The following is a 139,103-nucleotide window of genomic DNA, read 5'->3' as shown; positions in this document are numbered from 1 at the left end:
GGAGAGAAGCAATCTAGAACTAAGGAGAAAATTCCTAACAGTGAGAACAATCTATCAGTGGAACAACTTGGAAGTTGTGTGTACCCACCTCTGGAGCCTTTTAAGAAGAGACAGCCATTTGTCAGAAATAGGGTTAGGGTTACAGTTAGGATAGTCCTATGTGAGCAGGACTAGATGATGACCTTCAAGGTCCCCTCCAACACTGTTACTGTTACCTCTTAAAGTAAGCCAATGACACAATATAATGTCTATGCATCTTTATGCTATGCACTTATCATTCATTGTAAAAAAATAAGTTTTAAAAAATCAAGTGTATGTTGTATTGCAAATTCCCCTCTGTACATTAGCAGGTGTGCAATTGAAAAGAGTTTAACCATCAGCCACTTATTATTTCACCAAAATAATTATCTCCTACAGGAATCACCACATTTATTAAATGGTGACCTTGTTATTGGTGGGATGGTACCTTGCATCATTTACAATGTCTATGAAATGAATTTTAAGGAAAATCCTTGTGTAAAATCTTATAACTTACCAAAGTAAGGATTTTTTTTCCTGATCTTAATGAATTCCTCCAATTTGCTTATATGAGTAAAAGGTTTTCAGCATAAATGTAGGTTTTATATGTAATCTACGTGTAAGGAGCCGTGGTGGCATGGTAGTTAGAATGAAGTCTGTGAATGAGTACTTTTTCCAGGAGTTCGATCCTGAGGGGCTCAAGGTTGAATCAGCCTTTGGTTTTTCCTGCCCAGATGTAAAACCTTGCTTTTCTCCATATTGAATTTCCTTTTTGGGGTAGGGATAGATAGATCGATAGATCAATTGATAGATAGATAGATAGATAGATAGATAGATAGATAGATAGATAGATAGATATAGACAGACAGAAAGACAGACAGACAGACAGAAAAATAGATAGACAGACAGACAGACGGACGAACATGGATGGATGGAGGGAGGGATGGATGGATGGATGGATGGATGGATGGATCAGTGATAGATAGATAGATAGATAGATAGATAGATAGATAGATAGATAGATAGATATAGACAGACAGAAAGACAGACAGACAGACAGAAAAATAGATAGACAGACAGACGGACGGACCGACATGGATGGAGGGAGGGATGGATGGATGGATGGATCGGTGATAGATAGAGAGATGATAGATAGATAGATAGATAGATAGATAGATAGATAGATAGATAGATAGATAGATTGATTCAATGGACAGGGTAAACAGCCCAAGTGATAATGAAAGTGCAATTCTAATTCGGATAGAAAGTAGTTACTCTGGACTTCTCTGCAAGTGATGCTTCCTCTTGGTAGCATGATGTCCTACAGAGTTCACCAGTTTTATAAACTGAATCCATGTATAAACCTTATGACATACCATTGTAAGATTTATTTGTTTGTTTGTTTGTGAGAATTTATATTTATTTATTTAATTATTTTGTCAATAAGTACAAGGAAACAAGTATCAGTATAAACATAGACATGGATACATGAAAAGATGGCACAAATAAATGGATAAAAATAAGCAAAACATAGCCATAAACACATAAAATGAGGACATATAAATGGGGACAGTAGGACAGAGATGGTAGGCACACTGGTACAAGCCCCCTTAGGGACCTCTTAAGAAACATGTAAGGTCCACGGTAGACAGTTTAAGGTAAAAGGTATGGGGGTTAGAGAAACTAACAACAGGATCAGGTAGAGTGTTCCAGACATTTACTACTCTATTGCTGAAGTTGTATTTTCTGCAAAAAAGATTAGAGCGGACTGCATTTAGTTTGTATCTATTGATAGCCCTTGGGTTATCGTGGTTGAAGTTTTTTTTCTTTTTAATTTGATTTATATGCCGCCCTTCTCCGGAGACTCAGGGCGGCTTACAGTGTGTTAAGCAATAGCCTTCATACTTTTGTATATTTATACAAAGTCAGCTTATTGCCCCCACAAACTGGGTCCTCATTTAACCTACCTTAGAAAGGATGGAAGGCTGAGTCAACCTTGAGCCTGGTGAGAATCGAACTTACAGTAATTGCAGACAACTGGTGTTAATCATGATGCTTTTTTAGTCTGCTGAGCCACCAGGCCCTTAAATTAAAGTAGCCATTAACAGGTAGGACATTATGGTAGATAATCATGTGTACTAAGCTTAGGTCGGAACATAGACGGTGTAGTTCAAGGATATCCAGGCCTAAAATTTCAAGTCTGGTGGTATAAGGAATTTTATTGCGAGTAGAGGAGTTGGGTACTCTTCTTGTAAAATACTTCAGGACCTTCTCTAATGTATTAATGTCTGAAATACAGTGTGGGTTCCAGGCAGGTGAGCAGTATTCAAGGATAGGTCTGGCAAAGGTTTTGTATGCCCTAGTTAGAAGTATAGTGTTACCAGAGAGAAAACTTTGTAAAATAAGTTTGACAACTCTTAATGCCTTTTCAGCAATATTGTTACAGTGAGCTCTGGGGCTTAGATCTTTTGAAATGAGTACTTCTAGATCCTTGACAGAGTGAGGGTCGTCTTTTAGATCGTTTCTGCCCAGCTTGTATTTGATGTTATATGGCTGCCCTCTCACTGTCAGAGTTTCTGGGCTGATATATATACATTAAAAACAATAACGTTACCCCCACCCCCATCCCCACACACACAGACTCCTGGGAATAACAAAAATTATATAAGCGACTTAATGGGCTCCATCCTGCTCTGGATTTCAAAGGGCAATACCAGGTCTTCAGATCTATCAAAGGGGGGTTCAATCTAAGCATGATATTCCAAAGATATATTCTTTTTATTTTTATTTTTATCGTACTTATATGCCGCCCTTCTCCTGAAGGACTCGGGGCGGCTCACAACAATAAAACAACAAGACAGTAAAATGAATACTAAAATAATCCAATTTAAATCCCCGACAGTTAAAACTAAAACCCCCAACAGATCAGGAGATTTGTTGAAAAAGCCATGTCTTCAGGTCACCACGAAAAGAGCGGAGGTCGGGGGCCATCTGGAGCCCAGTGGGTAACTCATTCCAGAGGGTCGGTGTGGCCACAGAGAATACCCTCATCCTGGGCACCAACAGGCAACATTGTCTGGCCAATGGCACCCGGAGGAGGGCAGTCCTATGTGAGCGCACTGGGCGGTGGGAGGCTGGTAGGAGGTGGTCCTGCAAGTATCCCAGGCCCATGCCATGAAGGGCTTTATAGGTAAGTACCAGCACCTTGAAGTGGATCCGAAGGACCACCGGCAACCAGTGCAGCTCGCGCAGGAGAGGTGTAACACGGGAGTAGTGGGAAGTTCCCGTAACAACCTGCGTGGCCACATTCTGGACCAGCTGGAGCCTCCGGGTGCACCATAAGGGCAGCCCCATGTAGAGGGCATTGCAGTAGTCCAGATGAGAGATAACGAGAGCATGAGTGTCTGTACGGAGGGCATCCCTATCTAAGAAAGGTCACAACTGGTGCACCAGGTGAACCTGCGCAAAAGCCCCCCTGGTCACAGCTGTCAGGTGATCAACTAAGGACAAGCGCGAATCTAGGAGGATGCCAAGATTGTGAACCCTTTCAGAGGGAGTAAGCAACTCCCCTCCCATCAAGAGTGATGGGGGTCACTAGATCAGGGGATGCCGGCATCCACAGCCACTCCGTCTTGGAGGGGTTGAGTTTGAGCCTGTTCCTACCCATCCAGACCTGTACTGCCTCCAGGCACTTAGACATCATGGAAAGGGCATCTCTGGGTTGGTCCAAAGATGTTCCAAAGATGTTCCAAAGAGAGGGACCTACCATAAGCCAATCTTCTGAATCCTTCCACATGTACTTTCTCTGGAGAGAAGACCCTCAATGTTCCCTACCTTCCCACTCTGGTGGGTCAGGTGGATGTGACCAGGATGAGACGGTCCTTCAAATAACATGCACCAAACTATGTTAGGATTTAAAGGGAAAAAGCATTTGCCCAGAAAAAAAGTGGCAGCCAATGCAACTGTCTCAGGAAATGTGACACATGTGGACACCTGGGTCTGTACAAAACCATATGGGTGACTGAATTTTGAATCAACTGGAGCTTCTGGATATTTTTCAAGGAAAGCCCCATAGAGTTTCATGTAAAGCTAGTGATCTCATAACTGATGCAATGGTTTTCATCACTTTTATGAATTGAAATTAAGGAACTTCCTTGATTTTAAATACACCTGCCTGCCTGCCTGCCTGCCTGCCTGCCTACACACACACACACACACACACACACACACACACACACACACACATCAGTGGTGGGATTCAATTTTTTTTTACTACCGGTTCTGTGGGTGTGGCTTGGTGGGCATGGCAGGGAAAGGATACTGTAAAATCTCCATTCCCTCCCCACTCCAGGGGAAGGTTCCTGCAAAATCCCCATTTCCTCCCGATCAGCTGGGACTCAGGAGGCAGAGAATAGATGGAGGCAGGGCCAGTCAGAAGTGGTATTTACCAGTTCTCTGATCTACTCAAAATTTCTGCTACCAGTTTTCCAGAACTGGTCAGAACCTGCTGAATACCATCTCTGACACACACAGAGAAATGTTTCAGCATGAATATAAGCTTTATATCTATATTCTTTCTATCCAATGTAAGCCATTCTTTCTTTCAAATGTTTCTAGTTCAGGGAGAAGAAATAATACACTTTAGGGTATATTAAACTTTTAGCAGTAGAATATTAGAGACTTCGGTGCAAGAAATCTTTTGAAGATTTTAAGTGAGATTAAAGTAATTCTTTTAAAAGGTTCTGCATGGTTACTCCTCACAAAACGTACATGCATTAAATGACTGACACCTGCTCGATCCGTTCATAATCTATTTTGTGAAAGAAAAATAAATGTGGTAAGTCCAAAGAACACTTTCAACAATTTAAAAACTAAGCATATATTTTATTGCAAATCCCCCTTATATTATTTCCATTGGCATTGGCTTATTTTTTTAAAAATTGTTGAACCATTAGCCAATTACAATCTCATCAAAACAAAATAATTATCTCCTACAGGAATCACCATGTTTTTTCCTAGCTAGGCCAAAACACCAAAGGCTGCACAGAAGAGAAGGATATTCAAAAACAAGCTTGGAGATAAAAAAAACACTTGAACTACAGGACGTTTGGCACAAGGGTAATAACAGCTCTGTCGACTCATTGCTTCAGGCTTCTACCCTCTCTTCTCTTCTGCCAGAGTAGCTGTTCAAATCCTGCTCCTATTCAAGAAACAAATTTGCACTCACGTGGATCTTCAAATAGAAAACGATAGATTTTCTCATTAAGTGCATTCTCAGATATGAACCTTGGATCAATCTTTAGATGAAGTATAGAATTATAGGTACTTCCCATTCAGTAAGATGGGAGGCAAACCATTTTCACAATAACAAAAGCATGAAGATGTTTTTTCTGGTGGTCTTGGTACACAAAGTAGTTACTCTGAGTTGCCCTGCAAGTGATGCTTTCCTTGTTCCACATGAGTGGTACCAGCCTGGTGACTTCATCGTTGGTGGCATGACATCTCACATGAGTTACCATTTTTTTGAAATTGACTTTAGTGAAAATCCTTCTATAAAACCTTACGACATACCAGTGTAAGACTTTTTTTTCTCTATCGAATGTTACCTTGATTTTCAAAAATACTTCATATCACTGAAAAGTTCATTGTGGACAAATGCAGGGTTTTAAATATAATCTATGCCTTTCTTTCTTTCAATTGTATCATGTTATGAAAGAAGAAATAACATTCTTTACATTCTTTTAAAGTTTTTTACATGAAATGAACAAAATTTCAGATCAAGAAGTCTCTATTTGAACATTTACTGAGGTAAAGATAATTTCTAGAAATTTTTAGTGCCAGGCATGGATGATGTTATCTATTTTGAATAATGAAATGTCTGCAAGAAAACCACAAATAATGACTGGTATACTAACAACAGAGTTACTTATACACACTGTTCTCCAGATGTGGAATTCTTAACTGTCATTTATCGGCCATTTTATATATCTAGAGAGATTTCTGTTATAGTTATCACCACTGTTTATATTCCACCTGATGCAAATGTAATTTAGAGGCTAAAACCAATTTCATTGTATACATGATGTACAACGACAATAAAGGCTGTATTAAGAAGCAAAGAGAGCACCAACGATGCCTCTGTAGAAATTATTAAGAAATTTAGAAGAACTTATTATCTGTTTACTACTATCAGAGAAAGAATTTTTTTTTTTTGTTATTCATACAGAAATGATGTCACCTTATGAGAATTGTCAATTTTCCGTTTCAACTGGGGTATTTAAATTTTTACAGTATATTCACCAAATTTTATCAACATGTCCTCGCCTTGGCTTTTGCTGTGAAGGAGATCAATAAGGACTCCCGGATCTTACCTAATGTCACTCTTGGGTTCCACATCTATGACAGTTATTACAATTCAAGAATGACGTATCGCACCACTCTGGACCTGCTTTTCAAATCCAAGGCATTTGTTCCTAACTACAAGTGTGATAGCAAGAAGAATCTCATGGCTATCATTGGGGGACTCGATTTTGTCACATCATCTCGTATTGCTGAAGTTACAGGATTCTTCAAAATTCCACAAGTAAGTTGTAAAAGGGCTAAAGGGAAAAAGATATATTCTGTTCTTGGTGTTCTGTTGTATTAATTAAGGGTCATTAAAGATTAAGCTTCAGTTTCCATTAAAATGTTCTCGGTGACTTAAGGTCTATTAGTTAGTATAATTTTGAAACTACAATGCCAAATACAAAAAGTGAGTATCTAGAGACATTCCATACCTGAGGAAAGATTTGCACATACTTTTCTCTGCTTCTATCAAAATAATTGATCAGCTTTATGTGTTTGAAATAGTTCCAATAAATTCCTTTCCATATTTATACTTAAACGAATTTCAGGAAAATAATTCATTCCTTGCATGTATTTTATATAAAAAATAGAAAGGACAAATCAGATTTGATGTAACAACTCAAGAGAATACTACTCCACTTTCTTGCAGCTGACATATGGCTCATTACCCAAAGAGGAATTTGAGACCACTTCACTTTATTTCACAGTCCCCAAAGAGGACTATCAGTACACTGGTATTATCCAACTGCTTCATCATTTCAGGTGGACGTGGATTGGGATATTTTCTGTTGATAACAACGATGGAGAAAATTTCTTACAGAAAATGCAGCCCTTATTTTCAGAGAATGGAATCTGCTCATCCTTCATAGAGAGGCTTTCACAACTAGTCCATTTGGAAGACTTCCCAGAAGTAATTCAAAAAATCTTAATTATTTCCAGGAATTGGATAACTAGCCAAGCCAATGCATTTCTTGTCTATGGAGAATCATTGACAATTATGTGGCTGAGAGTTGTCACATTTATGACAGATCCTGAAAGCAAGGAAACTGCATTATTTAGAAGGGTGTGGATCATGACTGCACAGATTGATTTCATATTATCAGGATTTCAAATCAAATGGGATCTTCATATGTTCCATGGGGCTATTTCCTTCACTGTTCATTCAAGAGCAGTTGCAGGTTTCAAGGAGTTTCTTCAGACCATAAATCCTCTTTCAGACTACAGAGATGGATTTCTGCAGGATGTTTGGGAACAATCATTTGAGTGTTCATTTCCAAAACCAGAATTACAAGAAATGCAGAGTAGGAAATGCACTGGAGAGATGAAGCTGGAGGATCTTCCTGGACCTGCCTTTGAAATGGAGATGACCGGCCAAAGCTACAGCATCTACAATGCTGTTTATGCTGTGACTCATGCTTTGCAAGCACTATACATATTGCATTTCAATAGGAAAAAAACTATGAGGTGTAAAAATCCTGACCTTCCACATCTCCAGGCTTGGCAGGTGTTCACTTTGCCTTGGACACTTCTTTTATTTCAATACGCAGTTTGTTGTAAAATTATGTTTTGATCTCATTGTCGAATGTCATAATATTTTCTGCAAGTGGAATCAAGCATGAGAAAGCAACTTAGAAATAAGGAGGACATTTTTATGAAGAGAAGGACAGCCACTTATCTGAAATATCATAGGGTCTCCTCCTTGACTAAGGTGTTGATTTAGAAGACCTCCAGGTCCCTTCTGACTCTGATATACTGTTCTGTCTAAAATGGATACAGAATAGTTTCTGATGTTATTCTGATCATTGAGAAGCTACTGTATGAATTATGGTTAATATGTCACTGGAAGTTATTTAGTAAATCACCAGACATTGTACAATAAGCAATAACTGAAATGATAATTTAGATTACTCTTGATTGCCTCCTCCAAAAATAATCAATTCTCCAAGAACTTTCTACATGGCTTCTGAACCTTTCATGGGGAACAAGCTGAGCTTTCTATCTCTATCAGAGTTTTAGAGGAATGAAATAAAAGTGACCCTTCTTAGATGTGGAATCCATAGTATGAAACACGTTTGCAATAATCTCTATCTTGCATCTCTCTATGGAGCAATGCTTGAATCTCAGATTCTAAAATCTGGCAAAAGGACATTAATCAGATCACAAACTGTCAAAGAGCTTTCTATCAATGAGGAAAGACTAGATATGATCTAGATGGAATTAGGTGCTTAGGTAGTGAATCTAAATCATAATTTAAAGAGAGACAAAATTTCAAAATCCTTTATTTCTTTCTGTTTCAGTTAATTCCTACTTTTCCTTTTATTGATATCAAATTAAATATATAATGTAGACATGTACATTATCATACAATATTGGTTATCAAATTTCTGATATTATCGGAATGGGAAGAATGAGTGAATGAAATTTGGATATGATTTTCTCTTCTCTATTATATTGCTTTTAATTCCCTCTTGTTTTTATTCCCTTTCAAGTAGCTCCATTCATTTCTTCGAGGCATTTCTTTCAACAATTCAGCCAGGGAAAGAGTATTCCTGAATGAGAAAGGGGAAGCAACAGGTGGATTCGACATCACCAACTTGATCACTTTTCCAAACAGATCCTTTCAGAGAGTTAGAGTTGGAGAGATGGATCTACAGGCTCCAAAAGGAAAGGAATTATTCATTGATGAAGATCTAATTGTCTGGCACCCAGCTTTTAACCAGGTATCGAAATAGTGAATCCACCATGCCTTAATCTATTATGATCCCATATTGAACATAGTTTCTTTAGAAATCTAATTTTTGATTTTTTAAAAATAAACAATGGGATATTCTTTCAAATGTTTTGGCTTCTGGCCAAAAAGGCAGATAAAAAACAACATAGAACCATAATAGATGTATTAGAATATTATGAGGCAAATCCAGACAAACGAGTGGCATTAATATTTTTCGATGCCCAAAAAGCCTTCAATAATTTAAATTGGAAATTTATTATTTTTCAATTAGAAAATATGAATGGTAGAAAGAATATATTCAACTCAAATGGCAAAGATAATAATAAATGGAGACTCTACCAAAGAATAGCAAACGGAGCAAGACAAGGATACCCCCATCTCCCTTACTATTTATCCTAACATTGGAAGTATTGTTAATTGAAATTAGAAGTTAAAATAAAATAAAAGGATTGAAAATAAAGAAAGGAAGTATAAAGTCCAAGCCTTTGCTGATGATCTGGTTTTCATTTTAGAACAACCAAAACAGACAGGATACAAATTAATAACACACATAGAAGAATATGGAAAGTAGCGGGACTTTAAATTAATAAACTCAAAGCAAAGGCATTAATGGAAAACCTCACCAAAAAACTGGAGAAAGAATTAAAATGAACATTCTACCACAAATATTATTCTTGTTTCATGTAGTACCTATAAAATTGGGGGGGGGGAACTTATTTAAAGATCTAAATAAATTAATAGCAAACTATATTTGGCAGGGAAAAAGATCACGAATTAAAATACAATCATTACAAGATAATAGGGAAAGAGGAGGTTTTGGACTCCCAGATTGGGAAATATATTACAAAGCTATAACACTTATTTGAATAGAATAGAATGGAATGGAATGGAATAGAATAGAATAGAATAGAATAGAATAGAATAGAATAGAATAGAATAGAATAGAATAGAATAGAATAACAGAGTTGGAAGGGACCTTGCAGATCTTAGTCCAACCCCCTGCCGAGGCAGGAAACCCTACACCACTTCAGACAAATGGTTATCCAACATCTTCTTAAAAACATCCAGTGATGGAGCATTCACAACTTCTCCAGGCAAGTTGTTCCACTTATTAATTGTTCTGTCAGGAAATTTCTCCTTAGTTCTAAGTTGCTTCTCTCCTTGATTAGTTTCCACACATTGATTCTTGTTCTACTCTCAGGTGCTTTGAAGAATAGTTTGACTCCCTCTTCTTTATGGCAACCCCTGAGATATTGGAACATTACTATCATGTCTCCCCTAGTCCTTCTTTTCTTTAAATTAGACATACCCAGTTCCTGCAACCGTTCTTCATGTGTTTTAGCCTCCAGTCCCCTGATCCTCTTTGTTGCTCTTCTCTGCACTCTTTCGAGAGTCTCAACATCTTTTTTACATCGTGGTGACCAAACTGAATGCAATATTCCAAGTGTGACCTTACCAAGGCATTATAAACTGGTATTAACGCTTCATGTGATCTTGAGTCGACCCCTCTGTTTATGCAGCCCAGAACTGTGTTGGCTTTTTTGGCAGCTGCTGCATACTGCTGGCTCATATTTAAATGGTTGTCCACTAGGACTCCAAGATCTCTTTCATAGTTACTACTATTGAGCAAGGTACCACATATATGGTACCTGTGCATTTTGTTTTTCTTCCATAAATGTAGAACTTTATTTTTTTCACCGTTGAATTTCATTTTGTTAGATAGTGCCCAACGTTCAAGTCTGTCAAGATCCTTCTGTCCTTGAGCCTATCTTCTGGAGTGTTGGCTATTCCTGCCAGCTTGGTGTCATTTGGATCAAAGACTGGATGGAATTAAGAAATAAAAGAATCCTAACATTAGAGGGACATTATAACATTAGAGGGACATCATTAGGAAATGAAATTGTGTACACTATTATTTATATGTATATTTGTAAATAAATTAATATTAGAATTGTATGTATAAAGGATACATTGAAATAAAGGAGAAAAAATGGATAAGTAAGAAATGTTTGACCATTCCAAAATTGTTAGAAAGAAAAATTTGTTTAAAGATTCTTTTTTGTTTTTTGAAAAAATGCTCAATAAAAATTTTAAAAAAGAGAAGAAGCCAGGATTACATATTGGTGGGCATTTCATTTCCACTTGAAATCACAAGAGTGGCCATGTTCCCATGAGATTATCACCTCCATCAGTACTAATTTATTTACCCTGCTCTTCAGACAGGAGCTTTTTTATATCATTACAATTTCAACATTATTTTAAGTTGTCGATGAAGTTGTTACATTCTGTATCCTTTTCGAAAGTCAATTATCATGTTACCCCATTAAGGAGAAAATTCAGAAACTCTTTTAAAAACTCTCCTTTTCAAAACATTTCCATGTTTATCATCAGGTTCTTCCATTTTCCCAATGTAATGACCCTTGTTTCCCTGGATCCAGGAAGAAGGGGATTGAGGGAAATCAGTTCTGCTGCTTTGACTGTGTTCCATGCCCTGAAGGGAAGATTTCAAATCAAAATGGTAGGCTAGGAATTCTCACATTTCATCAGCTTTAAGCAAACTTTACTAAACTACATGGGTGTATAAAAATGTGTTTTTCGATAATTTGGAAAGCCTAGATGACAAACTCCTTGATTTTCATTCCAGATATGGATGACTGTTTTCAATGTTCAGAAGATCGTTATCCAAATAAAGAAAAGAAAGGCTGTATCCTGAAACTGCTGGTCTTTCTAAATTTTGAAGAAACCTTAGGAATTGGTTTAGCTTCAGCAGCTCTTGGTTTCTTCTTCCTGACATCTTGGGTACTTGGAACTTTTATTAAGCACAAAGATACTGCCATTGTCAAAGCCAATAACAGGTTCCTTACCTACATCCTGCTTGTCTCTCTTCAGTTCTGTTTTCTCTCCTCTTTCTTCTTCCTCAGCCGGCCTGGCAAAGTTATCTGCGTTCTCCGACAATCAATGTTTGGCATCACTTTCTCAGTGGCCATTTCTAGTGTACTAGCCAAAACCATCACTGTGGTTGTGGCATTCATAGCCACTAAACCAGGATCTCAGATGAGGAAGTGGGTGGGGAAAAGATTGGCTTTTTCTATTGTCCTTTCCTGCTCTCTCTTCCAGGTATGTATTTGTATTCTTTGGTTGTCGACATCTCCCTCATTCCCTGAGTTGGACATGCACTCAGAGGTCCAAGAAATGATTTTACAGTGCAATGAGGGGTCGGCTTTCTTCTTCTACTGTGTCTTGGGCTACATGGGAATCTTGGCCATTGCCAGCTTTATAGTGGCTTTCCTTGCCCGTAAATTACCCGACACCTTTAATGAAGCCAAGTTCATCACCTTCAGCATGTTGGCCTTCTGCAGTGTGTGGATCTCCTTCTTTCCAGCCTATCTGAGCACAAAAGGAAAAGCCATGGTAGCTGTGGAGGTCTTCTCCATCTTGTCCTCCGGTGCTGCATTACTGGGATGCATATTCCTGCCAAAGTGCTACATCATTGTTTTGCGCCCTGACCTCAACCACAGAGAGCAACTTATAAAGAGGAATTAGCACATCATGTGATCTTTCTTTCTAGGTAAAATTGCTGAAAAACAGAATAGAAAAACTGTTTGTTTATTTATTTATTTATTTATTTATTTATTTATTTATTTATTTATTTATTTATTTATTTATATTAGATTTATATGCCGCCCTATGTCCATAGGACTCAGGGCGGCTCACAACAATTAAGATATACAATCTCAATCCAAGTTTGCTATCTACAGGTATATATAAAAGATATAGGAATATAGTTTTGTTTTGTTTTTCTGTCAAGGAAGGATTTATGTAGAATATTTAAGATTTATTCATATTTAAGCCCATTCCACAGTAAGTCCTCATGTTGCTGCATTTCCATTATTGTCCAAGATTCTTGAACTTAATCCATTCTCCTTTTCAACACTCTTGTTGAACTTGACTTTGATCTAGTTTTCTTATTTGCTATTAGGATATTTCAGATATTGACTCAAATGATGTCCAATATTTGCAGAGACATTTTCCTGGGCTTTACACTTTCAATTCCTAAAGCACTATACAAATATAGTAAAAAGCTGAATACCATTTTATGAATATATATTTAATACAGTATTGAAGAATATTAGTTTGGATTTGTTAGGGTTCTTTGAAATGTAATATACATTGAGTTTGTGAATCCTGAATATTTAACTGTCTTTAAAAAATAAAAGGCTTTCATACTAGGTCCCAACCATTCACTCTCTACTCATAAATCTATTTCCACTGTAAACTGTTATCAAGATTAATAATATGGGAAATTTATTGAAATGAAATTTTCCTAGGCAAAAAACAACAACACCATACAATCCTAGAAAGCATTAATAAAGGGATACCTAACCCTAACCCTATAATGGCTGTCTTGTAACATTTGACAAACAAACAAACAAACAAACAAACAAACAAACAAACATGCTTCTAGGCCTTCTACAAAACTTTTGGCAAGTATGGTGGCTTCAGTCTATTCCAACGATCTTCCATACTAGTTAGCTCTGCCAATTAATGTCCCACCCAGCCTTGGCAAGATCATCTCACCCAGCCTGGCAAGATCGACACCTGATTGTTGACCACTAGGCAGTTACTGAAGGTATGCCAAGTTGGGTGCCTTTGAACAGACAGTGAATCCCACACTTGTGTCAAAACCCCCTTCAATCAGTTCTGCAGTACATTAATAGAGGGATAGAACCAGGATCGCATGAAGTTCTAGCATCACTTTACAAAGCCTTAGTAAATCCACACTCGGAAAACTGCATCCAGTTCTGTCCAACAGAGTATAAAAAAGATGTTGAGACTCTGAAAAGAGTGCAGAGAGGAGCAACAAGAATGATTAAGGGCTGGAGGGTAACACATATGAACAACAATTAGAGGAACTGGGTATGACAAGTCTAGAGAAAAGAAGTGGGATGACATGAAAGCACTTTCCCAATATTTGAGGGACTCCTAAAAAGACAAAGGGGGGTCAAACTATTTTTTAAAACACCAAAAGGGAAGCCAAGAAATAATGAATGGAATCTAAGCAAGGAGGGAAGCAACCTAGAACTAACGAGAAATATCCTATCGGTGATTGCAATCAATTAATGGAATATCTTGCCTTTAGAATTTGGGGGTAATTCATTTTGACCACACTTGGAATACTGCAGAGGTGAAATGTAAAAATGTTTGCTACCCGTTCTGTGGGTGTGGCTTGATGGGCATGGCTTGGTGGTCATGTGACCGGGTGGGCGTGGCCAACTTGACGTCACTCACTGTTAGAGCCAAGAGTTGCACATTTTGAAGCTCATTCTGCCCTTCTGAAGCCCCCAACGCTTTGAGTTTCTCTCCACCACCCAAGCAAACATCGGAGCCTTCTCTTGCAGAAGCAGAATCCAGCACAGAAATGGAAAAATGAGGGGGGGAATGGGAAGGAGAAGGTGTAATTAGCAGAAACCAGCACAGAAATGGAAAAACGAGGGGGGGAATAGGAAGGAGAAGGTGTAATTAGCAGAAACCAGCACAGAGATGGAAAAATAAGGAGGGGAATGCGGAGGAGAAGGTGTAAGATGTTTCCTTAGATCACTGATGCTCCCAACAATGAGTTTGGCGGCGATGTAAGGAAATGTCTTCCAGCTCTTCAAGATTGACTTTAAGCCAACAGCAAAAATAGTGGGGGGGGGCAACAGGGGCGTGTGTGTCTGTGTGTATGTGTATGTCCCTCCCTCCGCACGGACTTGGAGGCAGATGCTGTCCCTCTGAGGAAAAGAGGAGGCGGCAAAGCCCTGGCTGTCACCAGGGAGAGGAGGAGGGCACACTGGGAAGGGTGTACGCTGCTAGCTTCCTTCCCTGCAGCCCTGGGAAGCTTGCCTGCCTTCCACATGGCCTTCCGCTTGCCTGCCTTTGCAAGTTGGTCATGGAAAGGCTGCATGGGAAGGCTGCATGGGAAGGCAGGGAAGCATGGTAGGACTGCGGGCCGTGGCCTGGTTCGGGGGCATGGCCAGCCACCAATAGCTACCGGTACAGCAAACTAGCCTCAATCTCCACTATCAGTCCTCCAGAACCAGTCTGAACTGGTAGCATTTCACCCCTGGAATGCTGCATTCAGTTTTGGTCGCCACGATGTAAAAAAGATGTTGAGACTCAAGAAAGAGTGCAGAGAAGAGCAACAAAGATGATTAGGGAACTGGAGGTTAAAACATATGAAAAACGGTTGCAGGAACTGGGTATGTCTAGTTTAATGAAAAGGAGGAGTAGGGGAGACATGATAGCAGTGTTCCAATATCTCAGGGGCTGCCACAAAGAAGAGGGAGTCAAACTATTCTTCAGAGCACCTGAGGGTAGAACAAGAAGCAATGGGTGGAAAATAATCAAGGAGAGAAGCAACTTAGAACTAAGAAGAAATTTCCTGACAGAACAATTAATCAGTGGAACAACTTGCCTCCAGAAGTTGTGAATTGTCCAACACTGGAAGTTTTAAAGAAGATGTTGGATAACCAAGTGGTGTAGGGTGTCCTGCCTAAGCAGGGGGTTGGACTAGAAGACCTCTAAGGTCCCTTCCAACTCTGTTATTCTATTGTATTCTATCACTGGAAGCTTTGTAAAAGAGACTGGACAACCATTTCTTTGAAACGGTATAGGATCTCCTGCTCAGCAGGGGATGGGTGGACAAGAAGACCTCCAAGTTCCTTTCCAATTCTATTGTTTTATGTTCTTTGTATTCTCCCTTCTGTCTCATCTTTTATTCAAAATGTATACTGACTATTGACCATAATAAAGAGTGACTTGATTTGGCTTGCAATTAGAAGTTGGGCATTTTTTTTTTAAGAAAATCAAATATGAAATTCAGCCGAAATCCTAGAACAAATACGCATCCCTCTCTTATTGAAGGAGATATCACAAATATGAAACTATTTGGAGGAAAAAGTTTTTTCCACAAACTGGGGGGATGTGTTTTGTGTGTTGCCTGCATCCCATGAATAAGGCATCTCTTGTTTGCAGGGCTGGGTTTCTGGCATGGCCAGGGGTTGGGGACCTCTGCTTTAAGTTATGTTAAAGTGTTTGCAATAGAATGTATGAAACTTCGATACCAGGAATCTTGTGAAGATTTCTAGTGAGCTTAAGGTAATTTAAAAAAAAAAAAAAAGTTCTGCAATATTACTCTGTGAAAAAAAAAATACATACAATAAATGACTGATACCTACTGGATCTGTTCGTATTTTATTTTGTGAAAAATTGATAGAAAATAAATGTTACTTTGAAAAATGGATGATTTTTAACAATTAAATATACTGCTCAAAAAAATAAAGGGAACGCAAGCAGAAAACATCTGAGATCTGAATGAATGAAATAGCCTTATTAAATACTTTGTTCTTTACATACAGTAATTTATACACTGCTCAAAAAACTAAAGGGAACACAAAACTACTGTATGTAACGAACAAAGTATTTAATAAGGCTATTTCATTCATTCAGATCTTGGATATCTTCTACTTGTGTTCCCTTTATTTTTTTGAGCAGTGTATATATTTGATTGCAAATCTCCCATAGGCTACTTTCATTGGCATTGCTCATATTAAAAAAAAAAAAAAACACACACACACAATAGCTGAATTATCAACTACTTATTATCTCATCAAAACAAACTAATTATATCCCAGAGGAATTACTATGGGCCAAAACATTAAAGGCTGCACAGAAGGCTATTGAAATCCAACAACAAAACAAAAGGCGTTTGCTACAAGGGGTAATAAGATCCCTGTCAGATTCATGCCTTCAAGTTTCTATTTATTTTTTTAATTTATTTATTTTGTCAAGCATGTATTAGATAACAGATATAAGTTTAGACATAATTATGAATACATGAGATGGATACAAATAAAAGGGAACATTAGGACAGGGACGGAAGGCACACTGGGGCACTTATGCATGCCCCTTACAGACAGACCTCTTAGGAATGGGGTGAAGTCAACAGTAGACAGTCTAAGGTTAAAGTTATGGGGGTTTGGGGAAGAAACCACAGAGTCAGGTAGTGCATTCCAGGCACTGACCACTCTGTCGCTGAAGTCGTATTTTCTGCAATCGAGTTTGGAGCGTTTTACCTTAAGTTTGTATCTATTATTTGCTCGTGTATTGTTCTGGTTGAAGCTGAAATAGCCATTGACAGGTAGGACATTGTAGCAGATGATTTTATGTATTACGTTTAGATCAGAACAAAGGTGTTATAGTTCTAAGTTGTCTAAGCCCAAATTTTCAAGTCTGGTGGCATAAGGTATTCTATTGCGGGTAGAGGAATGGAGAACTCTTCTTGTGAAATATCTCTGGACTCTCTCAATTGTATTAATGTCCCATATGCAGTGCGGGTTCCAGACAGATGAGCTGTATTCGAGAATTGGTCTAGCAAATGTTTTGTATGCTCTAGTTAGTAGTACAATATTACCATAGAAGAAGCTATGCAAGATTAGGTTAACAACTTTTAATGCCTTTTTGGCAATGCTGTTACAGTGAGCTCTGGCACTTAGATCATTTGAGATGAGTACTCCAAGGTCCTTGACAGAGTGAGTGTCATCTACAAGGTTGTATCTGCCCAGCTTGTATTTTGTGTTTTGATTTTTCTTTTATTTATTTTTTTGCCAATGAGTAAGATAGAGCATTTGTTGGTTGAGATTTGGAGTTGCCAATTGTTTGACCATTCTGACAGATAGTCAAAGTCTTTTTTTAGGGAAGTACTATTGTCGGTGGTGTCGAATAGTTTTCATCAGCAGCAAAGAGAACACTGTTGCATATAATATGATTGCAAAGGTTGTTTATATAAAGTATAGAGTGTAGGTCCTAAAGCACTTCCTTGGGGGATACTGCTGTTAATAGGTGCGGGGTTTGATAGGGCATTCCTTATTTTGACTACTTGTTGCCTGTTTGATAGGAATTCTGCTATCCACTTATGCAGGGATCCGGAAATACCGTAAGATTTTAGTTTTAGAAATAGTTTGTCCTGTACTACTGAATCAAAGGCTTTACAGAAGTAAATATAAATTGCATCAATTGCTTTACCCTGTCAAGTTGTGATGTCCATATGTTTTTGCAATATAAGAGTTGCAGATTGCAGGACAATTTTTTTCTGAAGCCAAACTGCTTGTTAGAGAGTAGGTTGTTTGTCTCTAAGTAGAGGGTAATGGATTGGTTTATAATTGATTCCATGGCTTTGCATGTGATGCAACATAATGAGATTGGTCTGTAATTTTCAATTAGGCTGGGGTCACCCTTTTTGAAGATAGGGATGGCCATGGCTAGTGATGATAAGTTAGGCAAGGGGCTGGTTCTGAAAGATATTTCATAGATTATGCTAAGAGGTTCTGCTATGGTGGTTGAGAGCTTTTTAAAGAAGTAGGCAAATAATCCATCAGGGCCAATAGATAGAGATGGTTTTAAATTGTGTAATGCTTTTTCAACAGCATCTTCTGTGAAATCAACATGTAGTAGATTGTTGTGATTAGTTGTGGTACAATTGGGAAATGTGGGGCATGATCTGTTGCTGTTTACAAAGACTGAACTGAAAAATGTGTTGAAGAGTTTGGCCTTAATGGTTTCATCATTACAGTCTTTCCCATTTGGCCCTTTTAGTGGTGGGATGGATCTTGAGTCTTTAAGTTTGTTGTTTACAAAATTATAGAAGGCCCGAGTGGATTTTGAGCATAGTTCATAGGTTTTCTTCTAGTTTGCTACGATAATTGATGCATTCTGCCTTTATGTGTCAGCATAAGGATTTGTAGCAACTTTTGAAGTTAGATATGTAGCCGGTTTTGTTTTTGCACCAATGAAGGGGTGGGTTTTTTTTGACTAAAGCTTTCTTATTGTTACGGGTGATTTGTTTCCCCTGGTTTTGGGGATTATTAATGGTATGTGTAGTTTGATGATTCTTTTGACTTCATGTAAAAGATGTTATAATGGTCATCAGCAGTGATGCAGTCAGTGAACAGATTTGCCAGTCAAGAGATGAGAGGATCCTGTCATTATGATCATCATTGTAAGGACATAAATTGAGGCAAAATTCAATCATGCTGTGGTCGCTGTTTGAAACGGGTTCATTTATTTGTAGACCATAGATTGAGTTTAAATTATTGCAGAAGATGATATCAAAGCAGTTGTGGAGTCTAGTGTTGTTTGTTACAAGTTGATCCAGTCCCAGATTAGAAATAGCATTGTACATGGTTGTATGTATTGGTTCTGTTGTACATTTGTTAAGGGTCCAATTAATAAGAGGTAGATTCAGGTCACCAAAATCCTCTGTTCTTTTCTGCCAGAATATCTGTTCAAATCCTGGTGGCATTCAAGATACAAATTTGCACTCACGTGAATCTTCAAATTGAAAATGATAAATTTTTCTCATTAGGTGCATTCTCAGCTATAAACCTTGGATCAATTTTTAGATGAAGGATTGGATTATAGGTATTTCCCAATTGGTCGGATGGAGGGGAACACCTTTCCACAATAACAAAAGCATGAAGATGTTTCTAGTGATGCTTATGGTACACAAAGTAGTTACTCTGGAATGCCCTGCAAGTGATGCTTTCCTAGTTCCACATGAGTGGTACCAGCCTGGAGACTTCATCATCGGTGGCATGACATCTCACTTCAGTTACCACTATTACAAAATTAAATTTAGTGAAAATCCTTCTAAAAAACCTTATGAAATACCAGTGTAAGAATTTTTATTCTCTAGCTAATCTTACTGAGATTTCCAAAAATCCTTTATATGACTAAAAGCACATAAATGTAGGATTTTTAATATCATCTATGCCTTTTCTTTCTTTCAATTGTATCCAGTTATGAAAGAAGAAATTATCTTCTTTACATTATTTTAAAGTCTTTCACACTAAATGTACAAAATTTCAGATCAAGAAGTTCTATTTCAGCATTTTCTGAGGGAAAGATAATTTTAGAAAAGTTTGACATTCTCTCTCCTCACAAAACATACATACAGTAAATAAATAATACCTGTGGAATCTGTTCAGATACCATTTCCTGAAAATCTCTTAGAAAATAAGTATAGCACTTTGAAAAAAGTCAGTACTTTTATTTGTTGCAGTACGCATCAGTTGCAAGTCATGGAATACTGTATGAAAAGAAAAGTGAAAGAAAAGTGAAATTACCAATAAAGGAGAATATTTTAGTTCAGGGTTGAAATGACGGATTCTTGCTGCTCTCTGACATTGATTGTTTTCATGCAGACATTTCATTATCCAAACAAGATAACATCCTCAGTGCCAGACAGTGATGATATTACCCAGTTTGGGTAATGAAAAATCTGCAAGAAAGCAACCAAACTCAGACAGCACCAAAGACCACTCTGTAGAAATTAAGAATTTTAGAAAGGCTATTTTCTTTCTATTACTGTCACATAAAGAAATGGTGTTACCTTAGAAGAATTGTCAGTTTACAATTTCAACTGGGGTATTTAAATTCATTGCAGTTTATTGACCAAATTTCATCAACATGTCCTTTCCTTGGCCTTTGCTGTGAAGGAGATCAATGAGGACTCCCAGATCTTACCTAACGTCACTCTTGGGTTCCACATCTATGACAGTTACCTCAATGCGAGGATGACCTATCGCACCACTCTGGACCTGCTTTTCAAATCCCAGGAATTTGTCCCTAACTACAATTGTGATCAACAGAAGACTCTAATGGCAATTATTGGAGGATTGGATTTTGACACATCATCTCACATAGCTGAAATAATAGGATTCTTCAAAATTCCACAAGTAAGTTCGGAAGGGGTTAAGAAGAAAATTCTTAATCTTATTGTTGTTATGGAATAATTAATGGGCATCAAAGATGAATCTTAGCTTTGTATTAAGATGTTCTGCATGACTGAAGGTCTTCTATTTAGCCTTCTTTTCTGAAACTACAATGTCAGTTACAAGAAGTGAGTATGAGGTGGTTATTCCATAACTGAGAGAATATTTGAATTGCTTCCATTAAAACAATTGGTCTCTTATATGTGCTTGAAGTAATTCCAAGAAATTCCTTTCTACGTTAATATTTAGAAGAATTCAAGGAAAAAATGTTGGATATCTTTTATAAGAAAACTAGAGTATAAAAATTAGATTCAATTTAATAATTGAACAGAATCCTATTCCACTTTCTTGCAGCTGACATATGGCTCATTAGCCCAAGAGGAATTTCATACCAGTAAACTCTCTTCACTTTATTTCATGGTCCCAAAAGAAGACCATCAGTACATTGGGATCATCCAACTGCTTCATCATTTCAACTGGACATGGATTGGGATGTTTGCTGTTGATAACAAAAATGGAGAGAATTTCTTACAAAAAATGCAGCCCTTATTTTCACAGAATGGAATATGTTTATCATTTATACAAAGGCTTTCACAACTGGTCCACTTGGAAGATTACCAGGAATCTTTTCAAACAGTTGAAATTATTTCTATCAATATGATGAATAGGAAATCCAATGCATTTCTTGTCTATGGAGAATCCTGGGCAATTATGTGGCTAAGGGTTGTCACATTTCTGGTAGATCCTGAAAGCAAGGAAATTGAATTATTTAGAAAGGTATGGATCATGACTGCAGCGATTGATTTCATATTATCAGGATTTCAAATCTCATGGGATCTCCAGATGTTCCATGGGGCTATTTCCTTCAATGTTCATTCAATAGCAGTTGTGGGTTTCAAGGAATTTCTTCAAACCGTTAATCCACTTTCAGACTATAGAGATGGGTTTCTGCAAGAATTTTGGGAGCAATCATTTGATTGTTCATTTCCAAAATCAGAGTTACAAGATATCCACAGTAAGAAATGCACTGGGCAGAAGAAGCTGGAGGATCTTCCTGGGCCTGTGTTTGAAATGGAAATGACTGGCCAAAGCTACGGTATCTACAATGCTGTTTATGCTGTGGCTCATGCTTTGCAAGCATTACTCATGCTGAGTTATAATAAGAAAAAAAAAGTGATGAGTAAAAAACCTGACCATCCAGATATCCAGACTTGGCAGGTATTGTCTCTGCATTGAACAGTTTTATTGCAATGAGCAGTTTGATGTAGAATTATGTTTTGAATGCATTGTGGAATTTTTTAAAAAATATTTTCTCTGTGTGGAATCAAGTTAAGTGAGAAAGAACCTCAAAATTGTGAGAAAAATTAATTTGTTGCACAGCTTGCATTCAGAACTTGTGATTGTTCCATCATTGGAAATTTTTATGATGAGATTGGACAACCATTTGTCTGAAACGGTACAGGGTCTCCTCTTTTAAGCAGGGAGTTGCACTACAAGTTATCCAAAGTCCCTTTTAAATCTGTTATTCTGTTCTGCATAGAACAGATACAGAAAATCTGATTTCAGTTATAACAGTACATATTTAGTATTTATTATAGGAATTGAAAAAATGAGTGAATGAAACTTGAATCTGATGGTCTCCTCTCTCTCATCATGCTTTCATCACTTTCTGTTTTTTATTCTTTTTCATGTAGCTCCATTCATTTCTTCAAGGCATTTCTTTCAACAATTCAGCTGGGGAGGGAGTGTCCCTGAATGAGGAAGGGGAAGCAACTGGTGGATTTGACATCATCAACTTGTTCACCTTTCCAAATAGATCCTTTCAGAGAATTAGAGTTGGAAAGATGGATCCCAGTGCTCCAAAAGGGAAGGAATTATTTATTGATGAAGATGGGATTGTCTGGCACCCAGCTTTTAACCAGGTATGGAGACATTTAATAAATCATCCTTTTTTGTTGCTTTATTTTATTCAACTCATGGTTGAAATACGAAACTCAAAAAAATCCAAAATAAAAGGAGAAACAAGAAAAAAAAACACAATCAAGACATTAAAAAAGAAAGTGCATCAAAATCCATGAGACGTGGTGGCGCAATGGTTAGAATGCAGTACTGCAGGCAATTCTGCGGACTGCTAGCTGCAGTCTGGCAGTTCAGCAGGTCGATTGTCACCAGCTCAAGGTTGACTCAGCCTTCCACCCTTCCGAGGTCAGTAAAATGACAACCCAGATTGTTGGGGGCAATATGTTGACTCCATAAACTGCTTAGAGAGAGGGCTATAAAGCAGTATATATGTCTAAGTGCTATTTGTAGTGCTATTGCTAAAGATATATTAACCCCCCCTTACTAAATACTGATTAATACATAACCACATCATTGATTCCCATCCCTTGAGAAACAGCACCCCCTGAATTTTTTAAAATTGATGCATCTTTTTTTATTAATTTTTTTATTTTTTAAACAAACGAACATTTAATACATCAGTCATTCCTTCCATGTGACATCTCGGTGTTGTCTCCAATCGTTTTTCTCTTTGTTCTTTCTTCTGTCTTGATTCTCATCCAATCAATTACAACAATTCATCATTAACAAAATATTCTGATTATAGCATTTTTATACATAACTATTAATTTACTTATTTGTATCTCTTTTCTAACCAATAGTAGAATTGATTCTGTATCTTAAAGTATTCTGGATTTTCTCTTTCTTTAATCATCAAAGTCAATCTATTCATTTCTGCACAGTCTAATTTTTTTTTAATTACTTCTCCTTCCAAAGGTATTTTCTCTGCTTTCCAATGTTGTGCATAAACAATCCTTGCAGCTGTTATTACATGTATAATCAAATAAATATTTTCTTTGCTGTTTTTTTCTGGCAGGATATCCAATAGGAACAGCTCTGATTTTAAATCAATATGTTGTTGTATCATTTCTTCCAGCTATATCTTAATTTTATTCCAATAATTTTTAGCTTCTGGACATGTCCACCACATATAGTAATAAAAATCTGGTAACTGGTGACATTTCCAGCATTTAGCTGATTTATCTTTAAACCTTTTTGACAGTTTCTCAAGGGGCATATGCCATCTATAAAACATTTTATATTGATTTTCCTTATATGCAGTGGAAATTGTTAATTTATAATTTCTTTCCCATAACTGTTGCCATTTATCTAGATCTATTGAATATCCAAAATTCTTAGCCCAGGCTATCATTGTTTCCTTTACTTGCTCCTTCTCCAGTTCATTTGAGGAGCTGCTTCTGGTTCAGTCAGGGAGTTTGCAACCTCCCTATGCTAACCAGTATGTGCTCCTCTTGTTTGTCATCCATACAGGACAATTTAGATCACTTAGGACCCCCAGACTGCAGAGATATTGACGGGTCTTCAAGAGACCTTAAAGAGCCCATCTTGCCGCAGCAAAATTGGCAACGCCTCCCCCAATTGATGCATCTATTAGCAAGTTATTGACCTGTCTTCTATATATTATATTGGTGACAAAATAGTTAACAGGAGGAATAATAATGCTAAAACAAAACAAAAGTCTGTGTTAGCAAACTATTATTGTAGTCCACTCATAGAAAGTTTGTCACAGCATCATATCTTTTCCAAATCATCCCAAAAGTTAAAAATAATTTGTCCTGGATCAAATAGCCACATTTAATGGGAGACTCCTCCTGAAGATGGCTGCTACATGGAAAGAGGTTTTCTTTTCTCTTACCAATGATCTGCTGATTTTACTGCCAAATCTGGTTTTCTGCCCAGTGCTGCCCGCTGATTTGAATAGGAGCACTTAAAAATGACCAAAGATAACTTTTGAACAACCATGGACCCAGTTGGGGAGGGATTCTGTCTGGAAGTGATTGAAAAGTCACTGGGCATATCCATCTCCCCATCAGCATTTTCATTTTTTAAATAATGCATGGGGTTTTAACTTTCAATTTTTGAATGTAGTGTGTGTGTGTGTGTGTGTGTGTGTGTGTGTGTGTGTGTGTGCGTGTGGGTGGGTGGGTTTGTTTGGTTTAAAAGTGGATCAGTGGTTGAATGTTGGTTTATTTCAACCCCTTCTTGAAAACCCTTTGTGAAAAATATGCTGGAGCATGTAATCTCAGATAAAAAGATACAAAAAGTTCCAGAATGAAAAGATATTCTGACAGCTGGAGAATTAACTGAGTTGATTTGATCTGTTCCTCTGAACTTTAAGCCTGCCTATTCCTACAATGAGTGGGAAGCGGTGGCTCAGTGGCTAAGTCACTGAGCTTGTCAATTGAAAGGTCGGCAGTTCAGCAGTTCGAATCCCTAATGCCGCGTAACGGGGTACCAACCTAGCAGTTCGAAAGCACATAAAAAGTGCAAGTACAAAAATAGGGACCACCTTTGGTGGGAAGCTAACAGCGTCCGTTAGCATGGCATTTAGTCATGGTGGCCACATGACCATGGAGACATCTTCGGACTGGCTCTTTGGCTTTGAAATGGAGATGAGCACCATCCCCTGGAGTCAGGAACGACTAGCACATATGTGTGAGGGGAACCTTTACCTTTATCTTTATCCCTACAATATTATGACTCTGACTGAATGGGGAAGTGACAAATTCTTTCTTCCTATGAAGATTGAGGGAGATGGATGGATTTATTACACCAAACCAGAAAGCACTTCTATTTGGACTTTGATTTGGAGGTAGACTTATTATGACTGAATCTATTATATTTAATTAGACAACAATTGATAAGAGATGACATTAATCAACCATATTTTAATTCATTATGAACTCATATTGTACATACTGTAGTCTCTGTAGAAATCCAATTTCTGTCTTTGATATAAAGCAAGCATTCATCAAAATGACATATATACAAACATATAAAGGCTATGTTTGCATTGTGGGGTTGCATTTTTTTTAAAAAATTTGATTTATATGCCGCCCTTCTCTGGAGACTCAGGGCAGCTTACAATGCGTTAAGCAATAGCCTTCATACTTTTGTATATTTATACAAAGTCAGCTTATTGGCCCCACAAACTGGGTCCTCATTTAACCTACCTTAGAAAGGATGGAAGGCTGAGTCAACCTTGAGCCTGGGGAGATTCGAATTTACAGTAATTGCAGACAGCTGTGTTAATAACAGGGTGCATTAAACCACTGTACTACCAAGGCTCTCATTTACATTAGAAATCACAAGAGTGGCAATTTTTCCAATCAGATTGTCATCACGTTCAATTATTTACTCATATAAAGTACCTTTTGTATACCATTGTAATTTCTACATCTTTTTTAAGCTTCACTATAACTCCTAGTTGATTCAGTGTTCATTTGGGAAGTCAAGAATAATTCCCATCCATTAAGGAGAACTTAATATTTTTAAACTATAGAAAAACCCTTCTTTTCAAACTATTTTGATGTTTGTCATCAGGTTCTTCCACTTTCTAGATGTAATGATCCTTGTTTCTCTGGATCCTGGAAAAAAGGGATCGAGGAAAATCAATTCTGCTGCTATGACTGTGTCCCATGCCCAGAAGGGAAGATTTCAAATCTAAATGGTAGGGTAGCAATTCTACTATTTTCCATTAGACTTAAACAAATATTAATAAACTACTTGATGCATAAAATTAATAAAATATGGAATGCATAGATAATAAAACTCCTTTACCTTTCTTCCAGATATGGAAGATTGTTTTGAATGTCCAGAAGATCATTATCCAAATGAAGAAAAGAACGGATGCATCCTGAAACGGCTAGTCTTTCTGACCTTTGAAGAAACCTTAGGAATTTGTTTAGCCTCAGCAGCTTTTTGTTTCTTCCTCTTGACATCTTGTGTACTTGGAACTTTTATTAAGCACAGGGATACTCCCATTGTCAAAGCCAATAACAGGTCCCTCACCTACACCCTCCTTGTGTCTCTTCTGCTCTGTTTTCTCTCCTCTTTCTTCTTCCTCAGCAAACCTGGCAAAGTGACTTGCCTTGTCCAACAATCAATGTTTGGCATCACTTTCTCAGTGGCCATTTCTAGTGTACTGGCCAAAACCATCACTGTGGTTGTGGCTTTCATGGCCACAAAACCAGGATCTCAGATGAGAAAATGGGTGGGGAAAAGATTGGCCTTTTCTATTGTCCTTTCATGCTCTCTATTACAAGTATGGATTTGTATTCTTTGGTTGTCAATATCTCCCCCATTCCCTGAGTTGGACATGCACTCTGAACTCCAAGAAATGATTTTACAATGCAATGTAGGATCAGTCTCCTTCTTCTACTGTGTCTTGGGCTACATGGGAATCTTGGCCATCGCCAGCTTTATTGTGGCTTTCCTTGCCCGTAAATTACCTGACAGCTTTAATGAAGCCAAGTTCATCACCTTCAGCATGTTGGCCTTTTGCAGTGTTTGGATCTCCTTCTTTCCAGCCTATCTGAGCACAAAAGGCAAAGCCATGGTAGCTGTGGAGGTCTTCTCCATCTTGGCCTCCAGCGCTGCATTGCTGGGATGCATATTCTTGCCCAAATGCTATATCATTGTTTTGCGGCCTGACCTCAACCACAGGGAAAATCTCACAAAGAGAAATTATTACATCATGTGATCTTTCTTTCTACGTAAAATTACTGAAAAAAGAATAGAAAAACTGTTTGCTGTCTACAGGAAGTATACATAAAACCAATGGTGGGATTCAAATAATTTAACAACTGGTTCTCTGCCCTAATAATTTCTTCCAACAACCAGTTCACCAAACTGCTCAGAAAGTTAACAACCGGTTCTCCCGAAGTGATGCGGACTGGCTGAATCCCACCACTGCATAAAACCTATAGAAACATAGTTTTGTTTTGTTTTGTTTTTCTGTCAAGGAAGGATTTATGTAGGGTATTTAAGATTTATTCATATTTAAGCCCATTTCAAAGTAAGTGCTCATGTTCCTGCATTTCCATCATTGTCCAAGATTCTTTAACCTAATCCATTCTCCCTTTCAACACGCCTGTTGATCTAATTTTCTTTTCTTGCTGTTCGGATATTTCAGATATTGACTCAAATAATGTCCAATATTTGCAGTGATGTTTTCATAGGCTTTATACTTTCAATTCCTAAAGCACTATACAAATATAATCAAAATCTGACTACCATTTTATGAATATATATTTAATACAGTGTTATGGGATATTAGGTAGGATTTGTTGTGGTTCTTTTAAATGTGATATACATTGAGTTTGTAATCCTGAATATTTAACTATTTTTTTTAAAGGATTTTTTTTTAAAAAATTGATTTATATGCCACCCTTCTCCGGAGACTCAGGGCGGCTTACAATGCGTTAAGCAATAGCCTTCATACTTTTGTATATTTTATACAAAGTCAGCTTATTGCCCCCACGAACTGGGTCCTCATTTCACCTACCTTAGAAAGGATGGTAGGCTGAGTCAACCTTGAGCCTTGGAGAGATTCAAACCAGCAGAAATTGCAGGCAGCTGTGTTAATAACAGGGTGCGTAGACCACTGTACTATCAAGGCTCTTTCATACTGGGTCATAACCATTTACTCTCTACCCATAAATCTATTTCCACCATAAACTGTTATCAGGTATGAATAATATGGTAAATTTATTGAAATGAAATTTTGCCAGGCAAAAAACAACAACACCATACAATCCTAGAAAGCATTAATAGATGGATAGAATCAAGATCACATGAAGTTCTAGTATCACTTTACAAAGCCTTAGTAAAACAACACTTGGAAAATTGTATCCAGAATGATTAGGAGCTGGAGGCTAAAATATATGAACAACACTTAGCAACCTAGAACTAAGGATAAATTTCCTAACGGTGAGTGCAATCAACTAATGAAATAGCTTCCCTTCAGAAGTTGAGGGTGCTTCATCACTGGAAGCTTTGAAAAAGGAACTGGACAACCAATTGTTTGAAATGGTATAGGATCTCCTGCTCAGTGGGGAGGGGTGTGTGGATGAGAAGACCTCCAAGTTCCTTTCCAACTCTATTATTTTATGTTCTTTGTATTCTTACTTCTGTCTCACCCTTTGTTCAAAATGTATACTGACTATTGACCATAATAAAGAGCCTGGCATTTTTCAAGAAAATCAAATATGAAATTCAGCCCAAATCCTAGAATAACTGTGCATCGCTATCTGATTGAAGGATATATCACAAACATGAAACTAACTGGGGGGAAAAGGTTTTCCTGTAGACTGGAAGAATTTGGTTTCACGTGCTGCCTGCATCCCACGGATAGGCATCTCTTGTTTGCATGGCTTGGTTTCAGGCATGGCCAGTGGTTGGGTACCTCTGCTTTAAGTTACGTTAAAGTGTTTGCAATAGAATGTATGAAACTTCAGTACCAGGAATCTTTTGAAGATTTTTAGGACTCTTAAGGTACTTTTTTAAAAAATTCTGCATTGTTTCTCCTTGAAAAAAAATACATACAATAAATGACTGATACCTACTGGATCTGCTCATATTCTATCTTGTAAAAAAATTGGTAGAAAATAAATGCTTCAATAAAAACTTTCAACCATTTCAAGAACCAAGCATATATTTTATTGAAAATCTCTCTTATATTACTTTCATTGGCATTTGGTCACTTAAAAAAATAGTTGAACCATTAGCCAATTATTATCTCATCAAAACCAAATAATTATCTCCTACAGAAATCACCATGTTTTTTCCTAGCTAGACCAAAACACCTAAGGCTGCACAGAAGAGAATTGATATTCAGTAACAGTCAAGCTCTCAGCATGCATATAAAGAAACACTTGACCACAGGAGGTTTGGCACAAGGGTAATAATGGCTCTGTCAGATTCACTGCTTCAGGTTTCTACCCTCTGTTTTCTTCTGCCAGATTATCTGTTCAAATCCTGATGCTATTCAAGACACAAATTTGCACTCACATCGATCTTCAAGTAGAAAATGATAAATTTTTCTCATTAGGTGCATTCTCAGATATAAACCTTGGATCAATCTTTAGATTGAGGACCCGGATTGTGGGGGCAATAAGCTGACTTTGTATAAATATATAAAAGTATGAAGGCTATTGCTTAACGCATTGTAAGCCGCCCTGAGTCTTCGGAGAAGGGCGACATATAAATCAAATTAAAAAAAAAAAAGAAAAAAAGATGAAGGATTGGATTATAGGTACTTCCCAATCGGTAGGATGGAGGGGAAAACGTTTTCACAATAACAAAAGCATGAAGATGTTTCTAGTGATGCTTTGGTACACAAAGTAGTTACTCTGGAATGCCCTGCAAGTGATCTTTCCTTGTTCCCCATGAGTGGTACCAGCCTGGAGACTTCATCATTGTTGGCATGGCAACTCACTTCAATTACCACCTTTTTGAAATTAAATTTAGAGAAAATCCTTCTAGAAAACCTTACGAAATACCAAAGTAAGAATTTTTTTTCTCTAGCTAATCTTACCCAGATTTTCAAAAGTCCTTTATATGACTAAAAGTACTTTGCACATAAATGTAGGGTCCTTAATATCATTATGCTTTTCTTTCTTTCAATTGTATCTGATTATGAAAGAGGAAATTACCCTCTTTACATTATTTTAAAGTCTTTCACAATTTCAGATCAAGAAGTTCTGTTTGAACATTTTCTGAGGGAAAGATAATTTTAGAAAGGTTTGACATTCGCTCTCTCCTTACAAAACATACATACCATAAGTAAATAATACCTAGAGTATTTTGATTTCCCCCCTCCTTTTTCTCACTTCTATTTATATTTCCTCTAGTTTGTATTGTCTCTGTCAGTACTGCTGACTGGTTTAATTTAACATCATCATCATCATCATCATCATCTGTTCATATACCATTTTCTGAAAACCTCTTAGAAAATAAATACAGCACTTCGAAAAAAGTCACTCCTTTTATTTCTTGCAGTATGTATCTGTTGCAAGTAATGAAATACTGTATGAAAAGAAAGTGAAATCAATAAAGGAGAATATTTTAGTTCAAGGTTGAAATGAGGGATACTTGCTGCTCTCTGACATTGATTTTTTTTTTGTAAACATTTCATTATCCAAATTAGATAACATCATCAGTGCCAGACAGTGATGATATTACCTAGTTTGGGTAATGAAAAATCTGCAAGAAAACAACCAAACTCAAACAGCACCAATGACCACTCTGTAGAAATTAAGAATTTTAGAAAGCCTATTTTCTTTCTATTACCGTCACATAAAGAAATGTTTGTTATTTATACAGAAATGGTGCTACCTTATGAGAATTGTCAACTTACTTTTTCAACTGGGGTATTTAAAATATTTGCAGTGTAATCACCAAATTTCATCAACATGCCCTTTCCTTAGCCTTTGCTGTGAAGAAGATCAATGAGGACTCCCAGATCTTACCTAATGTCACTCTTGGGTTCCACATCTATGACAGTTACTTCGAAGGAAGGATGACCTACCGCACCACTTTGGACATGCTTTTCAAATCCCAGGAATTTGTCCCTAACTACAAAAGTGATAGTCAGAAGAATCTCATGACAATCATTGGAGGATTGGATTTTGACACATCATCTCACATAGCTGAAATTATAGGATTCTTCAAGATTCCACAAGTAAGTTCTGAAGGGGTTGAGAAGAAAATTCTTAATATTGTTTCTATGGAATAATTACTGGGCATCAAAGATTAATCTTAGGTTTGTATTAAGATGGTCTGGATGGCTTAAGGTCTCCTACTTAGCATTCTTTTCTGAAACTACAACAACAGTTACAAGAAATGTGTATGAGGGGGTCATTCCATAGCTGACAGAATATTTGAATTGCTTCTATTAAAACAATTGATCTCTTATATGTGCTTGAAGTAATTCCAAGAAATTCCTTTCTACATTAATATGTAGGAGAATTCTTGGAAAAAATGTTGGATATATGAGAAAACTAGAGTAGAAAAATTACATTCAATTTAATTATTGAACAGAATCCTATTCCACTTTCTTGCAGCTGACATATGGCTCATTAGCCCAGGAGAAATTTCAGACTAATAAATTCCCTTCACTTTATTTTATGGTCCCCAAAGAGGACCATCAATACATTGGGATCATCCAACTGCTTCATCATTTCAATTGGACATGGATTGGGATTTTTGCTGCCGATAACAATAATGGAGAAAATTTCTTACAGAAAATGCAGCCCTTGCTTTCACAAAATGGAATATGTTTATCATTTATTCAAAGGCTTGCACAACTGGTCCACTTGGAACAATACCAAGAAACTTTTCAAACAGCTGAAATTATTGCCATCAATATGATGAAAAGTAAATCCAATGCATTTCTTGTCTATGGAGAATCCTGGGTAATGATGTGGCTAAGAATTGTACCATTTCTGGTAGATCCTGAAAGCAAGATAATTCCATTATTAAGAAAGGTGTGGATCATGACTGCCCAGATCGATTTCATATTAACAGGATTTCAAATCACATGGGATCTCCAGATCTTCCTTGGGGCTATTTTGGGAGCAATCATTTGATTGTTCATTTCCAAAATCAGAGTTACAAAATATGCACAGTAAGAAATGCACTGGGCAGAAGAAGCTGGAGGATTTTCCTGGGCCTGTCTTTGAAATGGAAATGACTGGCCAAAGCTATGGTATCTACAATGGTGTTTATGCTGTGGCTCATGCTTTGCAACCATTACTCATGCTAGTTATAATAAAAAAAAAATGTAATGAGGAAAAAACCTGACCATCCAGATATCCAGGCATGGCAGGTATTGTCTCTGCATTGAACAGTTTTATTGCAAAGAGCAGTTTGATGTAGAATTGTGTTTTGAATGCATTGTGGAATTTAAAAAAAATTTTTTTTTCTATGTGTAGAATCAAGTTAAGCGTGAGAAAGAATCTCAAAATTGTGCGAAAAATTAATTTGTTGGACAGCTTGCATTCAGAACTTGTGAGTGTTCAATCAATTGAAATTTTTATGATGAGATTGGACAACCATTTGTCTGAAACGGTACAGGGTCTCCTCTTTAAGCAGGGAGTTGCACCACAAGACATCCAAAGTCCTTCTAAATCTGTTATTCCGTTCTGCATAGAATAGATACAGAAAATCTGATTTATGTTATAACTGTACACATTATAGGACTTGAAAAAAATGAGTGAATGAAACTTGAATCTGATGGTCTCCTCTTTATCATGATGCTTTCAACTCTTTCTCTTTTTTATTCTTCTTCATGTAGCTCCATTCATTTCTTCATGGCATTTCTTTCAACAATTCAGCTGGGGAGGGAGTTTCCCTGAATGATAAAGGGGAAGCAACTGATGGATTCGACATCACCAACTTGATCACTTTTCCAAACAGATCCTTTCAGAGAGTTAGAGTTGGAGAGATGGATCTACAGGCTCCAAAAGGAAAGGAATTATTCATTGATGAAGATCTAGTTGAATGGCACCCATCTTTTAACCAGGTATCGAATTAGTGAATCCACCATGCCTTAATCCATTATGATCCCATATTGAACACAGTTTCTTTAGAAATCCAATTTCTGTTTTTTTAAATAAACAATGGGATGTTCTTTCAAATGTTGTGGATGATCAAGAATTCCTCAAATTGACAAACATTATATTAAATGCTTAGAGTTCAGAGTTTACTTTATTGATTAGTCCTTGGGCCATATCAAAGTGCAGAATTCCAGACACAAATTATTACTAAAATCTGATAAAAACAGTTTAAAATGGAATTGGATAAAATACAATTTAAAGTGAAATTGGAATAAAATATGATTTAAAATGAAATTGGAATAAAATACAGTTTAAAATGATAGCTTTGATTAGCCTACAGGTCATATCCTGGAATCCAGGCCCATCCAGGCCCGCACCGCTGCTGATGACACTCAGCTTTACATCTCCACCCCGGATCACCCTGGGGATGCCCTTTCTGTGATGTCCCGCTGCCTGGAAGTGGTGCGGGCCTGGATGGGAAGAAACAGACTCGGACTCAACCCACCCAAGTCTGAGTGGCTGTGGATACCAGCATCCTGTGATCTAGTGGTCCCGTCCCTTGTGATAGGAGGGGAGGTACTCACTCCCTCAGAAAGGGTTCGCAAGTGTTCGTACTCCTAGATTCACAGCTATCTTTATAAGATCATCTGACAGCTGTGACCAGGAGGGCCTTCTCACAGGTACACCTGGTGTGCCAGTTGCGCCCTTTCCTAGACCAGGATGCCCTTGCCACGGTCACCCATGCCCTTATTACTTCTCGGTTGGACTACTATAATGCCCTCTACATGGGGCTGCCCTTGGGATGCACCCGGAGGCTACAGCTTGTCCAGAATGTGGCCACGTGGGTTGTTACAGGGGCCTCTCATTACTCCCGTGTGACACCTCCTGCACGAGCTGTACTGGCTGCTGGTGGTCCTTCCAGTTCGTTTCAAGGTTCTGGTGCTCACCTATAAAGCCCTACATGGCTTAGGCCCGGGGTACTTGCAAGATCATCTCCTGCCTCCTCCCATCATCCTGTACGCTCCCACAGAGCGAGCCTCCTCATGGTGCCGTCAGCCAGACAATGTCAGCTGGCGGCCCCCAGGGGGATAGCATTCTCTGTGGGAGCGCCGACCCTCTGGAACGGGTTGCCCACTGGGCTTAGGACAGTCCCTGACCTCCTCTCCTTCCGCCGCGAACTGAAGACATGGCTATTTCATCAAATGGGCTGACCCGTTGGGGATTTTCACAATGAAATAATTTTAAGTAATTTTTAATTGGATTTTTAATTTTTATGTAATTTTCAAATTTGTTGAATGTCTCTTTGTAAGCTGCCCTGAGTCCTTCGGGAGAAAGGTGGCATATAAATTACATAAATAAAATTAAATAAATAAATATCAAAGCACAATGTGCAAACACATATCACCAATAAAATCTTATACAAACAATTTAAAATAAGAGTAGAGTAAAATACAATTGTTATAGATTAAGATACAATATAGTTTAATACATAAATATATAAAATAGAATAAAATGACATAAAATTATATTTTGGGGTCACCCTTACAATCTACCCCAATCAGTCCCACATATGCAGATCTCAACCGAACCATTTCGTTTAAGTACTGTGTTGTGTTAAATGTTATTTTCAGGTTCTGGCCACACATAAAGTAAGTTGTTTTGATATGTGGATCCCAATGGGTCATTTGTTTGGTATATGGACCATGGTACCCCTCTCTCATCCCCTTATACAAGCAACAGTCAAATAGGATGTGAGTCGGGTCTTCTACCTCTGCCACTCTGCAAATGCAGAGACACTCATTGTAGGGTATAGAATTTTACAATGTAAAAGCCAGGATTGCATATTTGGTGGGAATTTCCACTTGAAATCACATGAGTGACCATGGTTTCCATGAGGTTGTCACCATGTGTTCTTATTTATTTACCCGCCTCTTCAGACAGGAGCTTTTTCATATCATTATAATTTCTACATTATTTGAATAGAATAGAATAGAATTTTTATTGGCCAAGTGTGATTGGATACACAAGGAATTTGTCTTAGAATTAAATTAACAGAGTTGGAAGGGACCTTGGAGGTCTTCCAGTCCAACTCCCTGCCCAGGCAGGAAACCATATGCCGCTTCAGACAAATGATTATCCAACATCTTCTTAAAAATTTACAGTGTTGGAGCATTCACAACTTCTGCAGGCAATTTGTTCCACTTATTAATTGTTCTAACTATCAGGAAATTTCTCCTTAGTTCTAAGTTTCTTCTCATTGATTAGTTTCCACCCATTGCTTCTTGTTCTACCCTCAGGTGCTTTGGAAAATAGTTTGACTCCCTCTTTTTTGTGGCAACCCCTGAGATATTGAAACACTGCTATCATGTCTCCCCTAATCCTTCTTTTCATTAAACTAGACACCCGCGCGGGTGGTTATGGGAGCAACATGGAGCTCCCATGTAACACCTCTCCTGCGCGAGCTGCACTGGCTCCCGGTGGTCTTCCGGGTGCGCTTCAAGGTTCTGGTTACCACCTTTAAAGCGCTCCATGGCTTAGGACCTGGTTACTTACGGGACCGCCTACTACCATCAACAGCCTCCCACCGACCAGTATGCTCCCACAGAGAGGGGCTCCTCCAGGTGCCGTCGGCCAAACAATTTCGGCTATCGGCCCCTAGGGGGAGAGCCTTCTCTGTGGGGGCACCGACGATCTGGAATGAGCTCCCCCCAGAGATACAGAGGATTCCGGATCTGCGCACCTTCCACCGCGAGCTGAAGACGCTTTTATTTCATCAAGCTGGCCTCGCCTAAATCTTCTCCCTTCTAAGTGTAAATTTTAAATTTTTAATGTATTTTAAAATATGGGTATTTTAAATTATGGGTATTAATTCAGCCAAATTTATTTAATTCATTTTATTCGATTTTAAATTTTGTATATCTATGTGTTTTATTTCATGGCTGTGCACCGCCCTGAGTCCTTCGGGAGTAGGGCGGTATAGAAATTCAATAAAATAAATAAATAAATAAATAAATAGACATACCCAGTTCCTGCAACCGTTCTTCGTATGTTTTAGCCTCCAGTCCCTTAATCATCTTTGTTGCTTTTTTCTACACTCTTTCTAGAGTCTCAACATCTTTTTTACATCGTGGTGACCAAAACTGAATGCAATATTCCAAGTGTGGCCTTACCAAGGCATTATAAAGTAGTTTTAACACTTCACGTGATCTTGATTCTATCCCTCTGTTTATGCAGCCCAGAACTGTGTTGGCTTTTTTGGCAGCTGCTGCACACGGCTGGCTCCTATATAAATGGTTGTTTTTTTCCCCCTCCTTTTTTGAAGATGGGAACTATATCAACTCTTTTCCAGTCCTCTGGCAGTTCCCCTGTGCTCCAGGATCTTTTAAAAGATATAGTTCAGTGGTTCTGAGATCTCGTCGGCCAGTTCCTTCTGAACGTTGGGGTGTAATCCATCTAGTCCTGGTGATTTGAACTCATCTAGGGTAGACAGGTGTTCACTTACCATTTTCCTCCCTATTTTAACTTGTGTTCCTAATCTGTTTTTTGTGGTGCTGTTTTTGACAGGTTGGACTGTTTTTTTCCTTTTGTGTAAAGACAGATGCAAAAAAATGAGTTAAGTAGTTCTGCTTTCTCCCTGTTGCTTGTAACCTTCTTGCCACTTTCTCCCAGCAATGTTTCCTTGACTTTTTTCTTGTTTTTAACATGTTGAAAGAAGCTTTTTTCATTTTTTTTTTTTACTTTTGTCGCAAACCTTTGTTCATTGTGAGCCTTAGCTTTCCTCACTTCATCTTTACAGGCTCGGGCTATTTGCTGATATTCTGCCTTAGTTATTTGCCCCTCTTTCCACTTTTTATACTTGTCCTTTTTGTCTTTCAATTTGTTAGAGCTCTTTATGCAGCCATTCTGGTTTCTTTTGAGATCTATTATTTTTCTTCTTCATTGGTATTGTGCTAGACTGGGCTTTTATAATCTCACTTTTCAAAATTTCCCAAGCTTCTTGTGTTGTTTTCCCCTTGAGGATTCTCATCCATGGAATCCTACTCAAGCGGTAGGGCGATATATAAATCTAATAAAATGAAAAAAAAAATGAAAGTCCAAGACTTTAGTTTGACTTTGTTCTACTACTTCTGTTTACATAATGTTGAATTCCAATATTGCATGATCACTTGCCCCCAAGGTTCCTGTAGCTTCAACACCTTCTATCATTTCATCTCTGTTAGTGATAATTAAGTCCAATATGGCTGATCACCTTGTTCCCTTCTCTACTTTTTGGGAAACAAAGTTGTCTGCTAGTTTGTTAGGAACCTGTCTCCCAGTTGATGTCAGGGTAGTTAAAATCCCCCATTACTATTGTGATGTGCTTCCTACATACCTTAGTTAGATGACTAGCAAAAAGTTCATCTACTTCCTCTGTTTGGTTGGGTGGCCTATAGTATAGACCCTTGGCAATGTCATTCCCCCCCCTTTAATAATGATCCAAATGCATTCAATATAATTTTCATCATTGTTGTGCTCTATTTCTGTAGAGATGTAGTTATTTCTTATATATGGTGCAACTCCACCTCGTCTTTTATTTGGTCTATTTTTTTTAAATAATTTATATCCCTCTAGCTGTATGTTCCATTTGTGGGTTTCATCCCACCAAGTTTCCATTATGGCAACAATATCATATCTGCCCTCATTTACTTGAATTTCTAATTCACCCTGTTTATTCCTCATACTCTGTGCATTGGAGTATAGACATTTGAGTCCATTTTGATTGACTCTACGTTTACTGTCTACATAACCTGTGTTGTGCCTGACTGCCCCTACTTTCTTGCCACCTGTTTGATTAGTGCACATGGTATGGCATTCACTATCAAATGCTTGGTTTTGCCTGACAGCAGGGCTTATAATCTTACCCGCACAGACATCTAGGTTACATACACTGATAACCCTATTAATTTTGGAGTGCTGGGGACAGAAATGTTCTGTATCAATTAATTTTCTGTCCCCACTCTTCAGTTTAAATGTTTATCCAGAAAATCGGTGAATTTATTGCTAAGTAACTCAGTCCCTTTCTTTGATGGATGCAACCCATCTCTTTTGTACAGTTCTTCATTGGACCAGTTGCAGACATCATGACTAATAAAACCAAAGCCTTCCCTTCTACACCACTCCTTTAGCCACACATTAAACTCCGCTACATGCTGGCCTTTCCCTTTTTGTTCCTTATATACTGGTAAAACCTCTGAAAAGATAAGCCTACAACCTATGCTACTGTGTTCATACCCCAAGCTCTGGAAATCATTCTGCACAGAAAGTACATCCTTTTGGGACAGATCATTTGTGCCAAGATGTATAATAGCATCAACATCACAGTCCTTACTGGCATTCTTGACTATCTTAAGAATACGCCTCTTGTCTCTGCTGGCAGTAGCCCCTGGCAGACATCTGACCTCTTTCAAAATCTCCATATCTTTTCCTAAATTTACATCCCTTACCATTGAATCACCAACCAGAAGGTGGCTTCTCTTTTTGGATACCATGCTCTTCTTGTGTGTGACCGATATGTAATACCTGGTTCACCCTTTCCCCTTTCCAAAGTAAGTTCTTCATCTCGGACCATGATCCCCTGCTTATTTGAGTTATCAGTATCACAACTAACTTGACCTGTCACTTTAGTGTCCCTATTAAGGTCAGCAAGGGCACTATATCTGTTATGCTGGGACACAGCAAAAGCTTTGTGTTTTTGGTTCACAGCTCTCACCCTGCCAGATCCCACGGTTGTCCATACTGCCCTTCTCCTGCAGGATCTTTGTGGTAGAGGGGATTGATGGCACGGCAGCTCAATAGAGTAGAATGGCTGAATTGGGCACCTAATTTCTGCTTGGAGAGCACAGATTCATGATTCTAGATAGGTAATCTGTCCTCATAGACTACTAATTTGTTTACAAAGAGGACAGTACCCAAATTTGAAAAGAGTACTGCAAAAGATAGCTGCAAAACAAGTATTACATTGAACTGAGCCGGTCATTTTGAAATAGAATAAAATCACAATCTCAAGTGCACTAACCCTGAATATATTCTTGCTATTTTTGGTTTATAGTTATATGATTCGTGTGCCATTAGGCACGCAGGCCACTACCTTTCTCCTCTATACTCACTCTCAGACTCCCCCCTCGCAGACAGCAACTCCTCCCCCTAGCTTCTGTGAAGTAAAAATATAATGAAGGCAAGTTTCACTCTGCTTTTTCTCTGTACTCACTCTCAGACCCCCCCCCCACAGACAGCAGCTCCTCCCCCTAGCTTCTGTGAAGTGAAAATAGTGACCAAGAAAATGGTCTTGGTGTATATGCTCTCAGTGTACATAAAATAAAAGATATGTTTATCAAGAATCATAAGGTACACCACTTAGTCATAGGGTAGAAATAAGCAATCAGGAAACAATATCAATATAAATCGTAAGGATACAAGCAACAAAGTTACAGTCATACAGTCATAAGTGGGAGGAGATGGGTGGTGGGAATGATGAGAAGATTGATAGTACTGTAGACTTAGTAGATTGTTTGACAGTGTTGAGGGAATTATTTGTTTATCAGAGTGATGGCGTTCGGGAAAAAATTGTTCTGGTGTCTAGTTGTTCTGGTGTGCAGTGCTCTATAGCGGCTTTTTGAGGGTAGAAGTTGAAACAATTTATATCCAGGATGTGAGGGGTCTGTGGATATTTTCAAAGAACATTCTTTGTTGTGCTTTTTTTGATGACATTTTTGATGTTGGATGTCTATTTTAGGTCGTGAGATATGGTAGAACGTAAAAATACTGTGTTGTCTAGTATTGTGAGAGGTGGGAGTATGGGAGGGTTTCTTCTAATCTCTACCACCATTTCTACGGTTTTGAGTGTGTTCAGTTCCAGATTGTTCCAGTCGCACCACAAGGCTAGTTGTTCAACCTCCCATCTGTATGCAGATTCATAATTGTCTCAAATGAGACCAATGACTGTTGTATCATCTGCAAACTTCAGTAGTTTAACATCTCGTTCAAGATGCAGGCATTGGTACAGAGAGAGAAGAGAAGTAGAGAGAGCACACAGGCTTGTGGGGCCCCTGTGCTAATTTTAAGCTGTTGATGAACTTGTTACATTATGTATCCTTTTGGGAAGTCAATAATCATGTTACCCCATTAAGGAGAAAATTCAGAAACTCTTTTAAAAACTTTCCTTTTCAAAACATTTCAATGTTTATCATCAGGTTCTTCCAATTTCTCAATGTAATGGCCCTTGTTTCACTGGATCCAGGAAGAAGGGAATTGAGGGAAATCAGTTCTGCTGCTTTGACTGTGTTCCATGCCCTGAAGGGAAGATTTCAAATCAAAATGGTAAGGTATAAATTTTACCACATTTCATTAGACTTAAGCAAACTTTAATAAACTACATGGGTGCATAAAAGTAATGTGATTTTCAATATTTTGGAAGGCCTAGATGACCATTTCCTTGATTTTCCTTCCAGATATGGATGACTGTTTTCCATGTTCAGAAGATCATTATCCAAATAAAGAAAAGAAAGGCTGTATCCTGAAACTTGTGGTGTTTCTAACATTTGAAGAACCATTAGGAATTGGTTTAGCCTCAGCAGCTCTTGGTTTATTCTTCCTGACATCTTGGGTACTTGGAACTTTTTTTAAGCACAGGGATACTCCCATTTTCAAAGCCAACAATTGGTCCCTCTCCTACACCCTCCTGGTCTCTCTTCTGCTCTGTTTTCTCTCCTCTTTCTTCTTTCTTGGCTGGCCTGGCAAAGTAATCTGCCTTCTTCGACAATCAATGTTTGGAATCACTTTCTCAGTGGCCATTTCTAGTGTACTGGCCAAAACCATCACTGTGGTTGTGGCTTTCATGGCCACTAAACCAGGATCTCAGATGAGGAGGTGGGTGGGGAAAAGATTATCTTTTTGTACTGTCCTTTCTTGCTCTCTCTTCCAGATATGTATTTGTATTCTTTGGTTGTCAATATCACCTCCATTCCATGAGTTGGACATGCACTCAGAGCTCCAATAAACGATTTTACAGTGTAATGAGGGGTCAGCTTTCTTCTTCTACTGTGTCCTGGGCTACATGGGTATCTTGGTCATCGCCAGCTTTATTGTGGCTTTTCTTGCTCGTAAATTACCTGGCAGCTTTAATGAAGCCAAGTTCATCACCCTCAGCATGTTGGCCTTTTGAAGTGTGTGGATCTCCTTCTTTCCAGCCTATCTGAGCACAAAAGGCAAAGCCATGGTAGCTGTGGAGGTCTTCTCCATCTTGTCCTCCAGCGCTGCATTGCTGGGATGCATATTCTTGCCAAAGTGCTATGTTATTGTTTTGCGCCCTGACCTCAACCACAGAGAGCAACTCATAAAGAGAAATTAGTACATCATGTGATCTTTCTTTTTAGGTAAAATAGCTGAAAAAAAGAATAAAAAACTGTTTACAGACTACAGGACTGTAGGAAAGTTGTTTTGTTTTGTTTTTCTGTCAAGGGAGGATTTATGTAGGGTATTTAAGATTTATTCATATTTAAGCTCATTCGAAAGTAAGTGCTCATGTTGCTGCATTTCCATCATTTTCCAAGATTCTTTAACCTAATCCATTCTCCCTTTCAACAGTCCCGTTGAATAGTTGCTATTAGGATATTTCAGATATTGACTCAAATGATGTCCAATGTTTGCAGAGACATTTTTCTAGGTTTTACAGTTTCAATTCCTAAAGCACTGTACAAATATAATAAAAAGCTGACCATTTTATGAATATATATTTAATACAGTTTTATAGGATATTAGGTGGGACTTGTTAGTGTTCTTTGAAATGGAATATACATTGAGTTTGTGAATCTTGGATATTTAACTCTATTGAAAGAAATTGGCTTTCATACTGGGTCATAACCATTGACCCATAAATCTATTTCCACTGTCAATTGTTATCAAGATTAATAATATGGGAAATTCATTCATTTTTCCCAGGCAAAAAACAACAACACAATACAATCCTAGAAAGCATTAATAGAGGGATAGAATCAAAATTACATGAAGTTCTTTACAATGCCTTAGTAAGACACACTTGGAAAACTGTATCCAGTTCTGCTCACCACAGTATAAAAAAAGATGTTGAGACTCTAGAAAGAATGCAGAGAAGAGCAACAAAGATGATTAGGGAACTGGAGATTAGAATATATGAAGAACGGTTGCAGAAACTGGGTATGTCTAGTTTAATGAAAAGAAGGACTAGGGGAGACATGATAGCAATGTTCCAATATCTCAAGAGTTGCCACAAAGAGAGGGAGTCAAGCTATTCTCCAAAGCACCTGAGGGTAGGACAAGAATCAATGTGTGGAAGCTAATCAAGGAGAGAAGCAACTTAGAACTGAGGAGAAATGTCTTGACACTGAGAACAATTAATCAGTGGAACAACTTGCCTCCAGAAGTTGTGAATGCTCCAACACTGGACATTTTTAAGAAGATGTTGGATGACCATTTGTCTGAAGTGGTCTATGGTTTCCTGCCTAAGGAGGGGGTTGGACTAGAAGACCTCCAAGGTCCCTTCCAACTCTGTTATTTTATGTTCTTTGTATTCTTCCTTCTGTCTCGCCCTTTATTCAAAATGTATACTGACTAATGACCATAATAAAGAGTGAATTGATTTGGCTTCCAATTAGAAGTCTGACATTTTTCAAGAAAATTAAATGTAATAGAGCAGGGGTGTCACACTTGATATCATTGAGGGCCACATCAGGGTTGGGTTTGATCTCGGGGTGGGAGGCAAATCCTAGAACAAATGTGCATCCTTCTTTGATAGAAGAAGATATCAGAAAGGTCAAACTACCTGGGGGTGGGGAGAGATTTTCCTGCAGACTGGAGGAATGTAGTTTCATGTGCTGCCTGCATCCCATGGATAGGGCATCTCTTGTTTACATAGGCTTGGTTTCTGGAATGGCCAGGGGTTGGGGACCTCTGCTTTAAGTTATGTTAAAGTGTTTGGAATAGAATGTATGAAACTTCAGTACAGGAATCTTTTGAAGATTGTTAGTGAGTTTAAGGTAATTTTAAAAAAAGTTCTGCATTGTTACTTTGTGGAAAAAAATACATACAATAAATGACTGATATCTACTGGATCTGTTCATATTTTATTTTGTGAAAAAGTGGTAGAAAATAAATGTGGTACTTTGAAAAAAGCATTATTTTTAACCATTAAATTTATATTCGATTGAAAATCTTCCATAGGCTACTTTCATTGTCATTGCTCATATATATATATATTAGAAAAGCTGAATTATCAGCTACTTATTATCTCATCAAAACAAAATAATTTTATCCCAGAGGAATAGGCCAAAACATTAAAGGCTGCACAGAAGGCTATTGAAATTCAACGACAAACCACAGGGAATTTGGTACAAGGGGTAATAAGATCTCTGTCAGATTTGTTGCTTCAAATTTCTATCCTCTGTTCTTTTCTGCCAGAATATCTGTTCAAATCCTGGTGGCATCCAAGATACAAATTTGCACTCACATCAATCTTCAAATAGAAAATAATAGATTTTCTCACTAGCTGCATTCTCAGATCTAAATCTCTAGATGAAGTCTTGGATTATATGTACTTTCTGATCGGCAAGATGGGAGGGAAAACATTTTCACGATAACAAAAGTATGAAGATGTTTCTTGTGATGTTTTTGGTACACAAAGTAGTTACTCTGGAAGGCCCTGCAAGCGATTCTTTCCTTGTTCCACATGAGTGGTACCAGCCTGGAGACTTCATCATTGGTGGGATGGCATCTCACTTCAATTACCACCTTATTGAAATTAAATTTAGTGAAAATCCTTCTAAGAAACCTTATGAAATACCAACGTAAGAATTTTTTTCTCTATCTTACCTTACTCAGATTTTCAAAAATGCTTCATATGAATAAAAGTTGTTTGCGCATAAATGTAGAGGTTTTAATGTATCTATGACTTATTTTTCTTTCAATTGTATCTGGTTATGAAAGAAGAAATAATCTACTTTACATTATTTTTAAAGTCTTTGACATGAAATGTACCAAACTTCAGACCAAGAAGCCTCTATTTGAAGATTTACTGGGATAAAGATAATTTTTAGAAAGATTTGGCATTATCTCTCCTCACAAAACAGACATACGGTAAATAAGTGTTACCTCCTGAATCTATTCATAAACCATTTTTTGAAAATGTCATAGAAAATATAATACTCTGAAAAATGTCACTACTTGTTGCAGTGCATATTTCTTGGAAGTCAGGGAAATGCTTTGTAAAATAAATTTGAGTTGTGTAGAAATTACCAATAAAGGGAAAATTTTTTAGTTCCGGATGAAAATGAGGGGTCCTCTGACATTAATTGTTTTCTTCCAGATAACATCATCAGTGTTGGGTTGTGATGATGTTACCTATTTTGAGTAGTGAAACATCTGGAGGAAAGCAACCAAGCTCAGAGAACACCAAAAACCCCTCTGTAGAAATTAAGAATTTTGGAAAGGCTATTTTCTTTCTATTACCATCACAGAAAGAAAACTTTGATATTTATACAGAAATGTTGTCACCTTATGAGCATCGTCAATTTACACTTTCAACTATTGAAATTCTTTGCAGTGTAATCACCAAATTTCATCAACACATCCTTGCCTTGGCCTTTGCTGTGAAGGAGATCAATGAGGACTCCCAGATCTTACCTAACATCACTCTTGGGTTCCACATCTATGACAGTTACCTCCATGCAAGGATGACCTATCGTACCACTCTGGACCTCCTTTTCAAATCCCAGGAATTCATCCCAAACTATAAATGTGATAGACAGAAGAACCTCAGGGCTATCATTGGGGGACTGGATTTTGTCACATCATCTCATATTGCTGAAATTACAGGATCCTTCAAAATTCCACAAGTAAGTTGTGAAAGGGCTAAAGAGAACAATTCTATATTCTGTTCTTGATGTTGTTATGGATTAATCAAGGAGCAATAAACATTAGTATTAGCTTTGTATTAAGATGTTCTGCCCAGCTTAGGGACTATTAGTTAGCATAATTTTGAAACTACAAGAAGTGAGTATCTAGAGAGATTCCATACCTGAGGAAAGATTTGAACATAGTATTCTTTGCTTCTATCAAGATAATTGATCAATCATATGTGTTTGAAATAATTCCAATAAATTCATTTCCATATTAATACCTAGAAGAATTTTAGGAAAACATTTCCTTCCTTGCATCTATTTTGTATGAAAATATATCTGGGCAATTGCATTTGATCTAACAACTCAAGACAATATTACTTCACTTTCTTGCAGCTGACATATGGCTCATTACCCCAAGAGGTGTTTGAGACCAGTAAACTCTCTACACTTTATTTCATGGTCCCCAAAGAGGACCATCAGTACATTGGGATTATCCAACTGCTTCATCATTTCAGGTGGACATGGATTGGGATATTTGCTGTTGACAACAATGATGGAGAAAATTTCTTACAGAAAATGCAGCCATTACTTTCAGAGAATAGAATCTGCTCATCATTCATAGAAAGACTTGCACAGCTAATCCACTTGGAAGACTACCGAGAAGTAATTCAAAGAATCTTAATTATTTCCATGAGTTGGGTAAATAGCCGAGCCAATGCATTTCTTGTCTATGGAGAATCATTGACAATTATGTGGCTGAGAGTTGTCACATTTATAATAGATCCTGAAAACAAGGAAATTGCATTATTTAGAAGGGTATGGATCATGACTGCACAGATTGATTTCATATTATCAGGATTCCAAATCAGTTGGGATCTCCACATGTTCCATGGGGCTCTTTCCTTCACTGTTCATTCAAGAGCAGTTACAGGTTTCAAGGAATTTCTTCAGACTGTAAATCCTCTTTCAGTCTACAGAGATGGGTTTCTACAGGAAGTTTGGGAACAATCATTTGATTGTTCATTTCCAAAACCGGAATTACAAGAAAGGCATAGTAGGCAATGCACTGGGGAGATGAAGCTTGAGGATCTTCCTGGACCTGCCTTTGAAATGGAGATGACTGGCCAAAGCTACAGCATCTACAATGCTGTTTATGCTGTGGCTCATGCTTTGCAAGCTCTATACACATTGCATTTCAATAGAAAAAAACCTGTGATCTGTAAAAACCCTGACCTTTCACATCTCCAAGCTTGGCAGGTATTTCCTTTGCCTTGGACACTTCTTTTATTTCAGTAAGCAGTTTGACGTAGAATTATATTTTGATCCCATTGTCTTAATATTTTCTGAATGTGAAATCAAGCACGAGAAAGCAACCTAGAAATAAGGAGGAATTTCCCAATGGTGAGAACAATGAACAATTAACTAGTGGAACAGTTTGCCTTCAGAAGTTTTGGATGCTCCAACATTGGAGATTTTTATGAAGAGAAGGACAGCCACTTATCTGAAATATCATAGGGTCTCCTCCTTGACTAAGGTGTTGAATTAGAAGACCTCTAGGTCCCTTTTGACTCTGATATATTGTTGTGTCTGAAATAGATATAGAAAAAAATAGTTTCTGTGATAAAATACTGTATAAATTATGGTTTACATGTCAGTAGAAGTTTTTTAGTATATCACTAAACATTGCATAATAAGAGAGAGTTAAATGATAATTTAGATTACTTTTCATTGTCTCCTCCAAAAATAATCAATTATCCAAGAATTTTCTATGTGGCTCATGAACTTTTTCATGGGTAACAAGCTGAGCTTTCTGTCTCTATCAGAGTTTTAGAGGAACGAAATAAAAGTGGCCTTTCTTAGATGTGGCATATATAGTATGAAACATGAAACATGTTTACAATAATCTCTATCTTGCATCTTTCTACGAAGGAATGCTTGAGTCTCAGATTCTAAAATTTGGCTAAAGGACATTAGTCAAACTGACAAACAAGTGAATCTAAATCATAATTTAAGGAAGTTACATAATTCCAAAATCCTTTTAAAATTTTTCTTCAGTTCATTCTTTCCTTTTCATATATTAACATCACTATAATTAATTTAGTGTGGACATGTACGTTATCATGCAATATTGATTATCAAATTTCTGAGCGTACATACTTAATAATACTTATTGGAATGGAAAGAATGAGTGAATGTAACTTGAATATGATTTCCTCTTATCTATTATGTTGCTATCAATTCCCCCTCTCTCTCTTCTATTGTCTTTCAAGTAGCTCCATTCATTTCTTCAAGGCATTTCTTTTAACAATTCAGCTGGGGAGAGAGTGTCCCTGAATGAGAAAGGGGAAGCAACTGGTGGATTCGACATCACCAATTTGATCACTTTTCCAAACAGATCATTTCAGAGAGTTAGAGTTGGAGAGATGGATCTACAGGCTCCAAAAGGAAAGGAATTATTCATTGATGAAGATCTAATTGTCTGGCACCCAGCTTTTAATGAGGTATCAAATTAGTTAATCCACCATGCCTTAATCCATTATGATCTCATATTGAACATAGTCTCTTTAGAAATCTAATTTCTTTTTTTTTAAATAAACAATACCACATTCTTTCAAATGTTGTTGATGATCAAGCATTCCTCAAATTGACAAATATGATATTACAATGTGAAAGCCATGGTTGCATATTTGGTGGGCATTTCCATTTGAAATCACAAGAGTGGCCATATTTCCTTAAGATTCCCACCCTGTGCAATCATTTACTCACCCTGCCTGTCAAACAGGATCTTTTGTAAAACATTGTAATTTCTACATCTTTTAACTTGTTGATGAATTATTTTAATTCCCTATCCATTTCAGAAGGTGATAATCATGTCATTGCATTAAGGAGAAAATTCAGAAATTGTTTTAAAAATCCTCCTTTTCAAAACATTTTCCTGTTTAACATCAGGTTCTTCCAATTTCTCAATGCAATGATCCTTGTTTACCTGGATTCTGGATAAAGGGGATTGAGGGGGATCAGTTCTGCTGCTATGACTGTGTTCCATGCCCAGAAGGGAAGATTTCAGATCAAAATGGTAGGATTGCAATTCTACCACATTTCATTAGACTTAACCAAACTTTAATATTAAACTTTAGGGTGCATAAAATTAATAATTGAAACGCTTAGATGAAAAATTTCTTGACTTTCCTCCCAGATATGGATGACTGTTTTAAATGTCCAGAAGATCATTATCCAAATAAAGAAAAGAAAGGATGTATCCTGAAACCGGTGGTGTTTCTAACCTTTGAAGAACCGTTAGGAATTGGTTTAGCCTCAGCAGCTCTTGGTTTCTTCTTCTTGACATCTTCGGTCCTTGGAACATTTATTAAGCACAGGGATACTCCCATTGTCAAAGCCAACAACCGGTCCCTCACCTACACCCTTCTTGTCTCTCTTCTGCTCTGTTTTCTCTCCTCTTTCTTCTTCCTCAGCCAACCTGGCAAAGTGACCTGCCTTCTCCGACAATCAATGTTTGGCGTCACTTTCTCAGTGGCCATTTCTAGTGTACTGGCCAAAACCATCACTGTGGTTGTGGCTTTCATGGCCACAAAACCAGGATCTCAAATGAGGAAATGGGTGGGGAAAAGATTGGCTTTTTCTATTGTCCTTTCATGCTCTCTAGTACAAGTATGGATTTGTATTCTTTGGTTGTCGACATTTCCTCCATTCCCTGAGTTGGACATGCACTCAACGCTCCAAGAAATGATTTTACAATGCAATGAGGGGTCAACTTCATTCTTCTACTGTGTCTTGGGCTACATGGGTATCTTGGCTATTGCCAGCTTTATTGTAGCTTTTCTTGCCCGTAAATTACCTGACAGCTTTAACGAAGCCAAGTTCATAACCTTCAGCATGTTGGCCTTTTGCAGTGTGTGGATCTCCTTCTTTCCAGCCTATCTGAGCACAAAAGGAAAAGCCATGGTAGCTGTGGAGGTCTTCTCCATCTTGGCCTCCAGTGCTGCATTACTGGGATGCATATTTCTGCCCAAATGCTACATCATTGTTTTGCATCCTGACCTCAACCACAGGGAAAATCTCACAAAGAGAAATTAGTACATCATGTGATCTTTCTTTCTAGGTAAAATTGCTGAAAAAAAGGATAAAAAACTGTTTACAGTCTACAGGACTGTAGGAACATAGTTTTGTTTTGTTTTTCTGTCAAGGAAGGATTTATGTAGGTTATTTAAGATTTATTAATATCTAAGCCCATTCCAAAGTAAGTGTTCCTGTTGCTAAGTTTCCATCATTGTCCAGGATTCTTTAATCTAATCTATTCTCTCTTTCAATGCTTCCTTTGAACTTGACTTTGATATAGTTTTCTTTGTTGCTATTAGGATATTTCAGATATTGACTCAAATGATGTCCAATATTTGCAGAGACATTTTTCTGGGTTTTACAGTTTCAATTCCTAAAGCACTGTACAAATATAGTAAGAAGCTGACTACCATTTTATCAATATATATTTAATACAGTGTTATAGGATATTAGGTAGGATTTGTTGGGGTTCTTTGAAATGTGATCGACATTGAATTTGTGAATGCTGAATATTTAACTGTTTTTGGTTTTTTTTTAAAAAAAAGGCTTTTATACTGGGTCATAACCATTCACTCTCTACCCATCAATCTATTTCCACTGCAAACTATTATCAAGATTAATAAATTGGGAAATTCATTGAAATGAAATTTTTCCAGGCAAAAAACAACAACACCATACAATCCTAGAAAGCATTAATAGAGGGATAGAATCAAGATCACGTGAAGTTCTAGTATCACTTTACAAATCCTTAGTAAAACCAAACTCAGAAAATTGTATCCAGTTCTGCTCACCCCAATATAAAAAAAAGGGTTGAGACTCTAGAAAGCGTGCAGAGAGGAGCATCAAGAATGATTAAGAGCTGGAGGATAAAACATATGAACAACACTTAGAGGGTATGACTAGTCTAGAGAGAAGAAGAGAGATGATGATATCACTTTCCCAAAATTTAAGGTACTCCTACAAAGACAAGGCGGTCAAACTATTTTTCAAAACACCAAAAGGCAAGACGAGAAACAATGAATGGAAATTAGCAAGGAGGGAAGCAAGCTAGAACTAAGGAGAAATTCCTAACTGTAAGTGCAATCAACTAATGGAATAGCTTCCCTTCAGAAGTTGAGGGTGCTTCATCACTGGAAGCTTTGAAAAGGGGACTGGACAACCAATTATTTGAAATGGTATAGGATCTCCTGCTCAGTGGGGAGGGGTGTGTGGATGAGAAGATCTCCAAGTTCCTTTCCAACTCTATTATTTTATGTTCTTTGTATTCTTACTTCTGTCTCACCCTTTGTTCAAAATGTATACTGACTATTGACCATAATAAAGAACCTGGCATTTTTCAAGAAAATCAAATATGAAATTCAGCCTAAATCCTAGTACAACTGTGCATCGCTATCTGATTGAAGGAGATCTCACAAACATGAAACTACTTGGGGGGAAACGGTTTTCCTGTAGACTGGAAGAATTTGGTTTCACGTGCTGCCTGCATCCCTCGGATAGGCATCTCTTGTTTACATGGCTTGGTTTCTGGCATGGCCAGGGGGTTGGGGACCTCTGCTTTAAGTTACATTAAAGTGTTTGCAATAGAATGTATGAAACTTCGGTACCAGGAATCTTTTGAAGATTTTTAGGGCTCTTAAGGTACTTTTTAAAAAAATTCTGCATTGTTTCTCCTTGAAAAAAAATGAATACAATAAATGACTTATACCTACTGGATCTGCTCATATTCTATATTGTAGAAAAATTGGTAGAAAATAAATGCTTCAATAAAAACGTTCAACCATTTCAAGAACCAAGCATATATTTTATTGAAAATCTCTCTTATGTTATTTTCATTGGTATTTGGTCACTTAAAAAAAAGAGTTGAACCATTAGCCAAAACAAAATAATTATCTCCTACTGGAATCACCATGTTTTTTCCTAGCTAGACCAAAATACCAAAGGCTGCACAGAAGAGAATTGATATTCAGTAACAGTCAAGCTCTCAGCATGCATATAAAGAAACACTTGACCACAGGAAGTTTGGCACAACGGTAATAATGGCTCTGTCAGATTCACTGCTTCAGATTTCTACCCTCTGTTTCCTTCTGCCAGAGTATCTGTTCAAATCCTGGCAGTATACAAGATACAAATTTGGACTCACATAGATCTTCAAGTAGAAAATGATAAATTTTTCTCATTAGGTGCATTCTCAGATATAAATCTTGGCTCAATTTTTAGATGAAGGATTGGATTATATGTACTTCCCAATCGGTAGGATGTAGGGGAAAACATTTTCACAATAACAAAAGCATGAAGATGTTTCTTGTGATGCTTTTGGTACACAAAGTAGCTACTCTGGAATGCCCTGCAAGTGATGCTCTCCTTGTTCCACATGAGTGGTACCAGCCTGGAGACATCATCATTGGTGGGATGGCATCTCACTTCGGTTACCACCTTTATGAAATTACATTTAGTGAAAATCCTTCTAGGAAACCTTATGACATGCCAAAGTAAGAATTTTTTTTCTCTAGCTAATCTTACCCAGATTTTCAAAAATCCTTTATATGACTAAAAGTTCTTTGTGCATAAATGTAGGGTTTTTAATATCATTATGCCTTTTCTTTGTTTCAATTCTATCTGGTTATGAAAGAGGAAATTACCCTTTTTTCGTTCTATTAAAGTCTTTCACAATTTCAGATCAAGAAGTTCTATTTGAACATTTTCTAAGGGAAAGATAATTTTAGAAAGGTTTGACATTCTCTCTCCTCACAAAACATACATACAGTAAGTAAATAATACCTGGAGTATTTTGATTTCCCCCCCTCCTTTTTCTCACATATATATATCTAGTTGGTATTGTCTCTGTCAGTACTGCTGACTGGTTTAATATATCATCATCATCATCATCATCATGAATGGAAAAGTCAAAGAGTCAATGCAAAAGGAATACATCAGGAGGGTCTGCAAAATATTAAAATCAAAGCTGAATGCTGGAAACATAATTAAACCATTAATACATGGGCAGTCCCAGTTATATGATACTCAGCTGGAATCATCAACTGGACTGTGGCTGAACTGGAAAACCTGGACTGGAAAATGTGCAAACTTTTGAATATGTACCACGCTTTACATCCACAAAGTGACATCGCCAGGTTGTACCTGCCAAGTAAAATAGTGGGCAGAGGACTGTTGCAAATCCATCAAACTGTAGAAGAAGAAAAACAAAGTTTGAATGATTATGTGAACCAAAGTACAGAAAAATTGCTGCAGACTGTGAAAATGGAGAACATTATAAAAACAACAGAAACAAAGGCAAAATATAAGGAAAAGCAGCTGGATGACAGATTAAATAGATGGAAAACCAAAGCTTTGCATAGTCAGCACTTGAAAAACATTGAAGGAAAATGTGATGACAATTTTACATGGGCATGGCTTAAGATGGAAACCATCAAGAAAGACATGGAAGGTTTAATACTCGCTGCTCAAGAAGAAGCACTACAAACTAATGTCATGAAAGCAAAGATACAGAAATCCACTGACAATCCAAACTGCCGACTTGGCAACAACAAAGTTGAAACTGTTTCACATTTAATATATGAATGCAACAAAATTGCACAAACTGATTACAAAGCTAGACACGACCGAGTTGCTAAATTAATCCACTGGTCATTATGTAAAAAATAAGACTTACCTATATTCAAAAAGTCATGGGAACATAAAGTGGAAAACATTATAGAAAATGATAAGGTGAAGATCTTGTGGGACTTTCAAATACAGATGGATCGTCACTTGGAACACAACACGCCAGATATCACAGTTGTCGAAAACTGAAACGTACAATTTATTGACATCATGGTACCAGGAGACGCCAGAGTCAAAGAAAAAGAACTGGGAAAAGTCATGAAATACTGTGACCTGGCCATCGAAAGTACACGACTATGGATGAAACACATAACCGTCATACCCATTGTCATCAGGGCACTTGGTACCACATCCAAGAATTTTATAAGATACATGAACAAATTACAGCTTCCTGCAATAACACCAGCGGAACTGCAAAAAACTGTGCTACTTGGAACATCGTACATCTTAAGAAGGTACTTGGTTGATACCTAGGATGCTGGCAGCAACCCGTATCAACCACTAGCACCAGTCAATGGTATTTGTGATGCATTTTTGAATGTTCTGTAGACCGAGTTTAATAATAATAATAATAATAATAATAATAATAATAATAATAATAATAATAATCTGTTCATATACCATTTTCTGAAAATCTCTTAGAAAATAAATAAAGCACTTCGAAAAAAGTCAGTACTTTTATTTGTTGCCGTATGTATCTGTTGCAATACTGTATGAAAAGAAAAATAAAATTATCAATAAAGGAGAATATTTTAGTTCAGGGTTGAAATGAGGGATTATTGCTGCTCTCTGACATTAATTGTTTTCTTGCAGTCATTTCATTATCCAAACTAGATAACATCATCAGTGCCAGACAGTGATGATATTATCTAGTTTGGGTTGGGGATTATGTTACCGACTTTTGGTAAAGAAACAAAGCAACCAAACTCTGACAGCACCAATGACCACTCTGTAGAAATTAAGAATTTTAGAAAGGCTATTTTCTTTCTATTACCATCACAGAAAGAAATGTTTGTTCTTTATCCAGAAATGGTGCTACCTTATGAGAATTGTCAGTTTACATTTTCAACTGGGGTATTTAAAATATTTGCAGTGTAATCACCAAATTTCATCAACATGTCCTTGCCTTGGCCTTTGCTGTGAAGGAGATCAATGAAGACTCCCAGATCTTACCTAACATCACTCTTGGGTTCCACATCTATGACAGTTACCTCAATGCAAAGATGACCTATCGCACCACTCTGGACATGCTTTTCAAATCCCAGGAATTTGTCCCTAACTACAAATGTGATAGCCAGAAGAATCTCATGGCAATCATTGGAGGATTGGATTTTGACACATCATCTTACATAGCTGAAATTATAGACTTGTTCAAGATTCCACAAGTAAGTTCTGAAGGGGTTGGGAAGAACATTCTTAATATTGTTGTTATGGAACAATTAATGGGCATCAAAGATTAATCTCAGGTTTGTATTAAGATGTTCTACATGGCAAAAGGTCTCCTACTTAGCATTCTTTTCTGAAACTACAATGCCAGTTACAAGAAGTGAGTATGAGGGCCATAGCTGACAGAATATTTGAATTGCTTCTATTAAAACAATTGATCTCCTATATGTGCTTGAAGTAATTCCAAGAAATTCCTTTCTAAGTTAATATTTAGAAGAATTTTGGAAAAAATGTTATATAAGAAAATGTTATATATGGATATATGAGAAAACTAGAGTGGGAAAAAATAGATTCAATTTAATAATTGAACAGAATCCTATTCCATTTTCTTGCAGCTGACATATGGCTCATTAGCCCAGGAGAAATTTCAGACTAGTAAATTCTCTTCACTTTATTTCATGGTCCCCAAAGAGGACCATCAATACATTGGAATCATCCAGCTGCTTCATCATTTCAGGTGGACATGGATTGGGATTTTTGCTGTTGATAGCAATAATGGAGAAAATTTCTTACAGAAAATGCAGCCCTTGGTTTCACAGAATGGAATATGTTTATCATTTATTCAAAGGATTTCACAACTTACCCATTTGGAAGTTTCCGAAGAAAGTTTTCAAGCAGGCAAAATTATTGCCATCAATATGATGAATAGCAAATCCAATGCATTTCTTGTCTATGGAGAATCCTGGGCAATTACGTGCCTAAGATATGTCAGATTTATGATAGATCTTGAAAGCAAGGAAATTGAATTATTGAGAAAAGTGTGGATTATGACTGCGCAGATTGATTTCATATTATCGGGATTTCAAATCACGTGGGATCTCCAGATGTTCCATGGGGCTATTTCCTTCAATGCTCATTCATTATCTGTTGTGGGTTTCAAGGAATTTCTTCAGACCGTAAATCCTCTTTCAGTCTACAGAAATGGGTTTCTGCATGAATTTTGGGAACAATCATTTGATTGTTCATTTCCAAAATCAGAGTTACAAGATATGCACAGTAAGAAATGCACTGGGCAGAAACTGGAGGATCTTCCTGCGCCTGTCTTTGAAATGGAAATGACTGGCCAAAGCTATGGTATCTACAATGGTGTTTATGCTGTGGCTCATGCTTTGGAAGCATTACTGATGCTGAGTTATAATACAAAAAAATATATAATGAGTAAAAAACCTGAAAATCCAGATATCCAGGCTTGGCAGGTATTGTCTCTGCATTGGACAGTTTTATTGCAATGAGCAGTTTGATGTAGAATTGTGTTTTGAATGCATTGTGGAATTTTTTTTAAAAAAATATTTTCTCTGTGTGGAATCAAGTTAAGCGTGAGAAAGAACCTCAAAATTGTGAGAAAAATTAATTTGTTGGACAGCTTGCACTCAGAACTTATGAGTGTTCCATCACTGGGAATTTTTATGATGAGATTGGACAACCATTTGTCTGAAACGATCTCCTCTTTAAGCAGGGAGTTGCACTAGAAAACGTCCAAAGTCCTTCTAATTCTGTTATTCCATTCTGCACAGAATACATAAAGAAAATCTGATTTGTGTTATAATTGTACATATTATAGGAATTGAAAAAACGAGTGAGTGAAACTTGAATCTGATGGTCTCCTCTCTACAATCATGCTTTCAACTCTTTCTCTTTTTTATTCTTTTTCATATAGCTCCATTCATTTCTTCATGGCATTTCTTTCAACAATTCAGCTGGGGAGGGAGTGTCCCTGAATGAGAAAGGGGAAGCAACTGGCGGATTCGACATCATCAACTTGATCACCTTTCCAAACAGATCCTTTCAGAGAGTTAGAGTTGGAGAGATGGATCTACAGGCTCCAAAAGGAAAGGAATTATTCATTGATGAAGATCTAGTTGAATGGCACCCAGGTTTTAACCAGGTATCGAATTAGTGAATCCAGCATGCCTTAATCCATTTTGATCCCATATTGAACACAGTTTCTTTAGAAATGCAATTTCTGTATTTTTTTAATAAACAATGGGATGTTCTTTCAAATGTTGTGGATGATCAAGGATTCCTCAAATTGACAAATATGACATTACAATGTATAGAATTCAGAGTTTACTTTATTGATTAGCCTTTAGGCCAAATGAAAGTGCAGAGTTCCATAAAAATTATTACTAAAATCTGATAAAAACAATTTAAAATGGAATTGGATAAAATACAATTTAAAATGAAATTGGAATAAAATACAGTTTAAAATGATAGCTTTGATTACCCTCTAGGTCATGTCAAAGAACAAGGTGCAAACACATATCGCCAATAAAATCTTATACAAACAATTTAAAATAAGAGTAGAGTAAAATACAATCGTTATAGACTAAGATACAATATAATTTAATACATAAATATATAAAATAGAATAAAATGACGTAAAATTATATTACCATTCGGGGCTCGACAGCCACCCTTATAATCTACCCCAATCAGTCCCATGTTTGCAGATCTCAACCGAACCATTTTGTTTAAGTATTTTGCTGTGTTAAATGTTATTTTCAGGCTCTGGACACACATAAAGTAAGTTGTTTTGATATGGGGATCCCAATGGGTCATTCCTTTGGTATATGGACCCAGGTACCTGTCTCTCACCCCCTTATACAAGCAACAGTCAAATAGGATATGAGCCTGGTCTTCTACCTCTGCCACTCTGCAAATGCAGAAACGGTCATTGTAGGGTATCGAATTTTACAATGTAAAAGCCAGGATTGCATATTTGGTGGGAATTTCCACTTGAAATCACAAGAGTGGCCATGTTTCCATGAGATTGTCACCATGTGTACTTATTTATTTACCCGCCTCTTCAGACAGGAGCTTTTTTATATCATTATAATTCCTACATTATTTTAAGTTGTTGATGAAGTTATTACATTCTGCATCCTTTTGGGAAGTCCATAATCGTGTTATCCCATTAAGGAGAAAATTCAGAAACTCTTTTAAAAACTTTCCTTTTCAAAACATTTTCATGTTTCTCATCAGGTTCTTCCAATTTCTCAATGTAATGACCCTTGTTTCCCTGGATCCTGGAAGAAAGGGATTGAGGGAAATCAGTTCTGCTGCTTTGACTGTGTTCCATGCCCTGAAGGGAAGATTTCAGATCAAAATGGTAGGATTGCAATTCTACCACATTTCATTAGACTTAAGCAAACTTCAATAAACTACATGGGTGCATAAAGATAATGTGATTTTCAATAATTTAGAAAGCCTATATGACAATTTCTTGATTTTCCTTCCAGATATGGATGACTGTTTTCCATGTTCAGAAGATCATTATCCCAATAAAGAAAAGAAAGGCTGTATCCTGAAACTGGTGGTGTTTCTAACATTTGAAGAGCCGTTAGGAATTGGTTTAGCCTCAGCAGCTCTTGGTTTATTCTTCCTGACATCTTGGGTACTTGGAACATTTGTTAAGTACAGGGATACTCCCATTGTCAAAGCCAACAACCGATCCCTCACCTACATCCTGCTTGTCTCTCTTCTGCTCTGTTTTCTCTCCTCTTTCTTCTTCCTTAGCCGGCCTGACAAAGTAATCTGCCTTCTTCGACAATCAATGTTTGGCATCACTTTCTCAGTGGCCATTTCTAGTGTACTGGCCAAAACCATCATTGTGGTTGTGGCTTTCATGGCCACGAAACCAGGATCTCAGATGAGGAGATGGGTGGGGAAAAGATTATCTTTTTGTATTGTCCTTTCTTGCTCTCTCTTCCAGGTATGTATTTGTATTCTTTGGTTGTCAACATCTCCTCCATTCCCTGATTTGGACATGCACTCAGAGCACCAAGAAACGATTTTACAATGCAATGAGGGGTCAGCTTTCTTCTTCTACTGTGTCTTGGGCTACATGGGTATCTTGGCCATTGCCAGCTTTATTGTGGCTTTTCTTGCCCGTAAATTACCTGACAGCTTTAACGAAGCCAAGTTCATCACCTTCAGCATGTTGGCCTTTTGCAGTGTTTGGATCTCCTTCTTTCCAGCCTATCTGAGCACAAAAGGAAAAGCCATGGTAGCTGTGGAGGTCTTCTCCATCTTGTCCTCCAGTGCTGCATTACTGGGATGCATATTCCTCCCAAAATGCTACATCATTGTTTTCCGGCCTGACCTCAACTACAGGGAGAATCTCACAAAGAGAAATTAGTACATCATGTGATCTTTTTTTCTAGGTAAAATTGCTGAAAAAAAGAATAAAAAACTGTTTACAGTCTACAGGACTGTAGGAACATAGTTTTGTTTTGTTTTTCTGTCAAGGAAGTGTTTATGTAGGGTATTTAAGATGAATTCATCCTTAAACCCATTCCAAAGTCAGTGCTCAGGTTGCTGCATTTCTATAATTGTCCAGGATTCTTTAACTTAATCCATTCTCCCTTTCAACACTCTTGCTGAACTTGACTTTGATCTAGTTTTCTTAGTCACTATTAGGATATTTCAGATATTGACTCAAATGATGTCCAATATTTGCAGAGACATTTTTCTGGGTTTTACAGTTTCAATTCCTAAAGCACTGTACAAATATAATAAAAAGCTGACTACCATTTTATCAATATATATTTAATACAGTGTTATAGAATATTAGGTAGGATTTGTTGGGGTTCTTTGAAATGTGATCGACATTGAGTTTGTGAATCCTGAATATTTAACTATCTTTTTTTTTTTAAAGGATTTTATACTGGGTCATAACCATTCACTCTCTACCCATCAATCTATTTCCACTGTAAACTGTTATTAAGATTAATAATATGGGAAATTCATTGAAATGAAATTTTTCCTGGCAAAAAACACCACCACCATAGAATCCTAGAAAGCATTAATAGAGGAATAGAATCAAGATCACATGAAGTTCTAGGATCACTTTACAAAGCCTTAGTAAAACCACACTCGGAAAAATGTATCCAGAATGATTACGAGCTGGAGGCTAAAACATATGAACAACACTTAGCAACCTAGAACTAAGGATAAATTTCCTAATGGTGAGTGCAATCAACTAATGGAATAGCTTCCCTTCAGAAGTTGAGGGTGCTTCATCACTGGAAGCTTTGAAAAAGGGACTGGACAACCAATTGTTTGAAATGGTATAGGATCTCCTGCTCAGTGGGGGAGGGGTGTGTGGACGAGAAGATCTCCAAGTTCCTTTCCAACTCTATTATTTTATGTTCTTTGTTTTCTTACTTCTGTCTCACCCTTTGTTCAAAATGTATACTGACTATTGACCACAATAAAGAGCCTGGCATTTTTCAAGAAAATCAAATATGAAATTCAGCCCAAATCCTAGAACAACTGTGCATCGCTATCTGATTGAAGGAGATATCGCAAACATGAAACTAACTGGGGGAAAAAGGTTTTCCTGTAGACTGGAAGAATTTGGTTTCACGTGCTGCCTGCATCCCTCGGATAGGCACCTCTTGTTTGCAGGGCTTGGTTTCTGGCATTGCCAGTGGTTGGGGACCTCTGCTTTAAGTTATGTTAAAGTGTTTGCAATAGAATGTATGAAACTTCGGTACCAGGAATCTTTTGAAGATTTTTAGGGCTCTTAAGGTACTTTTAAAAAAAATTCTGCATTGTTACTCCTTGAAAAAAAATGCATACAATAAATGACTGATACCTACTGGATCTGCTCATATTCTGTCTTGTAGAAAAATTGGTAGAAAATAAATGCTTCAATAAAAACTTTCAACCATTTCAAGAACCAAGCATATATTTTATTAAAAATCTCTCTTATGTTACTTTCATTGGTATTTGGTCACTTAAAAAAAAGAGTTGAACCATTAGCCAATTATTATCTCATCAAAACAAAATAATTATCTCCTACAGGAATCACCATGTTTTTTCCTAGCTAGACCAAAATACCAAAGGCTGCCCAGAAGAGAATTGATATTCAGTAACAGTCAAGCTCTCAGCATGCATATAAAGAAACACTTGACCACAGGAGGTTTGGCACAAGGGTAATAATGGCTCTGTCAGATTCACTGCTTCAGGTTTCTACCCTTTGTTTTCTTCTGCCAGAGTATCTGTTCAAATCCTGGCAGTATACAAGATACAAATTTGGACTCACATAGATCTTCAAGTAGAAAATGATAAATTTTTCTCATTAGGTGCATTCTCAGATATAAACCTTGGCTCAATCTTTAGATGAAGGATTGGATTATATGAATTTCCCAATCGGTAGGATGGAGGGGAAAACGTTTTCACAATAACGAAAGCATGAAGATGTTTCTTGTGATGCTTTTGGTACACAAAGTAGCTACTCTGGAATGCCCTGCAAGTGATGTTCTCCTTGTTCCACATGAGTGGTACCAGCCTGGAGACATCATCATTGGTGGGATGGCATCTCACTTCGGTTACCACCTTTATGAAATTACATTTAGTGAAAATCCTTCTAGGAAACCTTATGACATGCCAAAGTAAGAATTTTTTTTCTCTAGCTAATCTTACCCAGATTTTCAAAAATCCTTTATATGACTAAAAGTTCTTTGTGCATAAATGTAGGGTTTTTAAATATCATTATGCCTTTTCTTTGTTTCAATTCTATCTGGTTATGAAAGAGGAAATTACCCTTTTTCATTCTATTAAAGTCTTTCACAATTTCAGATCAAGAAGTTCTATTTGAACATTTTCTAAGGGAAAGATAATTTTAGAAAGGTTTGACATTCTCTCTCCTCACAAAACATACATACAGTAAGTAAATAATACCTGGAGTATTTTGATTTCCCCCCCTCCTTTTTCTCACTTCTGTATATATATATAGTTTGTATTGTCTCTGTTAGTATATATAGTTTGTATTGTCTCTGTCAGTACTGCTGACTGGTTTAATATATCATCATCATCATCATCATCATCATCATCATCATCGTGAATGGAAAAGTCAAAGAGTCAATGCAAAAGGAATACATCAGGAGGGTCTGCAAAATATTAAAATCAAAGCTGAATGCTGGAAACATAATTAAACCATTAATACATGGGCAGTCCCAGTGATATGATACTCAGCTGGAATCATCAACTGGACTGTGGCTGAACTGGAAAACCTGGACTGGAAAATGCGCAAACTTTTGAATATGTACCACAATTTACATCCACAAAGTGACATCGCCAGGTTGTACCTGCCAAGGAAAATAGTGGGTAGAGGACTGTTGCAAATCCATCAAACAGTAGAAGAAGAAAAACAAAGTTTGAATGATTACATGAACCAAAGTACAGAAAAATTGCTGTAGGCTGTAAAAATGGAGAACATTATAAAAAAAACAGAAACAAAGGCAAAATATAAGGAAAAGCAGCTGGATGACAGATTAAATAGATGGAAAACCAAAGCTTTGCATGGACAGCACTTGAAAAACATTGAAGGAAAATGTGATGACAATTTTACATGGGCATGGCTTAAGATGGAAACCATCAAGAAAGACATGGAAGCTTTAATACTCGCTGCTCAAGAAGAAGCACTGCAAACTAATGTCATGAAAGCAAAGATACAAAAATCCACTGACAATCCAAACTGCCGACTTTGCAACAACAAAGTTGAAACTGTTTCACATTTAATATATGAATGCAACAAAATTGCACAAACTGATTACAAAGCTAGACACGACCGAGTTGCTAAATTAATCCACTGGTCATTATGTAAAAAATAAGACTTACCTATATTCAAAAAGTCATGGGAACATAAAGTGGAAAACATTATAGAAAATGATAAGGTGAAGATCTTGTGGGACTTTTGAATACAGATGGATCGTCACTTGGAACACAACACGCCAGATATCACAGTTGTCGAAAACTGAAACGTACAATTTATTGACATCATGGTACCAGGAGACGCCAGAGTCAAAGAAAAAGAACTGGGAAAAGTCATGAAATATTGTGACCTGGCCATCGAAAGTACACGGCTATGGATGAAACACATAACCGTCATACCCATTGTCATCAGGGCACTTGGTACCACATCCAAGAATTTTATAAGATACATGAACAAATTACAGCTTCCTGCAATAACACCAGTGGAACTGCAAAAATCTGTGCTCCTTGGAACATCGTACATCTTAAGAAGGTACTTGGTTGATACCTAGGATGCTGGCAGCAACCCGTATCAACCATTAGCACCAGTCAATGGTATTTGTGATGCATTTTTGAATGTTCTGTAGACCGAGTTTAATAATAATAATAATAATAATAATAATAATAATAATAATAATAATAATCTGTTCATATACCAATTTCTGAAAATCTCTTAGAAAATAAATATAGCACTTCGAAAAAAGTCAGTACTTTTATTTGTTGCAGTATGTATCTGTTGCAATACTGTATGAAAAGAAAAATAAAATTATCAATAAAGGAGAATATTTTAGTTCGGGGTTGAAATGAGGGATTATTGCTGCTCTCTGACATTAATTGTTTTCTTGCAGTCATTTCATTATCCAAACTAGATAACATCATCAGTGCCAGACAGTGATGATATTATCTAGTTTGGGTTGGGGATTATGTTACTGTCTTTTGGTAAAGAAACATCTACAAGAAAGCAACCAAACTCTGACAGCACCAATGACCACTCTGTAGAAATTAAGAATTTTAGAAAGGCTATTTTCTTTCTATTACCATCACAGAAAGAAATGTTTGTTCTTTATCCAGAAATGGTGCTACCTTCTGAGAATTGTCAGCTTACATTTTCAACTGGGGTATTTAAAATATTTGCAGTGTAATCACCAAATTTCATCAACATGTCCTTGCCTTGGCCTTTGCTGTGAAGGAGATCAATGAAGACTCCCAGATCTTACCTAACATCACTCTTGGGTTCCACATCTATGACAGTTATTGCAATGCAAGGATGACCTATCGCACCACTCTGGACCTGCTTTTCAAATCCCAGGAATTTGTCCCTAACTACAAATGTGTTAGCCAGAAGAATCTCATGGCAATCATTGGAGGATTGGATTTTGACACATCATCTTACATAGCTGAAATTATAGACTTGTTCAAGATTCCACAAGTAAGTTCTGAAGGGGTTGGGAAGAACATTCTTAATATTGTTGTTATGGAACAATTAATGGGCATCAAAGATTAATCTCAGGTTTGTATTAAGATGTTCTACATGGCAAAAGGTCTCCTACTTAGCATTCTTTTCTGAAACTACAATGCCAGTTACAAGAAGTGAGTATGAGGGCCATAGCTGACAGAACATTTGAATTGCTTCTATTAAAACAATTGATCTCTTATATGTGCTTGAAGTAATTCCAAGAAATTCCTTTCTACGTTAATATTTAGAAGAATTCTAGGAAAAAATGTTATATAAGAAAATGTTATATATGGATATATGAGAAAACTAGAGTGGGAAAAAATAGATTCAATTTAATAATTGAACAGAATCCTATTCCATTTTCTTGCAGCTGACATATGGCTCATTAGCCAAGGAGAAATTTCAGACTAATAAATTCTCTTCACTTTATTTCATGGTCCCCAAAGAGGACCATCAATACATTGGAATCATCCAGCTGCTTCAACATTTCAGGTGGACATGGATTGGGATTTTTGCTGTTGATAGCAATAATGGAGAAAATTTCTTACAGAAAATGCAGCCCTTAGTTTCACAGAATGGAATATGTTTATCATTTATTCAAAGGATTTCACAACTTGCCCATTTGGAAGATTCCGAAGAAACTTTTCAAATTATTGCCATCCATATGATGAATAGCAAATCCAATGCATTTCTTGTCTATGGAGAATCCTGGACAATTATGTCCCTAAGATTTGTCAGATTTATGATAGATCCTGAGAGCAAGGAAATTGAATTATTTAGAAAGGTGTGGATTATGACTGCGCAGATTGATTTCATATTATCAGGATTTCAAATCACGTGGGATCTCCAGATGTTCCATGGGGCTATTTCCTTCAATGCTCATTCATTATCTGTTGTGGGTTTCAAGGAATTTCTTCAGACCGTAAATCCTCTTTCAGTCTTCAGAAATGGGTTTCTGCATGAATTTTGGGAACAATCATTTGACTGTTCATTTCCAAAATCAGAGTTACAAGATATGCACAGTAAGAAATGCACTGGGCAGAAACTGGAGGATCTTCCTGCGCCTGTCTTTGAAATGGAAATGACTGGCCAAAGCTATGGTATCTACAATGGTGTTTATGCTGTGGCTCATGCTTTGCAAGCATTACTCATGTTGAGTTATAATACGAAAAAAAATGTAATGAGTAAAAAACCTGAAAATCCAGATATCCAGGCTTCGCAGGTATTGTCTCTGCATTGGACAGTTTTATTGCAATGAGCAGTTTGATGTAGAATTGTGTTTTGAATGCATTGTGGAATTTTTTTAAAAAAATATTTTCTCTGTGTGGAATCAAGTTAACCGTGAGAAAGAACCTCAAAATTGTGAGAAAAATTAATTTGTTGGACAGCTTGTACTCAGAACTTATGAGTGTTCCATCACTGGGAATTTTTATGATGAGATTGGACAACCATTTGTCTGAAACGATCTCCTCTTTAAGCAGGGAGTTGCACTAGAAAACGTCCAAAGTCCTTCTAATTCTGTTATTCCATTCTGCACAGAATAGATAAAGAAAATCTGATTTGTGTTATAATTGTACATATTATAGGAATTGAAAAAAACTAGTGAGTGAAACTTGAATCTGATGGTCTCCTCTCTACAATCATGCTTTCAACTCTTTCTCTTTTTTATTCTTTTTCATATAGCTCCATTCATTTCTTCATGGCATTTCTTTCAACAATTCAGCTGGGGAGGGAGTGTCCCTGAATGAGAAAGGGGAAGCAACTGGCGGATTCGACATCATCAACTTGATCACCTTTCCAAACAGATCCTTTCAGAGAGTTAGAGTTGGAGAGATGGATCTACAGGCTCCAAAAGGAAAGGAATTATTCATTGATGAAGATTTAGTTGAATGGCACCCAGGTTTTAACCAGGTATCGAATTAGTGAATCCACCATGCCTTAATCCATTTTGATCCCATATTGAACACAGTTTCTTTAGAAATCCAATTTCTGTATTTTTTTAATAAACAATGGGATGTTCTTTCAAATGTTGTGGATGATCAAGGATTCCTCAAATTGACAAACATGACATTACAATATATAGAATTCAGAGTTTACTTTATTGATTAGCCTTTGGGCCAAATCAAAGTGCAGAGTTCCATAAAAATTATTACTAAAATCTGATAAAAACAATTTCAAATGGAATTGGATAAAATACAATTTAAAATGAAATTGGAATAAAATACAGTTTAAAATGATAGCTTTGATTACCCTCTAGGTCATGTCAAAGAACAAGGTGCAAACACATATCGCCAATAAAATCTTATACAAACAATTTAAAATAAGAGTAGGGTAAAATACAATCGTTATAGACTAAGATACAATATAATTTAATACATAAATATATAAAATAGAATAAAATGACGTAAAATTATATTACCATTTGGGGTTCGACAGCCACCCTTACAATCTACCCCAATCAGTCCCATGTTTGCAGATCTCAACTGAACCATTTTGTTTAAGTACTTTGCTGTGTTAAATGTTATTTTCAGGCTCTGGACGCACATAAAGTAAGTTGTTTTGATATGGGGATCCCAATGGGTCATTCCTTTGGTATATGGACCAAAGTACCTGTCTCTCACCCCCTTATACAAGCAACAGTCAAATAGGATGTGAGCCTGGTCTTCTACCTCTGCCACTCTGCAAATGCAGAAACAGTCATTGTAGGGTATAGAATTTTACAATGTAAAAGCCAGGATTGCATATTTGGTGGGAATTTCCACTTGAAATCACAAGAGTGGCCATGTTTCCATGAGATTGTCACCATGTGTACTTATTTATTTACCCGCCTCTTCAGACAGGAGCTTTTTTATATCATTATAATTCCTACATTATTTTAAGTTGTTGATGAAGTTATTACATTCTGCATCCTTTTGGGAAGTCCATAATCGTGTTATCCCATTAAGGAGAAAATTCAGAAACTCTTTTAAAAACTTTCCTTTTCAAAACATTTTCATGTTTCTCATCAGGTTCTTCCAATTTCTCAATGTAATGACCCTTGTTTCCCTGGATCCTGGAAGAAAGGGATTGAGGGAAATCAGTTCTGCTGCTTTGACTGTGTTCCATGCCCAGAAGGGAAGATTTCAGATCAAAATGGTAGGATTGCAATTCTACCACATTTCATTAGACTTAAGCAAACTTCAATAAACTACATGGGTGCATAAAGATAATGTGATTTTCAATAATTTAGAAAGCCTATATGACAATTTCCTTGATTTTCCTTCCAGATATGGATGACTGTTTTCCATGTTCAGAAGATCATTATCCCAATAAAGAAAAGAAAGGCTGTATCCTGAAACCGGTGCTGTTTCTAACATTTGAAGAACCGTTAGGAATTGGTTTAGCCTCAGCAGCTCTTGGTTTATTCTTCCTGACATCCTGGGTACTTGGAACATTTATTAAGCACAGGGATACTCCCATTGTCAAAGCCAACAACCGGTCCCTCACCTACATCCTGCTTATCTCTCTTCAGCTCTGTTTTCTCTCCTCTTTCTTCTTCCTTAGCCGGCCTGGCAAAGTAATCTGCCTTCTTCGACAATCAATGTTTGGCATCACTTTCTCAGTGGCCATTTCCTGTGTACTGGCCAAAACCATCACTGTGGTTGTGGCTTTCATGGCCACGAAACCAGGATCTCAGATGAGGAGATGGGTGGGGAAAAGATTATCTTTTTGTATTGTCCTTTCTTGCTCTCTCTTCCAGGTATGTATTTGCATTCTTTGGTTGTCAACATCTCCTCCATTCCCTGATTTGGACATGCACTCTGAACTCCAAGAAATGATTTTACAGTGCAATGAGGGGTCAGCTTTCTTATTCTACTGTGTCTTGGGCTACATGGGTATCTTGGCTATTGCCAGCTTTATTGTAGCTTTTCTTGCCCGTAAATTACCTGACAGCTTTAACGAAGCCAAGTTCATCACCTTCAGCATGTTGGCCTTTTGCAGTGTGTGGATCTCTTTCTTTCCAGCCTATCTGAGCACAAAAGGAAAAGCCATGGTAGCTGTGGAGGTCTTCTCCATCTTGGCCTCCAGTGCTGCATTACTGGGATGCATATTTCTGCCAAAGTGCTACATCATTGTTTTCCGGCCTGACCTCAACTACAGGGAGAATCTCACAAAGAGAAATTAGTACATCATGTGATCTTTTTTTCTAGGTAAAATTGCTGAAAAAAAGAATAAAAAACTGTTTACAATCTACAGGAAGTATACATAAAACCTATAGGAACATAGTTTTGTTTTGTTTTTCTGTCAAGGAAGGATTTATGTAGGGTATTTAAGATGAATTCATCCTTAAGCCCATTCCAAAGTCAGTGCTCAGGTTGCTGCATTTCTATAATTGTCCAGGATTCTTTAACTTAATCCATTCTCCCTTTCAACACTCTTGCTGAACTTGACTTTGATTTAGTTTTCTTAGTCACTATTAGGATATTTCAGATATTGACTCAAATGATGTCCAATATTTGCAGAGACATTTTTCTGGGTTTTACAGTTTCAATTCCGAAAGCACTGTACAAATATAATAAAAAGCTGACTACCATTTTATCAATATATATTTAATACAGTGTTATAGAATATTAGGTAGGATTTGTTGGGGTTCTTTGAAATGTGATCGACATTGAGTTTGTGAATCCTGAATATTTAACTATCTTTTTTTTTTTAAAGGCTTTTATACTGGGTCATAACCATTCACTCTCTACCCATCAATCTATTTCCACTGTAAACTGTTATTAAGATTAATAATATGGGAAATTCATTGAAATGAAATTTTTCCAGGCAAAAAACACCACCACCATAGAATCCTAGAAAGCATTAATAGAGGAATAGAATCAAGATCACATGAAGTTCTAGTATCACTTTACAAAGCCTTAGTAAAACCACACTTGGAAAAATGTATCCAGAATGATTAGGAGCTGGAGGCTAAAACATATGAACAACACTTAGCAACCTAGAACTAAGGATAAATTTCCTAACGGTGAGTGCAATCAACTAATGGAATAGCTTCCCTTCAGAAGTTGAGGGTGCTTCATCACTGAAAGCTTTGAAAAGGGGACTGGACAACCAATTATTTGAAATGGTATAGGATCTCCTGCTCAGTGGGGAGGGGTGTGTGGACGAGAAGACCTCCAAGTTCCTTTCCAACTCTATTATTTTATGTTCTTTGTATTCTTACTTCTGTCTCACCCTTTGTTCAAAATGTATACTGACTATTGACCATAATAAAGAGCCTGGCATTTTTCAAGAAAATCAAATATGAAATTCAGCCCAAATCCTAGAACAACTGTGCATCGCTATCTGATTGAAGGAGATATCACAAACATGAAACTAACTGGGGGAAAAAGGTTTTCCTGTAGACTGGAATAATTTGGTTTCACGTGCTGCCTGCATCCCTCGGATAGGGCATCTCTTGTTTGCAGGGCTGGGTTTCTGGCATCGCCAGTGGTTGGGGACCTCTGCTTTAAGTTATGTTAAAGTGTTTGCAATAGAATGTATGAAACTTCGGTACCAGGAATCTTTTGAAGATTTTTAGGGCTCTTAAGGTACTTTTTAAAAAAATTCTGCATTGTTACTCCTTGAAAAAAATGCATACAATAAATGACTGATACCTACTGGATCTGCTCATATTCTGTCTTGTAGAAAAATTGGTAGAAAATAAATGCTTCAATAAAAACTTTCAACCATTTCAAGAACCAAGCATATATTTTATTAAAAATCTCTCTTATGTTACTTTCATTGGTATTTGGTCACTTAAAAAAAAGAGTTGAACCATTAGCCAATTATTATCTCATCAAAACAAAATAATTATCTCCTACAGGAATCACCATGTTTTTTCCTAGCTAGACCAAAATACCAAAGGCTGCCCAGAAGAGAATTGATATTCAGTAACAGTCAAGCTCTCAGCATGCATATAAAGAAACACTTGACCACAGGAGGTTTGGCACAAGGGTAATAATGGCTCTGTCAGATTCACTGCTTCAGGTTTCTACCCTTTGTTTTCTTCTGCCAGAGTATCTGTTCAAATCCTGGCAGTATACAAGATACAAATTTGGACTCACATAGATCTTCAAGTAGAAAATGATAAATTTTTCTCATTAGGTGCATTCTCAGATATAAACCTTGGCTCAATCTTTAGATGAAGGATTGGATTATATGAATTTCCCAATCGGTAGGATGGAGGGGAAAACGTTTTCACAATAACGAAAGCATGAAGATGTTTCTTGTGATGCTTTTGGTACACAAAGTAGCTACTCTGGAATGCCCTGCAAGTGATGTTCTCCTTGTTCCACATGAGTGGTACCAGCCTGGAGACATCATCATTGGTGGGATGGCATCTCACTTCGGTTACCACCTTTATGAAATTACATTTAGTGAAAATCCTTCTAGGAAACCTTATGACATGCCAAAGTAAGAATTTTTTTTCTCTAGCTAATCTTACCCAGATTTTCAAAAATCCTTTATATGACTAAAAGTTCTTTGTGCATAAATGTAGGGTTTTTAAATATCATTATGCCTTTTCTTTGTTTCAATTCTATCTGGTTATGAAAGAGGAAATTACCCTTTTTCATTCTATTAAAGTCTTTCACAATTTCAGATCAAGAAGTTCTATTTGAACATTTTCTAAGGGAAAGATAATTTTAGAAAGGTTTGACATTCTCTCTCCTCACAAAACATACATACAGTAAGTAAATAATACCTGGAGTATTTTGATTTCCCCCCCTCCTTTTTCTCACTTCTGTATATATATATAGTTTGTATTGTCTCTGTTAGTATATATAGTTTGTATTGTCTCTGTCAGTACTGCTGACTGGTTTAATATATCATCATCATCATCATCATCATCATCATCATCGTGAATGGAAAAGTCAAAGAGTCAATGCAAAAGGAATACATCAGGAGGGTCTGCAAAATATTAAAATCAAAGCTGAATGCTGGAAACATAATTAAACCATTAATACATGGGCAGTCCCAGTGATATGATACTCAGCTGGAATCATCAACTGGACTGTGGCTGAACTGGAAAACCTGGACTGGAAAATGCGCAAACTTTTGAATATGTACCACAATTTACATCCACAAAGTGACATCGCCAGGTTGTACCTGCCAAGGAAAATAGTGGGTAGAGGACTGTTGCAAATCCATCAAACAGTAGAAGAAGAAAAACAAAGTTTGAATGATTACATGAACCAAAGTACAGAAAAATTGCTGTAGGCTGTAAAAATGGAGAACATTATAAAAAAAACAGAAACAAAGGCAAAATATAAGGAAAAGCAGCTGGATGACAGATTAAATAGATGGAAAACCAAAGCTTTGCATGGACAGCACTTGAAAAACATTGAAGGAAAATGTGATGACAATTTTACATGGGCATGGCTTAAGATGGAAACCATCAAGAAAGACATGGAAGCTTTAATACTCGCTGCTCAAGAAGAAGCACTGCAAACTAATGTCATGAAAGCAAAGATACAAAAATCCACTGACAATCCAAACTGCCGACTTTGCAACAACAAAGTTGAAACTGTTTCACATTTAATATATGAATGCAACAAAATTGCACAAACTGATTACAAAGCTAGACACGACCGAGTTGCTAAATTAATCCACTGGTCATTATGTAAAAAATAAGACTTACCTATATTCAAAAAGTCATGGGAACATAAAGTGGAAAACATTATAGAAAATGATAAGGTGAAGATCTTGTGGGACTTTTGAATACAGATGGATCGTCACTTGGAACACAACACGCCAGATATCACAGTTGTCGAAAACTGAAACGTACAATTTATTGACATCATGGTACCAGGAGACGCCAGAGTCAAAGAAAAAGAACTGGGAAAAGTCATGAAATATTGTGACCTGGCCATCGAAAGTACACGGCTATGGATGAAACACATAACCGTCATACCCATTGTCATCAGGGCACTTGGTACCACATCCAAGAATTTTATAAGATACATGAACAAATTACAGCTTCCTGCAATAACACCAGTGGAACTGCAAAAATCTGTGCTCCTTGGAACATCGTACATCTTAAGAAGGTACTTGGTTGATACCTAGGATGCTGGCAGCAACCCGTATCAACCATTAGCACCAGTCAATGGTATTTGTGATGCATTTTTGAATGTTCTGTAGACCGAGTTTAATAATAATAATAATAATAATAATAATAATAATAATAATAATAATCTGTTCATATACCAATTTCTGAAAATCTCTTAGAAAATAAATATAGCACTTCGAAAAAAGTCAGTACTTTTATTTGTTGCAGTATGTATCTGTTGCAATACTGTATGAAAAGAAAAATAAAATTATCAATAAAGGAGAATATTTTAGTTCGGGGTTGAAATGAGGGATTATTGCTGCTCTCTGACATTAATTGTTTTCTTGCAGTCATTTCATTATCCAAACTAGATAACATCATCAGTGCCAGACAGTGATGATATTATCTAGTTTGGGTTGGGGATTATGTTACTGTCTTTTGGTAAAGAAACATCTACAAGAAAGCAACCAAACTCTGACAGCACCAATGACCACTCTGTAGAAATTAAGAATTTTAGAAAGGCTATTTTCTTTCTATTACCATCACAGAAAGAAATGTTTGTTCTTTATCCAGAAATGGTGCTACCTTCTGAGAATTGTCAGCTTACATTTTCAACTGGGGTATTTAAAATATTTGCAGTGTAATCACCAAATTTCATCAACATGTCCTTGCCTTGGCCTTTGCTGTGAAGGAGATCAATGAAGACTCCCAGATCTTACCTAACATCACTCTTGGGTTCCACATCTATGACAGTTATTGCAATGCAAGGATGACCTATCGCACCACTCTGGACCTGCTTTTCAAATCCCAGGAATTTGTCCCTAACTACAAATGTGTTAGCCAGAAGAATCTCATGGCAATCATTGGAGGATTGGATTTTGACACATCATCTTACATAGCTGAAATTATAGACTTGTTCAAGATTCCACAAGTAAGTTCTGAAGGGGTTGGGAAGAACATTCTTAATATTGTTGTTATGGAACAATTAATGGGCATCAAAGATTAATCTCAGGTTTGTATTAAGATGTTCTACATGGCAAAAGGTCTCCTACTTAGCATTCTTTTCTGAAACTACAATGCCAGTTACAAGAAGTGAGTATGAGGGCCATAGCTGACAGAACATTTGAATTGCTTCTATTAAAACAATTGATCTCTTATATGTGCTTGAAGTAATTCCAAGAAATTCCTTTCTACGTTAATATTTAGAAGAATTCTAGGAAAAAATGTTATATAAGAAAATGTTATATATGGATATATGAGAAAACTAGAGTGGGAAAAAATAGATTCAATTTAATAATTGAACAGAATCCTATTCCATTTTCTTGCAGCTGACATATGGCTCATTAGCCAAGGAGAAATTTCAGACTAATAAATTCTCTTCACTTTATTTCATGGTCCCCAAAGAGGACCATCAATACATTGGAATCATCCAGCTGCTTCAACATTTCAGGTGGACATGGATTGGGATTTTTGCTGTTGATAGCAATAATGGAGAAAATTTCTTACAGAAAATGCAGCCCTTAGTTTCACAGAATGGAATATGTTTATCATTTATTCAAAGGATTTCACAACTTGCCCATTTGGAAGATTCCGAAGAAACTTTTCAAATTATTGCCATCCATATGATGAATAGCAAATCCAATGCATTTCTTGTCTATGGAGAATCCTGGACAATTATGTCCCTAAGATTTGTCAGATTTATGATAGATCCTGAGAGCAAGGAAATTGAATTATTTAGAAAGGTGTGGATTATGACTGCGCAGATTGATTTCATATTATCAGGATTTCAAATCACGTGGGATCTCCAGATGTTCCATGGGGCTATTTCCTTCAATGCTCATTCATTATCTGTTGTGGGTTTCAAGGAATTTCTTCAGACCGTAAATCCTCTTTCAGTCTTCAGAAATGGGTTTCTGCATGAATTTTGGGAACAATCATTTGACTGTTCATTTCCAAAATCAGAGTTACAAGATATGCACAGTAAGAAATGCACTGGGCAGAAACTGGAGGATCTTCCTGCGCCTGTCTTTGAAATGGAAATGACTGGCCAAAGCTATGGTATCTACAATGGTGTTTATGCTGTGGCTCATGCTTTGCAAGCATTACTCATGTTGAGTTATAATACGAAAAAAAATGTAATGAGTAAAAAACCTGAAAATCCAGATATCCAGGCTTCGCAGGTATTGTCTCTGCATTGGACAGTTTTATTGCAATGAGCAGTTTGATGTAGAATTGTGTTTTGAATGCATTGTGGAATTTTTTTAAAAAAATATTTTCTCTGTGTGGAATCAAGTTAACCGTGAGAAAGAACCTCAAAATTGTGAGAAAAATTAATTTGTTGGACAGCTTGCACTCAGAACTTATGAGTGTTCCATCACTGGGAATTTTTATGATGAGATTGGACAACCATTTGTCTGAAACGATCTCCTCTTTAAGCAGGGAGTTGCACTAGAAAACGTCCAAAGTCCTTCTAATTCTGTTATTCCATTCTGCACAGAATAGATAAAGAAAATCTGATTTGTGTTATAATTGTACATATTATAGGAATTGAAAAAAACTAGTGAGTGAAACTTGAATCTGATGGTCTCCTCTCTACAATCATGCTTTCAACTCTTTCTCTTTTTTATTCTTTTTCATATAGCTCCATTCATTTCTTCATGGCATTTCTTTCAACAATTCAGCTGGGGAGGGAGTGTCCCTGAATGAGAAAGGGGAAGCAACTGGCGGATTCGACATCATCAACTTGATCACCTTTCCAAACAGATCCTTTCAGAGAGTTAGAGTTGGAGAGATGGATCTACAGGCTCCAAAAGGAAAGGAATTATTCATTGATGAAGATTTAGTTGAATGGCACCCAGGTTTTAACCAGGTATCGAATTAGTGAATCCACCATGCCTTAATCCATTTTGATCCCATATTGAACACAGTTTCTTTAGAAATCCAATTTCTGTATTTTTTTAATAAACAATGGGATGTTCTTTCAAATGTTGTGGATGATCAAGGATTCCTCAAATTGACAAACATGACATTACAATATATAGAATTCAGAGTTTACTTTATTGATTAGCCTTTGGGCCAAATCAAAGTGCAGAGTTCCATAAAAATTATTACTAAAATCTGATAAAAACAATTTCAAATGGAATTGGATAAAATACAATTTAAAATGAAATTGGAATAAAATACAGTTTAAAATGATAGCTTTGATTACCCTCTAGGTCATGTCAAAGAACAAGGTGCAAACACATATCGCCAATAAAATCTTATACAAACAATTTAAAATAAGAGTAGGGTAAAATACAATCGTTATAGACTAAGATACAATATAATTTAATACATAAATATATAAAATAGAATAAAATGACGTAAAATTATATTACCATTTGGGGTTCGACAGCCACCCTTACAATCTACCCCAATCAGTCCCATGTTTGCAGATCTCAACTGAACCATTTTGTTTAAGTACTTTGCTGTGTTAAATGTTATTTTCAGGCTCTGGACGCACATAAAGTAAGTTGTTTTGATATGGGGATCCCAATGGGTCATTCCTTTGGTATATGGACCAAAGTACCTGTCTCTCACCCCCTTATACAAGCAACAGTCAAATAGGATGTGAGCCTGGTCTTCTACCTCTGCCACTCTGCAAATGCAGAAACAGTCATTGTAGGGTATAGAATTTTACAATGTAAAAGCCAGGATTGCATATTTGGTGGGAATTTCCACTTGAAATCACAAGAGTGGCCATGTTTCCATGAGATTGTCACCATGTGTACTTATTTATTTACCCGCCTCTTCAGACAGGAGCTTTTTTATATCATTATAATTCCTACATTATTTTAAGTTGTTGATGAAGTTATTACATTCTGCATCCTTTTGGGAAGTCCATAATCGTGTTATCCCATTAAGGAGAAAATTCAGAAACTCTTTTAAAAACTTTCCTTTTCAAAACATTTTCATGTTTCTCATCAGGTTCTTCCAATTTCTCAATGTAATGACCCTTGTTTCCCTGGATCCTGGAAGAAAGGGATTGAGGGAAATCAGTTCTGCTGCTTTGACTGTGTTCCATGCCCAGAAGGGAAGATTTCAGATCAAAATGGTAGGATTGCAATTCTACCACATTTCATTAGACTTAAGCAAACTTCAATAAACTACATGGGTGCATAAAGATAATGTGATTTTCAATAATTTAGAAAGCCTATATGACAATTTCCTTGATTTTCCTTCCAGATATGGATGACTGTTTTCCATGTTCAGAAGATCATTATCCCAATAAAGAAAAGAAAGGCTGTATCCTGAAACTGGTGGTGTTTCTAACATTTGAAGAGCCGTTAGGAATTGGTTTAACCTCAGCAGCTCTTGGTTTATTCTTCCTGACATCTTGGGTACTTGGAACATTTGTTAAGTACAGGGATACTCCCATTGTCAAAGCCAACAACCGATCCCTCACCTACATCCTGCTTGTCTCTCTTCTCCTCTGTTTTCTCTCCTCTTTCTTCTTCCTTAGCCGGCCTGACAAAGTAATCTGCCTTCTTCGACAATCAATGTTTGGCATCACTTTCTCAGTGGCCATTTCCTGTGTACTGGCCAAAACCATCATTGTGGTTGTGGCTTTCATGGCCACGAAACCAGGATCTCAGATGAGGAGATGGGTGGGGAAAAGATTATCTTTTTGTATTGTCCTTTCTTGCTCTCTCTTCCAGGTATGTATTTGTATTCTTTGGTTGTCAACATCTCCTCCATTCCCTGATTTGGACATGCACTCTGAACTCCAAGAAATGATTTTACAATGCAATGAGGGGTCAGCTTTCTTATTCTACTGTGTCTTGGGCTACATGGGTATCTTGGCCATTGCCAGCTTTATTGTGGCTTTTCTTGCCCGTAAATTACCTGACAGCTTTAATGAAGCCAAGTTCATCACCTTCAGCATGTTGGCCTTTTGCAGTGTGTGGATCTCTTTCTTTCCAGCCTATCAGAGCACAAAAGGAAAAGCCATGGTAGCTGTGGAGGTTTTCTCCATCTTGTCCTCCAGTGCTGCGTTACTGGGATGCATATTCCTCCCAAAATGCTACATCATTGTTTTCCGGCCTGACCTCAACTACAGGGAGAATCTCACAAAGAGAAATTAGTACATCATGTGATCTTTTTTCTAGGTAAAATTGCTGAAAAAAAGAATAAAAAACTGTTTACAGTCTACAGGACTGTAGGAACATAGTTTTGTTTTGTTTTTCTGTCAAGGAAGGATTAATGTAGGTTATTTAAGATTAATTCATCCTTAAACCCATTCCAAAGTCAGTGCTCAGGTTGCTGCATTTCTATAATTGTCCAGGATTCTTTAACCTAATCCATTCTCCCTTTCAACACTCTTGCTGAACTTGACTTTGATTTAGTTTTCTTAGTCACTATTAGGATATTTCAGATATTGACTCAAATGATGTCCAATATTTGCAGAGACATTTTTCTGGGTTTTACAGTTTCAATTCCTAAAGCTCTGTACAAATATAATAAAAAGCTGACTACCATTTTATCAATATATATTTAATACAGTGTTATAGTATATTAGGTAGGATTTGTTGGGGTTCTTTGAAATGTGATCGACATTGAGTTTGTGAATCCTGAATATTTAACTGTTTTTGGTTTTTTTTTAAAAAAAGGCTTTTATACTGGGTCATAACCATTCACTCTCTACCCATCAATCTATTTCCACTGTAAACTGTTATTAAGATTAATAATATGGGAAATTCATTGAAATGAAATTTTTCCAGGCAAAAAACACCACCACCATAGAATCCTGGAAAGCATTAATAGAGGGATAGAATCAAGATCACATGAAGTTCTAGTATCACTTTACAAAGCCTTAGTAAAACCACACTCGGAAAATTGTATCCAGTTCTGCTCACCAAAGTATATAAAAAGGTGTTGAGACTCTAGAAAGTGTGCAGAGAGGAAGAACAATAAAGATTAGGAGCTGGAGGCTAAAACATATGACCAACACTTAGAGGGTATGACTAATCTAGAGAAAAAAAGTGGGATGGCATGATAGCACTTTCTCAATATTTGAGGTACTCCTACAAAAACGAGGGGGTCAAACTATTTTTAAAAACACCAAAAGGCAAGACAAGAAACAACGAATTAGAAATTATAATATCAGCGGAGTGAAGGAAAAGAACCAAGGGGGAATCTGGATACCATTGACGATTTGACATAAAGGAAACAGATAATTTAAAGTTTGAGAGTGAAAGTGGTGCGAGGACACAGCCCTGCTTCACTCCACTTCGAATATCAAAGGAATCTGAAGTTAAGCCATCAAAAACTACAGTGCCCTTCATTTCCTCATGAAAGGAACTGATGATGTTGAGAAGTCGAGGTGGACATCCAATCTTGGGGAGAATTTTATAAAGGCCATCCCTGCTAACCAAGTCAAAAGCCTTTGTAAGATCTATGAAGGCTACAAAAAGGGGCTGTCTTTGTTCCCTGCATTTCTCCTGCAACTGTCTAAGGGAAAATACCATATCAGTAGTGGACCTCAGTAGTGGACCTGTTGGCTCGAAATCCACACTGTGATTCTGGATAGACTCTCTGCAAGCACCTGGAGCCTCTTCAGTAGGACACAGGCAAGCAGCTTCCCTACAACACTAAGAAGAGAGATGCCACGGTAGTTGTTACAGTCACCCCTGTCACTTTTGTTCTTGTACAGTGTGATGATATTTGCATCCTTCATGTCCTGTGGTACTCCACCTTCCCTCCAACAAAGACAGAAGATTTCATGCAGTTCATGGGAGATGTTCTCTTTGCAGCACTTCAGAACTTCGGCAGGAATGTTATCTTTCCCGGATGCCTTGCCAGAGGCAAGGGAGTCCAGGGCTGCATTTAGTTCTTCTAAAGTTGGTTCACTGTCTTTTAACTTTCATTTTTCATTTTTTCTTTTTCGGGGCTGCTCTTTTACCCTTTACCTTTACTCCAACCTTTCTTCTTCTCCTCCCCTTCTCTTCCTTCCTGTTTCTCCTCCTACTTCCTTCGTTCTTCCTCATCTTCTCTTTCCTACTTCCCCTTCTCTTCCCCCACTCCTCTCTTCTTCTCCCCTTCTAACCTTCTCCTCTCCTCCTCTTTCCCCTCCCTCTTCTTCCTCTCCTTTCTTCTCTCCTCTCCTCTCTTTTCCCTTCCCCTCTCTCTACTCCTTCCCCTCTCTCCTGTTGTTTCCCTCTTCAATTCAATCTAAAGTGGTATTCGAGCAGCCCCGATTTCCTAATTATCTTTATTCTCATTTCAATTTCTTATTCAATTAATATTTATTTTTATTTCATCATTTGCCTACATTTTTATAATATTTCACTTTTTTCCCTTTTAACCCCCACCCCTTTCTCCTTTTACTTGACACCATTTGGGTATCTATTTTTCTAATTGTTTTCTCCCATCTATTCTCTATCTATTTTATCTCTATGTCCTTATTCATGTTTCTTTTCTAACCAATCATAAAATTTATCCCCTGTCTTGAAATACATCTACTCCTCTTTATCTTTTATTCTCAATGTTAATCTATTCATTTCTGCACATTCTAAAACTTTCTTTATAATTTCTCCTTCCAACGGAATTTTATCTGCTTTCCAGTTTTGTGGAAATACAATTCTAGCTGCTGTCATTATATGAATAATCAAATATGTATCTTCTTTGCTATAATTCTCTGGTAAAATTCCCAATAAAAATATCTCTGGTTTTAACTCTATATGTTGCTGCAGCATTCCCTCTAACCATGTTTGTATTTTCACCCAATATTGTTTTGCTTCTTTACACAACATATGATAGTATGATCCTGGCAACTGGTGACATTTCCAACACTTAGCTGATTTATCTTTAAACATCTTAGCTAATCTTTCTGGTGGCATATGCCATCTATAAAACATCTTATACAGGTTTTATTTATAGGCTGTTGCCCATGCTATCATTGTTTCTTTTACTTCTTCATCTTCTAGTCTAATATGCAATAAATAATTATATAATTTCTTAATCATTGTCTCATCTGTTCCTGTCAATATTTCATCCAGTTCTAATTTCCCCAAGTTAAAGCCATATTGCCTACGATCTGCTTCATATCTTGATTGTATTTGCAGTCTTGTATACCAATCTGTCTCAATCCCTTGGCTCTCTACTTCTTGTTTTTGTTTCCGTTCTCCCTGATCTGTCAAAATGTCTTTATATCTAGCAATATTCCCCATGTTCACAATATTTGGGTATGTCACCGCTTCTATTGTAGAAAGCCACATTGGAATATTCATAAAATGTTTTTCTTTCACTCTCTCCCACACTGATAGCAAACCATTTCTTAAATAATGTCTTTGGAAATATCCATGTATCCTTTGATTCCCGTACCATAAAAAGGTATGCCAACCCAGTTCATATTAAGAAAAAGCATAAGTATATATTGCAGCAAAAGAAATTAGGAATATTATATACAACACTCGCCAGTCAAAGTAAAAGAGGGGTAGCATTATATATATATAAAAAACAATTCAATCCAAACAGATTTTTGAAGATGAGGAAGGAAGGATATTAATGGTTGAAATAACTTTGAATTAAAAAAAAAAACATTGTTAGTGGCAATATATGCTCCAAATGATAATCAAGAAGAATATTATGGGAAATTACATAAAAAAATAATAGAAATGAATATGAAGAGATATGTATATTAGGGGATTTCAATGCAATAATCGATAATGAGTTGGACTATAAACCTACAAAATTAAATAAGAAGATAAGAAAAACATTGCCAAAAACTTTTTCCACAATGATAGATGAATTAAGTCTACAAGATGCTTGGAGGCGAAGCCATCCAAAAGAAAAGCAATATACATTCTACACAAATAGACATCTATCATGGTCAAGAATAGACATGATGTGGATGTCAACAAAATTAATAGCTAAAATACAAGAAATTGATATTGGAATAAATGTATGGGCAGACCACAATCCAATAATAATGACATGGAAAGGGAAAAAAATAAAAAAAATATTTATTTATTTGTTCAACTTGTATGCTGCCTTTCTCCGAAGACTCAAGGCAGCTTACAATGCATTTAAAAACCATATATAAAACATTAAAAGTTAAATCATTAAAAACAATTAAACCCCATTCACATCATTCATGGCCAGATCTTGCCAAATCACAGCAGCGAGATCAACGGCCCCAGGCCTGCCAGAAGAGCCAGGTCTTCACCGTTTTTCAGAAGGCCAATAGGGTGGGGATGGTCCGGACCTCAGGAGGTAACTGGTTCCAGAGAGCTGGGGCAGCCACAGAGAAGCCCCTGCCCTGCGGGCCCGCCAGCTGGCATTGTTTAGCTGACGGGACCCTGAGGAGACCAACTCTGTGGAATCTTACTGGTCGCTGGGAGCTATGCGGTAGAAGGTGGTCTCGAAGATATCCTGGCCCTGAGACATGTAGGGCTTTAAAGGTAATAACCAACACCTTGAATTGTGACCAGAGACCAATAGAGAGCCAGTGCAGCTTGAGGAGAATTGGTGCAATGTGGGTGTACCTAGGTGCACCCACGACAGCTCTCGTGGCTACGTTTTAGACCAACTGTAGTCTCCAAACACTTTTCAAGGGTAGCCCCATGTAGAACGCATTGCAATAATCTAACCGTGAGGTGACAAGGGCATGAGTGACTGTGAGGAGAGCCTCCTGATCCAAGTAGAGTTGCAATTGGTGCACCAGGCGAACCTGTGCAAAGGTCCCCCTAGCCACAGCTGACAGATGTTTATTTATTTATTTGGCAGTGTTTATATGCCGTCCTTCTCCTGAAGGACTCAGGACAGTGAACACAGGTTAAAAACATAAAATGATAAAATAATAAAACCCTGTTAAAACCAAATTAAAATCAATAAATAATAAAACCCAAGAATCAGCATCAGCCCATTCATTGAGATAGCCAAGTCTTCAGATGTTGCTCCAATCTTAGCTGTGAGTCTAGGAGGACACCCAAATTGTAAGCCCGTTCTGAGGGGGACAATTTCTCTCCCCCCCCAGAACCAAGGATGGACAATCGGCATGGTGTTTAGGAGGCAATACCCAAAGCCACTTGGTCTTGTCTGGGTTAAGTCTGAGCCTGTTGACTCCCATCCTGACCCTCACGGCCTCCAGCCACCGGCTCATCACATCCACCGCCTCACTGAATTGACACGGGGTAGAGATATACAGCTGGGTATCATCAGTGTATTGCTGATACTTCACCCGTATCGTCGGATGAACTCACCTAGTGGCTTCATGTAGATGTTAAATAGGAGGGTAGAGAGAACCAAGCCCTGAGGCACCCTACAAACGAGGGGCCTAGGGGTCGACCTCTGTCCTCCTACCAACACCGACTGTGACCGACCAGAGAGATAGGAGGAGAACCACCGTAACACGGTGCCCCCCACTCCCAATTCCCTTAGTCATCCCAGAAGGATACCATGGTCAATGGTATCAGAAGCCGCTGAGAGGTCAAGTAGCACCAAGAGGGAGGAATGACCCCCATTTTGGGCTCGCCAGAGATCATCCATCAGCGTGACCAAGGCAGTTTCCGTGCTGTAGCCAGGCCTGAAGCCAGACTGAAAAGGGTCTAGATAATCCATTTCCTCCAATGACCATAGGAGCTGAAGTGCCACCACTTTTTGTACAACCTTTCCCACAAAGGATAGATTGGAGACTGGACGAAAGTTCTTTAATTCTGCTGGATCCAGGGAAGGCTTCTTGAGGAGGAGCCTTGCAACTGCTTCCTTTAATGGTTGCCGAAAGGCCCCTTCCTTCAAGGACGCATTAACTAAAGCCTGGAGCCAGCTTCGTGTCACCTCCCTGCTGGCCAAAACCAGCCAGGAGGGGCACGGGTCCAACAAACAAGTGGAGTAACTCATCACCCCTACAGCCTTGTCCACTTCCTCAGGAGTCACTGGCTCAAATTCATCCCACACAATAGGACTAAGACCTTAATGAGATGGACATTAAATCAAAAATTACTAAATGAAAAATATTTTCAACAATATAAGGAAAAAAATTGACTTTTTTAAAAAGAGATAAAAGAAAAAATATACATCTTTACAAAACATGTGGGATATATTAGAGGATTGGCAATGACATATTTAGGGAAATGAAATAAACAAAATAGACAAACTTCTAAGAATTTAGAGGAAGAATATAAGATATTAGAGATGGAACTACAAAAAAACTCGCACGATAAAAAGATTAAAAATCTGTTGGATTTGAAAAAAATATAAGATGAATTTAATTGAAAATGAAGAATTGGCGAATAGAATAAAAGCTGCAAAGCAAAAAAATTTTGAAAATGCAAATAAACCAGGATGATGGTTAGCATATAAAATGAAAAAAGAGAAAGAAAAGAAATTAATTAGTCAATTAATAGATCAAGATGGAAAGATATGTTATAGAAGTGAGGAAAAGAAGAGGATAATTGAGAAATACTACAATGGATTGTATCAACAAGAGACAGTAGAAGAAGATAAGATAGAACAATATTTGAAGAAAATGGAACTGCCTAGAATCCCAGAAAAGTTCAAAAAATTATTAGAAGAAAGAATATCTATGATGGAATTAATGGAGGGAATTAAAAGACAGAAAAATGGGAAAACACCAGGCCCAGATGGATTACCAGCAGAGGTATATAAAACCATACAAGATGTACTAAGTAATGTGATGCTGCAAGTATTCAATGAACTATTACTTAAAGCTAAAATTCTGGACTCATGGATGGAGGCATATACTGTATAACTTTAATACCAAAAGAAGAGGCAGATCTGCAACAGAATTATAGACCAATATCTTTATTAAATGCGGATTATAAGATTTTTTCATCAATCATGGCTGAAAGATTAAAAAAATTACTAAATGAGTTTATACATTTGGATCAAAATGGCTTCTTACCAAAAAGACAAATTAGGGACAATATGCAAACTATATTAAACACATTAGAATATTATGAACTACACTCAGAGAAACAAATAGCGTTGTTATTTTTAGATGCACAAAAGGCGTTTGACAACGTGAATTGGCAATTTATAATAAAACCCTACTAAGCAGGTATATACAAAAGTATGAAGGCTATTGCTTAATGCATTGTAAGCCGCCCTGAGTCTCCGGAGAAGGGCGGCATATAAATCAAATCAATAAATAAATAAATAAATAAATAAATAAATAAATAAATAAACTCTGTAAATTTCATCAATCTCATTAATTATCTTTTCTGGACTTTCTTTCATGGCTTCCGCTAATATTTCAGCAATTTTTTCTGGTAGATTCTCTCCTTTTTCTTCCTCTATATTTTGGAATCTTAAGTAAAAATCTGCCTTGTCAACTTCCAGTTGTATAATTGTATCGCCGCTGATCCAAAAATGGGGAGGTAGCCAGATATCCGCTTCCTCCCCTTTTGCTCTTGCCATTCCTTTTCGTTCTAATTAATTTTCTACAGTTCAGGTTATCTCTTGAAAGATAGAAGTCTTATTCCAAGACAGCAATTATCTCACCCAGATGGAATGCCTTGTTCCTCTTTCTTTCTCTTCACTCATGACTGCTCCAGCTTTGTGACAGCTCTCAATGGCTGTCTTCCCAGCTGTAGAGTTGATGGCTCTTCACTGGTGCTTCAGGGAACTTGCGGATTCCCTGTCCACATCAGCCTGTGCCCCTATGGACCCCCCCAAACAGCTGAGATATCGACACTTACTCTGGAGCTCCAGAATTTGTGTCGTTCTGCCTATCACAAGCCACGCCCCTCCTAAAGTTGGTTCACTGTCAAGCTCCTCCAAGACAGGCAGGCACTCAATGTTATTTAATGCTTCTTCAGTTACCACATTTTCTCTGGAATATAACTCAGAGTAGTCCTGCACCCAGCATGCCATCTGCTGTGCTCGGTCCTGGATAACCTCACCTGTAGCAGACTTCAGAGAGGCAGATTTCTTCTGTGTTGGACCTAAGGCCTGCTTGATGCCATCATACATCCCCTTGATGTTGCCTTTGTCAGCTGCTATCTGGATCTGAGAGCAAAGCTGCAGCCAATAATTGTTAGCATATCTCGTGGTGGTCTGTTGGACTTGGGTACGAGCAGCTCGCAGAACCTGTAGGTTGCGCTCACTGGAATAGGCTTTATATGCAATTAGAACTCTCCTTTTTTCCTCCATGGCTGGCATCAACTCCTCTGAATGGGCTTCAAACCAATCTGCTGTATTTCTGACCTCCTTACCAAATACTGACAATATTTGTCAGTATTTGGTAAGTATAAATATTTGGTACTCCTTACCAAATACTGTGTTATAAACAGCATTCTTGAACTATTCCCATCATTCAGATGCATTTACTTCAGCTGGGCCTGGGAGAGTTTCCTTGAATGCTTGTGCAAATTCCTCCACTTTGCCCTGATTGCGGGTCTTGTTTATGTCAATTCGTGGTCTTCCTTCCTTCTACGAGTGATGCAATCTCTTTGTTTGAGTTTTATTCTGCTGCACACCAAGGAGTGGTCTGTATCGCAATCAGCACCCTGATAGCTACGTGGGATTGTAATATTGGGGAGGTTGGAGAGCCTGGTAAGAATCAAGTCGAGCTGGTGCCAATGCTTTGATCTTGGATGTCTCCAAGAGTCTCTGTGTTGAGCCTTTGTTTTAAAGTATGTATTGCTAACGTAAAGACCATAGTAGCAGCAAAACTCCAGCAGTCGTTGGCCATTTTTGTTCATCTTTCCGATGCCAAACTGACCTAAACAAGTGGGCCAAGAACTATTATCAGCTTCAACTCTGGCATTAAAATCGCCAAGGATAAACAGTGGTTCTTTCTTAGAGATTTTCTTGATAGTAGCAGCCAGATCATCGTAGAATTTGTCTTTGGATTCTACTGAAAATGATAATGTCGGAGCATATGCACTAATAAGAGTAACCAGCCCTGCTGATGAGTGGAGCTGCAAGGACAGAATTCTTTCACTTCCTGCAGGAGGTGGAATAATGGATCCTAGTAGGGTGTTTCTGACCGTGAAGCCAACCCCATATTTCCTAGATTCATTTGATGGTTTTCCCTGACAGAAGAAAGAGAAGTTTTTCTCCTTAATAGATCCCAAGTCTAACAGTCTTGACTCTTGAAGGGCAATGATGTCCATCTGCAGTTTGCTCAACTCCATGTCAATGGCTGCTGTCTTACATACATCATCTATCTTTTGTAAATCGTCAGAAAGGCCGGGGATCATTGTCCCAACATTCCAGGTGCCCAACTTTAGGGCTAAATTTTTCTTATGTTTGTTGCATGGTGCAAAGTTATCGATCTGCTTGTCGGCTTTGACCCTAAACCCCATGCACTTGGTGAGGTTAACAGACCGTGGCGGGGCAGCACCTTACTGGCTGGGGGCTTCCCAGCTTAAGGCAGGCGGTAGCTGCCCAATTAGGTACAATGACCTCTCCCACCGATGAAAGTGGCCCCTGGCGTCATGCTCTATGCCAATCAAGCAAAGACTTATAACCGGTAACTGCCACTTCCCATGTTATTTCAATGCTTGTTCTGCCCCAGCTATGGACCCCAAAGAATGTAGTACACACAAAGTCCATTCAAACCTTAGTTTACTAAATAAACCAGTTTTTTACAACAATGGCTGTTAATTAACTGCATTAACAACTGCCAAGAATTCAAAGAATAATACTGAAAGCTTACTGTGGTTGACAGAATGCCCAGAAGCAATTTGCAGGAAGCTGATAAGATAAGCAAGACAAGACACAAAGGTATGTGAACGGAGTTGCTTCAGTCGGTGTTCCTCCTTAAATAGGCTAAGGGAGTGGCCAATTATCCCCAAGCCTTACTCTCGAGGAGACCTTCTCCTGAGGAGCCACTCCTGCCTTTTGGCAGCTCTGCGCGCCCTTACATCGAGAAGAGGCTCCTCCTCTTCATCCTCTTCACTTAAGGAAGCTTCTGGAGGTTCTGAAGGCCCTGGCTGAATCCCCATTCCTGGCACCACATCTTCTCCAACCTCCTCATTGTCCGACTCGAGTGCCAGCTGCACAGGCTGCTGGTGCAGCACCACACCAACCTCCTCACTGTTGGAATCAGCTACTAGCTGCACTGGCCGCTGACGGGCCACAACAATGCTGTATGCATAGCTGGAGTGTCCTCTCCAGAGCACGAGGCCTGGGCAGATTAATATGGAGGATAGACTGTTACCCAAGCAGCAGAACCCCCTCTCCATGTCGCTGAAATAATCCAATGGAACAGCAAAGCCGATACGATTAGTTCCAGCTGCATCGCAGGAGTTACCAGAACATGATTGTACACAGTCACTAACTGCTTCCGGGACTCCGGTTCCGGATTTTGCCTCAAGGTTGACTCCTGAATCCTTTTCCAGTAGTGGCAGTGAATGTTTGTAATCAGAGTTTCCCTTCTCCTAGAAGATGGTTCTGCCGTTTTATCTGCCGTTGGGGCATAAAGCCCTCTTCCACCTTCAAAACAGTTGATCATCTTCTCCTGTAACCCTGGATAGAGGCCTTCACGAGGTGCTACCAGCCAGGTCAGCTGGACCAAAGGTTTTTTTAGTGAGGTATTACTCCTCTAGCACTCCTCCTCACTCCAGGATTCCTGCTCCAGGTTTTGCCTCGAAGTTGACTCCCGAAGACTTTCCCATAGATAGGTATAGCCACAAGGCAGTGGAGGTTTGAGATTAGAGTTTTCCTTCTCCTACATAAGTTGCCTTCCAAGACTAGCGGACACCATCTAACTGGTTTTTCCCACACACACAGCTAACAAGACACACACACTTACACTCGCACTCAATCAAACAGCCACTCTCCCCACCCCCTAGAAACAAGCAGATTCATTCATGAGGTGAACTGTAGCACCTTCCTTCCTGCAGTCACATGATTCACTCACTCACTCAGACACTCCCCTTCCCCCTAAAAACAAGCAGATTTACCCATGAGGAGAGCTGGAGAACTTTCCTCCCTGCAGTCACATGATTCACTCGTTGATGCACAAAAAGCCTTCAATAACGTGAAATGGGACTTTACATTAGAACAATTAAATTATATGGATTTTGGGGAAAAATTTAAAAGGATGTATAAAGCAATTAATTTAAGACAGGAGGCCAAAGTGGTAATCAATGGGGAAATGACGAAGAATTTTCCATTCCAAAAAGGGACAAGACAAGGTTGTCCGCTATCATCATTATTGTTGATTTTATCATTAGAGATCTTAATTAGAATAATTCGAGAAGATGCACAGATCAAAGGTTTAAAAATAAGAAAAGAAAATTTTAAAGTACAGACATTTGCGGACTATCTTGTCTTTATTATCGAAGAGCTTGTACAATCTGGTGTTAGGCTGATGGAAGTACTGGAGGAATATAGGGAAGTAGAGGGCCTAAAAATAAATAAGGAAAAAGTGAAAATGATAGTCAAAATTATGACTGAAGAGCAAAGAAAAAAGAAAAAAAAGAAAGAAAGAAAAAAGAAAGAAAGAAAGAAAGAAAGAAAGAAAGAAAGAAAGAAAGAAAGAATGAATGAATTGGAGGGAAAGATAAATATTCAGACTATGAATAAACTTAGATATTGAAGAACTCAATTGACTGCAAGATGCATCATACTCAAAGAAGATAATTATGATAAATTAATGGCACAAATTAGGTCTGATTTGGAAAAAAGGGGAAAATTACAGATTGATTGATTGATTGATTGATTGACTGATTGATCGGACTTATATGCCTCCCTTTCTCCACAAGGACTACAGCAGGGGAGACATGACAGCCATGTTCCAATATCTCAGGGGCTGCCACAAAGAAGAGGGAGTCAAGTTATTCTCCAAAGCACCTGAGGGTAGAACAAGAAGCAATGGGTGGAAACCAATCAAGGAGAGAAGCAATTTAGAACTAAGGAGAAGTTTCCTGACAGTTAGAACAATTAATCAGTGGAACAATTTGCCTCCAGACGTTGTGAATGCTCCAACACTGGAAGTTTTTAAGAAGAGATTGGATAACCATTTGTCTGAAGTGGTGTACGGTTTCCTGCCTAAGCAGGGGGTTGGACTAGAAGACCTTCAAGGTCCCTTCCAACTCTGTTATTCTATTCTATTCTATTCTATTCTATTCTATTCTATTCTATTCTATTCTATTCCTTGGATGTTCTCGTGTGACTTTCTATCTGAATGGTAATGATACCGTAGAATTGGGCATTAGCTAAGCAGTGAAGTTTAGCCAGTACCATACTTAGGCCTCCCTTCTATGGCCACTGCTTCTAACAATGTCCTCTTGTTCCTAATGAACAATGAAAACCTCCATTTGCTTCCTGTACATAGGGATGACCTCGTTTTTGGAGTCTTTACATCCAGACTCCCACAATGCATGTCCCAGATCTCTCTTTCTAATAATCTGGCAGGGGAAGGCTGAGATAGTTCTCTGTCCTGGCTCCAATTGATATTTTGCAATCATATTTCTAGACTGCTGTTTTCTCCCGTTGCACCTCCAATGAAGGATGGGAGACAGGTTTGAATTAACTATTGGCCATCTGGAATTTTCTTAAATCAGAACCGTTTATGATATTTTAAATGACTGGCTGACTCCTCCACCTTTCCCTGGCGTGTAAGTACTTCTTCCTATTATCTGGAACGTCTAAGGAACATATTCTGCTTAAGGGAAGTGTCTACATGCAACCCTTGTAGTCTGGACATAATCAAGGAAAATTAAAATACTTACTAGCTAATGTTACAGAAACGGAGAAGGCAAAATAGAGATTCTTATCTATTTTACTGTGAGTTTTGTTTCGTTTTTAAAAAAGCAATATTTCACTTTTGCTTCCTCATGGTTAACGCTGAAGCAAAAAATGGTAAGGTTGATTGAGCATTTGAAATGTGTCAGGACAAACCTTATTATATACATTTAGAATTAAATATAGTTTTTTGTGGGATCTTGGTTGTGCGGATATAAATGGTGAACTTTCCCACCGGTTTTTGATCCACATATAATTTGAGGACATTGAGGTTCAAGGTGCTGGTTATCACCTATAAAGCCCTTCATGGCCTAGGCCCAGGATACTTGTCAGACCCCCTGCAGCCAGCAACAATCTCCAATCACCCGGTGCGTTCCCAGAGACAGGGCCTTCTCAGGGTGCTGTCGGCCAGACAATGTCAGCTGGCGACCCCCAGGGGAAGAGCTTACTCCAACTTCCTTTGGAGCTCCGGATAGCCCCTGACCTTCTCCCGTTCCGCCATGATTTGAAGACCTGGTTGTTTCGTAGCCTGGACTGATGGGGGGCGGGTTCTTAATAGTTTTTAAATTGATTTTAAACTGTTTTAATTTGGACTTTTAATTTCATATTGTTTTAATGTGCAATTGTGCATTTTATTGTTGTGAGCTGCCCTGAGTCCATTGGAGATAGGGCGGCATATAAATCGCGTTAAACTTAAACTTTACAGAAAAGTCACCATACTGTTTCATGAACTAGTTATCATATTTAGAATAGAATAGAATAGAATAGAATAGAATAGAATAGAATAGAATAGAATAGAATAGAATTCTTTATTGGCCAAATGTGATTAGGCACACAAGGAATTTGTCTTGGTGCATACGTTCTCAGAGTACATAAAAGGGAAAAAAGAAAAAAGGAAAAGAAAAAAAAAGCATTCATCAAGAACAGGGATCCTCAGACTATGGCCCGCAGGCCAAATACGGCCCACCAATGCAAAGTATCCGGCTCACAGAGTGGTGTGATTTAGCCCCACCCCTTGCCGTGGGCCTTTTCTTCCAGCGAGCCAGCTGGAAGGCCACTTGAGGGGTGATCTCGCCGGTGCAGCCTTAAAAAGCAGCTCTGGGCTTGAAAAGTACTGCTTTTTATTATTATTATTATTAGTGAACAACTTTTTATTTTAAAAAGAAAATTGGTAGACCCCAAATTCTTAATAGTAAGCCAAACTATAACTTCTTTTGAATATGTACATTTTCAATAGAAGCCATAAAACAAGCTCAAGATCTGCATATGTCAGCTACCATGTGAGTTATTCATTTTTTAAAAAATTAAATAATTTTTTTTGTTTAAAAGTACAAACAAAACAGAACTGGTGACAACAAAACACACAGAACAAAACATGTAAACAAAGATTTCAAATATACATTTTGTCAAATATATATTGTCAAATAAACAACAGTAATGTATGCTCTTATTTGTGTTTTGACTCTTCCCTGTTTGATCTTACTCATATATCTATCTTTATGATTCATTGTTAATTTATGTTAGTGATTTATGTTCCTGTTTCTGTAACTCCAATTACTCCCTATTCTTTTTTCCTTTTTCTATTTTTCAACCAAGTATACCACTTTTCCCATACTAGATAATAATCATGTTCCTCTTTATCTTGTAATTCTTTTGTAAGTCTGTCCATTTCTGCACATTCCATAATCTTATTAATTACTCTATCTTCTGTCGGTGTGTCACTATTCTTCCAATTTTGTGCAAAAATTATTCGTGCTGCTGTTAATATAGGGGTGATTAAATATCTTATTTCCTTTTCATATTGTCCATTTATTATACCTAGAAGAAAGGTTTCTGGTCTCATTTCTAATCTTCATTGTGTGATTTCTTCTACTTGTGTTCTAATCATTTGCCAGTATTGTTTTGTTTTTGGACAGGTCCACCACATGTGGTAATAAGTTCCTTTATAAAATTTACATTTCCAGCAATTTGGAGAAGTGTTGTGGAACATTCTTGCCAAAAGTACTGCTTTAAATTAAAAGTCTTTGAAAACAATTTAAAGGAGCTTAGGAAGGAGAAAGGCAAAAAAATTGGACTATTAAATCGGCCAGGCCCACCCAGTCACATGACCACCTAGCCGTGCCCACCCAGCCAGTCCAGCTCCCCAACAATCTGAGGGACTGTGAATTGGCCCCCTGTTTAAAAAGTTTAAGGACCCCTGTTTTAAAGTGTTGGAAGATGCTTGGTACAAGTGATGTCATATCTATGTCCAATGTTTTTAATTTTGAACTACTAATAAAAAACTTTTTTAAAAAAGAAAAAGAAAAAAGAAAAAGAGACTGGACAACCCATTGCTCAGTGGGGAGTAGTGTGTGGATGAGAAGACCTCCAAGTTCCTTTCCAACTCTATTATTTTATGTTCTTTGTATTCTTCCTTCTGTCTCACCCTTTATTCAAAATGTATACTGACTAATGACCATAAGAAAGAGTCTGGCATTTGAAAGAGTTGAACCTTTGTCTGATTGGATAAACTTTGTTTCTATCGGTGTAAAATGTATATAATACTCTGAGCCACTCTTGCAGTGTGTGTCTATTCCTTACATGCTTTTGTCTGTCGTTTGGAAATAGTATCACCCAGACTTTTTACTTTGGCCAAAAAATAAAAAGCTGATATTTTTTTGCAAAAAAAAAAAGAAAGAAAGAAAGAAAGAAAGAAAAGAAAAGAAAAAGAAAAAGAAAGAGTCTGGCATTCTTCAAGAAAATCAAATATGAAATTCAGCCCAAATCGTAGAACAACTGTGCATTGCTATCTGATTGAAGGAGATATCACAAACATGAAACTACCTGGGGGGAAAAGGTTTTCCTACTGACTGGAGGAATTTGGTTTCGTGGGCTGCCTGCATCCCATGGATAGGGCATCTCTTGTTTGCATGGCTTGGTTTCTGGCATGGCCAGGGGGTTGGGGACCTCTGCTTTAAGTTACGTTAAAGTGTTTGCAATAGAATGTATGAAACTTTGTACAAGAAATCTTTTGAAGATTTTTAGTGAGCTTAACGTATTTTTTAAAAAAAGTTCTGCATTATTACTGCTTGAAAAAAAAATACATACAATAAATGACTTATACCTACTGGACATGTTCATCTTCTATTTTGTAGAAAAATTGCTAGAAAATAAATGTGGTAACTTCAAAGAACATTTTCAACAATTTCAAAACTAAGCATATATTTTATTGCAAATCTCCCTTATATTATTTCCATTGGCATTGGCTTATTTTTTAAAAAAATAGTTGAACCATTAGCCAATTATTATCTCATCAAAACAAAATAATTATCTCCTACAGGAATCACTGTTTTCTTAGCTAGGCCAAAACATTAAAGGCTGCACAGAAGAGAAGGATATTCAAAAACAGTCAAGGTATTAGCTTGGATATAAAGAAACACTTGAACCACAGGACGTTTGGCACAAGGGTAATAACGGCTCTGTCAGACTCATTGCTTCAGGTTTCTACCCTCTGTTCTCTTTTGCCAGAGTAGCTGTTCAAATTTGGGTGGAATTCAGGATACAAATTTGCAGTCATGTGGATCTTCAAATAGAAAATGATAGATTTTCTCATTAGGTGTATTCTCAGATATAAACTTTGGATCAATCTTTAGATGAAGTATTGAATTAGGTGTACTTCCTGATCGGTAGGATGGAAGGCAAATCATTTTCACAATAACAAAAGCATGAAGATGGTATTTCTGATATTTTTCATACACAAAGTACTTATTCTGAGCTGCCCTGCAAGTGATGTTTTCCTTGTTCCACATGAGTGGTACCAGCCTGGTGACAGGTGGCATGCCATCGTTGGTGGCATGACATCTCACATGGGTTACCACTTTTTTGAAATTAAATTTAGTGAAAATCCTTCCATAAAACCTTTTGACATACCAATGTAAGATTTTTTTCTCTTTCTATTGTTACCTAGATTTTCAAAAATACTTCATATCACTAAAAAGTTCTTTGTGCACAAATGCAGGGTTTTTAATTTAATCTATGCCTTTCTTTCAATTGTATCACGTTATGAAAGAACAAATAGCATCCTAGAAGCAGGATTGAGAGCGTCTTAACAAAGTGCATAACTGTTTGGTTTGGGGGCAGCAGTGCCTCAAATAGAAAGTCCATTCAGAGAGTAGTAAGGACATCTGAGAAGTTTACAGCAATCTCACTTCCTGTAATTCAGGATACTGTTTATAAGCACTATGTGCTTAGTTTATTTTGTCATGTTTATGTAGTGTATATTGGAGGTGGTGACCCTTTGAGAGCTGTATGTAACAAAATTTCATTTTAATGTATGCCAATTTGTGTACATTCAAAGTGACAATACAGTTATTCTAAGTTCTAAAAAAAAATAATACAGGAAATTAGTGATTTGCGCAAAATCTCTTCCTATACCATTTTCTGAAAACATCGTAGAAATTAAATATAGTACTTGGAAAAAAGTCACTACTTGTATTACTTGCAGTACATATTTATTGGAGATCATGGAAAGGCTGTGTAAAATAAATTTGAACTCTGTAAAAATTACCAATAAAGGAGAATATTTTAGTTCAGGTTGGAAATGAGGGGTCCTTGGTGCTCTCTGAGATGTGTTGTTTTCTTGCGGACATTTCATCCTCTAAATAACACTAAATAACATCCTCAGTGCCAAGCAGTGATGATATTACCTAGTTTGGGTAATCAAATGTTTGCAAAAATGCCACCAAGCTCAGAGAGCACCCAGGATCCCTCTGTAGAAATTATTAAGAAATTTAGAAAAAGTGATTATCTTTTTACTACTGTCAGAGAAAGAATTATTTGTTATTCATACAGAAATGATGTCACCTTATGAGAATTGTCAATTTTCTCTTTCAACTGGGGTATTTAAATTTTTCCAGTATATTTACCAAATTTCATCAACATGTCCTTGCCTTGGCCTTTGCTGTGAAGGAGATCAATGAGGACTCCCAGATCCTACCTAACATCACTCTTGGCTTCCACATATATGACAGTTACTACAATTCAAGAATGACGTATCGCACCACTCTGGACCTACTTTTCAAATCCCAGGAATTTGTCCCTAACTACAAGTGTGATAGCGAGAAGAATCTCATGGCCATCATTGGGGGACTGGATTTTGTCACATCATCTCGTATTGCTGAAATTACAGGATTCTTCAAAATTCCACAAGTAAGTTGTGAAATGGCTAAAGGGGAAAATATATATATTCTGTTCTTGGTGTTCTGTTGCATTAATTAAGGGTCATTAAAGATTAAGCTTAGGTTTGTATTAAGATGTTCTCCCTGATTTAAGGCCTATTAGTTAGCATAATGTTGAAACTACAATGCCAAATACAAGAAGTGACTATCCACAGACACTCCATCCCCAATGATACATAGTGTTCTTTGTTTCTATTAAAATATTTGATCAATTATATGTGTTTGAAATAATTCCAATAAATTCCTTTCCATATTAATACCTAGAAGAATTTCAGGAAAACAAATAGTTTCTTGGATATATTTTGTATGAAACCTAGATCTTGACAATTGCGTTTCATCTTAAAACTCAAGAGAACATTACTCTACTTTCTTGCAGCTGACATATGGCTCATTACCCAAAGAGGAATTTGAGACCAGTAAACTCTCTTCACTTTATTTCATGGTCCCCAATGAGGACCATCAGTACATTGGGATTATTCAACTGCTTCATCATTTCAGGTGGACATGGATTGGGATATTTACTGTTGATAACAACGATGGAGAAAATTTCTTACAGAAAATGCAGCCATTACTTTCACAGAATGGAATCTGCTCATCGTTCATAGAAAGGCTTTCCCAACTAATCCACTTGGAAGACTTCCCAGAAGTATATCAAACAATCTCAACTATTTCCATGAATTGGATAAATAGTAAAGCCAATGCATTTCTTGTCTATGGAGAATCAGTGCCAATTATGTGGCTGAGAGTTGTCACATTTATAATAGATCCTGAAAGCAAGGAAATTGCATTATTTAGAAGGGTGTGGATCACAACTGCACAGATTGATTTTGTATTATCAGGCATTCAAATTACATGGGATCTCCACATGTTCCATGGGGCCATTTCTTTCACTGTTCATTCAAGAGCAGTTGCAGGTTTCAAGGAATTTCTTCAGACTGTAAATCCTCTTTCAGTCTCCAGAGATGGGTTTCTCCAGGAAGTTTGGGAACAATTATTTGATTGTTCATTTCCAAAACCAGAATTACAAGAAATGCAGAGTAGAAAATGCACTGGGGAGATGAAGCTTGAGGATCTTCCTGGACCTGCCTTTGAAATGGAGATGACCGGCCAAAGCTACAGTATCTACAATGCTGTTTATGCTGTGGCTCATGCTTTGCAAGCTCTATACACATTACATTTCAATAGAAAAAAACCTATCATCTGTAAAAATCTTGACCTTCCACATCTCCAGGCTTGGCAGGTATTCCCTTTGCCTTGGACACTTCTTTTATTTCTATACGCAGTTTGATGTAGTATTATGTTTTGATCCCATTGTGGAAAGTCTTAATATTTTCTGCATTTGGAATCAAGCATGAGAAAGCAACCTAGAAATAAGGAGGAATTTCCTGATGTTGAGAACAATGAACAATCAATTAGTGGAAACTGTCACAAATTGTCAATTAGCATTCTATCAATGAGGAAAGATTAGATATGATCTAGGTGAAAGTAGTTGTTTAAGTAGGGAATCTAAGTCATAATTTAAAGAACTCCAAAATTCCAAAATCCTTAATTTTCATTCAGCTTTAGTTACAGTATTCCTACTTTTCCTTATATTGATATCAAATTAAATATATAGTCAGTGGTGGGCTGCTGGATGGTCGGTGGGTTTGGGCAAACAGTGAGCTGTGATCTCTGGCTTGGCCTGCCCACCCTCCCTTGTTCTATGCTTTCCATATATAACTAACTTTCTGGCTTGTTCCCCGCACCCACGCTGCCCAGCAGAGTTCCTCACTGCCTCTGCTAGACTCAGCGGAGCTGCCAGAGTTGATTAGCGGCATGTTTGAAGCACCGTTTCAGTCCCAAAGGAGCATGTGCGAGTGAAGCATGTATGCTCACGCTCACAACCAGTGAACCCGATGTGAACGTAAGTGCAGCCCACCTCTGTACATAGTGCAGACATGTACTTATCATGCAATATTGATTATTAAATTTCTAAGCTTAATAATATGTTAGGAATGGAAAGAATAAGTGAATGAAACTTGGATATGATTTACTCTTCTCTATTATATTGCTTTTAATTCCCTCTCTCTTTTATTCCCTTTCAAGTAGCTACATTCATTTCTTCAAGGTATTTCTTTTAACAATTCAGTTGGGGAGAGAGTGTTCCTGAGTAAGAAAAGGGAAGCAACAGGGGGATTCGACATCACCAACTTGATCACTTTTCCAAACAGATCCTTTCAGAAAGTTAGAGTTGGAGAAATGGATCTACAGGCTCCAAAAGGAAAGGAATTATTCATTGATGAAGATCTAATTGTCTGGCACCCAGCTTTTAACCAGGTATCGAATTAGTGATTCCACCTTAATCCATTATGATCCATTTCTTAATCCATTATGATCCCATATTGAACATAGTCTCTTCAGAAATCTAATTTCTATTTTTTAAATAAACAATGGCATATCTCATCCCCTCCAGCCTTTTCTTCTGTTTACAGTGTACTCAGCTGCGGAACTCCTTGCACTGCGAGACTCCCCCCTCTCCAGGTTTGGCCCTCTCAACTATCGAGGGCCACCCTTGATGACGGGTTCTGGAACCCTGAGAGGTGGTACGCTACAAAATGGAGGCTCTGGGGTTTTTTAAATAGATTTTTAGATCCAATTTTAAGGGGATCCGGTAGGTGGTTTTTAACAACAAAAATGAGACTGGGGGGTCTCTTAAGGATCAGCAGCCATGCCATTCTGACAGTCCCAGCAGATTGGGGAGGGGGGGTTGGGAGTCATAGAGGATGTTTGGAGAGGGGTGGGACATTCTATACCTGTGATGGTGGGATGGGGCAGAAGAAATGGAAGTTCCAAACAGATCCTTTCAGAAAGTTAGAGTTGGAGAAATGGATCTACAGGCTCCAAAAGGAAAGGAATTATTCATTGATGAAGATCTAATTGTCTGGCACCCAGCTTTTAACCAGGTATCGAATTAGTGATTCCACTTTAATCCATTATGATCCATTCCTTAATCCATTATGATCCCATATTGAACATAGTCATTTTAGAAATCTAATTTCTATTTTTTAAACAAACAATGGCATATTGTTTCAAATGTTGTGGATGAGCAAAGATTCCTCAAATTGACAAATACAATATTACAACGTAAAAGCCAGGATTGCAAAGAGTGGCCATGTTTCCATGAGATTCTCACCATGTGTAACTATTTATTTACTGTGTTCTTCAGACAGGAGCTTTTGTACATCATTGTAATATCTACATTATTTTAAGTTGTTGATGAAGTTCTTAAATTCTGTACCATTTTGGGAAGCCAATAATCATGTTACACCATTTAAGAGAAAATTCAGAAACTCTTTTAAAAATTCTGCTTTTCAAAACTTTTCCATGTTTATTATTAGGTTCTTCCATTTTCTCGATGCAATGACCCTTGTTTCCCTGGATCCTGGAAGAAGGGGATTGAGGGAAATCAGTTCTGCTGCTTTGACTGTGTTCCATGCCCAGAAGGGAAGATTTCAGATCAAAATGGTAGGGTAGAAATTCTACCACATTTCATTAGCCTTAAGCAAACTTTAATAAACTACATGGGTGCATAAAAATAATGTGATTTTCAATCATTTGGAAGGCCTAGATGACAATTTCCTTGATTTTCCTTCCAGATATGGATTACTGTTTTCCATGTTCAGAAGATCATTATCCAAATAAAGAAAAGAAAGGCTGTATCCTGAAACCGGTGGTGTTTCTAACATTTGAAGAACCGTTAGGAATTGGTTTAGCCTCAGTAGCTCTTGGTTTCTTCTTCTTGACATCCTGGGTACTTGGAACATTTATTAAGCACAGGGATACTCCCATTGTCAAAGCCAACAACCGGTCCTTCACCTACACCCTGCTTGTCTCTCTTCTGCTCTGTTTTCTCTCCTCTTTCTTCTTTCTCAGCCAGCCTGACCAAGTAATCTGCCTTCTCCGACAATCAATGTTTGGCATCACCTTCTCAGTGGCCATTTCTAGTGTACTGGCCAAAACCATCACTGTGGTTGTGGCTTTCATAGCCACTAAACCAGGATCTCAGATGAGGAGATGGGTGGGGAAAAGATTGGCTTTTTGTATTGTCCTTTCTAGCTCTTTATTACAAGTATGTATTTGTATTATTTGGTTGTCGACATTTCCTCCATTCCCTGAATTGGACATGCACTCAGAGCTCCAAGAAATGATTTTGCAATGCAATGAGGGGTCAGCTTTCTTCTTCTACTGTGTCTTGGGCTACATGGGTATCTTGGCCATCGCCAGCTTTATTGTGGCTTTTCTTGCCCGTAAATTACCTGACAGCTTTAATGAAGCCAAGTTCATCACCTTTAGCATGTTAGCCTTTTGCAGTGTGTGGATCTCCTTCTTTCCAGCCTACCTGAGCACAAAAGGAAAAGCCATGGTAGCTGTGGAGGTATTCTCCGTCTTGTCCTCCAGTGCTGCATTACTGGGATGCATATTCTTGCCAAAGTGTTACATCCTTGTTTTGCGGCCTGACCTCAATCACAGAGAGCAACTCACAAAGAGGAATTAGCATTATATAGGAAAACTGTTTGCCGTCTACAGATATATATAAAACATATAGGAACATAGTTTTGTTTTGTTTTTCTGTCAAGGAAGGATTTATGTAGGGTATTTAAGATTTATTCATATTTAAGCTCATTCGAAAGTAAGTGCTCATGTTGCTGCATTTCCATCATTTTCCAGGATTCTTTAACCTAATCCATTCTCCCTTTCAACACTCCCTTTGAACTTGACTTTGATCTAGTTTTCTTAGTTGCTATTAGGATATTTCATATATTGACTCCAATGATGTCCGATATTTGCAGAGACATTTTCCTGGGTTTTACAGTTTCAATTCCTAAAGCACTGTACAAATATAGTAAAAAGCTGACTACCATTTTATGAATATATATTTAATAAAGTGTTATAGGATATTAGGGAGGATTTGTTGGGGTTCTTTGAAATGTAATATACATTGGGTTTGTGAATTCTGAATATTTATCTGAATATTTTTATTTTTTTTTAAAAAAGGGTTCATACTGGGTCATAAGCATTCACTCTCTACCCATTAATCTATTTCCACTGTAAACTGTCATCAAGATTAATAATATGGGAAATTTATTGAAATGAAATTTCCCCAGGCAAAAAACAACACCATACAATCTTAGAAAGCATTAATAGAGGGATAAGATCACATGAAGTTCTAATATCACTTTACAAAGCCTTAGTAAAACCACACTTGGAAAATTGTATCCAGAATGATTAGGAGCTGGAGGCTAAAACCTGCTGGATCTATTCATATTTTATTTTGTAAAAAAATTGGTGGAAAATAAATGTAAAACCTTGAAAAAAAGCATTATTCTTATTTCAACAATTAAATATATATTCTTTCTTTTTTTAAAAAAATTGATTTATATGCCGCCTTTCTCCGGAGACTCAGGGCGGCTTACAATGCGTTAAGCAATAGCCTTCATACTTTTGTATATTTATACAAAGTCCGCTTATTGCCCCCACCATCTGGTTCCTCATTTTACCTACCTTAGAAAGGATGGAAGGCTGAGTCAACCTTGAGCCTGGGGAGATTCGAATTTACAGTAATTGCAGACAGCTTGATGTTAATAACAGTGCTTTAGTCTGCTGTGCCACCAGGCTCAATTCTATTGCAAGTGTTCCATTGGCTACTTTCATTGGTATTGCTCATTAAAAGACAATAGCTGAACCATCAACCACTTATTGTCTGTTCAAAAAAAAAAAAAATCTCCTACAGGAATCACCATATTTTCTTAGCTAGGCTTAAATATAAATATAAGGCTGCTCAGAAGATTATTTAAATTCAACAACAGTCAAGGTATTTGTTTGGCTATAAAATAAGTCTTGAACTACTGGGAGATTGGCACAAGGGGTAATTAGAGCTTTGTCAGACTCATTGCTTTGAGGTTCTCTAAATAAATAAATAACTTTATTGTCATTGTACGTGTATACACAGTATACCCATACAACGAAATTCACTTAACACCCAAAGACCAGGTCCAACATACATAACAATCCCCAAACACACTCCCACCCACCACAATTCTCCACCCCTAAACCACCCAAACCATCCACACAACAGACCAAGTAATACTGCCCAACAGCTCATGGTGGTCCTTTAGTTCATTGTTGAGTGCAATTATAGCTCTGGGATTAAAATTATTCAGAAAACATGTAGTCCGAGTTTTAATTGTATCTTCTGCCAGAAGGCAACAGTCCAAAAAGATTGTAAGCAGGATGGGAAGAGTCTCTGAGAATGTTATGCAACTTTTTCAAACAGCGAGATTCGAAGATGTCATCCAGGGCTGGTAGCTGGAGTCCGATGATATTCTGGGCAGTTTTAATGATTCTCTGTAGAGCTTTTTTGTCCGTTACAGAGCTGCTCCCATACCATGCAAGAATGCCATATGTCAGGACACTCTCAATGGTGCTGCGATAGTAGGACAGAAGATGCTGAGATAGATTTATCTTCCTAAGCATTCTCAGGAAGTACAGCCTCTTCTGTGCCTTCTTCACAAGAATGTTAGCATTCAAAGTCCATGAGAGGTCCTCTGAGATATAAATGCCCAGAAATTTAAAACTACCCACCCTCTCCACCTCCTCACCATTTATGTACAATGGTAGATGTACATCTCTCTTCCTCCTGAAATCAATTATAAGTTCTTTAGTTTTTGTGGTGTTAAGTATGAAATTATTTTCATTACACCGCAATGTCAGCCCTTGTACTTCCTTCCTGTAAGCAGACTCACTATTTTTATTAATGAGCCCCACCACTGTTGTGTCATCCGCAGATTTAATAATTGCGTTGGTGTTATACAATGGGGTGCAGTCATGTGTGTACAAGGAATAAAGGAAAGGGCTTAGCACACACCACTGGGGGGCTCCTGTATCAGAGTAGAGGAATGGTGAGATCCCATCCTTACTGACTGTGGCCTACCTGTCAGAAAATCCCTTATCCACAAACAAATCCTCTGATTTATACCCAAATTGGACATTTTAAAAAACAACCTGTTGGGTGAAATGGTGTTAAAGGCAGAGCTATAATCCACAAATAACAGCCTCACATATGTCCCCTGTTGTTCCAAGTGATTCAATACAGTATGGACAACAAAAGACATAGCATCGTCAGTTGATCTATGACCCCTATATGCAAATTGGTATGGGTCCAAAGTAGATGGAAGACTAGCCTTAATATAGTTCAACACCAGCCTCTCAAAACATTTCATGACAACAGATGTTAAAGCTACTGGTCTATAATCATTAAGGGATACTACTACGTCTGCTTAGGGACTGGCACTATAATCGATGTCTTCAGGCAGGTAGAGATAGAGCACTATCCTCTGTTCTCTTCTGCCAGAATATCTGTTCAAATCCTGGCAGAAAATAAACACTTCAATAAACACTTTCAACCATTTCAACAACCAAGCCTACGTACAGTAAGTAAAGAATACCTAGAGTATTTTGATTTCCCCCCTCCTTTTTCTCACTTCTATTTATATTTCTTCTAGTTTGTATTGTCTCTGTCAGTACTGCTGACTGGTTTAATTTAACATAATCATCATCATCATCATCATCATCATCATCATCATCATCATCACCATCACCATTTTTCCTTTCCCTCCCCATTCCTGATTCTGCCACTACACAACAGGCAGTTAGGCCTCTTTCCTCCCCCCCCACATTTCTGATTCTGCTGCCCAACAGGCATTTAGGCCTCTTTCTCCCCCCCCCCATTTCTGATTCTGCCACTCAACAGGCATTTAGGCCTCTTTCTCCCCCCTCATTCCTGATTCAGCCATACAACAGGAAGTTAAGCCTCTTTCCTCCCCCCTCATTCCTGATTCTGCCACCCAACAGGCATTTAGGCCTCCCCCCCATTCCTTATTATTAAATTAGCAAGGGTGGTAATTACTGAGGCAACACGGGTGGCAGAGAACATCATTTATTGAGTAACGAACATTACACAGTAACAACAACAACAGAAGAAAATGTCTGACAGCTCTTATATAGCTGCTGTCAGAATCACTCTAACCAATCAGGAACTGCAGAAACTCCCACTTAAATAAAAGGAATAATGTGACCAATTAGGACAAGGCGGCTCCGTTGTCAGGGCAACTTGCCGACACAATACCCCTTCCCCCCGGATAGCGCATGTATAATCCTGCAAGTAAGCAGGGCGCCTGCACACTCGCTCAGATCGCCATGGCTCAGGAACCACTTGCGGCGCAGATTCCTGATCCGTAGGCAGGTCGGGCGAGGTTTCCACTAGGGATTCAGCAGGGGTAACTTCTCCAGGTAAGTCCAATGGTGGGTTGTTTGTTATAATGGGTGGAGGATCGGCAACAGACGGTGGGGATCTCTCCGGGGGCAGGCGTGGTACATCTCTCACAATCGGCTGCAGACTAGTTGTAGCTCGCTCTCTTAATTGGTCCACATGGCACCGCCAGGTTCTTCCATCATCAAGTTGAACCTTGTAAGAGCAGGGACCTGTTACATGGGTCACTTGTCCCGGCAACCAATGTGGATCCCCCCTGTAGTTCCGGGCGAAAACCAGATCTCCCTCATTGAATGTCCTGGAAACCCCACCAGTATGTCTTGGGCCCAGGAGCGTGTATGAAGGGTGCAGCCTGTCTAGCCTAGTCTGTAGACAATGGCCCATCAGCAGTTCCGCAGGGCTTAGGTTAGCAGATGGGCAAGGGGTTGTATGTTGCGTGAGTAGATAGGTAGACACCCGCTCCTGCCACCCCACTGGTTCTAACCTGGCCAAAGCTTCTTTGGCCAACCTCACTGCCCTTTCAATGAGGCCATTATTAGCCAGATGGAAAAGGGCTACCTGGGCATGGCGGATACCTAAAGTGGCTAGGAATAACTGGAATGCAGCAGATGTAAACTGCAGTCCATTAGCCTACACCAGGATGTCAGGAAGGCTGTGTGTGGTGAACAACCTGCGCAATACCCTGATAATGGCCTCTGATGTGATGGAAGGCATCGTTTCCAGTTCCACCCACCTAGAGTAGGTGTCCACTACTATAAGGAAAGTGTGGCCCAAATAAGGGCCCACAAAATCTGTATGAATCCTTGACGACGGAGCCCTGGGAACTTCCCATTCCCTTGAAGGAGAGGCTGGGGCAGAAGCTCTGGATAGCTGACACTTTTGACATTCCGTGACAAAACTGGTGATGTCCTTATCAATCCCTGGCCACCAGACATAACTCCGGCTCAACCCCTTCATTCGTATCATACCTGGATGGCTTTCGTGCAACATCTTGAGAACCAAAGGTCGCAATTTGGGGGGAATCACCACCCTACTCCCCCAGAGCAAACAACCACATTGGACTGACAATTCATGCTGCTGAATCCGAAAGGGTACATAAGGCTTGGTCACCTTCCCTACAGGCCATCCTCTTGTCACCCAGTCAATGACTTGGGCGAACAGGGGGTCATTCCGCAAATGAATGGCGATGTCTGTAGCTGTTAAGGAGGGATTAAGCTCGTCTATTAAGAGAACAGAGGGGGCTGGGGCAGGATCGAGGATAGAGATGGGCAAAGGGTAATGGCTGAGGGCGTCTGCGTGCGGTATCAATTTCCCGGGGTGGTAAACTAAGGTATATGAATAGGCTGCTAAAAAGACCGCCCAGCAGGACATCCGGGGTGACAGAATTAGAGGAGTTTGCCGGTCCCCAGCCAACAGACCTAATAGTGGCTGATGGTCTGTCACCAACTCAAACGGTTGACCATACACATAATCGTGGAAACATTTGGTTAAGGCCACAGCCGCTAATGCCTCCCAGTCTAACTGGCTGTAATTGCATTCCGTAGAGGACAACATCCTTGAGTAGAACGCAATCGGAGGTTCCAATCTGTTTGGGAGCCTATGGCTCAATACAGCACCTATGCCGAATGGGGACCCATCAGCTGTCAGGACAAGGGGAAGGTCTGGATTATACTGCACTAGGACATCTGAAGAAGTGAGCAAGTCTTTCACAACCTGGAAAGAATGGGATTCCTTAGCGCCCCAGGACCAAGGTGCGGATTTATCCAGCAATCTGTGAAGAGGCTCAGCCACTGTAGCCTTATGTGGCAAGAATATGCTATAGAAATTTAAAAGGCCCAGGAAAGCCTGTAAATCAGATTTACAGGTGGGCACAGAAGCAAGTTTAATAGCGGCCACCTTGGAAGGGGTAGGGTGAATTCCAGAGGCATCCACCAGGTAGCCTAGGAATTCCACCCTGGGGACACCAATTGCACATTTAGTTTTCTTTAATTTAAGACCAGACTTCCTAAAACGTAATAAGACAGACCGAACACGATCAATGAGCTCACTCTGGCAAGAAGCGGAGATGAGCACATCATTGAAATAGGGGATGACTAAAGGCAGGCCATGTAATAAACGCTCCATTAAATTTTGGAAAAGACCCGGGGCTATGCTAATGCCAAACTGTAGACGCCAGCATTTAAAGGCTCCCTGGTGTGTCACAATTGTTTGAGCCTCCGCCGATGCATTATCCACCGGGAGCTGCTGGTAAGCCTGGGCTAAATCCAGTTTAGCAAAAATTGAACCCGGCCCTATGGAATGGAACAAATGCTGAACTACTGGTACAGGGTAGGGATGGGCTTGTAACGCCTTATTTAGCGTACATTTAAAATCACCACAGATACGAATCGAGCCATCTGGTTTTATAGGAATTACTATTGGGGTCTCCCATCGGGAATGGTCAGTAGGTTCTAACACCCCTTGGCTGATAAGCTTGTCTAATTCTGCATCCACCTTTGGGCACAAGGTGAATGGGACATGCCCGGGCTTGAGCCTAATAGGGGCTACTTGAGGGTCTAGATTTAGTGAGATCGGGGACCCAACATATTTACCCAGGGATTCATTGAACACATCAGCAAACTTGGTGTAAAGTGCATCAACATCTGCCATGGCTGTGGAGTGGATCCCAGTAATACCCAACCCCAGAGAGCTAAACCAATCCAACCCTAAAAGACCGTCTACGACTATCAAGGGAAGGCAGCCAGTGAACCCTTGCTTCTCTACTAAAAGTTTATGAATCCTGAATATTTAACTGTCTTTAAAAAAGGGTTTCAAACTGGGTCATAAGCATTCACTCTCTATCCATAAATCTATTTCCACTGTAAACTGTTATCAAGATTAATAATATGGGAAATTTATTGAAATGAAATTTTCCCAGGCAAAATATACTCCCACCATACAATCCTAGAAAGCATTAATAGAGGGATAGAATCGAGATCACATGAAGTTCTAGTATCACTTTACAAAGCCTTAGTAAAACCACAATTGGAAAATTGTATCCAGAATGATTAGGAACTGGAGGATAAAACATATGAACAACACTTAGAGGATCCGGGTATGACTAGTCTAGAGAAAAGAAGAGGGATGAAGATAGCACTTTCCCAACATTTGAGGCACTCCTACAAAGACAAGGGGGTCAAACATTTTTTCAAAACACCAAAAGGCAAGACAAGAAACAATGAATGGAAATTAGCAAGGAGGGAAGCAAGCTAGAACTAAGGAGAAATTTCGTAACAGTGAGTGCAATCAACTAATGGAATAGCTTCCCTTCAGAAGTTGAGGGTGCTTCATTGTTATGTATTGATACTTTTGAGCGGGAGTTTCAAACCTGCCTACGTTTCTGATTGGCTGACAGTCCCTCCAGGATTGTATATAAGGAGGACTGCAGCCTCTGAGTTTTTGCTGAAGTCTCACTGTAAATTAAAGAGCTGTTGTCACTTGCTTGGTTGTGCCTCTCGTTACTCCCGAACCACTTCATTGGCGACGAAGGTGGGATAGAGGTCACAACAAGCGAACCAGTGAGACCATGAGCTTCAGCTAAGCGACGAGGCGAACTACAGGAGGCATACCGAACATGTCTGCCTACGTTCTGCCCAAGCCTTTTGATCCGACCCGCGAAAAATGGGTCTCGTACCTGACGAGGTTCGAATGCTCGCTCGAAGCCAGCGACATGCAAGGGCTCTCCGCTAATCGGAAGAGGGCCCTCTTCCTAAGCCACTGCGGACTGGATGTGTTCGAGATGGCAGAGTCACTGTGCGAGCCAACGCCGGTCCAGACCGTTTCCTGGGACACCCTGATGGCCACGCTCCGGGCTCACTACGCTCCCGTGCCCTCCAAGTTCGTGCAACGATACCAACTCAGACAGCGCGTACAGCGAGAGGGAGAACCGGTCAGCGCATACATGGCCAGCCTGAGAAAAGCCGCAACCCATTGCGACTATAGAGACTTGGACGATGCGTTGCTTGAGCAACTCATCTGTGGTGTCCGGGACATTAGGCTGCAACGGCGCCTGCTCGCCAAGCCTGATTTAACGCTTGCTGGAGCCCTAGACGAGGCCAGGGCTCATGAAGCCTCCACAAAAGCCGCAGAAATGCTGCAGCGTCCGCTGACCAGCAAGGACAACCCCAAGTCTGCCCTGGTGCACAGAGAAGACGCCGGATCCAGCTCAGAGTCCGAGTCGGATGAAGACGTCTTCCGAACGGAGCACCAGAGAAAGGACACTGGCAGCCCCCGGCGAAGCTGTCCCAGCTGTGGAGGGCACCATGACAGACTGTCCTGCAAATATAGGGAGGCTATTTGCAGGCGTTGCGAGAAAAAAGGGCACTTGGCGCGAGTCTGCAGAGCCATTCTGCCCAGAAAACACCAACCACGTGAGCACCGCAGCCAACCAGAATCAACGCGCCTGAAACAACCAACGAGAGAAGGCGGCGTGAAAAAACGGCGCAAATTTGAACCTCGAGATGGCCGCAGCATTCACATAGACCAGGCCAGCGCGGAAATCGAGGACAAAGTCAGCACGGTGGTTGAAATCAACGGCAAGCCATGCTCAATGGAGATCGACACCGGATCGGCTCTCTCCATAATGTCTTGGGCGACCCTAAAGACCCTCCTGCCGTCGTTCCAGAAGGACCAGCTCTCCAAACAGAGACTGCGCATTTATTTATTTATTTATTTGTTTAAATTTCTATACCGCCCTTCTCCAATGTAGGACTCAGGGCGGTGAACAGCCAAAGTAAAAACAAGACATACATACAAAACATACAAAATCTAAAAACTGTTTAAAATAATTAAATAATTTTGGCCGTAATTAAAACATTCCAATTTAAAATCCATTTAAAATTTGACTCAAGCTAGCCCAGCTAGTTGAAATAAATGGGTTTTCAGGGCCCAACGAAAAATCCGGAGGTCTGTTATTGTACGTAGCTCTGGGGGGAGGTTGTTCCAGAGGGCGGGCGCCGCCACAGAGAAGGCTCTCCCCCTGGGGGTCGCCAGCCGACATTGTCTGGCGGACGGCACCCTGAGGAGGCCCACTCTGTGGGAGCGTACTGGCCGGTGGGAGGCTATTGGTGGCAGAAGGCGGTCTCGTAAGTACCCCGGCCCTAAGCCATGGAGCGCTTTAAAGGTGGTCACCAACACCTTGAAGCGCACCCGGAAGACCACCGGGAGCCAGTGCAGCTCGCGCAGGAGAGGTGTCACGTGGGAGCGTCTCGTCGCCCCCAAAATCCCCCGCGCGGCCGCGTTCTGGACCAGCTGGAGCCTCTGGGTGCACCCCAGGGGGAGCCCCATGTAGAGAGCGTTGCAGTAGTCCAGGCGGGAAGTGACGAGTGCCTGAGTGACTGTGCGTAGGGAGTCCCGATCTAGAAAGGGGCGCAACTGGCGTATCAGGCGGACCTGATAAAAAGCCCCCCTGGCCACGGCCGCCAAATGATCTTCTAACGACAGCCGTGCGTCCAGGAGGACGCCCAAGTTACGAGCCCTCTCCGTGGGGGCGAGTGATTCGCCCCCAATAGCCAGCGATGGCGTCAGCTGGCTATATCGGGACGCCGGAAGCCACAGCCACTCGGTCTTGGAGGGGTTGAGTTGGAGCCTGTTTCTCCCCATCCAGGCCCGCACGGCCTCCAGGCACTGGGACATCACTTTAAAGGCATCATTGGGGTGGCCTGGGGTGGAGATGTACAGCTGGATGTCATCAGCATACTGATGGAACTCCACCCCGAAGCCACGGATGATCTCACCCAGCGGCTTTACATAAATGTTGAACAGAAGGGGCGAGAGGACCGACCCTTGTGGCACCCCACAAGCAAGGTGCCTCGGGGTCGACCGCTGCCCCCCGTCAACACAGATTGCGACCGGTCAGAGAGGTAGGAGGAGAACCACCGCAAAACGGTGCCTCCCACCCCCAACCCCGCCAACCGGTGCAACATGATACCATGGTCGATGGTATCAAAAGCCGCATCCTAGACTACCAGGGGAACCGAGTCCCCCTCGAAGGCGTGGGCACGTTCCGAGTCACCTACGGAGACTACGAAAGAGACCTGCCACTGACCATCATCACGAAGCAGCTTCCCAGCCTTCTCGGCATGGGGTGGTTCCGAGCCCTCGGCATGGGCTTCACCGGCGTCCACCAGATGCTCAAGTCATCGTTAAAAGACAGTCTCCTGACCGAGTTCCAGGACGTTTTCGGGGACACGTTGGGCAAGTATGTGGGGACCCCTATCTCCCTTAATTTAGACCCCAACGTAGCCCAAATAAGACTCAAGGCCAGACGGGTGCCTTTCGCATTGAAACCAAAGATCGATGCGGAACTGGACAAACTGATTAAACAAGGGGTGTTGGTTCCCGTTGACCATGCAAAGTGGGAAACCCCTATAGTGACCCCAGTTAAGTCTGACGGCTCAATTAGAATCTGCGCCGACTACAAGTGCACGATCAACAAGGCTTTGCAGCCGAGCGCCTATCCGGTGCCGATCGTGCATCATCTACTACACTCCCTGGGGCCCGGAAAATTTTTTGCCAAATTAGACCTGGCTCAGGCCTATCAACAATTACCAGTTGATGATGCCACGGCAGAGGCACAAACGATTGTTACTCATAGGGGTGCATTCAAATGCACCAGGCTCCAGTTTGGGGTGAGCGTCGCACCCGGCCTGTTTCAAAGCACCATGGAGCGCCTTCTGCAAGGGCTTCCTGGAGTGGTGCCCTATTTTGATGACGTTCTAGTCAGCGCTCAGGACGAACGTCAGTTAGGGGATAGAGTAAGGAACGTCCTTTCTAGATTTAGGGAAGTGGGACTAAGGTTAAAAAAAAATAAATGTATGATCGCTGTCCCCTCCATTGAATTTTTGGGGTACAGGGTGGACGGCACAGGCATCCACCCTACCGAAAGCAAGGTGAGAGCAATTAAGAGCGCACCTGCCCCCAAGACCAAAGCTGAGCTCCAAGCCTTCCTTGGACTGCTCAATTTTTACTCAATGTTCCTGAAAGACAAAGCTACCGTCGCAGATCCCCTACACAAACTATTGGGGAAGAATGTACCATGGGTCTGGGGGAAACCACAAGCAGCCGCTTTTGAGGCAGTTAAGAGACTTCTATTAGAAGACAGTTTCCTAATCCAATACAACGCAGCGCTACCGCTTGTATTGGTTTGTGACGCCTCCCCCGTAGGAGTTGGTGCCGTCCTGGGCCATAGACTTCCGAACGGCCTAGAGGCGCCCATTGCGTTTTACTCTCGCACCCTGTCAAGCGCAGAGCGAAACTATAGCCAATTGGACAGAGAGGCTCTGGCTGCAATTGCGGGGGTTAAAAAGTTCCACGAATATCTCTTTGGCAGGCAATTCGAACTTGTGACTGATCACCGGCCCTTGCTAGGACTTTTGGCAGGCGACAGGCCCACCCCCGCTGCTCTGTCCCCACGCTTGACTAGATGGGCTATTTTTCTTTCGGCCTATTCATACCAGCTTGTACATCGACCTGGACGGACCCTGGGTCACGCGGATGCCCTCAGCCGCTGTCCCCTGCCTGACTTACTGACCAATCCAACACCTGAGGCCTCCGTCCTTCTACTGGACACATTAACTTTGGGACCTATTTCCTCTGCCGAAGTGGCTAAAGCCTCAGCCAGAGACCCGATCATTCGTACTGTGATGGGGTGGGTGCTAAAAGGGTGGCCGGTCAAGGTGGACGGGGGGGACTATCAAGGTTTTGTAAACAAACGAAACGAACTGTTTACGCAAGGTGGTTGTTTGTTGTGGGGTGACAGGGTGGTAGTGCCAACAAAACTACGAATGAGGGTCTTGGAATTGTTGCATGAAGGGCATCCGGGCATTGTCAGAATGAAAAGTTTAGCCCGCAGTTACGTTTGGTGGCCCAACATGGACCAAGTTATCTCTGAGTGGGTGGGGAAGTGCAGACCCTGCCAGGAGTCTCGCCCCGATCCCCCGGTAGCGCCCATCCGAGAGTGGGAGAAACCAAAAGGGCCATGGGGGAGGATCCATATTGATTTTGCTGGCCCCTTCCACGGGCAAACGTTTTTAATTGTAGTAGATGCCTTTTCGAAATGGCTCGAAATCATTTTAATGCCCTCTACCACAGCCGAGGCTGTTATTAAGGCCCTTCGCAAGCTGTTCGCCACACATGGCCTACCGGATACCCTAGTATCTGACAACGGCCCTCAGTTCACAGCAACCCTGTTCGAGGGATACTTGGCCGGACTAGGCATCCGCCATGCCCTATCGGCCCCGTTCCACCCGGCTTCTAACGGATTGGCCGAGCGTTTTGTAAGAACGGCCAAAGAGGCCCTATCCAGACTAGATAACGGGGACTGGCAGGCCAGGATAGATCAATTCTTAGCTGTCCAGCATGCCACACCATGCACAGGGAGAAGCCCAGCAGAGCTCCTCATGGGCAGGAAGCTCCGATGCGTGTTAGATAGGCTTCACCCCAACTATTCGCACGAAAATTTCAAGGGAGAGACCTCCGGACTAAGACAGTTTCAGGTTGGGTCCCCGGTGTTCGCTCGCAACTATGCCAGCGGACCGCTATGGGTTGCAGGAACCATAGTGGGCATAACGGGCCTGAAATCTTATACGGTAGACGTAGGGGTAGACAGACTCTGGAAGCGCCACATAGACCAGCTGAGAAAAAGGGTAGTCGGCGAAGCAAACATAAATTTAGACATATCCGAGCCTAACTATAACAACTTTCCCAAAACAGCTAACTCAAGCCCGGGTTCGCGAGAATACTTAGCTGACAAGCCCTGGTTCCAGCGCCGCCCCAGCAAGTCGCCACTCCCAACCGGGGATAACCACGCCCCGGACAAAATCCAGGAGGTTCCATTGGCGGAGCCGGGAGAGACAGAAAGTCCCTCTGACCAGCTCGACGCCCCACCAAACACTGAACTGCGCAGGTCAACTAGGACGAGAACTCGCCCTGGGCACCTGCGAGATTTTGTGTGTACTTATGTAAATTTTTGAATGTCAGTGCCTTCTGGGAAGGGAGGGGTGTTATGTATTGATACTTTTGAGCGGGAGTTTCAAACCTGCCTACGTTTCTGATTGGCTGACAGTCCCTCCAGGATTGTATATAAGGAGGACTGCAGCCTCTGAGTTTTTGCTGAAGTCTCACTGTAAATTAAAGAGCTGTTGTCACTTGCTTGGTTGTGCCTCTCGTTATTCCCGAACCACTTCATTCATCACTGGAAGCTTTGAAAAAGGGACTGGACAACCAATTGTTTGAAATGGTATAGGATCTCCTGCTCAGTGGGGGAGGGGTGTGTGGATGAGAAGACCTCCAAGTTCCTTTCCAACTCTATTATTTTATGTTCTTTCTATTCTTCCTTCTGTCTCAACCTTTATTCAAAATGAATACTGACCAATGACCACAATAAAGAGCCTGGCATTTTTCAAGAAAATCAAATATGAAAATAAGGCCAAATCCTAGAACAACTGTGCATCGCTATCTGATTGAAGGAGATATCACAAACATGAAACTACCTGGGGGGAAAAGTTTTCCTGCTGACTGGAGGAATTTGGTTTCGTGGGCTGCCTGCATAAAATGGATAGGGCATCTCTTGTTTGCATGGCTTGGTTTCTGGCATGGCCAGGGGGTTGGGGACCTCTGCTTTAAGTTATATTAAAGTGTTTGCAATAGAATGTATGAAACTTCAGTACAAGGAATCTTTTGAAGATTTTTAGTGAGCTTAAGGTATTTTTTAAAAAAATTCTGCATTGTTATTGCTTGAAAAAAAAATACTTACAATAAATGACTGATACCTACTGGATCCGTTGATATTCTATTTTGTGAAAAATTACTAGAAAATAAATGTGGTAATTTCAAAGAACATTCTCAACAATTTCAAAACTAAGCATATATTTTATTGCAAATCTCCCTTATATTATTTCCATTGGCATTGGCTTATTTTTTAAAAAATAGTTGAACCATTAGCCAATTATTATCTCATCAAAACAAAATAATTATCTCCTACAGGAATCACCATGTTTTCTTACCTAGGCCAAAACACCAAAGGCTGCACAGAAGAGAATGATATTCAATAACAGTCAAGGTATCAGCTTAAATATATATATATATATATAAAAAATACTTGAACCACAGGACGTTTGGCACAAGGGTAATAACAGCTCAGTCAGACTCATTGCTTCAGGTTTCTACCCTCTGTTCTCTTTTGCCAGAGTAGCTGTTCAAATCTGGGTGGAATTCAGGATACAAATTTGCAGTCATGTGGATCTTCAAATAGAAAATGATATATTTTCTCATTAGGTGCATTTTCAGATCTAAACCTTGGATTAATCTTTAGATGAAGTATTGAATTAGGTGTACTTCCTGATCGGTAGGATGGAAGGCAAATCATTTTCACAATAACAAAAGCATGAAGATGGTATTTCTGATGTTTTTGATACACAAAGTACTGACTCTGAGCTGCCCTGCAGGTGATGTTTTCCTTGTTCCACATGAGTGGTACCAGCCTGGTGACAGGTGGCATGCCATCGTTGGTGGCATGACATCTCACGTGGGCTACCACTTTCTTGAAATTAAATTTAGTGAAAATCCTTCCATAAAACCTTTTGACATACCAATGTAAGATTTTTTTCTCTTTCTAATGTTGTTTAGATTTTCAAAAATACTTCATATCACTAAAAAGTTCTTTGTGCACAAATGCAGGGTTTTTAATTTAATCTATGCCTTTCTTTCAATTGTATCACGTTATGAAAGAACAAATAGCATTCTTTACATTAATTTAGAGTCTTTCACATGAAATGAACAAAATTTCAGATCAAGAAGTCTCTATTTGAACATTTACTGAGGTAAAGATATTTTTTAGAAAAAAATTGGCAAATTTTTTTTACAGAGGGAGGATTGAGAGCGTCTTAACAAAGTGCATAACTGTTTGGTTTGGGGGCAGCAGTGCCTCAAATAGAAAGTCCATTCAGAGAGTAGTAAGGACAGCTGAGAAGTTTACAGCAATCTCACTTCCTGTTATTCAGGATACTGTTTATAAGCACTATGTGCTTAGTTTATTTTGTCATGTTTATGTAGTGTATATTGGAGGTGGTGACCCTTTGAGAGCTGTATGTAACAAAATTTCATTTTAATGTATGCCAATTTGTGTACATTCAAAGTGACAATACAGTTATTCTAAGTTCTAAAAAAAAATAATACAGGAAATTAGTGATTTGCGCAAAATCTCTTCCTATACCATTTTCTGAAAACATCGCAGAAAATAAATATACTACTTGGAAAAAAGTCACTATTTGTATTTCTTGCAGTACATATTTGTTGGAGATCATGGAAAGGCTGTGTAAAATAAATTTGAACTCTGTAAAAATTACCAATAAAGGAGAATATTTTAGTTCAGGTTGGAAATGAGGGGTCCTTGGTGCTCTCTGAGATGTGTTGTTTTCTTGCGGACATTTCATCCTCTAAATAACACTAAATAACATCCTCAGTGCCCAGCAGTGATGATATTACCTAGTTTGGGTAATCAAATGTTTGCAAAAATGCCACCAAGCTCAGCGAGCACCCAGGATCCCTGTGTAGAAATTATTAAGTAATTTAGAAAAATTGATTATCTTTTTACTACTATCAGAGAAAGAATTATTTGTTATTCATACAGAAATGATGACACCTTATGAGAATTCTCAATTTTCTCTTTCAACTGGGGCATTTAAATTTTTCCAGTATATTCACCAAATTTCATCAACATGTCCTTGCCTTGGCCTTTGCTGTGAAGAAGATCAATGAGGACTCCCAGATCTTAACTAACATCACTCTTGGCTTCCACATCTATGACAGTTACTACAATGCAAGGATGACCTATCGCACCACTCTGGACATGCTTTTCAAATCCCAGGAATTTGTCCCTAATTACAAGTGTGATAGCGAGAAGAATCTCATGGCCATCATTGGGGGACTGGATTTTGTCACATCATCTCGTATTGCTGAAATTACAGGATTCTTCAAAATTCCACAAGTAAGTTGTGAAATGGCTAAGGGGGAAAATATATATATTCTGTTCTTGGTGTTCTGTTGCATTAATCTTATTAATGCAATTAAAGATTAAGCTTAGGTTTGTATTAAGATGTTCTCCCTGTTTTAAGGCCTATTAGTTAGCATAATTTTGAAACTTGCCAGTTAGTTAGCATAATTTTGAAACAATGCCAAATACAAGAAGTGACTATCCACAGACACTCCATCCCCAATGATACATAGTGTTCTTTGTTTCTATCAAAATATTTGATCAATTATATGTGTTTGAAATAATTCCAATAAATTCCTTTCCATATTAATACCTAGAAGAATTTCAGGAAAACAAATCCTTTCTTGAATATATTTTGTATGAAACCTAGATCTTGACAATTGCATTTCATCTTAAAACTCAAGAGAACATTACTCTACTTTCTTGCAGCTGACATATGGCTCATTACCCAAAGAGGAATTTGAGACCAGTAAACTCTCTTCACTTTATTTCATGGTCCCCAATGAGGACCATCAGTACATTGGGATTATTCAACTGCTTCTTCATTTCAGGTGGACATGGATTGGAATATTTACTGTTGATAACAACGATGGAGAAAATTTCTTACAGAAAATGCAGCCATTACTTTCACAGAACGGAATCTGCTCATCATTCATAGAAAGGCTTGCAAAACTAATCCACTTGGAAGACTTCCCAGAAGTATATCAAACAATCTCAATTATTTCCATGAATTGGATAAATAGTAAAGCCAATGCATTTCTTGTCTATGGAGAATCAGTGCCAATTATGTGGCTAAGATTTGTCACATTTATGATAGATCCTGAAAGCAAGGAAATTGCATTATTTAGAAGGGTGTGGATCACAACTGCACAGATTGATTTTGTATTATCAGGCATTCAAATCACATGGGATCTCCACATGTTCCATGGGGCCATTTCTTTCACTGTTCATTCAAGAGCAGTTGCAGGTTTCAAGGAATTTCTTCAGACTGTAAATCCTCTTTCAGTCTCCAGAGATGGGTTTCTCCAGGAAGTTTGGGAACAATTATTTGATTGTTCATTTCCAAAACCAGAATTACAAGAAATGCAGAGTAGAAAATGCACTGGGGAGATGAAGCTTGAGGATCTTCCTGGACCTGCCTTTGAAATGGAGATGACTGGCCAAAGCTACAGTATCTACAATGCTGTTTATGCTGTGGCTCATGCTTTGCAAGCTCTATACACATTACATTTCAATAGAAAAAAAACTATGAGATGTAAAAATCCGGACCTTCCACATCTCCAGGCTTGGCAGGTATTCCCTTTGCCTTGGACACTTCTTTTATTTCAATAAGCAGTTTGACATAGTATTATGTTTTGAAGCCATTGTGGAACGTCTTAATATTTTCTGCATGTGGAATCAAGCATGAGAAAACAACCTAGGAATAAGGAGGAGTTTCCTGATGGTGAGAACAATTAACAATGAATTAGTGGAAACTGTCACAAATTGTCAATTAGCATTCTATCAATGAGGAAAGATTAGATATGATCTAGGTGAAAGTAGTTGTTTAAGTAGGGAATCTAAGTCATAATTTAAAGAACTCCAAAATTCCAAAATCCTTAATTTTCATTCAGCTTCAGTTATTTCTACTTTTCCTTATATTGATATCAAATTAAATATATAGTCAGTGGTGGGCTGCTGGATGGTCGGTGGGTTTGGGCAAACACTGAGCTGTGATCTCTGGCTTGGCCTGCCCACCCTCCCTTGTTCTATGCTTTCCATATATAACTAACTTTCTGGCTTGTTCCCCGCACCCACGCTGCCCAGCAGAGTTCCTCACTGCCTCTGCTAGACTCAGCGGAGCTGCCAGAGTTGATTAGCGGCATGTTTGAAGCACCGTTTCAGTCCCAAAGGAGCATGTGCGAGTGAAGCATGTATGCTCACGCTCACAACCAGTGAACCCGATGTGAACGTAAGTGCAGCCCACCTCTGTACATAGTGCAGACATGTACTTATCATGCAATATTGATTATTAAATTTCTAAGCTTAATAATATGTTAGGAATGGAAAGAATAAGTGAATGAAACTTGGATATGATTTACTCTTCTCTATTATATTGCTTTTAATTCCCTCTCTCTTTTATTCCCTTTCAAGTAGCTACATTCATTTCTTCAAGGTATTTCTTTTAACAATTCAGTTGGGGAGAGAGTGTTCCTGAGTAAGAAAAGGGAAGCAACAGGGGGATTCGACATCACCAACTTGATCACTTTTCCAAACAGATCCTTTCAGAAAGTTAGAGTTGGAGAAATGGATCTACAGGCTCCAAAAGGAAAGGAATTATTCATTGATGAAGATCTAATTGTCTGGCACCCAGCTTTTAACCAGGTATCAAATTAGTGATTCCACCTTAATCCATTATGATCCATTCCTTAATCCATTATGATCCCATATTGAACATAGTCTCTTTAGAAATCTAATTTCTATTTTTTAAATAAAGAATGGCATATGGTTTCAAATGTTGTGGATGAGCAAAGATTCCTCAAATTGACAAATACAATATTACAACATAAAAGCCAGGATTTCAAAGAGTGGCCATGTTTCCATGAGATTCTCACCATGTGTAATTATTTATTTACTGCGTTCTTCAGACAGGAGCTTTTGTACATCATTATATGTACATTATTTTAAGTTGTTGATGAAGTTCTTAAATTCTGTATCATTTGGAAAGCCAATAATCATGTTACTCCATTTAAGAGAAAATTCAGAAACTCTTTTAAAAATCCTTCTTTTCAAAACTTTTCCATGTTTATTATTAGGTTCTTCCATTTTCTCGATGCAATGACCCTTGTTTCCCTGGATCCTGGAAGAAGGGGATTGAGGGAAATCAGTTCTGCTGCTTTGACTGTGTTCCATGTCCAGAAGGGAAGATTTCAGATCAAAATGGTAGAGTAGAAATTCTACCACATTTCATTAGCCTTAAGCAAACATTAATAAACTACATGGGTGCATAAAAATAATGTGATTTTCAATCATTTGGAAGGCCTAGATGACAAATTCCTTGATTTTCCTTCCAGATATAGATGACTGTTTTCCATGTTCAGAAGATCATTATCCCAATAAAGAAAAGAAAGTCTGTATCCTGAAACTGGTGGTGTTTCTAACATTTGAAGAACCATTAGGAATTGGTTTAGCCTCAGCAGCTCTTGGTTTATTCTTCTTGACATCCTGGGTACTTGGAACATTTATTAAGCACAGGGATACTCCCATTGTCAAAGCCAACAACCGGTCCCTCACCTACACCCTGCTTGTCTCTCTTAAGCTCTGTTTTCTCTCCTCTTTCTTTTTTCTCAGCCAGCCTGGCAAAGTGACCTGCCTTCTCCGACAATCAATGTTTGGCGTCACCTTCTCAGTGGCCATTTCTAGTGTACTGGCCAAAACCATCACTGTGGTTGTGGCTTTCATGGCCACTAAACCTGGATCTCAGATGAGGAAATGGGTGGGGAAAAGATTGGCTTTTTGTATTGTCCTTTCTTGCGCTCTATTACAAGTATGTATTTGTATTCTTTGGTTGTCGACATTTCCTCCATTACCTGAGTTGGACATGCACTCAGAGCTCCAAAAAATGATTTTACAGTGCAATGAGGGGTCAGCTTTCTTCTTCTATTGTGTCTTGGGCTACATGGGTATCTTGGCCATCGCCAGCTTTATTGTGGCTTTCCTTGCCCGTAAATTACCTGACAGATTTAATGAAGCCAAGTTCATCACCTTCAGCATGTTGGCCTTTTGCAGTGTGTGGATCTCCTTCTTTCCAGCCTATCTGAGCACAAAAGGCAAAGCCATGGTAGCTGTGGAGGTCTTCTCCATCTTGTCCTCCAGTGCTGCATTACTGGGATGCATATTCCTCCCAAAATGCTACATCATTGTTTTGCGTCCTGACCTCAATCACAGGGAAAATCTTACAAAGAGAAATTAGTCCATCATGTGATTTTTCTTTCTAGGTAAAATTGCTGAATAAAAGAATAAAAAAATTGTTTACTGTCTACAGGACTGTAGGAACATAGTTTTGTTTTGTTTTTCTGTCAAGGAAGGATTTATGTAGGTTATTTAAGATTTATTCATATTTAAGCCCATTCCAAAGTAAGTGTTCATGTTGCTTCATTTCTATAATTGTCCAGGATTCTTTAACCAAATCCATTCTCCCTTTCAACACTCCTGTTGAACTTGAGTTTGATCTAGTTTTCTTAGGTGCTATTAGGATATTTCAGATATTGACTCAAATGATGTCCAATATTTGCAGATACATTTTTCTTGGTTTTACAAGAAATCCTGAATATTTAACTGTTTTTTTTTTTTTTAAAGGTTTTCATACTGGGTCATAACCATTCACTCTCTACCCATCAATCTATTTCCACTGTAAACTATTATCAAGATTAATAAAATGGAAAATTCATTGAAATGAAATTTTTCCAGGCAAAAAATCAATACCACTATACAATCCTAGAAAGCATTAATAGAGGGATAGAATCAAGATCACATGAAGTTCTAGTATCACTTTACAAAGCTTTAGTAAAACCACACTCAGAAAATTGTATCCAGTTCTGCTCACCACAGTATAAGAAAAGGTGTTGAGACTCTAGAAAGAATGCAGAGAGTAGCATCAAGAACGATTAGGAGCTAGAGAATAAAACATATTTTATTTATTTATTTATTTATTTTTAATTTGTATACCACCCTTCTCCCTGAGGACTCAGGGTGGTGAACAGCGAAATAAAAACATAAACTACAAATATTAAAATACAATTAAAAAGATATATATAAATTTGGCCCCATGGTTAAAAACAATTAAAAAACATTTTAAAAAGTGTTAGGCCAGCCCATCTTGCTGGAAAAATATGAACAACACTAAGAGGAACAGGGTATGACTAGACTAGAGAAAAGAAATGGGATGACATGATATCACTTTCCCAACATTTGAGGTACTCCTACAAAGACAAGGCGGTCAAACTATTTTTAAAAACAGCAAAAGGCAAGACGAGAAACAATGAATGGAAATTAGCAAGGACGGAATCAAGCTAGAACTAAGGAGAAATTTCCTAACTGTAAGTGCAATCAACTAATGGAATAGCTTCCCTTCAGAAGTTGAGGGTGCTTCATCACTGGAAGCTTTGAAAAAGAGACTGGAGAACCAATTGTTTGAAATGGTATAGGATCTCCTGCTCAGTGGGGGAGGGGTGTGTGGATGAGAAGACCTCCAAGTTCCTTTCCAACTCAGTTATTTTATGTTCTTTGTATTCGTCCTTCTGTCTCGCCCTTTATTCAAAATGTATACTGACCAATGACCATAATAAAGAACATGGCATTTTTTAAGAAGATCAAATATAAAATTCAGCCCAAATCCTAGAACAAATGTGCATTGCTATCTCATTGAAGGAGATATCACAAACATGAAACTACCTGGGGGGAAAAATGTTTTCCTGCAGACTGGAATAATTTGGTTTCGTATGCTGTCTGCATCCCACGGATAGGCATATCTTGTTTGCATGGCTTGGTTTCTGGCATGGCCAGGGGGTTGGGGACCTCTGCTTTAAGTGATGTTAAAGCGTTTGCAATAGAATGTATGAAACTTTGTACAAGAAATCTTTTGAAGATTTTTAGTGAGCTTAAGGTATTTTTTAAAAAAGTTCTGCATTGTTACTGCTTGAAAAAAAATACTTACAATAAATGGATACAATAAATAAATACCTACTGGATCCGTTGATATTCTATTTTGTGAAAAATTGCTAGATAATAAATGTTGTACTTCAAAGAACATTTTCAATAATTTCAAAACTAAGCATATATTTTATTGCAAATCTCCCTTATATTATTTCCATTGGCATTGGCTTATTTTTAAAAAAAATAGTTGAACCATTAGCCAATTATTATCTCATGAAAACAAAATAATTATCTCCTATAGGAATCACCATGTTTTTTCCTAACTAGAGCAAAACGCCAAAGGCTGCACAGAAGAGAATGATATTCATAACAGTCAAGGATTCAGAGTGCATATAAAGAAACACTTGAATCACAGGAAATTTGGCCCAAGGGTAATAATGGCTCTGTCAGATTCATTGCTTCAGGTTTCTACCCTCTGTTTTCTTTTGCCAGAGTATCTGTTCAAATTCTAATGCTATTCAAGACACGAATTTGGACTCACATTGATCTTCAAGTAGAAAATGATAGATTTTTCTCATTAAGTGCATTCTCAGATATAAACCGTGGATCAATCTTTAGATGAAGGATTGGATTATAGGTTCTTCCCAATCAGTAGGATGGAGGGGAAAATCTTTTCACAATAACAAAAGCATGAAATTGTTTCTTGTGATGCTTTTGGTACCCAAAGTAGTTACTCTGGAATGCCCTGCAAGTGATGCTTTCCTTGTTCCACATGAGTGGTACGAGCCTGGAGACATCATCATTGGTGGGATGGCATCTCACTTTGGTTACCACCTTTATGAAATTACATTTAGAGAAAGTCCTTCTAAGAAACCTTATAAAATACCAAAGTAAGATTTTTTTTTCGCTATCTAATCTTGCCCAGATTTTCAAAAACCCTTTATATGACCAAAAGTTCCTTGTGCATAAATGTGGGGTTTTTAATATCATTATGCCTTTTCTTTTTTTCCAATTTTATCCGGTTATGAAAGAGGAAATAAGCCTCCTTACATTATTTTAAAGTCTTTCACAATTTCAGATCAAGAAGTTCTATTTGAACATTTTCTGAGGGAAAGATAATTTTAGAAAGCTTTGACATTCTCTCTCTCCTCACAAAACATACATACAGCAAGTAAATAATACCTAGAGTATTTTGATTTTCCCCCTCCTTTTTCTCACTTCTATTTATATTTCCTCTAGTTTGTACTGTCTCTGTCAGTACTGCTGACTGGTTTAATTTAACATAATACTAATACTAGTAATAAAAACAACAACAACAACATAAACTGTTCATATACCATTTCCTGAAAATCTGTCAGAAAATAAATATAGCCCTTCGGAAAAAGTCAGTACTTTTATTCATTGCAGTCTGTCATCTGCCCCTCTGCACCTCTATAACTGTCTGGTTTGGCTCTGCAACCGAACAAGACAGACACAGATTTCAGAGGATAATTAGAACTGCAGAAAAAAACATGGCTACCAACCTGCCTTCCATTGAGGATCTGTATACTGCACGAGTCAAAAAGAGAGTTGTGAAAATATTTACAGACACATCCTGGACATAAACTGTTTCAAGTCTTACCCTCAAAAGGATGCTATAGAGCACTGCACACCAGAACAAGAACAGTGTTTTCTAGAATGCCATCACTCTGCTAAACAAATAATTCCCTCAACACTTCTCATCATTCCCAACACGCATCTCCTTCCACTTATGGCTGTATGACTGTAACTTTGTTGCTTGTATCCTTACGATTTATATTGACTGTTTCCTAATATGATTTGATTGCTTATTTGTACCCTATGGCTATCATTAAGTGCTGTTTCTTATGATTCTTGATGAACAAATCTTTTCTTTTAGGTACACTGAGAGAGTATGAACCAAGAGAAATTCCTTGTGCATCCAATCACAGTTGGCCAATAAAAAATTCTATTCTATTCTATTCTATTCTATTCTATTCTATTCTATTCTATTCTATTCTATTCTATTCTATTCTATTCTATTCTGTTGCAAGTCATGGAATACTGCATGAAAACAAAAGTGAAATTATCAATAAAGGAGAATATTTTAGTTCGGGTTTGAAATGACATTTAAATTCATTGCAGTATATTCACCAAATTTCATCAACATGTCCTTGCCTTGGCCTTTGCTGTGAAGGAGATTAATGAGGACTCCCAGATTTTACCTAATGTCACTCTTGGGTTCCACATCTATGACAGTTACTTCGATGCAAGGATGACGTATCGCAGCACTCTGGACCTACTTTTCAAATCCCAGGAATTTGTCCCAAACTACAAATGTGATAGCCAGAAGAATCTCATGGCTATCATTGGAGGATTGGATTTTGACACATCATTTCACATAGCTGAAATTATAGGATTCTTCAAGATTCCACAAGTAAGTTCTGAAGGGGTTGAGAAGAACATTCTTAATATTGTTGTTATGGAATAATTAATGGGCATCAAAAATTAATCTTAGGTTTGTATTAAGATGTTCTGCATGGCTTAAGGTCTCCTACTTAGCATTCTTTTCTGAAACTACAATGCCAGTTACAAGAAGTGAGTATGAGGGCCATAGCTGACAGAATATTTGAATTGCTTCTATTAAAACAATTGATCTCTTATATGTGCTTGAAGTAATTTCAAGAAATTCATTTCTATGTTAATATTTAGAAGAATTCTAAGAAAAAATGTTGGATATACAGGTATAAGAAAACTAGAGTAGAAAAATTAGGTTCAATTTAATAATTGAACAGAATCCTATTCCACTTTCTTGCAGCTGACATATGGTTCATTAGCCCAAGAGGAATTTCAGACTAGTAAATTCTCTTCACTTTATTCCATGGTCCCCAAAGAGGACCATCAATACATTGGGATCATCCAGCTGCTTCATTATTTCAACTGGACATGGATTGGGATTTTTGCTGCTGATAACAACAATGGAGAAAATTTCTTACAGAAAATGCAGCCCTTATTTTCCCAGAATGGAATATGTTTATCATTTATTCAAAAGCTTACTTTACTGCTCCACTTGGAAGATTCCGAAGAAACTTTTCAAATAGCTGAAATTATTGCCATCCATATGATGAATAACAAATCCAATGCATTTCTTGTCTATGGAGAATCCTGGACAATTATGTGCCTAAGATTTGTCACATTTATGATAGATCCTGAAAGCAAGGAAATTGAATTATTTAGAAAGGTGTGGATTATGACTGCGCAGATTGATTTCATATTATCAGGATTTCAAATCACATGGGATCTCCAGATGTTCCATGGGGCTATTTCCTTCAATGCTCATTCAATATCAGTTGTGGGTTTCAAGGAATTTCTTCAAACTGTAAATCCTCTTTCAGTCTACAGAAATGGGTTTCTGCATGAATTTTGGGAACAAGCATTTGATTGTTCATTTCCAAAATCAGAGTTACAACATATGCACAGTAAGAAATGCACTGGGCAGAAGCTGGAGGATCTTCCTGGGCCTGTCTTTGAAATGGAAATGACTGGCCAAAGCTATGGTATCTACAATGGTGTTTATGCTGTGGCTCATGCTTTGCAAGCATTACTCATGCTGAGTTATAATAAGAAAAAAAATGTAATGAGGAAAAAACCTGAAAATCCAGATATCCAGGCTTGGCAGGTATTGTCTCTGCATTGGACAGTTTTATTGCAATGAGCAGTTTGATGTAGAATTGTGTTTTGAATGCATTGTGGAATTTTTTTTAAAAAATATTTTCTCTGTGTGGAATCAAGTTAAGCGTGAGAAAGAACCTCAAAATTGTGAGAAAAATTAATTTGTTGGACAGCTTGCACTCAGAATTTATGAGTGTTCCATCACTGGGAATTTTTATGATGAGATTGGACAACCATTTGTCTGAAACGGTACAGGGTCTCCTCTTTAAGCAGGGAGTTGCACTATTAGACATCCAAAGTCCCTTCTAAATCTGTTATTCTGTTCTGCATAGAATAGATACAGAAAATCCGATTTCGGTTATAACTGTACATATTTAGTTTTTATTCTAGGAATTGAAAAAATGAGTGAATGAAACTTGAATATGATGGTCTCCTCTCTACCATGATGCTTTCAACTCTTTTTGTTTTTTATTCTTTTTCAAGTAGCTCCATTCATTTCTTCATGGCATTTCTTTCAACAATTCAGCCGGGGAGAAAGTGGCCCTGAATGAGGAAGGGGAAGCAACTGGTGGATTCGATATCATCAACTTGATCACTTTTCCAAACAGATCCTTTCAGAGAGTTAGAGTTGGAAAGATGGAACCCAGTGCTCCAAAAGGGAAGGAATTATTTATTGATGAAGATGGGATTGCCTGGCACCCAGCTTTTAATCAGGTATGGAGGCATTTAATAAATCATCCTTTTTTGTTGCTTCTTATTCTTTTATTTTATTCAACTCATGGTTGAAATACAAAACTCAAAAAAAATCCAAAATAAAAGGAGAAACAAGAAAGAAAATGTAATCAAGACATTAAAAAAGAAAGTGCATCAAAAGCCATGAGATGTGGTGGCGCAGTGGTTAGAATGCAGTACTGCCGGCTAATTCTGCGGACTGCTGACTGCAGTCTGGCAGTTCAGCAATTTGATTGTCACCAGCTGAAGGTTGACTCAGCCTTCCACCCTTCCAAAGTCAGTAAAATGACAAACCCAGATTTTTGGGGGAATATGCTGACTCTGTAAACTGCTTAGAGAGAGGGCTATAAAGTGGTATATATGTCTATGTGCTATTGCTATTGCTGTTGCTAAAAATATATAATCCCTCCTTACTAAATACTGATTAATACATTACTGCATCATTGATTCCCATCCCTTGAAAAACAGCCGCCCCCCCAAATTGTTTAATTATTTTTTAAAAAGTTTTTTTTAAAAAGCAAACATACAAACAAGTAATAGATCCTTAATCATTCAGTGTTTAACCTGAGTACATATTTTGTGTCTCCTACTCCCTCCTCATCATTTTCATATTATATTTCTATCGTATCTTTCTTTTCATTGAGATTGTTACGTCATTCTTCCCAAATTTCTTATGTTTATATTAATTCATCAATTATCTAAATTTATATATATCTATATCTATATCTTCTCTAGCCAATGATATAATTTCCCCCATACTTTTAAATACTCCGATTCTTCTTTTTCTTTAATTACCAATGTTAATCTATTCATTTCTGCACATTACAATATTTTCTTAGTTACTTCTCCCTCTAAAGGAATTTTCTCTGCTTTCCAATTTTGCCCAAATACTGTGTTTCCCCAAAAATAAGACATGTCCTGAAAATAAGGCAAAGCCTGATTTTTGGGATGGGTGTAAATATATGTCGTCCCCTGAAAATAAGCCCTAGCAAAGGGGTGGGATGGGCAGGAGGCAGCCCTTTTCTTCCCTAGTCACCTTATGGAAGCTCAGCACCTTAATTGCTGCCCGCGGATCAGCTGAGCCAGCATGGGCCGGGAGCCATCTCTCATTCTGTCTCTCTGCGGAGGCCTCCCAGTGCAATGCTCTGCCACGGCTTCAGAGCAAACCTCTGCCTTCCCTGCGCAGGATTGCAAGGCTGAAGGCTTAGGAGGGAGCATTTTTGGGATAGAACGATGGGCAGGGAAATGGAGGGGGGGATTTTCCTGCTGATCGGAGTAAGGCAAAGCTCCAGCCTTGCAATCCTGCGCAGGGAAGGCTGAGGTTTGCTCCGAAGCTGTGGCAGAGCATTGCACTGGGAGGCCGTGGAGAGACAAAATGAGAGGCAGCTCCCGGCCTGTGCTGGCTCAGCTGATGGAGGCTCCCTCGTGGGGTGTGATCGAACTTCCAACCCCAACAGACCCGGTGGGTGCGAGCTACCCCAACCCAGAAAGGGGAAGGAGCTGATGGGGGAAGTTCTGGGAGTTGAAAAAAATCTGCAAGTCTTTATTTATTTTATCTATTAGGCTTTAAATGGCCAAGCGGCTGCTCATGCTGCTGCTGGCCTCTTTGCCCTCCTGGCAGTGCTGCACTCGGCAGCCCTGCAGGACTGCTCCTGCCTGGCGGGCTTGAATCATCCCAGATTGAAAGCCTCCAAAAAAACGTTCTGACTGCCAACAGCCTGCCAGGGCCCCTTTGGGAGCAGCTGCCTGTGTCGCCTTGCCCACCACCACTTTTGGGCTACTGAGCACCAGCCTGCATGCCTGCATGCCTTCCATTGCTGCTTCTGGGATCACTTCTTTCCCTTTCCCTCCCCCATCTCTTTCCTTTCCAGTGCTGCTTCTGGGACCGCTTCTTTCCCTTCTCCCCTCTTCACCTCTCTTTCCCTTCCATTGCTGCTTCTGGGAAACAGACAGCATGACGGAAAGAGCAGGGCCAGCAGTAGCACTTTAAAAAAGTAAGATCTCCCCGAAAGTAAACCCAAGTGCTTATTTTGAAGCCCCAAAGAAAATAAGACCCTGTCTTATTTTCGGGAAAACACGGTACAATTCTCGCTGCAGTTACAATATGTATAATCAAATAAGCATTCTCTTTACTATATTTCTCTGGTAAGATACCCAATAGGAAGAATTCAGGTTTTAAATCAATATATCGTTGTATCATTTCCTCTAGCCATGTTTTTATTTTAATCCAGTAATTCCTTGCTTCTGGACACATCCACCACATATGATGATACGATCCTGGTATCCGATGGCATTTCCAGGATTTAGCTGATTTATCTTTAAACATTTTTGCCAATTTTGCAGGTGCCATATGCCATCTATAGAACATTTTGTATTGATTTTCTTTATATGCTGTGGACATGGTTGATTTATAGTTTTTTTCCCATATTTGCTGCCATTTGTCTAACTCAATTGTATATCCAAAATTCTTAGCCCATGCTATCATTGTTTCTTTTACCTGTTCTTCTTCTAGCTTAATTCTCAATAAATAATTGTATAGATTTTTAATCATGTTTTCATCTGTTCCTGTGAGTATCTCATCCAGCTCTGTCATTTCCAAGTAAAAACCATATAGTTTAGCATCTTTTTCATATCTTGTTTGTATTTGTATTTATAATACCAATCCATTTCAATACCTTGTTTTTCTATTTCTTGTTTCTTTTTCAATTCCCCCTTATCTGTTAGTATATCTTTATATCTAAGAATAGTCCCCATATTAATAATATTTGGATGTATTAATGCTTCCATTGTACATAACCATATTGGTATTTTCAAGTAAAGTTTATCTCTAACATTTCCCCTTACTAATAATAATGCATTTCTTACATAGTGTCTTTGAAAATAACTGCATCTTATTTTTGCCATACCATTAAAAAGCATGCCATCCCAATTGTAAATCATGTCCTTCCAAGGTTAATAGTCTTTTATTTCTTAATTAATTCCACTTTTATTGGTATTGTTTGAAATAAAAATAAGAATCTCGGTAATATATTCATCTTAATTATCGCAATCCTTCCCATTAGTGATAACTGTAAATTTTTCCATTTCTCCAAGTCTTTCTCAAGACCGAGTGGCTGTGGTTTCTGACATCCCGATATAGTCAGTTGGTGCCATCACTGACTATTGGGGGCGAGTTGTTGGCCCCCACGGAGAGGGCTCGCAACTTGGGTGTCCTCCTGGACTCACGGCTTTCTTTAGAAGAGCATTTGACGACTGTGGCCGGGAGGACTTTTTATCAGGTTTGCCTGATCTGCCAGTTGCGTCCCTTTCTGGATCGGGACTCATTACGCATTGTCACTCATGCCCTCGTCACTTCCCGCCTGGACTACTGTAATGGTCTCTACATGGGGCTCCCCTTGAGGAGCACCCGGAGGCTCCAACTGGTCCAGAATGTGGCCGTGCGGGTGGTTATGGGAGTGATGTGGTGCTCCCATGTGACTCCCCTCCTGTACGAGCTGCACTGGCTCCTGGTGGTTTTCCAGGTGCGCTTCACTGTTTTGGTTACCACCTTTAGAGCGCTCCATGGCTTAGGACCGGGGTACCTACGAGACCGCCTTCTGCCATCAATAGCCTCTCACTGACTAGTACGCTCCCATAGAGAGGGTCTTCTCAGAGTGCCGTTGGTCAAACAATGTCGACTGGCAGCCCCCAGGGGGAGAGCCTTCTCTGTGGGGGCACCTGCCATCTGGAACGAGCTCCCCCAGGAGATACTGAGGATCCCAGATCTGCGCACTTTCCACCGTGCCCTCAAAACATTCTTATTCCAGCAGGCTGGTCTGGCCTAACCTCCCTTTTAATTGTTTTTAATTTGGTTTTGTGTTTACTAAGAGTTCATTAAATACTTCCAATATTACATTGTTTAGTACATCTTGCAGTATCTTATATAGTTCTGCTGGTAATCCATCCGGGCCCGGTGTTTTCCCATTCTTTTGTTTTTCGATCGCTTCTGTTAATTCCATCATTGTTATTCTTTCTTCTAGTGCTTTTTTTTATAATTTTCAGGTATTTTAGGTAGGTCGGATTTTCTTAAATATTGTTCTATCTTTTCTCCAGCTATTATCTCTTGTTTATATAGTCTCTCATAATACTTTTGGACTATTTTTTTCTTTTCTTCATTTCTATAACATATCATTCCTTTTTCATCTACTAATTGGTTGATTAGTTTTTTCTCCTTCTCTTTTTTCATTTTATATGCCAACCATCTGCCTGGCTTATTTGCATTTTCAAAAAAAAAAATTGTTTAGAAGCCCTTAATTTATTTGTCAAATCCTCTTGTTCAATTAAATTCATTTCATGTTTTTTCAAGTCCATTTGTTTTTTAATTTTCTTATTTTGTGTATCTTTTTTGCAATTCCTTCTCCAGTTTTTTATATTCCTCTTCTAACTTTTTTTCTTTTTTAGAATTATTTTTTCCTAATCTATGTCTAATATTCCTAATCTAATCTATGTCTTAGTCCTTGCTAAATCACCAATATTCCTTCTGGGATTAACCACCGAAAGCTCACTCCTTTTTGGATTAGCAACTTTGTCAGAAAATGATATTCTTTTCTCAGGTCTTTCATACTTCTGGGTATTTGTCTCACCACTACTATCTCTTTATCCTTGTATTTTATTGGAGTGTTCCTTGCTAAAGGATTTATGTAGGATATTTAAGATTTATTCATATTTAAGCCCATTCGAAAGTAAGTGCTCATGTTGCTTCATTTCCATCATTGTCCAGGATTCTTTAACCTAATCCATTATCCCTTTCAACACTCCCTTTGAACTTGACTTAGATCTATTTTCTTATCCTTGCTATTAGGATATTTCAAATATTGACTCAAATGATGTCTAATTTTTGCAGCAACATTTTCATGGGTTTTATACTTTTGATTCCTAAAGCACCATACAAATATGGTAAAAAGCTGACTACCATTTTATGAATATATATTTAATACAGGGTTAATGGATATTAATGGATATTAGGTAGCATTTGTTGAGGTTATTTGAAATGTGATATACATTGAGTTTGTGAATCCTGAATATTTAACTGTATTGAAAGAAATTGGCTTTCATACTGCATCATAACCATTTACTCTCAACCCATAAATCTGTTTCCACTGTAAACTGCTATCAAGATTAGTAATATGGGAAATTCATTGAAATGGAATTTTCTCAGGCAAAAAACAACAACACCATACAATCCTAGAAAGCATTAATAGAGGGATAGAATCAAGATCACATGAAGTTCTAGTATCACTTTACAAAGCCTTAGTAAAACCACACTTGGAAAACTGTATTCAGTTCTGGTCACCATAGAATAAAAAAGATGCTGAGACTCTAGAAAGAGTTCAGAGAGCAGCAACAAAAATGATTAGGAGCTGGAGGCTAAAACATATGAACAACACTTAGAGGAACTGGGTATGACTAGTCTAGAGAAAAGAAGAAGTGGGGTGACATCAGGGGTGAAATTCAAAATTTTCCCCTACCGGTTCTGTGGGCATGGCTTGGTGGGCATGGCAGGGGAAGGATGTTGCAAAATCTCCATTCCCTCCCCACTCTGGGGCCAGCCAGAGGTGGTATTTGCTGGTTCTCTGAATGAATCAAAATGTCCACTACCGGTTCTCCAGAATCTGCTGAATTTTACCCCTGGGTGACATGATAACAATGTTCCAATATTTGAGGGACTTCTAAAAGACAAGCAGATCAAACTATTTTTAAAAACACCGAAAGGAAAGACAAGAAACAATGAATGGAAATTAAGCAACCTAGAACTAAGGCAAAATTTCCAATGGTGAGAGCAATCAACTAATGGAATAGTTTGCCTTCAGAAGTTAGGGGTGGTTCATCAGGGCCACAATTCGAATCCTGCATTCAGTTTTGGTTGCCATGATGTAAAAAAGATGTTGAGACTCTAGAAACAGTGCAGACGAGAACAACAAAGATGATTAGGGGACTGGAGGCTAAAACATATGAAGAATGGTTGCAGGAACTGGGTATGTCTAGTTTAATGAAAAGAAGGACTAGGGGAGACATGATAGCAGCCTTCCAATATCTCAGGGGCTGCCACAAAGAAGAGGGAGTCAAGCTATTCTCCAAAGCATCTGAGGGTAGGACAGGAATCAGTGGGTAGAAACTGATCAAGGAGAGAAGTAACTTAGAACTAAGGAGGAATTTCCTGACACTGAGAACAATTAATCAGTAAAACAACCTGCCTCCAGAAGTTGTGAATGCTCCAATACTGGAAGTTTTTAAGAAGATGTTGGATAACTATTTTTGTCTGAAGTTGTGTAGGGTTTCCTGCCTAAGCAGGGGGTTGGACTAGAAGACCTCCAAGGTCCCTTCCAACTCTGTTATTTTATGTTCTTTGTATTTTCCCTTCCGTCTCGCCCTTGATTCAAAATGTATACGGACTAATGACCATAATAAAGAGTGAATTGATTTGGCTTGCAATTAGAAGTCTTGGCATTTTTCAAGAGAATCAAATATAATAGAGCAGGAGTGTCAAACTCGATTTCATTGAGGGCCACATCAGGGTTGTGTTTGATCTCGGGGGGGCGGGGGGGCAAATCCTAGAAGAAATGTGCATCCCTCTTTGATAGAAGGAGATATCAGAAAGATGAAACTATCTGGGGGTGGGAAAGGTTTTCCCAGAAACTGGAGGAATGTGGTTTCACTTGCTGCCTGCATCCTGTGGATAGGACATCTCTTGTTTGCATGGCTTAGTTTCCGCCATGGCCAGGGGTTGTGGACCTCTGCTTTAAGTTATGTTAAAGTGTTTGCAATAGAAAGTATGAAACTTCAGGACAGGGAATCTTTTGAAGATTTTTTAGTGAGCTTAAGGTGAGCTTAAAAAAGTTCTGCATTGTTACTCTGTGAAATTTATTTATTTATTTATTTATTTATTTATTTATTTATTTATTTTTATTTTTATTTGTTCAACGTGTATGCCACCTTTCTCCGAAGACTCAAAAAAATACATACAATAAATGATTGATACCTACTGGATCTGTTCATATTTTATTTTGTGAAAAAGTGGTAGAAAATAAATGTGGTACTTTGAAAAAAGCATTATTTTTAACCATTAAATTTATATTCGATTGAAAAACTTCCATAGGCTACTTTCATTGTCATTGCTTATATATATATATTAGAAAAGCTGAATTATCAGCTACTTATTATCTCATCAAAACAAAATAATTATATCCCAGAGGAATAGGCCAAAACATTAAAGGCTGTACAGAAGGCTAGTGAAACTCAACGACAAACCACAGGGAATTTGGTACAAGGGGTAATAAGATCTCTGTCAGATTCGTTGCTTCAAGTTTCTAACTTCTGTTCTTTTCTGCCAGAATATCTGTTCAAATCCTGGTGACATCCAAGATACAAATTTGCACTCACATCGATCTTCAAATAGAAAATAATAGATTTTCTCACTAGGTGCATCATCATATCTAAACCATGGATCAATCTCTAGATGAAGTCTTGGATTATATGTACTTTCTGATTGGCAGGATGGGAGGGAAAACATTTTCATGATAACAAAAGTATGAAGATGTTTCTTGTGATGTTTTTGGTACACAAAGTAGTTACTCTGAAATGCCTTGCAAGTGATGCTTTCCTTATTCCACATGAGTGGTACCAGCCTGGAGACTTCATCATTGGTGGGATGACATCTCACTTCGCTTACCACCTTTTGGAAATTAAATTTAGTGAAAATCCTTCTAAGAAACCTTATGAAATACCAGCGTAAGAATTTTTTTCTCTATCTTACCTTACTCAGATTTTCAAAAATGCTTCATATGAATAAAAGCTATTTGCGCATAAATGTAGAGTTTTTAATGTATCTATGACTTATTTTTCTTTCAATTGTATCTGGTTATGAAAGAAGAAATAATCTTCTTTACATTATTTTTAAAGTCTTTGACATGAAATGTACCAAACTTCAGACCAAGAAGCCTCTATTTGAAGATTTACTGGGATAAAGATAATTTTTAGAAAGATTTGGCATTATTTCTCCTCACAAAACATAAATACAGTAAATGAGTGTTACCTCCTGAATCTATTCATAAACCATTTTTTGAAAATGTAATAGAAAATATAATACTCTGAAAAATGTCACTACTTGTTGCCGTGCATATTTCTTGGAAGTCAGAGAAATGCTTTGTAAAATAAATTTGAGTTGTGTAGAAATTACCAATAAAGGAGAAAATTTTTAGTTCCGGATGAAAATGAGGGGTCCTCTGACATTAATTATTTTCTTGCAGATAACATCATTAGTATTGGGTTGTGATGATGTTACCTATTTTGGGTAGTGAAACGTCTGGAGGAAAGCAACCAAGCTCAGAGAACACCAAGGACCCCTCTGTAAAAATGTTAGAAAGGCTATTTTCTTTCTATTACCATCACAGAAAGAAAACTTTGATATTTATACAGAAATGTTGTCACCTTATGAGCATTGTCAATTTACACTTTCAACTATTGAAATTCTTTGCAGTCTAATCACCAAATTTCATCAACACGTCCTTGCCTTGGCTTTTGCTGTGAAGGAGATCAATGAGGACTCCCAGATCTTACCTAACATCACTCTTGGGTTCCACGTCTATGACAGTTACCTCCATGCAAGGATGACCTATCGCACCACTCTGGACCTCCTTTTCAAATCCCAGGAATTCATCTCAAACTATAAGTGTGATAGACAGAAGAATCTCAGGGCTATCATTGGGGGACTGGATTTTGTCACATCATCTCATATTGCTGAAATTACAGGATCCTTCAAAATTCCACAAGTAAGTTGTGAAAGGGCTAAAGAGAACAATTCTGTATTCTGTTCTTGATGTTGTTATGGATTAATCAAGGAGCAATAAACATTAGTGTTAGCTTTGTATTAAGATGTTCTGCCCAGTTTAGGGACTATTAGTTAGCATAATTTTGAAACCACAAGAAGTGAGTATCTAGAAAGATTCCATACCCGAGGAAAGATTTGAACATAGTGTTCTTTGCTTCTAACAAGATAATTGATCAATCATATGTGTTTGAAATAATTCCAATAAATTCATTTCCATATTAATACCTAGAAGAATTTCAGGAAAACATTTCCTTCCTTGCATCTATTTTGTATGAAAACTAGATCTGGGCAATTGCATTTCATCTAACAACTCAAGACAATACTACTTCACTTTCTTGCAGCTGACATATGGCTCATTACCCCAAGAGGTGTTTGAGACCAGTAAACTCTCTACACTTTATTTCATGGTCCCCAAAGAGGACCATCAGTACATTGGGATTATCCAACTGCTTCATCATTTCAGGTGGACATGGATTGGGATATTTGCTGTTGACAACAATGATGGAGAAAATTTCTTACAGAAAATGCAGCCATTACTTTCAGAGAATAGAATCTGCTCATCATTCATAGAAAGACTTGCACAGCTAATCCACTTGGAAGACTACCGAGAAGTAATTCAAAGAATCTTAATTATTTCCATGAGTTGGGTAAATAGCCAAGCCAATGCATTTCTTGTCTATGGAGAATCATTGACAATTATGTGGCTGAGAGTTGTCACATTTATAATAGATCCTGAAAACAAGGAAATTGCATTATTTAGAAGGGTATGGATCATGACTGCACAGATTGATTTCATATTATCAGGATTCCAAATCAGTTGGGATCTCCACATGTTCCATGGGGCTCTTTCCTTCACTGTTCATTCAAGAGCAGTTGCAGGTTTCAAGGAGTTTCTTCAGACTGTAAATCCTCTTTCAGTCTACAGAGATGGGTTTCTACAGGAAGTTTGGGAACAATCATTTGATTGTTCATTTCGAAAACCAGAATTACAAGAAATGCATAGTAGGAAATGCACTGGGGAGATGAAGCTTGAGGATCTTCCTGGACCTGCCTTTGAAATGGAGATGACAGGCCAAAGCTATAGCATCTACAATGCTGTTTATGCTGTGGCTCATGCTTTGCAAGCTCTATACACATTGCATTTCAATAGAAAAAAACCTGTGATCTGTAAAAATCCTGACCTTTCACATCTCCAAGCTTGGCAGGTATTCCCTTTGCCTTGGACACTTCTTTTATTTCAGTAAGCAGTTTGACGTAGAATTATGATTTGATCCCATTGTGGAAAGTCTTAATATTTTCTGAATGTGAAATCAAGCATGAGAAAGCAATCTAGAAATAAGGAGGAATTTCCCCTTCAGAATTTTTGGATGCTCCAACATTGGAGATTTTTATGAAGAGAAGGGCAGACAGTTATCTAAAATATCATAGGATCCATTCCAGTCAGGCTTCAGGCCTGGTTACAGCACAGAAACGGCATTGGTCACGTTGGTTGATGATCTCTGGAGGGCTCAGGACAGGGGTTGCTCCTCTGTCCTGGTCCTGTTAGATCTCTCAGCGGCTTTTGATACCATCGACCATGGTATCATGCTGCACCGGTTGGAAGAGTTGGGGGTGGGAGGCACCGTACTATGGTGGTTCTCCTCCTTTCTCTCCGACTGGTCGCAGTCTCTGTTGACAGGGGGGCAGAGGTCAACCCTGAGGCCCCTCATATGTGGGGTGCCGCAAGGATCGGTCCTCTCGCCCCTTCTTTTAAACATTTATGTGAAGCCGCTGGGCGAGATCATCCGTGGTTTCGGGGTGAAGTACCATCAGTACGCTGATGACACCCAGCTGTACATCTCCACCCCAGACCACCCAAACGATGCCCTTGAAGTGATGTCCCGGTGCCTGGAGGTCGTACCAGGCTCAACCCATCCAAGACCAAGTGGCTGTGGTTTCCAACGTCCCGATATAGTCAGCTGGTGCCATCTATTGGAGGCGAATCATTGGCCCTCACGGAAAGGGCTCGCCACTTGGGCGTCCTCCTGTCTTTAGAAGAGCACCTGACGGCCGTGACCAGGAGGATTTTTCATCAGGTTCGCCTGATCCGCCAGTTTCTAGATCGGGACTCCCTACGCACAGTCACTCATGCCCTCGTCACCTCTCGTCTGGACTATTGTAATGCTCTCTACATGGGGCTCCCCTTGAGGTGCACTCAGAAGCTCCAACTGGTGCAGAGTGCGGCCACGTGGGTGGTTATGGGAGCGACATGGAGTTCCCCTGTAACACCTCTCCTGCACGAGCTGCACTGGCTCCCGGTGGTCTTCCGGGTGCGCTTCAAGGTTTTGGTTATCACCTTTAGAGCACTCCATGGCTTAGGACCTGGTTATCTATGGGACTACCCACTACCACCAATAGCCTCCCACCGGCCAGTATGCTTCCATAGAGAGGGGCTCCTCCGGGTGCCGTTGGCCAAACAATGTCAACTGGTGGCCCCTAGGGGGAAAGCCTTCTCTGTGGGGGCACCTATGATCTGGAATGAGCTCCCCCCGGAGATATGGAGGATCCCAGATCTATGCACTTTCCGTCGCACGCTCAAGACTTTCTTATTTCATCAAGCGGGCCTAAATCTTCTCCCCTTTTAAATGTAAATTTTAATTTGTTTTTAAATTATTGGGTATTTTAAATTTGTCTCAGCGAAATTATTTAATTCGTTTTTATTCTATTTTAAATTTTTGTATTTATGTGTTTTATTCTGTGGCTGTTCACTGCCCTGAGTCCTTCGGGAGTAGGGCAGTATAGAAATCCAATTAAATAAATAAATAAATAAATAAATAAATAAATAAATAAATAAATAAATAAATAGGGTCTCCTCCTTGACTAAGGTGTTGAATTAGAAGACCTCCAGATCCCTTCTGACTCTGATATACTATTGTGTCTGAAATAGATGTAGAAAAAATAGTTTCTGATGTTATTCTGATCATCGAGAAAATATTGTATAAATTATGATTTATATGTCAGTAGAGGTTATATCACTATACATTGCATAGTAAGGGATAGTTAAAATGATAAGTTAAGTTACTTTTCATTGTCTCCTCCAAAAATAATCAATTCTCCAAGAATTTTCTATGTGGCTCATGAACTTTTCATGGGTAACAAACTGAACTTTCTGTCTCTATCAGAGTTTTAGAGGAATGAAATAAAACTGGCATCCATAGTATGAAACATGATTGCAATAACTTCTATCTTGCATCTCTCTATGGAGGAATGCTTGGGTCTCAGATTGTGAAATTTGGCTAAAGAACATTAGTCAGATCTCAGACTGCCAAACAAGTGGATCTAAATCATAATTTAAGGAAGTTACATAATTCCAAAATCCTTTTAAAATTCTGCTTCAGTTCATTCTTTCCTTACCTTATATGAATATCACTATAATTAATTTAGTGTCAACATGTACATTATCATGAAATATTGATTTTCAAATTTCTAAGTGCTCATACTTAATAATAGTTATAGGAATGGGAAGAATGAGTGAATGAAACTTGAATATTATTTCCTCTTATCTATTATGTTGCTTTCAATTCCCTCTCTCTTTTATTCCCTTTCAAGTAGCTCCATTCATTTCTTCAAGGCATTTCTTTTAACAATTCAGCTGGGGAGAGAGTGTTCCTGAATGAGAAAGGGGAAGCAACTGGTGGATTCGACATCACCAATTTGATCACTTTTCCAAACAGATCCTTTCAGAGAATTAGAGTTGGAAAGCTGGATCTACAGGCTCCAAAGGGAAAGGAATTATTCATTGATGAAGATCTAATTGTCTGGCACCCAGCTTTTAATGAGGTATCAAATTAGTTAATCCACCATGCCTTAATCCATTATGATCCCATACTGAACATAGTCTCTTTAGAAATCTAATTCCTTTTTTTTAAAATAAACAATACCACCTTCTTTCAAATGTTGTTGATGATCAAGCATTCCTCAAATAGACAAATATGATATTACAATGTGAAAGCCATGGTTGCATATTTGGTGGGCATTTCCATTTGAAATCACAAGAGTGGCCATATTTCCTTAAGATTCCCACCCTGTGCAATCATTTACTCACCCTGCCCATCAAACATGATCTTTTGTAAAACATTGTAATTTCTACATCTTTTAACTTCTTGATGAATTTGTTAAATTCCCTATCCATTTCAGAAGGTGATAATCATGTCTTTGCATTAAGGAGAAAATTCAGAAACTGTTTTAACAAACCTTTTCAAAACATTTTCATGTTTATTGTCAGGTTCTTCCAATTTCTCAATGCAATGACCCTTGTTTCCCTGGATCCTGGAAGAAGGGGATTGAGGGGGATCAGTTCTGCTGCTATGACTGTGTTCCCTGCCCTGAAGGGAAGATTTCAAATCAAAATGGTAGGCTAGGAATTCTACCAAACTTCATTAGACTTAACCAAACTTTAACATACAACTTTAGGGTGCATAAAATTAATAATTGAAATGCTTAGATGACAAATTTCTTGACTTTCCTCCCAGATATGGATGACTGTTTTCAATGTTCAGAAGATCATTATCCAAATAAGGAAAAGAAAGGATGTATCCTGAAACCGGTGGTGTTTCTAACCTTTGAAGAAACCTTAGGAATTGGTTTAGCCTCAGTAGCTCTTGGTTTCTTCTTCTTGACATCTTCGGTCCTTGGAACTTTTATTAAGCACAAGGATACTCCTATTGTCAAAGCCAATAACAGGTCCCTCACCTACACCCTCCTTGTATCTCTTTTACTCTGTTTTCTCTCCTCTTTGTTCTTCCTCAGCCAACCTGGCAAAGTGACCTGCCTTCTCCGACAACCAACTTTTGGCATCACCTTCTCAGTAGCCATTTCTAGTGTACTGGCCAAAACCATCACTGTGGTTGTGGCTTTCATGGCCACGAAACCAGGATCTCAGATGAAGAAATGGGTGGGGAAAAGATTGGCTTTCTCTATTGTCTTTTCATGCTCTCTATTACAAGTATGGATTTGTATTCTTTGGTTGTCAACATCTCCCCCATTCCCTGTGTTGGACATGCACTCAGAGCTCCAAGAAATGATTTTACAGTGTAATGAGGGGTCAGCTTTCTTCTTCTACTGTGTCTTGGGCTACATGGGTATCTTGGCCATCGCCAGCTTTATTGTGGCTTTTCTTGCCCGTAAATTACCTGACAGCTTTAATGAAGCCAAGTTCATCACCTTCAGCATGTTGGCCTTTTGCAGTGTGTGGATCTCCTTCTTTCCAGCCTATCTGAGCACAAAAGGAAAAGCCATGGTAGCTGTGGAGGTCTTCTCCATCTTGTCCTCCAGTGCTGCATTACTGGGATGCATGTTCTTGCCAAAGTGTTACATCATTGTTTTCCGGCCTGACCTCAACCACAGGGAGCAACTCACAAAGAGAAATTAGTATATCATACAATCTTTCTTGCACACCAGAACATCTAGACACAAGTACAGTTTTTTTCCCGAACACCATCACTCTGCTAAACAAATAATTTCCTCAAC

General features: G+C 38.5%; 8 protein-coding genes across 8 annotated transcripts; 7 read left to right on the top strand and 1 right to left on the bottom strand.

Annotated features, from left to right (window-relative positions):
- Positions 1–26,243: 26,243 nt before the first annotated feature.
- On the top strand, positions 26,244–27,466 carry LOC148113649 (vomeronasal type-2 receptor 26-like). Its single transcript, XM_087893237.1, has one exon. The coding sequence runs from the start codon at positions 26,558–26,560 to the stop codon at positions 27,464–27,466; it is 909 nt and encodes a 302-aa protein (XP_087749363.1). The 5' UTR covers positions 26,244–26,557.
- A 16,513-nt stretch (positions 27,467–43,979) lies between these two features.
- On the top strand, positions 43,980–58,594 carry LOC132709884 (vomeronasal type-2 receptor 26-like). Its single transcript, XM_087893236.1, has 6 exons — positions 43,980–44,179; positions 45,748–45,895; positions 54,712–55,572; positions 56,034–56,261; positions 57,359–57,485; positions 57,616–58,594. Exons 1-6 carry the CDS (start codon positions 43,980–43,982, stop codon positions 58,512–58,514), a joined length of 2,463 nt encoding a protein of 820 aa, XP_087749362.1. The 3' UTR covers positions 58,515–58,594.
- A 1,980-nt stretch (positions 58,595–60,574) lies between these two features.
- On the top strand, positions 60,575–67,595 carry LOC117658140 (vomeronasal type-2 receptor 26-like). The gene is made up of 5 exons (XM_087893235.1): positions 60,575–60,774; positions 63,254–63,344; positions 63,742–64,593; positions 66,380–66,506; positions 66,638–67,595. The coding sequence occupies exons 1-5, from the start codon at positions 60,575–60,577 to the stop codon at positions 67,534–67,536; spliced, it is 2,169 nt and encodes a 722-aa protein (XP_087749361.1). The 3' UTR covers positions 67,537–67,595.
- A 1,987-nt stretch (positions 67,596–69,582) lies between these two features.
- Positions 69,583–73,658, top strand: LOC148113648 (vomeronasal type-2 receptor 26-like). The gene is made up of 3 exons (XM_087893234.1): positions 69,583–69,809; positions 72,082–72,373; positions 72,771–73,658. The coding sequence occupies exons 1-3, from the start codon at positions 69,610–69,612 to the stop codon at positions 73,656–73,658; spliced, it is 1,380 nt and encodes a 459-aa protein (XP_087749360.1). The 5' UTR covers positions 69,583–69,609.
- A 575-nt stretch (positions 73,659–74,233) lies between these two features.
- Positions 74,234–76,952, top strand: LOC117656329 (vomeronasal type-2 receptor 26-like). The gene is made up of 3 exons (XM_060684839.2): positions 74,234–74,311; positions 75,409–75,535; positions 75,667–76,952. Exons 1-3 carry the CDS (start codon positions 74,234–74,236, stop codon positions 76,563–76,565), a joined length of 1,104 nt encoding a protein of 367 aa, XP_060540822.2. The 3' UTR covers positions 76,566–76,952.
- Positions 76,953–80,129: 3,177 nt separating this feature from the next.
- On the bottom strand, positions 80,130–85,751 carry LOC148113647 (protein CFDP2-like). The gene is made up of 2 exons (XM_087893232.1): positions 84,921–85,751; positions 80,130–80,165 (listed from the first exon to the last, which is right to left on the bottom strand). Exons 1-2 carry the CDS (start codon positions 85,749–85,751, stop codon positions 80,130–80,132), a joined length of 867 nt encoding a protein of 288 aa, XP_087749358.1.
- An 8,497-nt stretch (positions 85,752–94,248) lies between these two features.
- LOC117657605 (vomeronasal type-2 receptor 26-like) lies at positions 94,249–98,982 on the top strand. Its single transcript, XM_087893231.1, has 3 exons — positions 94,249–94,326; positions 97,733–97,859; positions 97,991–98,982. Exons 1-3 carry the CDS (start codon positions 94,249–94,251, stop codon positions 98,887–98,889), a joined length of 1,104 nt encoding a protein of 367 aa, XP_087749357.1. The 3' UTR covers positions 98,890–98,982.
- An 18,737-nt stretch (positions 98,983–117,719) lies between these two features.
- Positions 117,720–118,726, top strand: LOC148113646 (vomeronasal type-2 receptor 26-like). The gene has a single exon (XM_087893230.1). The coding sequence runs from the start codon at positions 117,720–117,722 to the stop codon at positions 118,644–118,646; it is 927 nt and encodes a 308-aa protein (XP_087749356.1). The 3' UTR covers positions 118,647–118,726.
- The last annotated feature ends 20,377 nt before the right edge of the window (positions 118,727–139,103 follow it).

This window comes from Pantherophis guttatus, chromosome 4 (genome assembly GCF_059756535.1).
Source record: "Pantherophis guttatus breed Tessera chromosome 4, ASM5975653v1, whole genome shotgun sequence".
In the NCBI taxonomy this organism is placed as follows: domain Eukaryota; kingdom Metazoa; phylum Chordata; class Lepidosauria; order Squamata; family Colubridae; genus Pantherophis; species Pantherophis guttatus.
The sequence above is the reverse complement of the archived record's forward strand: the minus strand, read 5'-3'. Positions and strand labels throughout refer to the sequence as shown.

What these genes read in the sequence shown, in the direction of transcription:
- LOC148113647 (XM_087893232.1), bottom strand. Translation starts at nt 85,751, where the DNA reads ATGGGGTTTAGGGTCAAAGCCGACAAGCAGATCGATAACTTTGCACCA. An exon ending in GCGATACAGACCACTCCTTG is followed by an intron (nt 80,166 to 84,920) that starts GTGTGCAGCAGA and finishes TTAATTTTGTAG; the next exon opens with GTTTATAGTCCAACTCATTA.
- LOC148113649 (XM_087893237.1), top strand. Translation starts at nt 26,558, where the DNA reads ATGGAAGATTGTTTTGAATGTCCAGAAGATCATTATCCAAATGAAGAA.
- LOC117656329 (XM_060684839.2), top strand. Translation starts at nt 74,234, where the DNA reads ATGGATCTACAGGCTCCAAAAGGAAAGGAATTATTCATTGATGAAGAT. An exon ending in GGCACCCAGGTTTTAACCAG is followed by an intron (nt 74,312 to 75,408) that starts GTATCGAATTAG and finishes GTTTCTCATCAG; the next exon opens with GTTCTTCCAATTTCTCAATG. An exon ending in GAAGATTTCAGATCAAAATG is followed by an intron (nt 75,536 to 75,666) that starts GTAGGATTGCAA and finishes TTTTCCTTCCAG; the next exon opens with ATATGGATGACTGTTTTCCA.
- LOC148113646 (XM_087893230.1), top strand. Translation starts at nt 117,720, where the DNA reads ATGACAAATTCCTTGATTTTCCTTCCAGATATAGATGACTGTTTTCCA.
- LOC132709884 (XM_087893236.1), top strand. Translation starts at nt 43,980, where the DNA reads ATGAAGATGTTTCTTGTGATGTTTTTGGTACACAAAGTAGTTACTCTG. An exon ending in GGCACCCAGGTTTTAACCAG is followed by an intron (nt 56,262 to 57,358) that starts GTATCGAATTAG and finishes GTTTCTCATCAG; the next exon opens with GTTCTTCCAATTTCTCAATG. An exon ending in GAAGATTTCAGATCAAAATG is followed by an intron (nt 57,486 to 57,615) that starts GTAGGATTGCAA and finishes TTTTCCTTCCAG; the next exon opens with ATATGGATGACTGTTTTCCA.
- LOC117657605 (XM_087893231.1), top strand. Translation starts at nt 94,249, where the DNA reads ATGGCCATCATTGGGGGACTGGATTTTGTCACATCATCTCGTATTGCT. An exon ending in GATTCTTCAAAATTCCACAA is followed by an intron (nt 94,327 to 97,732) that starts GTAAGTTGTGAA and finishes GTTTATTATTAG; the next exon opens with GTTCTTCCATTTTCTCGATG. An exon ending in GAAGATTTCAGATCAAAATG is followed by an intron (nt 97,860 to 97,990) that starts GTAGGGTAGAAA and finishes TTTTCCTTCCAG; the next exon opens with ATATGGATTACTGTTTTCCA.
- LOC117658140 (XM_087893235.1), top strand. Translation starts at nt 60,575, where the DNA reads ATGAAGATGTTTCTTGTGATGCTTTTGGTACACAAAGTAGCTACTCTG. An exon ending in AAACCTTATGACATGCCAAA is followed by an intron (nt 60,775 to 63,253) that starts GTAAGAATTTTT and finishes CAAATGTGTTAG; the next exon opens with CCAGAAGAATCTCATGGCAA. An exon ending in GAAGATTTCAGATCAAAATG is followed by an intron (nt 66,507 to 66,637) that starts GTAGGATTGCAA and finishes TTTTCCTTCCAG; the next exon opens with ATATGGATGACTGTTTTCCA.
- LOC148113648 (XM_087893234.1), top strand. Translation starts at nt 69,610, where the DNA reads ATGAAGATGTTTCTTGTGATGCTTTTGGTACACAAAGTAGCTACTCTG. An exon ending in AAACCTTATGACATGCCAAA is followed by an intron (nt 69,810 to 72,081) that starts GTAAGAATTTTT and finishes AAATATTTGCAG; the next exon opens with TGTAATCACCAAATTTCATC. An exon ending in ACTTGTTCAAGATTCCACAA is followed by an intron (nt 72,374 to 72,770) that starts GTAAGTTCTGAA and finishes ATTTTCTTGCAG; the next exon opens with CTGACATATGGCTCATTAGC.